The sequence below is a fragment of the Ursus arctos genome, unplaced genomic scaffold (assembly GCF_023065955.2).
Source record: "Ursus arctos isolate Adak ecotype North America unplaced genomic scaffold, UrsArc2.0 scaffold_31, whole genome shotgun sequence".
In the NCBI taxonomy this organism is placed as follows: domain Eukaryota; kingdom Metazoa; phylum Chordata; class Mammalia; order Carnivora; family Ursidae; genus Ursus; species Ursus arctos.
Genome location: NW_026622997.1, coordinates 18,005,640 through 18,149,818, shown reverse-complemented (window position 1 = coordinate 18,149,818; position 144,179 = coordinate 18,005,640).

Genomic DNA, 144,179 nt, shown 5'->3' with positions numbered 1-144,179 from the left:
AAGCCCAGAAGGCTGACTTATTGCAATGAACTTTCTTGGGACAGATGGAGACAAACGGATGCCATGGGGGACACCTCAACAGACCTTTTCTGGGAAGCACGAAGAAAAAGACAGCTGCGAATGAAAGAAGTATGTGTTCCGATCCAGATGTTGCCACTGAATCTAAATCCCTATCTTGCAAAGATGGGGCAACTTTTTCTAGTGTATTGATTTTTACCCTAGCTGGACCGTCTGGTCATTAATGGTCCGAATTGAATAGCAATGTGTAATTGTAATCAAATGCTATTCAAAAAGGTGTGAAATTCTTGTTGGCATTGAACACGTTGGAGTCATGGGCTCCCATTTGTCACTTATACTGACATATCTAGTGATCAGAGCCAATACGAACTGAATCCTGGTCATGCTATTGACAGGTAAATTGAATTGATGATTAGTCCTTCATTTAATAACTATTTAGAAGATGTACCATATGGTTAGGCACAGTCCTAGGCAGCAAACTGAGTGTGGAGATAGAATGGGAGATAAACAGACCAGATGGGGTTTCTGCTCCGGGGACTCTGGGTCTGATATCAACATAGACATTCAGTTCTTTTACTAGCTATACTGCTGCCAAGCTGGGGACTGGCAAAATATGACCCACAGGTCGAATTCAGCTCACTACCTATGTTTGTACAGCCCTAGAGCTAAGTTTTTTTTTTTTTAAATGTTAGTTGGAATTTTAAACGTGGTTGGAAAAAGCCGAAAGCATAATATTTCGTGAGACACGAAAATGACATGAAATTCACATTTCGATGTCCGTAACCGAAGTTTTATTGGAACACAGCCGTGCTCATTGGTGTTAGGCGTTGTCTGCGGCTGCTTTTGTAGCGCAGAAGAGTAATTGCCACAGAGCATATGGCTGCAAAGCTGAAATGTTTCCCTATTTGATTTTTTACAGCAATAGTTTGCTGACCCTGTTCTAAGCTCACTTTCTCAAAATGCACTCCATAAAACATTACTTCTGAGGAATATTATAAAGTGTTAGATATTTTAAAAAGAGTTTCATTGTCAGTGTATTTAAAAACAAGTTATAAAAAGTTAAAAGTTTCTTTACTCAACATTTCTCTAATCTTGAGTGTGTTGAGGCATAGTGGGACCTCCTAAGACAGGATGTGGAGTTCCCCAAAACTGGTTCATGCATTTGTTTATTTCTGGAGAATCTCGTCGTAGTGCAGGGGGTCGTACACATCACTCTTGGGGAAATACTGATCTAAGCAGGGTTCTTAGGCACAGGTATTACTTGTGTTATTTCTGAAACCAGTTGCCAAAAATCAAAGGGGTGTCATTGCGTAGCGAAGTAAGACTGTTCTACTGGGATCTAAAGCCTCTTCCTTTTACACAGAGCATAATTGTTCACAAGGCTCCGAGCTGGATTTCAGCTGGAAACGTAGGTATTTAACGTCTGCCTGTCGTAGGTGAAGAGTTTCTGCATGCATCCCAAAATGGAAACTTGTGAGAGAAGATGCGGGTCTTCCAGTTGGTGGGAATATTGATAAGGAGATGCTCTTGATTGACACTGTAACCATGCACGGATTCATCCACACGTCTGTGTCAAGGGTCCCCGAATGAGCCCGAGATGGGTCAGCTGGGTTCAGAAACCTGAAGTCTATTTGCACAGGGGCTGAGGAGCCTCCTGGGGGAGCATTAAGGGAGAAACAACCCAGGCACAAAGAATTTGACTTATTCCTTCTAACGGAGGGGTGGTTCTTTACATAGTGCGATCTGTCACCTAGATATGTCTTCTAGTCCAGTACCCACTGGCCACCAGTTGGAGTCCTATGAATCAGTGACAATGGGAGAGCGTAAGGAGGCGTTCTTCCCACCATGCTGCAGGACATTGGCCCGGCAAGTGCTCACCGCGCTGGGGATGCTGCTGCCCGAGAGCCAAGACCAAGAAGTTGCACTGCCCCGTGGGGCACTGCTTGTAATGCAGCAGCCGGCTCAGCAGAGCAGTGATGTGTGGAACCATCAAGCAGCAAGAGCCAACCTTGCCTGGTGGTGCAGTGGACACAACGGCCACCAGCAGGGATTTTGGCGTCCCACAGGAGAGACAACGGGGGCCAAGTGCACCAGGAGGAGAAGAGCAGCAGCACCGACCAGAATATGAAGGCGACATCCCCTGTCTCGTCCAGAAGGAGGGCAGAGATTCCTGGGGGCAGTGTGCATGGGGCTGCCGTTCTGTGTTAGGTTTGGGACTCGAAGCGCTAGCAATGTGTGCTCTCATTCTGAGTTGTAGATTTCCAGGTATTTGCGGGAAGTTTGGGTTTCTTCTATAGGCTCATACAAACACACACAAAGTCACAGGCTTACAGGTAGACTCCATGAAAGACCGGCACGATGAATGTGAATGCTCACACAGGCTGAAGCTGTGCTTGTGTGTGAAATCAGAAATTGTTAAAAGGAGGTGGGGATGGGTGAAATTTGCATAAGAGGATCTAGGTGGTGAGTCTTAGGGTCTTGCCATCCCTGCTTCAACCAGAGAACTCTGCTTTTATCTGTTAAATGAGTTGTGTTTCTCCCTAAGATTTCTTTTTAAGAAAGGTTTCTGTGTCCAAACAAAACAAAACAAAACAAAACAAAACACCTTTTGAAAATACATGTGATACAATCCAAACCTGCATTTTATAAGGGAGTGAAGTGAAATGACTCACCTGAGGTCATGAAGGCAAAAAGTAATGAATTAAGAGCCCAAGTCCAATGTTTTTTGTTTTGTTTCATCCTGTTTTCCCATTACACCATGTGGAGGAAAGACAGAATAGATGCAAAAACAATGAAGTCTGGATATTTTGCAGAATGCCATGTGTGTCTCAGTTTTAATGGTTGGAGGTTGGAGACCCGGCTTATTAGATCTTTTAATTTTTTCTAGCTGTGATTTTATAGCAAGAAAAATATTAGCTATGGGGGCATTAGTGTAGATTAAATTAATATTGTTATGTATCGAATGACCATAGTTAATACCCATTTTAGATTCAACCTTGAAGTTGAATTGACAGTCTACTAGACATGTTGTACTAATCAGAAATATGGAACAAATGAGATCACTGTGTTTAGAAGGGGCTTTGAAAAGCATGGGCCCCATTTTCCAAGCACAGAAGGAGACAAAAAAGATGACGAGAAAGGTCGAGAAGAAGTTCATGAGCAAATGTTAATCGAATTATTCACTCTGGGGAGTAAAAGATCTCTTAGCTGAGATGTACTATTTTTTTGTTTCCACCAGAGGATGGAAAAAGGATGAACCTTTGGAAAGACTGTGAGAGATTCGAGGTGATAGAGTCAGTAGAACTGAGAGGAGGATACGTACCTCTGAGGTTCCCCAGACATTGCAAAGTTGTAAGGATCACAGTAAGGAACCAGTCCAGGAAGGAAATGGTAGCTATACAACTCACAGTGTCTACTATTATTTCAGATAATATCAAGCATCGCCATATGATAGAAGCTAAAGGTAATTCACCAAGAAGACACGGGAGTAGGGAGGTGGCAGCCAGGGGCACCACTGCCCAGGTGTGCTGAGATGGACATGTGGAATGCCCTCCCACTCTGCAGGGCTATGCCCTGACCAGGTCCTAGCACTCTTCTGTCCCTGTTCCCTCCCCACCTGCTCTCCATTTAGAGACTCCCAGCTGCTTGATTGTACCGTGCCTGAAGTCCACCAATGGGCATTGGAAATAAGGCAGAACACTTTTTAAAAAAAGCTTTGGGTGCAGTGTACCTAATATCCAAATTATTAATATGGCGCAATAAACATCAGAAACATGATAGAGTTCTGGACACAAATGATTATCATAAATCCCTCCTCCTGTCTCCTTTGTTTTTCTTTGCTTTTCACACGTATGTGAAAAGTGACAAAGACACTCACAGGAAATCCTAGCCTACCCCTTAGTACCTTGGCAGTGTCCATCACAGGAGAACAGGACCCTACCGCCTGTCCACTTGCCTATTTTCCAAGACCCCTTTTCCTCTGAATCCAGGCACAGGGTTGATATATTGTATCTGTGTCTGAACTTGCAGCCCCAGGTCCCAGTGGTAATAGATACTTGTTAAGAAAAAAAAAATTTTTAAGATACAGAAATACGGCGAATGTTCATTTCCATTTTAGAAGACCCAGAAGATATATAGAAATCCTATAGATTAAAAAGGTTATTTGTGACTGGCGAAAGAAAGATTTTTACTCAATTAACCCCGAGACATTGGCGTCATCAGGAAGTTGACTCTGAGATTTCAGAGCCATACCTTTGCAAGTTGTTAATTGTGAAAACAACCACACAAACTCCAACCCACTGGCTTGCCAGATGCACGAAGATTCTTGGACGGATTGGTGTCAGGTGTCACACTGACTTTCAGAAAGAAGGAAATGAGCAGCTGAGACTTCCCAGGACAGACCCTGACTAATTCTCTCGTTCACACCTTTTTCGGTGAGGGTAGAGTCCTTCGCTGGAAGGTTGGGCTTCAGCTGCTGAGACGCACTCTCGCAAATTCTGAGGATTTAGCAGGAAGGGGTATTAATAATTTGCAACGTCTGCTGGCGACTCAGGTCTCTGCAGACAGGCTGTTTAATTTGCAGCCTCGGTCCCATTTCTGGGACGGCCGCCCTGGTGCCTCATGGCCCTTCCAAGGTTCCCAGCCTCACGCGAGCCTTCGGGGCTGAAGATGTGCCTCTGTCTTCACGCCTCTGTGAGTAGGAGACGCTCAGGAGGTGGCTCCGGCTCCTTGGAGTACAAGTTGTTGGACGAGCCTGCTGTGACCGATCTCGTCGCAGGCCTGCGGTGGAGAGCAGCCACGCCCCCAGCAACTCAGGCTGGGAGAATGACAACCTGACAACTTGTATAGAATGTTTGGTAAGTCCTCGGAAAGCGTGTCTCTGTCCTCCCGCTCTGGCCCATGGGTAGGGCTTGGGAGACCTGAATACTGCTGAATTGAGGGCCTCTGTTTAATAACAGCAAATTTCTATGGATTTTTTACAAACTGATATTTCGGAGACTGACCTGAGCAGTTATCTTCCTGTTATTAATGAAAAACGAAAAAGAGAAAAAAGAGTAACAAGATCTTAGGCTCAAGATGGAAGAGAAATTGTGACTGTTGAATGCAAGAATTACACTACAAGAGGAGAGATTTTTTTTAAGCTACTAAAGTGAGGAAGAACGGTGGTTCCCTAGAATTTATTTGAAGGCTAGTGAGAACTTTGTTCCCTTCACATACGGTTGCGTTCCTAGTATGCTACAAAGTTGTCTAGAACCTTCTACAGCCCCGCCCCCCCCCCCCGCCGTGTCCTGGTAAGTGTCCCCACCCATACCCCCCAACACACATCTCTTTTCTCTTTTTCCAAACTCCCCAGATATCTCAAGCCCGTGTTCCTGCTCGCTCCACCTACACCTCTCACCCTGCTCCTTTTTCTCACCTCTTTGCTGAATTCTGTTCCACAGGAGACACTGTCCTTTCCAGCAAGTGCATGCCTCCAGCCAGAAGGAGTCCCTCCGTTCCGCACTACCTCCCAATTCCACAACCAAAGAGTCAAGGACCACAGAGCAGCACAGAATCCTTTTGGACAGGTGGAAAGGGACGAGGCTATGAGTAAGTACTGATTTTTTTTTTTTTTTTTTTTTTTTGCCATCACACGTGAAAAGGCCTAGTATAGTGCCGGTTCCACAGGAGAGGAAATGAGCAATAAATAATTCATCCGCATGAGCTATGAATCCACAGAATCAAGCTGTAACGCCTCCCCAGCCATATCAGCCATCCATATCATCATTCCAGAAACTCTCCACTGCCATGCTCTTCCTTGGTCTCCCTTCTTTCCTTCTGTCCACCCTCCCTCCTGCCCTCCTCCTGTCCTTCTTTGTAACGTCCTATCACCATCTTAATCCGTTCAGGTTGTTATAACAAACTACCCTAGACTGGGGGGCTTAGAAACTTAGTCCTCACAGCTCTGGAGATGGGAAAGTTCGAGATCAAGGTGCCAGCAGTTTGCTGTCTGGCAAGAGCCCATGTCCCGGTTCACAGATGGCTGTCTTTTCACTGTGATGGAAGGGGTGAGGGAGGTTCTGGGGCCCCTTTTATAAGGGCACTAACCCCATTCCTGAGACCTGCACCCTCCTGACCTAATCACCTCCCAAAGGCCCCACCTACCAAAACAGTGGGGGTGAAGATTTCAACATATGAATTCTAGGGACACGCATTCTATCTATAGCCATCACCTTCAAGGACATTCAAGGATAAAGATGTTGAGGGGACCTGAGTGGCTCAGTCGGTTAAGCATCTGCCTTCAGCTCAGGTCATGATCTCAGGGTCCTGGGTCCCTGCTCGGCGGGGAGTCTGCTTCTCCTTCTCCCTCTGCCTCTCCCCCTGCTTGTGCTCTTTCTCTTTCTCTCTCTCTTTCAAATAAATAAATAAAAATTTTTTTTTTAAAAAAGGTTGAATATGTTGGATGAAGGCAGGCCTTCTATACAATGTGGTTTGTCTGATTCTCTTAAAAAATAGTCATCATTTGGGCTTCCTCAAATGGGAGGGAGGAGAGTAGCACTTTGTACTGATTGAATACATACGAGCTCTTATGCAGTGCCCTTGACGAGCACTCACCCCTCACTCCTTACACCCATCGGGTGAGATGCGTATCTAATTACAGTAGAGTGGCTTGATGCATGCATTTGGCCTCTCCAACCTAGATAAATTCAGCAGTGTATACTTCACAGAGAGGGAGGCATGGAGGTGCAAGAGAGAGAGAATGAATTTAATATAATTGGTGCAAATGATTTTGCTCCCAATTCCACTCAGTGAACTTGGGCCCCAGAGTGCACGGGAGATGTGAGATCGCTCGAACGATCTCTGTTCCCGGGATGCCTTGCATGCAGTTAGCCTCTCACAACACCAAGGATGATTCTGGTGATTAAATTTACAATCCAATTCTTTTTTTTTTTTTTCTTCCATCCACAATGGCCCATAAACTGAGGCCAAGAATTTAATCTGTTCTATTGTTAGAGGAAAATCTGGCTGCATTAGACCCACTGAGAGATGATTTGGGACGTAAATTTTATAGGCCTTTTGAAGCATTTTCAAGAATAAGTTGAGATATGTACTATATTTTGCCTCATGTGTTTAGTCTCGTCTCCTGTGTCACACCCCACTTTATCTCCATTTTAAAGATGTGGAAATTGAGGCCCAGAGAAGTGAAATAACTTGCCAGAGGCCACACATCTGGGGCTGTGGGAGGATCTGAGCCAAGTCAGTCTGACTCCAAGGCCCCGGCTCACTATTCTCGGCCAAGATCTGGTTCTCTCTCCTTGAGTCCCACTTTCAAATACTCCTCTGCCTCTTGGCCATCTCCTGGCTGTCCCCCTCACACTACTCCCCCCACCCCTTCTAAAGCCTCAGTTCGGAACTTCTTTGACAATCCCCAGGGACCAGGGTGAGCCAGCCCACACAGGTCATGTCCCCCTGCCACTATTCTTTTTTTTTTTTTTTTTAAGATTTTATTTATTTATTTGACAGAGAGAGAGGCAGCGAGAGAGGGAACACAAGCAGGGGGAGTAGGAGAGGGAGAAGCAGGCTTCCCGGAGCAGGGAGCCCAATGAGGGGCTCGATCCCAGGACCCTGGGATCATGCCCTGAGCCACCCAGGTGCACCCCTGCCCCCCCACTATTCTAATGACCAACCACATTTCAGTCCATCGGCCAGTCATCCTGGTACCCATTCCCCACTGGCTGTTCCGTATTTTGAATATCATCCTAGTCGGACCTCACACTACTCTAGAGAGGTTCACGTATGACGAAACTAATATTCTAGGTCATTTTAGAATGGCTTTACCCCAGGGACCACTGGCAGTCACTGACATCTTCATTTTCTGGAGCCAAGCTCTGGGGTCCAAGGAGTACACCTTGCCCAAGGCCACACGGAAGTAAGGTCAAGAACCGAAATGCTCCTGATTCTACAACTTTCCATGCTGGTTTTCATGCACCACCAGGGAGTGTCCACGGCCACCTGCTTCTGTCTTTGCTGAGAATTTAGGGTAACACCTGACAGCACTCTCTTCACGAGAATGACCGAGCGGCATGTGAGAAAAAAAAACAACCCGGGATTTTATCGGCAACGCGTGGCCTCGTCATCAGACGGTGTTGGGGCCAGGGTCACCGACGCCACCAGGATCCCTCTGGGGCTGCGTGTGCGCCTTGGTCTGATACGTCCTACTGCTCCCACTAATTGCGTGGGCCACGTGGGCGGCCCCAACACGCGGCTCGCGGGAGGACTTCCCAGGGAGGAGCGCGATCTCCCTCCTTCGTGTCCGGTCGCAGCCTGTAAGGATATTAAAACTGACTCAAGATTGTGTTGAAAAATGTTTTCCCTTCCAGTATGCTAATAAGAACAAGATCCTCTCCACGGATGTGCGCGGTGGCAGGATTTTTTTTTTTTCTGCGGCTGAGCCTTTTAATGAGCCGCTCTGTAATGAGGGCTGGATGCGCACGTGCGCTATTCCGCGTGCCAGCCCGAGTTTAAAGACCTTGATTTCCCCTACTCTCACCCTCCTCTGGGCCCTGGCTTTAATTCTTTTAAGCAGTAACATTAATTGGCTGTTAAGTAAAACAGGAGAGAACACAATAGATTTATGATATTTTGAGAAGCTAGACCCGTTCTCAAGCATTCAGAGAAACAGGCTCGGCTTTTATGGGGTAATTATGATGTAGCGTTTTCTCTCGCCCTGTTGAGTCTGTGGGCTGCCTCTAAAATGGATCTGGGATGAATGTCAGAATGAGGATTTACGGCCAAGCCTTTTCAACCTAGAAAGCGCAGGAGAAGTTTATTGTTTTATTTATTTATTTATTTTTTCCCCGAACAGTATTTCCTTCTGCATTTCTGTGCCCTGGGTTTTGTGGGAACCCTACCCAGCCAACCGCACCCCCCACCCCTCTGTGAAATGGTGTCTATAAATTACTTCCCCTATCAGGTTGCTGTATCATCAAAAAGTGATCGTTTTGCAAGCAATCACGAGAGAGCATGTCAATTTAAATAATTTCTTTCTTCTCCTCTCATGCCTTTTCCCCGCCTGGCCCCATCCAGGAGAATTGCTCGGGTCTGTTTGCTCACACTTTCCGAAATGAGCAGCACCCGAGGAAGCCTGAAAAGCTTGAGGAAGAAGAGATCTTCATGCCTGATCTTTCTGTGTCTTTTTTTTTTTTTCTCCCTGGTCTCTCGTGGAAATGAGAAGCGTGTTTAGCTGCTGCCGTCGGGGAGAGCCGACCCTGGGGATCATGGGGAACCGAGGGTTTCAGGGGCGGCTCCCCCGCCAACAAGAGGAGATCTCAGGCAGCCACGCTCCCTCTGAGAGCCTTCCCTTCTCTTTCTTAGTTTATGAAAGAAGGCAGGGGTGGTTTCTCAGGCCTCTCTCAACTCTAAGATGTTGACATTACCTCTATATGCCTCAACAGCAGTATATAAGGCCAACTTGGTGCGCGTGGTTGAAGGGGACTTAACCGCCTCGAAATGTGCCTCTTTGGCGTAAGAATGTTTTTTTTTTTTAAGATTTTATTTATTTATTTGACAGAGATAGAGACAGCCAGCGAGAGAGGGAACACAAGCAGGGGGAGTGGGAGAGGAAGAAGCAGGCTCCCAGCAGAAGAGCCCGATGTGGGGCTCGATCCCAGAACACCAGGATCACGCCCTGAGCCAAAGGCAGATGCTTAACCGCTGTGCCACCCAGGCGCCCCTGGCGTAAGAATGTTTTGAGCTGAAGCCATGTGAGTTCCTGAAATTCCTATCTGCCTAAAAGCAGAGCCTCCCCGAAAGCTCCACTGTCATAAAGGCCGCCCGGGGACAGCTCCGATCTTTCTTCTCAGAGACCTTCTGGTCAACACCGCACGTGGGTACACACCGAACTAGTTTATCTCCCGTCAGTTCTCCCGAGGGTCCATTTATCTTTCCTAAAAGCCATTTGTTTTCTTATAAGTGCCCTTCTCCCCTTCCTTTCCTCTATGAAAATGGCATAGAAGTCCCCAGTTCTAATCACTTCCTTGAGTCCCATTTTTTCTATGAACTCCTGGGTATGTATGTGAATAAAAATCTGTCCTTGGGGCGCCTGGGTAGCGCAGTCGTTAAGCGTCTGCCTTCGGCTCAGGGCGTGATCCCGGAGTCCTGGGATCGAGCCCCACATCAGGCTCCTCCGCTGGGAGCCTGCTTCTTCCTCTCCCACTCCTCTGCTGTGTTCCCTCTCTTGCTGGCTGTCTCTCTGTCACATAAATAAATAAAATCTTTAAAAAAAAAATCTGTCCTTTTCTTTTGCTAACCTGTCTTTGTGGGTTTAATCTGCAGGCCCCGATGAATGAACTGAAGAGGGTGGCTATAAAGGTGTTTTTTTTTTCCCTTTCCTGACATTTGTGTGTGTGTGTGTGTGTGTGTGTGTAGAGGTTAAAGGGATGAGGGGGGGTAATGCTAGGAGTAGTAGTTTTCTTTAAACAACAATGTCTCCGAGGGAGCTTTGTGAGGGAAGATGCATTCACCATGCTGCTTATCTCCACCAGGAACCTCTCCACAACACCCTCGTCAGTATAACCCTCCCTTCCCAAGGGAAAAGTGTAAGCGTAACACGCTTTATTTTTGCCCCGTGTGCATGGCTGGTGAGGGAGAAGGGATAGATGCCCATTCAAAGTCAGCAGCTTTTCAATATGGGCTCAGATCACAGCTATGTAATTGTAAAGGTTTTGGTTTTGCTTTTTTTATTTTAGTTTCTGTCTCACTGGACAGTTCTCGGTGGTCGTGCCTGGCAACCTGTTGTTCCCTGTTCCCTGATGTCTTCATGAAAGAGACCATTCAGTGACTTAGACTTAGACCAACGTCTAGAACTAGTCCCTGAACATTTGATGACATTGCATGTGATATGCAATGTATGACGTGTTACATAGAGCGCCATGGACCTGCGATGCAGCCAGGGTGTCCCTCCCATGTCAGATACAGTTTTACAATATGACATAGTTGCTTCCAGCTACAATGTATTGAATATTAACTACGTGCCAGGCATACTATTAAGCATTTTTCTTACGCTTTCTCATTTTGTTTAGATGATGTTGTTTATATAAACAGTAATTCCCAATAACTTTTGGTGTTAATAATTTCTTCTAGGTGTGTCTCCCGTCTTCAGGATAAAGAAGTTAAGACACATGGAAAAGGACCCAACAACAAGGATGTCCTTGCAAAGAGATAAGAATAATGAAATAGGGATGATTAGAAGTCATAACCCTTCTCCTCCCCTTAGCCCCCCCACCCTAGCCAAACACACAAACACTCATCCTTAAAGGTCCAGTATAGAATAATTCAAGGGTCCCTTTATATTCTAAAATCTTCCCAGCTGGGATAATTGGCTTTGGAACCTCCCTTATCCCCATGACTCTCTCGCTCATATGCCAATATCTCTAACACATAGATAATTTATGAAAACAGAGTAGACACTTTTTAATAATTAAGTGATAGATAATAGAGGCTTTTAAAAATAAGCTGGAGGAGCTTGGAAAAAGAGAAGACTAAGCTGGTTAGTCGTCCACATATTTATCTGGAACGACTCAAACAGGCTCTTCACCTTGCACCCCATTATTCGTGAGCAGAGGCCCTGAAAAGTTTGCTTTATTTGCTAGCTGGACTTTTCCAGCAGGTATCTGGGAGATGCAGCCATTCGAGGGGAGTCAGATGACTGCCCCCATCTCATTCGCCCAGCCTCACCTCTCTGTCCTCTCCAAATTACAATGCAAACAATAACACAGGTAAAATTAGCTAAGACACTAATTATGTAGCACAAATGTGCAAAGGATCTAGAATGATAAATGGCCAACGCAGGACACGTTGTGTCATATCGTGTAATCTCTCTGGCTGCTGAGCCAAGGAACAAAGGGAGAATTGTATCCTGTTTGTCTAACATGCTCCCCATCACAAATTGGAAATCCTTCCTAATTAAGATATTGTTAAATGTCCTTTGTTAGCAGATTTTAACAATGTTAATTAGGAGGTTAGAGTGATCATTGTTCATCTAGCAAACAATTAGGGTGATTTGCACTATAGCCTTTGAGAAACTTTGGAGCAAACCAGGAGTTTCCCTTCGCGGGGGGGGGGGGGGGGGGGGCTGGGGAGGGGTGCCCAGAGAAGGCGGGGACAGGTGTGGGGACAAAGGGCAATGCTGCCCCTAACATTTTTGGGCTACAGGCCAAGGCAAAGTGTGAGGAAACGTTAGCTATGGACCTAGCAGCTGTTAGAAAGCAGAGTTGACCTTGACCATGGGAAATAACAATATTTGCAGAGGTAAAGTCTATCCCAGTGATGGTTCTTGTCTTGATAATTCAGGAGAAAGTGGTCACAGAAAGCACAGAGTCCTCAGAGCTCTTAGTCATCTGGTCAAGTAAGGGTGTTGATGGGGTTCAGGACACGCTGCCTCAAGCTACAGAACCTTGACATTGACTATTGTAAGCTGAAGGAGTTTGAGAAAATGACAGAAGCAGAAAGGTCAGCGCGACCTTCTCCTTGTTCTTCTCTCCTGAAACATGTTACCAGACTCATGCCAAAGGTGCCCTCCCTGTGCCCAGAGGACAGAAACATCCTTATCTCTGAGGACAAAGTGACACCAAACCAAGAATACAAACAAAGAGGCTTTGATCAGCTTCCCCCGGTTGATTACGCTTACCTCATCCCCTTTGTCTTAGGATCCGATATGTCTCCAGGACTGCTCCCTTCTTCAAGCCCAGCATCAGACCTTCAGAAGGCTCCCGGGTCATGTAAAACCGACCATACAGAACTCCGTACCACAGGCTTATCTCCTGCTAATCTTTGTTTCATGGTCAGACCCAGCCAGGGACCCTCACAGGGTCAAGCAGAGCTTTTTTCTTCCCGATAGTGTTTTCTTCAGGAAATGAAAACAAGGCCGTGCCAGCCATGTGTCAGAGTTTTCTAAAATTAGAATCCATTATTTTAGCACGAGGTAAGTCCGGGCTTCTCCTGCTCTGACCCCCCCCCCCCAGCCCCTGCCACTTTTGAGCCCACATCAATAGGATATAAAACCTTTGGCAGGTTCTTTCCCCTCTTCTTTTGAAGGGGAGCAGAATAGGACACCCCAAATATGGTGGTAAAAGTTTAGGAGGCGCTAGCCCTGAATGTGGCACTCTGGCATAGCGATGATTTAGAGCTGTGGGCCGTTGGGAAAAAAAGCAAATGCAGAGAGAGTTTCTCTGAACTCTACTATCTGCCTAAAGATAGATCTTCCAAAAGGAACTCAATTATCCTAAATCCCTCCCCTTCCCTGGAGTTCCATTAACCAGGGAAGATTGAGTCTTATCACAGGAGAGGAGACACCGTGCCCACACAGACTGTCACAAGCTACCACAGCTCCCCCTACTCTTCTAAGGGCCCATTCATCTTTCCTCAAAATAATTTACTCCCCTTAAGAGGCCTGCATCTCCCCTCCCCTTTCCCTATTAAGACAGTATTGAAGCCTGAATTCTAAAGTCACTTCAGAGAGTCATTCATTTTTCCCTGGTCTCCCACCGGGGTACAAATGTTAGTAAACTGTTTGTTTTTTCTCTTGTTAACCTGTGTTTTATTACAGGAATCTCAGCTAAGAACTCAGAAGAGTGGAGGGAAAATTATTTTTTTTCCCCTGCACTTTCTTCCTCACCCCATGCCTCATACTGGAGGTGGCAGGATTCAAAGGAAAAGGAAAGAAGGAAGAAAGGATGGAAGGATGGATGGAAGGAAGGAAGGAAGGAAGGAAGGAAGGAAGGAAGGAAGGCAGGCAAGCTTCTGTGTTTGGCTACTTTGAAACTGCAAATATGAGAGCAAAGCCTATTTGGAGAAGAGGCAAGAACCAGCTATTTGGAAACTACCAGAGTACTTGAGCTGCTTCGAGAATCTCGTTCTCTCTTGGCAAAGGTGTCTGCGGAGGAGAGCAGGCATCCCAGGGAAAGGAGGTATTGATTGGAAATTGAACACAAAGACTCTGAATTCTATTCTTGGCATCGTCAATGATTTCTCAATACAAACTCAGAATGAGTCACTTGACTAAAAGTCACACCTGCTTGGAGATGGTACCAGGTTATCTTGCTAGAGTGATTTTCTAACCACGCAACCCAGCTCTAGGGGAAGCATCTAACAGATATCCAGCAGTTGGTCTGTGCCAGGCTTGTGCGGATACTTTACATAAATTTAATCACAGTTAGCACTTAGCTTCAATCGCAAACGGCCCTGAGGCCCATTCAAGTGGCTCTCAAGACTCTTTTATTCTTGGGGGACCCCATCTGCTGGGGGGATAAAAAGCCCTTTTATGTTCCATAACCTCACAGACCACCCACCCCACCAGTTTGTGCTTTGTCACGAAAATCCTCCATCTAATTAACAGGGTACAATTTTGATGAAATCTGGCGAAATATATTATTCATGCATGTCAGAAATCAAATAGAGATCGGGTCATCTTGTAAACTGTCACCATGTCTGTAATTTGCTTTAAAGTATTTCAGCATAGATAATGTTTTGTCGTTCCTCCTAAGTGTAGGAGTTGCTTTAATAGGAATTTACCTTTGAGGGGGTGGGCACTTACAATTCTCATCGGGAAGTCCAGCTGCTATAAATTCACTTCTGCCATCTTATCTCGATCGATACCAGACGGTTTGCAGAAGAACATGGCCAAGGTCAGCAATGGGTCTTCATTGGTGAAGTTAGTGGCTTGTTAACTAGTGTACCAGCTATTATAAATGGGACCTCATTGGTGAAATTACATCCGAGAGTCACCTAAGAGTTAGTGGAGAAAGGCTCTCCAGTTTTCTGTTTCTTTTCGTTGGCATGATACAAATTGATGCGTGTCTCTGTTCTCCTGGCCTGCCTCGTCTGTTCCCCCTCAGCATGCCTAGTGCCCGGCACACACCCATTGCGTGAATGAACCCCGAAAACAGCTCTGCCACAACTGGGGAGATTTCATCCAGCGTAGGAAACCCCGTCCACCTTTTTGAAGTCCCGATGGAGACACTTGCTAGGTGTGTATTTTACTTTTCACATTTCCAGACAGGGCTCTCCTGAGTTGACATGTGTCATATGTCAGAAACACCATTAAACCATGGATGTCCCTTTAGAACTCGTGATCATCTTAGAGTTTTCCCAGGCGTCTTTACCGACGGGCAGAACTCAAGACCATAAACTCATCCAAATTTAGGCACACAATGCACCCGGAGGAGTGCAGAGAATATTCAGGCTATGAAATCCTGATGGCTCATTACCATGACAAAGGTTGTAACAACTTGGACAGGAAACTGAACAAAAGACACCCTGCGTTCTATTTGCAATTCTGGGATTGTATTTGTAATCTCTTTTTGCAGGAGAAAGAGACTGCCAGTAAAAGGCTGAAACACAATAGGAAGAGAGAATCCACAAAGCTCGGAGAGACCAAAGGGATGAGTGAATGTGCTCACACGCGCACACTGTGTGTGTGTGTGTGTGTGTGTGTATCTTCTCTGTGTATGTACACATTCGACAAGAGTAAATTATTGTCATGGGGAAGAGTTTAACATTATTGACCTATAAGACGCCTTTTTAAAAATATAGGCAACATGGCTGGAATGCCAATTGGAAGTGGAGACGCATCGAGGGAAAATGAATGGGCTGAGAAGCAGTATTTTTAGGGAGCGGAGCTAGCCTCTTTAATTTGGTCGCGGCAGAGGCTCAGAGTGAGCTAACATTGGAACCGGCTACGTAAGGAACCCTGAATGCGATTCATAATGCAGAGGGAGAAGTCTCGCGAGTTAAGGTGCTGTGTAGGTTTTGGTGGCAGGGAGGCAGTAGTTGTTCCAAAAGTCACTGACGATCTTGGTTAACAAGTGATAGGAACGTTAACGGGTCAGTCTGCCCTCGCCCCTGTAACCCTTAAACTCTACAAATTCTGATTCATTACCATTTGTTCCCCTTTTGTTACCCATTTAGCCAGGGACTGTAGTCAGGCTGTGGGTGGCGGCAGGGATCATTCAGAGAAGGCTCACCGTCCCTGGAGCTCGGGGAGCTTTTGTTCACCTGGAAAAGAGAGAAAACTCACGTTCTATTCTATTGTCCCACCGCAAACCCGGCTTTTAATTGGCACGTTGGCATCAGGATTTAAAAAGACGGGCAATAGCAGTTCAGAAGTAAGGCATCGTGGGGGCAGAAGCGACTTCACCTCCAGGTTAATCCTGCCTTGAAATTGTTGTGTGTGCGGTGATGGTTCCCGATGCTAGGAAATGCGGTGGTTGCTGTCAGGGGAGGGCAGACAGAGCTACAGAGCTGCTCTTAACGTCAGAGGGCCGCAGTTAATATGCTGCACTAATCGTAGACTCTGATGCATTGATCCCTTCTTTCCCTCCACCTCCTGGCCCCCGGTTGGACATTAACAAAGTTAGCGCCTAACCACACTTCTCATTCTGCTTCCTTTGGTTTCCATCTTGTTAGGTGCACATGAATAAAAATGTCAGTTTGTCAATCCCATTTATGCTTACAAAGTGAACACCTGAGGATGAGACAGACAATTAACATCGAGCAATCCAACGCAACCAACATTTATTGAACCTCTGACTGTAATTGATTGAAAGTGCTGAGTCATTAACAAAATCCCTTCCATGACTTTCATGCCAAAGCCAAGGTGATTGTTCCAGTTAGCCACGTGGGTGTGGATTTATGTCCGCTGGGGAGGCTGAGAAGTTTGGTGTTGATGATTCTAGCTGGGTGAACTGAGTCCGATAGTTCATGTCAACTCAGGGGGGAGCCAGCCTGCTGTCTCTTAACCTGCATGAATGCTGGCTCTGGAATGTCTATGATCTGCATTGATGGCATGCTGTAATAGGGATGATTGCGGAGAATGTATCTCTGCTGCAAAGGTGTTGAACTTGTGGATTCCAGACCTGGAGTATCTCGGGATTCTATCTCCATCCTTCACTTCACCCTGCCGCCTAGTCCTCAAAAGCTAAGCATCATCAGCTGTTTTTATACATATATCAGGAAGGAAGAAATCTGTTTTCCCCACCCTTCTAGGTTCTCCAGTTGGGGCCTTGTCAATGAGATGAACAAAAGACAGATTGATAGGAGTAAAACATACAGATTTATTTAATGTAAGTTTTACGAGACATGGGAGCCTTCCTAAGGAGATGATAAACTGAGGAAATGGTTAGAGCTGAGTGTTTTTATACCAGGTTTGATGAAGAATGGACAGTTATGGGAAAACATCATAGGACAAAGGACTATGAGCTATGGGTAGTAAATGGGGGGAACCTTGGCAAGACCTCTTCATTTGGGTTCCTCCTGGGATCCCTCCATCTCTGGGGATAAGGATGCTTCGTTCCTCTAGGTAGAGAGAAGGCACCTGCCACATGGGGGTCTAATGACCTGCTTCAGGGAGAAGGAGGAGGTCAAAGAATACTTCTGGCATTCGCTGTTTTTATTCCCTTTGACTTAAAACGCTGACTAGGCCAAGCTGCCATATTGGGGTAGTGCGTTCTGAATCCTGTTTCTCTATCTAACTATCTATCGATCTATCATCTATCTATGTATAAAAAACATAAGTATTTTTAAAGAAATCATCTCCCTCTTAAATCTCTTTACTCTTAGATGTTGCAGTATCCATTTTCTAGTAGAACGGTGCACCAATGAAGGGAAATAGACTTAATTAAAAAAAAAAGTCTATAAAGCAAATTTGCTTCAAAGCCAAAAAGATAGGATTGAACTGTCTTTTTCCTTCCTCTTAATATCCTAGGATTAACAACATTTTTCTTCCAACTTAATTCTGGAAATAAAGGATTAAGAGGTATTTATTAACATTGGGAACAAATATAAACTGATAAATGTGTGTTGTTTAAATAATAGCACTTGTATTAATTGGTGTATTTTCCTGAAAAGCATCTTTCCAATAGGTATCAAAGGCCTTTTAAAAGTATACACACCTATTGACCTAGTAATTCTCTTCTTAGGAATTTATCAGGGAAAATAACTAGACAAATGGAAAGATGCATGACTGGAGGTATTCGGTATAAGGTTGTTTATAATGGAGAAACATTAGGAAACTCTTTTAATGTTTTACAGTGAAGGATTGGTTGGATAAACAATGGTATATTCAAGCTATAAAAAATGTTACAATAATTAAGAATGCTCTATAATAGAAGTATATATATTACTTGGAGTAATTCACACATGTGATCAAGTGCAAATATCAAGTTATAAAATACTCTTTATAGCATGACTCCATTGTTATAAGAAAACAATGGAAAGTTGCAAACAATGGAAAGTTGCAAATAAAAAGTTAACAGCAGCACTCCTGAACAATGAGTCAAAAAAGAAATTAAAAAAATCTTGAAACAGTGAAAGTGGAAACACAATATGCCCAAATGTATTCGGGATGCAGCAAAAGCAGTTCTAAGAGGGAAGTTTATAGCAATTAATGCTTACTTTAAGAAAAAAAAAATCAAATATACACCTAACTTTATACCTCATGGGACTAGAACAAGAATTAAAAACTAAGCCAAAAATTTGTGGAAAATAAGAGACAACAAATATCAAAGCAGGAAAAAAACGAAATAAAGAATAGAAAACAATAGAAAAGATCAACAAAACTAAGAGTTTATTTTTTTTGAAAAGTTAAGCAAAATTGACCAATCTTTAGTTAAACTTACCCAGAAAAGAGAGGATTTCAATAAATAAAATTATAACTCAAAGAGGAGACATTATTAACTGACAACACAGAAATACAAAGGATTACAGACACTACTATGAACCATGATATTACAACAAATTGGACAACCTACAAGAATTGGATAAACTCCTAGCAACATGCAACCTACCAAGACTGAATCATGAAGAAATAGAAAATCTGTGCAGACCAATAATGAGTAAGGAGATCGAGCAAGTAATCGAAAGCTTTCCAACAAAGGAAAGCCCGGGGCCAGATAGCTTTACTGGTGAATTCTACCTAACATTTAAAGGAGAATTAATGCCAATACTTCTTTAACTCTTTCAAAAAATTGAGGACAAGGGGACACTCCCAAACTCATTTTATAAGGCCAGCATTACCCTAGTACCAAAGGCAGATAAGGACACCACAAGAAAAGAGAACTACAAGCCAGTATCCCTGATGAATATAGATGTAAAAGTCCTCAACAAAATACTAGAAAACTGAATGCAACAACACATTAAAAGGATTATACAACATGGGGGTGTCTGGCTGACTTAGTTGGTGCAGCATGCATCTCGGGGTTGTGAGTTCAAGCCCCATGTTGGGTGTAGAGATCACTTAAAAATGATATCTTTAAAAAAATAAAATATAAAAGGATCATATAATGTGATCGAATGGGATTTATCCCTGGGATGCAAGGATGGTTCAACATATGTAATAAATAAATGTGATATACTACATTAATAGAATGAAAGACAAAAAAAATCATATAATCATCCCAATAGAGGCAGAAAAAACATTTGACAAAATTTATCATCCTTTCATGATAAAAACTCTCAACAAATTGGTTATAAAAAGAACATACCTCAACATAATAAAGGCAATCGATGACAATCCCACAGTTAACATCATACTGAATAGTCAAAGGTTGAAAGTTTTCCTTCTAAGATCAGGAACAAGACAAAGGTGTCCACTCTCACCACTATTACTCAACGCAGTACTGGAAGTCCTCGTCAAAATGATAAGACAAGGTAAAGAAATAAAAAAATCCAAATCAGCAAGAAAGAAGTATAATTTTTGTTTGCCGATGACATAGACCTATACATAGAAAATCCTAAAGACACCACAAAAGAAACTATTAGAACTAATATTTGAATTCATAAAGTTGCAGCATGTAAAATCAACACACAAAAAAGTTACATCTCTATACATTAATGAACTATATGAAAAAGAAATTTTAAAGATCCCATTTACAGTAGCATCATAAACAATAAAATACTCAGAAATAAATTTACCTAAGGAGAAGTGAAAGATCTATACACTGAAAACTATAAGACATTGACAAAAGAAATTGAAGAAGACACAAATAAATGGAAAGATGTCCATGTTCATGGATACCCAAAACCATCCATATGTTTAATGAATCTCTATCAAAATTCCAATGGCACATTTTACAGAAATAGAACAAACAATCCTATAATTCAGTTGGAACCACAAAAGACCCTGAATAGTGAAAACAAACTTGAGTAAGAGCAAAGCTGGAGGCATCACCCTTCCTGATTTCAAACTATGTAACCCAGCTATAGGAAATAAAACAGTATAGGACTAGCACAAAAATAAACACAAAGACCAATGCAAAAGAACTGAGAGCCCAAAAATAGCCCCATCCATATATGATCAGCTAATATTTGACTAGAGAGCCAAGAATACTAAGGGGAAAGGATAGTCTTTTTAGTAAATAGTGCTGGGAAAACTGGATCACCACACGCCAAAGAATGAAATTATACTCGTATCTTACACCACTCACAAAAATTAACTCAAAATGGATTAAAACCTTAAACATAAGAATCAAAACCATAAAACTTCTAAAAGAAAACATACGGAAAAATCTCCTTAACATTGGCATTGGTGATGATTCTTTGAATATGACCAAAAGCATAAGCAACAAAAGCAAAAATCAATAAGTGGGACTGGATGGAATCAAAAAGCTTCTGCACAAAAAGGAAACCATCAATGAAATGAAAATGCAACTTACTGAATGGGAGAAAATATTTGCAAAACATGTATCTGATAAGAAGTTGATATCTAAAATACATTTTTAAAATTCACACAACTTGATAGCCAAAAAGAAAGAAAGAAAGAAAGAAAGAAAGAAAGAGAGAAAGAAAAAGAAAGAAAAAGAAAGAAAAAGAAAAAGTCAGAAAGAAAAGAAGGAAAAAAACCAACAACAAATAATCTAATTTAAAAATGGACAAAAGACCTGAATAGATATTTTTCCAAAGAAGACATACAAATGGCCTACAGGTGCTTAACATCATTAATCATCAGGGAAATGCAAATCAAAGCCATAATTAGACAATACCTCATGCTTGTTAGAATGGTTCTTATCAAAAGTACAAGAGATAACAAGTGTTGACAAGGATGTGGAGAAAAGGGAGCTCTTGTGCACTGTTGGTGGGAATGTAAATTGGTACAGCCACTGTGGAAAACAGTATGGAGGTTCCTCAAATATTTAAAAATGGAACCACCACATGATCCAACAATTCCACTTCTAGGTATGTTTGAAGCAAACGAAATCACTATCTTGGAGAGTTAGCTGTACCCGTTTGTTTATTGCAGCCTTATTCACAATAACCAAAACATAGCAACAACCTAAATGTCCACCAATAGATGAGTGCATAAAGAAAATTCAGTATATATGCGCAACGTGAAGTTTTTCAGCCATAAAAAAGAAGGAAATCCTACCATATGTGACAACATGGATTAAAAAAGCCAAACTCATGGAAACAGAGTAGAACAGTGGTTGCCAGGGGCAGGAGGGTGGGGGGAATGAGGGGATGTTGGTCAAAGGATACAATCTTCCAGTTGTGAAAGGAATTAGTTCTGCGAATCTGATGTTCGGCATGGTGACTATGGTCAACGATACTGTATCATATACTTGAACGTGGTCATGAGAGTAGATATCAAATGTTCTCACTGTAACAACAACAAAATGGTGCTTAAGTAAGGTGAAGGGTGTGCTAACCAACTTTACTTTGGTAATCATTTTGCAATATATAGTTGCATCAAATCATCACGTTGTATACCTTGAACTTACACAATATTATATGTCAATTAGATGTCAATGAAGCTAGAGGGGGAAAGGTAATAGCAATTGCTTTGTGATTATGGGATTATAAATGAAATTTATTCTTCTCTTACTGATGTAACCTAAATTTTTAACAGTAGTCATCTGTACCTTGTATAATTTTTGTTAATAATGAGAACTCAAACAAATTGAGGATGTCCAGACCTTCCTTTCTTTATTAATTTCAATACAAGTCATGGCTTCTACCACCACCTACTTTATCAAAGGGGGAGTTGGTAGATATTACCACCGGAGTTCACCCAGAGTGATGATTAGTTTTATGTGTCAACATGGCTAGACTATGGAGCTCAGTTGTTGGGTTAAACACCAGTCTAGGTGTTGCTGTAGAAGGATTTTTTAAGACGTAATTAACATTTATATCAGCAGACTTTGAGTAAAGAAGATTACTCTCCGTAATGTGGGTGAGCCTCATCCAATCAGTTGAAAGTTTTCATAGAAAAGACTGAGTTCTCCCAAAAAAAGAAGGAACTCTGCCTCCAGACCTGCCTTAGGACTCAAAACTGCAACTACAACTCTTGTGGGAATTTCCAGCCTGCCAGCCTGCCCTACAGATTTCCTACTTGCCAATCCCACAATCCCACAAGCCAATTCCTTAAAATAAATCTCTCTATACCCACACTTACTCTCACACATTTTTTTTTGGTCTGTCTCTCCGGTTAATGCAAAGATCATTTACATAAGAAATTCTGATGTCCAAGGGAGAGTGTGCATTGGTGATTGAGTTATCTGAAAGTGGCGTTGGTTGGTCGAACACCCTGTTCTATCCACAAATGCTCTATCCATCTGAGAAGAGATCAGCCGCCCAGCCATACATGGTCTGGCTATTACAGAGTCAACAGGGCCAAATAAAAGCTGAACTTGACTGGCAGATGCCAACTGGCCTTCAACAATAAGCATCATGGTGTTAGCAAGGTCTGTAGCTTCTTCCCTGACCATGTAGCTCATGGGACATCGTGATGCACCTTCTTTACGCGGCTGCTGCACGACCACCTTCTGGAAAGGATGCAGAAGGTTTTAAAGCTAGCTTTAGCTACGCCTTCGTTAAAGAAGGTGTTGGACTCCCCATTATTTCCCCAGCATCTAGCACAGTGCACAGCACCTGCTGGGACCTGAGTTAACATTACTGAATAAGTGGATGAAAGAACGGATGAATGGGAGCTTGTTAGATGTAAAGGAAGTCAGCACAGGTTCGGAAATGAAAATCCAGCTCTAGAGGCTGTCAGGTAATGTCTGGCAAGGATCTAGGTAGAGCCGCTTTCATTAGCACTTACCGTGTCATTCCCAGCCCCTGGGGAGCAGACGGCTTGGGCCACACTGTTTCCACATTGTCACCGTATTGCGCCCATCACCTTGGATGGTCCCTGGAATCGACCCATCTGGGTCAATCTCTATATAAACCACCAGCAAAGCAGCTGAAGAAAAAAAAAATCTGCTGTGAAATAGCAGACATTGCTACGATTTAATTTCATTTTGTTAAGAAGCCAGGCTGAGGAATCTATAAAAGTTAGGGAGAAAATTGAGGCAGATGCGATGAATACTGTTTTTGTGTGTGCTCTTAAATAAGGTAATTTAAGAGATGGCAATCGGCAAAGGGGAAATATACATTTTTAATGGGTTCTCCAGCAAGCAAGAGCAAACATGAGACAAACAGCAGTGTGTGCTTGTCTCTTCCTCAGCTTTCCTGCCTGGTGTCTTCTCAACTCTCTGTTTGCAAAAAGCCTTTGGAAGATATTCTATTTATTTGGTTGTTTTTTTTTTTTTTTTAGAGAGAGGTGCATGAGCGGTGGGGGGAGGGGCAGAGAGAGAGGGAGAGAGAGAGAATCCCAAGCTGACTCCAAACCCAGCATAGAGTCCCACAAGAGGCTCGATCTCATGACCTCAAGATCATGACCTGAGCCAAAATGCAGTCGGACGCTCAGTCGAACTGAGCCACCCAGGCGCCTGGGAGATGTTATATCACAAAACATCCAAATTTGACATTGCCCTACTTTTATGGAAAGACAATTTCCTTTATGTGTCCCCTCGCTGCCACCCCATACTTTTCTTGGTCTTTACCATTTCCCTTTCTACACTATATTTCTTCGACTTCTTTTCCTTCCACTCAAGTTATTATAAGATCTTGTAGCTATTATCAATCACATTCAGATTTTCTAAAATAAAAATGAGGACATCATTGGAAGAGTGTGAATGCAGCCCTGGGACTGCGTGGTTGGCTCCTTTAAGGAGCAGCGGCCAGATGGAGTTAGATCGCAAGAGATCTATTGGGAAAACACCGAAAAATAAAGGGGGTGTGGGCTAGGGTGGGTGAGGAGAGCCTTCAGACTACAGGTCTGACACTGTGGAAGAAGAGAGGGTTCTCGAAGGACCAAGAGAAAATATTTCCCTCTCCTTTACATACATATATTGTAAGGAATTGGCTCCCATAATTTGGGGGCCTGACAAGCAGGCCAGAAACTCAGGCAGGAGTTGGTGCTTCAGTCTTGAGGCAGAATTCCGTCTTTTCCAGGAAACCTTAGGTTTTGCACTTAATGTCCTCCACAGATTGGACGAGGCCCATCCACATTATGGAAGGTAATCTCTCTCCTTTAAAAAAAAAGATTTTATTTTTAAATAATCTCCACACCCAATGTGGGACTCGAACCTACAGCTCTGAGATCAAGAGTCACATGCTCCACTGGCTAAGCTGGCCAGGTGCCCTGGAAAGTAATCTCCTTTATTTAAAGTCAACTCCTTGTAAATTGTTAACCACATCTACCAAGTCCCTACAAGGTAGCACCTGCAATGGTGTTTGATTACATAACTGGGTACCATGGGCTAGCCAGGTTGACATCCCGAACTTACCAGCATGAGGGGGAAGGAGGCAAGATTGGGTAGGAAGAGTCTCCACGGAAGGGCAGCTCTGGGAAAGTTTCAGCCAGCCCAGGAAGGAGCTCGGGGGCAGAATCCACGTTAGGCAAAGTGGCCAGGCCTTGGACATCCCCTTCCCCCTCTCCACCCCACCATGATCAGCCATGGACTGGGAGCTGCCCGGGAAGAGCATGGCCTCCACTCAAACGTTGTGGCAGGTCCCTAAGATACAGCCGGATGCTACCACCTGACGCAATCCTTGGCCAGAGAAGAGAAAGAGATCCGGGACATACAGTCACTGTCCATTCCCATCTTCCATCCTCTTCTCTTACCTTACCTGACACCCCATTTCTCCCTTTCATGCCATCCATGAAATAGCACTTACAGTCCTGGCCTCCTCTCCCTCTTTCCCTTCCTTCCATCACAGCATTTCCTCTGTCCGGTTCTCTCCTCTTCCATTCTCATCATTTCTTTTCCACTTCTCCCCCAGCTTCCTCTTGTCATTTGTAAAGTCTGCTGTGCCACCCGCCCCCCCTTTCCTGACCCTTCAAGAGTGCCTGGCTTTGCAGGAGTCCTGGACCTGCTGGTGTGTGCTGTGGGAGGTGTCTCAGCACCCTTCTTAGCCGTGGTGAAGAGGGGCAGGCTGGCACCAGCCCAAATGCACGCTTAAATAATGGGCACACTAGTGCCAGAAAATTAAAACACAGCATGGAATTGCTGAATTCACAATTTTATTGTCACTGATTGCCTGGTGGCTCTGCATATTGAGAAAATCTTCACAGCTTCTTCCATTTTCCATGGCTTGGTTAATGTGCAGATAATTCTAGCGGTAAACTTTTTATTCCCCTTGATCCCTTTCCTCCCTTCCCAACCAGGCAAAACAGAGGAACGTAAATTCACGACCATCACAAACGTGCTTCGTATCTCAGCTCATCGTTCACCTTCAATAGAATAATGATATTTTATAGCCGGAAGTCCCTTGCAAATCATTTATCCCGACCTCACTCACACTTTGCAGAGGAGGAGAATGAGGCCAGCGGCGGTCACCTGACTCGTTCAAGGTCACATGGGGAAGCTGTGGGAAAGGCAGTCCTAAGGCCAGTTCTGGACCCCAAGCCGAGTGGATGCTCATGTCCCCCTTCTGAGGGGTTACATGAAGAGGTAGACAAGATAGATGCCCTGATACCCCATTTACAGTTAAGGAAACTGAGTCTCAAGGTTTCTTTGGGAGGAAGGGGCATAAGCAGATCTCCGGAGCTACTTAATACTATTTTTTACAGGTGACGCTGTCTCTTGCACAACCACCAGAGTAGCCAGCCTCCCTGTTAGAACGAGAGGTGGAGCCTGCCAGTTCACACACAGAAATAGAGTCCTTGTGCAATCTATCACGGAATAACGAGAGAGGGGGGATGACATCTATCATTTGTCTAGTGCTTCATGGTTTCCAAAATCATCTCTTACTCATTATTCTACGTGGTCAACACGATCACGCCAGCAGGTAGTTCGGGCATGTTTCAACAGCTCCGTTTTGAAGCTTGAGGAGATTAGAATGATTTGCCCAAATCACATAGTAAGTGGGGGAAACCAGGACTCGAAGCCCGAATCTTCTGACAGCCAGCACTCTTCAGACTCCTGATCCGTCAACTAGCTCCTGGGGGCTGGGGTTTCTGATGGAACAGTCTTAGCCACGTAAGCACTGAGCAGCGTTGGCAGCCTGCTTCAGCGTGAGCCAGTTCTTCCTCTGCTCAACGCCATCATTCCGGTTCACGCTGCTCTCATTTCTACTTCGATCAGCACAACAGCTCCCTAGCTCAACCCCTTGCCTCACCCTTGCTGCTCTCCAGTCCGCGGGCCATGCTGTCCCACGTTGTAGCCAGAGCGACCTTTCTAAAGCAATAGTCCCGCACTCTCCAATGTGTGCGTATTTTTCAGTTACATGCAAGTGTGTGTGTAAATATATGTAGAGTCAGAACAATTTCAAGGGTGCATTTTATTTCAAAAGAGAGAGAGACTCTTAAGCAGGCTTCACACCTAGCGTGGAGCCCAACGCGGGGCTCGATCTCACGACCCCTGAGATCATGACCTGAGCTGAAATCAGAGTCGGGAGCTCAGCTGGCTGAGCCATCCAGGCATCCCTAAAGGGTGCATTTTATACAATGTGAGTAAAGGATCTAATATTTTCTTCTTATTACTCTATTTCAGAGAAATTATTCAAAAGCGTGAGTCTGATCCCTCCCGTGCTAAAAATCAACATTGACCGAAGATTAAAATCCAAACTGAAATGTGGCTTAAGAGCCTCTTCAGGACATGATCCTGCTTATCTCTCAATCCTAATTCTTGCTATTTCTCTCCTTGAATTCGCCCTCCAAGCATATGAACAACTTGCAATTTCCTGCTCCTGCCCACCGGTCTGCAGGCTTTATCCCCCACCGTTGCTTCTGCCCGGAATGTGATTCTCCTCCCTCTGCTTTCTTCCCGGTCTTCCTCTTTGTGCCAGTTAATACTTACTCGTCCCTCAGGTCTCCAGTAAAGCTTACCTTCCTGTGGGAGTTCGTCCCATGTCCTCTGAAATGAGGTCACGTGCTTCTGGATGCCGTTCAGTGGTACGTACTGCATTGCAAAGTAATTTTTGTCTTTCTATTTACCCGACTTCATTTCTCAGCAGACCATCAGCTCCTCGAGGGCAAAGCCGGCATGCGTTGACTGTTTACTCTCCAGCGCTACCCAAGTGCCAAGTATGTCAGCAACTACCTGTAGAAAGAACCCATGAATATCTGCTCTCAGCCCAAGGGTTTCTGTTTAGTGCAAAAGAGGAATGTAAGCAGCCCATCAATCACCCGGGTCTCTTGGGGTATAATATTTTTGACACCCACTTTCTCTTTTAAACTGCCCAGCAGGGCATCTTTCCCATGTCCGGGAATAAAAACAAAGACATTCCACATCCCGCAACTTACCACAACTTCTCTGTTCACTCTTGCAGCAGAAAAATCACTCAGTCCTGTAAAGTCGCAATTAATTTAGTAATGAATGGTGTGCAACCCAATATACCAAGCAAGACGTCAGTACTCACAGGAAGATGGTAGAGGAGGAAGAAGTTTCCCCTTGACCCTCTTAGGGTTCCTTACTGGTCTGAATATTAAACTGACAAAAGCAGATTAACAGGAGAAAAGCATACACATTTATGTGACACCGTGGCCTTCATCTGGAAATCAAAACCCAAAGAAGCGGGTAGACCTTAGTGTTGTTATGCTAAGTTTGGTGACGAGTGGATAGTCCTGGAGGGGTATGATAGTTAAAGAGTATGGGGTCAGTATACCAGATGGGGAAACAGCGGGGCCTGTATGTTCAGATTCTCTTGGCATCCCCTGTGTCTTTGGAGATAGGGATGCTCCTCTCCTCTGGAATGGGGTGGGGGACCCTCTCACATGGAGGTTTTATAACTTACTTTAGGGGAGAAGGGTAGGAAAAGGTCAGAGTGAGCTACCGCTACTGTTGTTTTCTCAAAATCCTTCAACTTAGAATGTTCAATGTTCTGAGGTGCCATATTTTAGGGTAGTGTGTTCTGAGACCCATTGATATACAACATCTCCCTCTCTACCTGCCGTACTGCCTTTCTTCTGGGAAAGGGTGTGGTTGGCTTTTTCCTATTTCTGGTCAACCTTCTCCCTCATCCACTGGCTACAACCTCTAACCCTGTGGGATAGAATGGGTGGGTAGAAGGGAAAAGAAAGAGAGATAGTGAAGTTCTTAATGGACTGATGTCAGAGTAGGCAGTTAGTTGGGCTCTAACAGGATCCCCGGAGGCTAGCGATGAGGAAGGCATGGCCAGCCCTTGGGAAGAGTAGAGGCCTGTCTTGGCAGCACTCTGCAAGAAGCCGGATCAAACCAGACAGGCCCAAGATGGCAGATGCCATGACAGGAAACCCCTGACCCAATAAGGACGAAAAAGTGGGAAACCTTGCTCTCCACCCCAAGTAATGATTATCCCACCCCCTTGGTAACAGCTGTCAATAAAAGATAGAAACTGAACCCCCAGGGCATGCAGTTCTCTCTCTTTTGAGCTCACCACTCTTATCTCTTGAGAGTATATACTTCTTGCTTTAATAAACTTCCCTCTTGTGTCTCCTGTCTGCTGTGCTGTGGGTCTGTCTTTGAATTCATTCTTGTAACAAGATCAGAAACCTACAGCAACTCCGTCAGGTCTGGCTGGGTTGAGGTCCCAGGGCCTGGGGTCTTCCCAGGTCACCAGGCAACACTGATACCATCATGGGATGGCATCATGACCTGTGGACCTTAGAGAGATTCCAAGTTGACTTTTTCTTGTGGGCAGTTCCATGTGTTCTCTCTTCTTGCCTCTTAAATGCCTGCAGAATGCTGTCTACAACAGCCCCAGGCCAATGTTGCCAAACCGGGCTGCCTCTCAAGTCCCTCGGATGCAGACAGCTTTGACCTGTCACTGGGGAGTTGCAATGACACAGCCATCTTTCTGCTGACCACAGCTCACTACTGCTGTCCCACAGATGAATCTGGCATAAATCCTCCATGAGTTCCCAGGTGTAGAGAGTATGTGTCCAGCTCTCCAAGTGGTTTGTGGAAGCCCCTCTCACTAGGTAAGAAGGAGGGGTCAGGCATCTAGTTAGCAGCTAAAGTAGAGAGGAGTGGTCCCAGGGCAGAGGTTGCAGCTTTGATTCTCTTAGATGCTCCGTGGAGAACAAATACAACAAGTCTTGATGACAGAGGTGTGCTTAGCGCCTCTTCCTACCCTGGGAACAGGCGCAATTCCATAAAAAGAAAGAGTTTAGGGGCGCCTGGGTGGCTCAGTCGGTTGGGTGTCTGCCTCCGGCTCAGGTCGTGATCCCGGGGTCCTGGGATCCAGCCCCATGTCGGGCTCCCTGCTCAGTGGGGAGTCTGCTTTTCCCTCTTGCTCTCCCTCTGTGCTTTCTCTCTCTCTCTCTCTCTCTCTCAAATAAATAAATAAGATCTTTAAAAGAAAAAAAAAAGAGGAAGAGTTTATAACAGAAAAATCTAAGACCTAAGCCTGAATTCCCTTTCTTGACAGCTGAAAACATAGGATTCAAAAGTTAAGGAAGGTGAACGGAAGCCTTCTCCACCAGGTCTTTTCTAGAATTGGCCTTTCAAATCGCACGTAATTCCTCTACATTTCCAGGTCAAGAACGGAGCTAAGCAGACTGCAAGTCTGGGTGATCTGTGGCCCATTTATCAACGCTTCATCTCCTGCTTATTTAAAAGGTGAAATTTTCCATAGTGATCACACTGGCTTTTAAAAATTCAGTTAATGAATTTTAAAAATACACAGTCATCTTAAATTGACTGATCTATCCCCCTAATGCTGGCATTTATTATCCCATTCCTTAGAATGTGTTGCAAGACAGCAATTTTATGTGGAACCCCTCTAAGGCGACTATAGCAAGATGAGACTTCCTGCAGCCTTTTAGAGCTTTAAAAAAAAAAAATTTAGGGGTATTGCTTAATCAGCAGTTTTAAAAGACTCAAATGAAGTCATAAAATGCATGCATGTCTCTAAGAGTATGTTCATGAGAATAACATCGTAAGGCCTTACTAAAATCCTTACGGTCTAGAAGGAGGAAAATGAAGGCTTTTTCTCCTTGAAAACAGCAGCGGATTCTTTGTTTCTCAATTTCATGGATTTATAATACAAGAAACACCCAATAATCCATTTAAATAAGCATGCCAGGTCTGACACAACAATTCACGTGAGCGTGCGTGCACACACACACACACACACACACCCATAGAGAGGAAATCATCATAGCTGAAAACTCAGGGCAACCATGCTGCCCTCAGCTCAGACTAGTAAGCCAACAAATTAAACAAGAAGAAGGCTCAAGATACAGCCAAAACGTGTCCTGTGCCTTCTAGACCCAAGTATAAAACTCCTGGCTTTTAAAGTAATTCAAATTTTCACTCCTTAAGGAAATGTTGTGGGTCTTAAAATGCAATTTCTTTGTTTTCTTTGAGGGGAATGTGTGTGTGTGTGTGTGTGTGTGTGTGTGTGTGTGTGTGTGTGTTTAAAACTAAATGGTATTGAGGGCTTAAGTGTTTGAGTCCATGGGAAGAGAATAGACCATATGGTCTATTGTAGAATAAGTAATTACAGACTTATTAAAAATACATGTTAATTTTACTCACTGACACTCCATGATAATGGCTTCCTGAGGATCTAATCCATTCTGCTGATTCGACTTACCTATTTCTAGTGCAGGAAACTCTCGTTCTGAGCAAACAGCTTGAGCAAGATTCAAGTTGACCCAGTCCTATGCCAAAAGATTAAATCACTACTTTTCAGTGATGCAGACAATTTTAGATTATTTTCTCTGATGCCCTTTAAATTCTTATTTCAAGCCGGAGGCAGATAAAGCAGAGAAGAGGTTTCTGCTCCCCTTAACCCCTCAATCTGAAGGGAAAAATAATACAAAAAACAGTAATTTCGTAGGCGGGGGTAAGACAGAAATTTCCTCGAGTTGCTTTCTCCAAGCATGTAGTACTCATTTAGGTTAACAACCCCAGAGTAAATCACTGATACTTGAAAATGGGCTTACAAATTTTCTCCCAGTCCAGTTTGGGGAAACCAGCCTTGACATTTTTTCCAGCTGTTAATGACAGAATTACTTATCAGTGCTTCTTCTCAAGCTTGAATGTGCTTATGAATCACCAGCAATCTTATAAAATGCAGATTCTGATTCCATAGATCTGGGTGGGGCGTCAGACTGCATCTCTCAGGAGCTCCCTGGTGATGGTGAGGCTGCTGTCCAGCACCCATCTTCGAGGGGCAAAGTATGGGTAACTGACAAGACGCTCTGTGTCAACGCATGCATACCCCAGCCTACAAATGGACCAAACAGCTGTATTAGTAGATCATTAGTTCAATGTAGATTACAACCCAAGCACTCTTGGGCGTTGGTCAATTGCACCAGAAGATCCAGACCGTCCACAGGGTACCATTGCTGAAGACCATTACAGAACAGATTTCTCTCTCTCGTAACCTGGGTGTGCTAGTCAATAATTTGAGGTCACTAAATAAGGTCACTAAATAACCAAAGCTTTGTGGCCTCTGAGTACATCTAATTCGAATCAAAGCCATGGTTCTTTTTTAAATGGAAATAGATTTATTATTTTTGATGATTCCAAATAATACATGCTCTTAGTAAAAACTCAAACAAATAATCTGATGGGTATTCTTCCAAAGGCAGTTTAAATGTGTATCTCCACAAACTATGACACATTACGACATTCAAAAGGTTGAAACATCAGCTCTGAAACCCTGGAATGCTAAGGAGAGTTTGATGCTACTAGCAGTAGGTAATGCGTATTGAGTGCCTACTTTGAGATGCATCCTACTATGTGCCTGGGCTATGCTATGCACGTCCCGTATTATCACAGTCAAGGTTCTTGGAGTCAAACAAGAGACGCCAACTTATTAACCCTGAGCAGAAAACGATGGGTTGAAACAATGTTAGAAATCACTGAACTAAAGACTAGAAAACTGAACTCTGAAAATGGGTAGATACCAAGGAAGGCTGGCTGGCCAGTGGGGACCCAGTCTGGAGCTCACCATTGGAGCACCCCGGTTAGGACCTGCTCCTGGCCTCACTACTGTCAAACGGTGGACCCTTGATATAGCCAGCAGTCGTGATTTTGCAGCTGTCCCCCAGACAGGAGAAACTGGGGGAGGCATCATCAGAAGATTCTGCCTCCCCACCAGGACTCACACAATGAAAACCAAGTCCACCACTTCTCATGATCTTGTTTAATCCTCACAACAAATTGGTGATATGGTTCGGGACGCACCACTCCAAAATATGGCATCTTGGCCTACTGAATACAGGTGTACCTCAGAGGTTCCAGACCACAGCAACAAAATGAATATTGCAATGATACAAAGCAAATGAATTTTTTGGTTTCCCAGTGCATGGGTGTGCAGTAGCATTACGTCTAAAGAAACAATGTATGTACCTTCATTAAAAATATTTGTATCGCTAAAAAGGGCTAACCATCATCTGAGCTCTCAGGGAGTCATAGTCGCTGACCACAGATCACCCTAACAAAGGTAATGATGAAAAACCTGGAAATATTGCAAGAATTATGGAAACGTGACAGAGAGACACGAAGTGAGCAAATGCTGTTGGCAAAATGGTGCCAACAGACTTGCTCGGAGCCAGGTGGCCACAAAGCTCTCTGTCTGCCAAGTGCAGTAAGACAAGGTATGCCTGTACTTGAAGGTAAAGGAGTTTGGGAATGACAGGTGCAGGAAGGCCTTGCTGACTTCTCCCTGAAGCAGGTCATAACCCTCCTGTGAGAGGTGGCCTCCTTAGACCCAGAAGAAAGGAGCATCCTTATTTCCTGAGACAAGGGACACAGAGAGGAGTCCAAACACACGTCTTCCCCAGTTCACTATACTGACCTCATACTCGCTCTTGATCCTTCCACGACTGTCCGTGACTCATCCAACCTCGCATAGAAACACGCAGGGGTCACCCACTCCTCATGAAGACCCCCGTGTCACATAAGACTTCTATTAAATCAATGTGTGTGTTTTTCTATTGCTACTCTGTATTGTATTACAGGGGTCCCAGCCAAGGATTGAGAAAATTAGAGGAAAAAGTTACTCGTCCTCCCCCACTGGACTGGAGAGGCTGATGTAATTGTTGGCGTTTTCAAGAAGAGGAGTCTGGGTCCTGGAGGTGAAGGGACCTGTCCATGGCTCTGGGCCAGCCAGGGCACTCCATCAAGATGCCTTCGAGAGGTTAGAGAAAGACTGACTACTCTATATGACCTGAAGCCTGGAAATGAAATTTTTTCCCTATTACTTTCCTAGTGGTCTAGATTTCACGTCATCTCCCACCCCTATCCCCACTTTGGTAGGAAAAAATGCTTAGCTCAGCAAAAAAGATGAACACATCAGCAATTCTCTTATCGTGTGTATTGATTCTCGAGGGGCCCGCACAGAACCTCAAAGGTGAGTGTAAGTGGAAAATACATGTACGCAATATTCCACCCGCTGTATTTATGAGCCACTTAGCGTGTCCCAGGAGGGCTGCAGTTTAAAATCTATCAAAGCTTTGGGTTTTTCTCTTCTTCCCAAGGAGATGCCAACAATTGTTCGTTTTGCAAGTTTCCGTAAGACCTGAATGCTTCCCATGAATGGTACCTGGAATGAAAATAGTGATTAGGCTGCCTACAGGGGAGAAATGCTTTGAGTTTGAAGGCCAGTAAACCTACCGTGTTCGGATTTTTCGTGTATCATTTTAATGTTCCATGCGTGCATAGTCTGGCCTCTGATCGCGCCGGTCCCCTCGGCTCTACGTATGGTGAGTCTCATCATTACGTCTGGGCATGCTACATTTTCAGGACGAAAATATCAAATCCAATTTCTTTACTTGGTTCTTTTCCTTTTTCTGACTCCTTCATTGTTTAGAAGGGTCTCTGATCTCAAACAGGGCTCAAGAAAGAAGCTTGGTGACTGAGGCATGAACGAAGCCAGGCCACTTCAAGATGGATCCAGTCGTTCTCACTGATACACTGATTCATTCATCCAAAAAAACATTGAAGGAACATCCACTCCATGCCAGATTTAGTTCCACGGTTCCAGACGCAGAGAAATACATTCTAAGAAAGCTCACAGTCCCGAGGAGATGACGGACAGGTAAACATGATCACAGGACCATGTGGGAAGTGCTAGAAAAATAAAAAGAGCTGCCATTCTGCAGTATTTCCTACTGCACTACATATGTTCACGTGTGTTATCTCAAATGGTCCTGCTACTCTGATAAGTTTTATTAGCCCCTTTGTTTAAGGAAACAGACGGAGAGATGTTAAGAAACTTGCCTATGGTTATACTGCAATTAATCTGGGGACTGGGATCCAAACCAGGGCTTTGCATGCTCTAAGCCTTTTGTTTCCTGGTGCTCTTAGGTGCACTAAGAGAGCAAAGGCAGCTAATTCAGACCCCAGGGTGGGGGGGCACCTCCAGGAAATGTATCCAGAGCAGGTGAGCAGGGGGGAGATTCTGGAGGAGACAGAGATATTCCCCTTTACCACTGCTCCTCATAACCCCCTTAGACAGAGCCTCATAAAATGTGTGGGGACCCCTGAGCTGTGGGAAAAGGAAGGGGATGATCCCACCCATCTTTGGTTGCTACGGGAACTGTGATAACCCAGGAAAAGTATCAACGGGGCAGGGACGGAACAAAGGAAACAAACCAGTTAAGATACCAGCATGGGCTCCGGTACAGGCAGTCAGTAGCAAAGGTCAAGTGTCTCTTGGCCATAGTGGGTCCGAAAGAAGCGTCATGGTGGTCTTGGCATTCACCCAACAGCATCTGAACCCACATGGCTTCACTGCTGTCACTTCGAAAAACCCCATCTCTGTCCCGCCGCTTCTGCGAACTTATTTCTTACCTGGCTAATGAAAGCAACCACAGAACTGGGTCCAAATTAAATAGAGTGAATCGTTATTTTGAAAGACAGAAGATTGGGAGTCTCATTGAGACGAATTTTTAAAAACCTTTCGAAAGCTAGGATTTTTAGGAAGGAATACTGATAATTAGGTAACGGTGTTTCTCTCTCTCTCTCTTTACTTCGCTATCAACTCAGAAATGAATGGGGGTACTAATAAGGAAAATTAGCTAACTGAGTCTAAGATTACAACAATTTATACAAACACTGTTTTTCATGTGTGCAGATCTCATAAAAGCACAGATTTCCAAACTACAACACCTCACACAAACTTTTTACCCAATAAGCTCACTGCATTTTAATTAATATGAATTCCAAAATGCAAGGCCCAATTAGGGGAATTTTACTGTACAGCAAATCATGAGGGGGGTTGTTGCAATGCTGTATTTGGATTGAGAAAGAGTTCTCTGAGTAGCGATATCAAAAATGTTTGAGGGCACTCAAAGCAGAGGGAGAGATTTAGTGTGCATATGCTGTATTGTGTAGAAGCCCTCAGTTGCCCTGGAATTATTTTGCCTTTTATCTACTGGTCACTGAGTGCAGACGCTGGGGCCAGGTTTCTAGAAATACGAGGGCGACCCAGGCGTCAAGGCGCACACGCGCTGCTGGGCGTGACACGGCGCTCGCACAGCGAAACACTGTGTGAGTGGCCAATACACCAGGCACTCCTCGTTCCCATTCTCCTGTGGCTCCGTGTCCCTGGAGAGCGAGTCCAGTGCTTTGTGATTAGATAAACCTGCCGCCGGAGGAAAGGGAACCACGGCTGGAGTTGTCAGAGCACCAGCCCAGCATCCAATTTACAGAAGAAACAGCCAAGATGGGAAAATCAGGCTTCTGGAACCAGACTGAACTTCCTCTTGGCTTGTAGGGTCTCCGGATCCAAAGCAAAAATAAATAAATAATAAATAAATAAATAAATAAATAATAAATAAATAAATAAATAAAGTGGGGTTTTTGTTGTTGTTCTTTTGGTTTTTTTGTTTTGTTTCGTTTTACTTTCCGCTTTGCAAAACTTACATGTGCCTGTTTGATTTAGCTGAATTTCTTGACGCACTTAGTTTGCTCATTTCTCGGGGCATGGGTCTAAGGAAGGGGCTCGCAGGAGCTGGCTCAGAGGTACTGAAGAGTGACTTGGACAGTTATGGGCGGTGCGGGGGGAAGCCAGTTGGGATTCACACTCTGATGCTTTCTCTACTCCCATTTCGGAGGCCCGCCTTCAGATGGCTCACCGGGTCCGCCGCCAGTACCCGACCAGGCCCGGGGCTCCTCAGGGACCCTGCACCGTCCGTCTGCCGGAGCTGAGCTGCAGACCTCCATTCCTTTCTGATCTGGAACAGTGCTTGCACCTGACCTCCCTTCCCCCTTGGGGGGAGAGGCGCACACTCCCGGGATTGTCCGCTGGTCCCCTCGTCTAGGGAGCTGTTCCCTCAGCTGCTCCGCCCCGCCCCCCACACCCATTCAACATCTCTTTTTATGCCTATTTTCTAATTAAGCCTAAGTCATGACAGATGGCGTGGTGGGGCTGATTAATACACACTTTGGGAGCACCCTAGGCACCTGGGGTGCTCATTCATAAGGGAGGGCTCCAGCTTCGGCTGAAGTGGCTCTTTGGGATCCCAACTGAATTGGAATAAAAGGAAACCATGTGGTGAGGGTGGGGAGGGGGGAGGAAGGGGAGAAAAGAGGGAGGGGGAGAGAGAGAGTACTCCAATACCCCATACACTGGAACCTGTTTTTTAAAGTATCTTATTTTAATTACGTTAATTTTTGAAACGAGTCTCAATGTAAAACAAATGTCCAGGAAAGCCAGTGGATGGGCGAAGAGATTGTTCACACCCCTGCTCCACTGACCATTGCCTCCCGCCCGGGGTTATTCTTCCAGTGATCGTGACCCACAGAAGGAGCGAAGAGCCATTCCCTGGCAGGGAACAGAGGACAAGGAACAAATCCACTAGCACCCTCCAAGCTGCTTCTTGGGGTTTTTCTAACAGTGGACAGAATTCTACCTCCATCTCAACCACAACGCTCACTGAGTGGCTTTGAGAAGCTTTTCCACACATCCCAATTTGATGCTGGGAGTTGCGAGTGACCTCTTATTTATAACAGACAAACGGTTCAGCCAGACAGAAAAGTTAATTTCCCCTGTAGATTCCACGGCTCTCACTCGCTCTTGCCTCTCTGGACTACCTCCTCACCATGTACACACACACACACACACACACACACACACACACACTCATGTACCCACACTTTCCCCCCATATTTGCAACATGCTTTATTTATTTTTCCAATGTATAACTTAATTTACCTATTGCTTTTTTAAAAAAAAAGATTTTATTTTTAAGTAATCTCTACCCCCAATGTGGGGCTTGAACTTACAACCCCAAGATCAAGAGTCGCACTCTCTACCAACGGAACCAGCCTGGTGCCCCTTAATTCACCTAATCCTGAAAAAAATACTTATGAAACATCTGTTAATATAAAATTCTGGGCCAAGCCCTGTTCCCAAGATGCTTAAAAAAAGTCTGCAAGTGGTAAGAGAGAGAGAACGGGCAGGAGCCAACTTCAGGGTCTTGGACCTTCTTAACCTCCATTTGCTCACCTATGAAGTGGGCATCTGCTAACACACACCTGACAAGACTGTTCTTACTAGTAAATGAGATGGTGCATGAAGAATGTAAAATCTTTGCAAATGTTAGGCACCTTTACTGCATCATTAAGATGATCTTCAAATGGAACATTCTATCAAGTTCTCTGGTCAGTCCCTTGAAGTTCAACGTCGTCTTCTTCTATTTGTGAATACTTCTTTCTCCTCCTTAGCACTGGCCCCTCTTCCTTCCCCATGTGGAACAGAGCTCTATTATCTTAGTTCGTATGATTTTGATTTCTTCATCCCCCTCTTCCTCCTCCTTCTCCTTTGTCTCCGTCTTTGCATTATTGTTATTACTATTATTAATTATTATTGACTATTACTAACCAGACCTCACAGATAGATTGTAGTTTGAGCAGAGACCCAGAAGAGATGGAGAAGCTGAGAGACAGCGGTCCAGGGCGCACGTTATCAGATTGGCGGCCAAGTTGTGAGAAGTAAATACATTACAGAGAAGACTACTTGAACTTTCTTTTGGGACAATTTAGTAACAATAAGGATGATGCATTCCTTCTGCCCTGGCTTCCAGCCAGACCAGCTCTGGGAAGCGTGGTCAGTCTCTCTCACTGAACTTGGCACTCGGAAATCAGGCTAAACCATAGGAAGAGCTTCTCTGGCCGCTGAACTATTTGCAAAAGAAAAGAGAGGGTGAAATCTCCATTGTTGGAGATCATCAAATAAATAATGCAGCCTTTTTCTCATCACTAGGCAGTCCAACATCCCAAGAGCCCTCCTGGTCTCCTGCAGACACCGCTTACATGTGCTGACCCTTCTCCATCCATAGGGCAGCTGTGTGCAGCGTGTTCCCTATGGCCGGGCTCCCCTATGCAATAAGCCACATGCATGTTGGGTCGTACCCATCAGGGAGGGGGTATCCTTTTTCTAATTCACACAAAGACATTTTGGTGTGAACTGGACTGAGTCCACTCACCTTCCATGCTTTGTGGAGAAAGCAGTCTTACAGACCACTTCCTCCTTGCTCGTTCCTGGGCATGTTTTATTAAACCGTCTGCATATTGTCCATTTTTTTCTCTCTTCCAGGCACCATATATCATGGAAAAAGTGTAACCGTTTGGATTTAGACTGAACTGGGCTTGAAACCTGCAGCTGCCACTTTCCATTCAAATGGCTTTGCAGAAATGACATACTTTCCCTGAATTTCATTTTCCCCATCCGCAAAATGGGCACATGATAACTGCTCTTGAAGGATTTTTTAAGGATTAGAAATAGTAGAATTTGGGATGCCTGGGTTGCTCAGTTGATTAAGCGTCTGCTTTCATCTCGGGTCATGATCCCAGGGTCCTGGTATCGAGTCCCACATCGGGCTCCCTGCCCAGCGGGGAGCCTGCTTCTCCCTCTGCCTCTGCCTGCTGTGCCCCCTGCTTGTGCTCTCTCTCTCTGGCAAATAAAGAAAATCTTAAAAAAAAAAAAAAAAGAAATGTAGAATTCCTGTACTTATCACAAAATAAATACAGCCATTGATAGTCAGCAAATCAACCAGGAAGAGAAAACTACCTTTCTTGACGTTTCTAAGAAAAACAGAAAATTTGTGCCCAGCCTCTATCATAGACAAACAAGACCAACTTGCGTGGGTTTTTAAAAATTGTTGCATTTCACATTAAAGTAATCTGCCTATATAAAAATTCATATTTACCAAATAAAAATAGGTTGCATCCTCTTTTTATAATAAGGCACACATCCTCGTGTACTACGTTGAAAGAAGAATTCAATTTCCAGTTTCTCAATTTGTCACTTTTCAAGGGAAACATAGAGCTCATAATTAAGTACACCTCTAGATCTTAGAGGTGTGCCTGTCTCTTACAGAAGTGAACATACTAACCAAGGCCAAGGTCAAGTGTCTGCAAATGACAAATGAATCAGAGGTCTGGAAACAAAGCACAATTGCCTAAGTAACGTATCACCAAGAGAACATAGGGATGAGAAACAACTCCACACCTCAAACTTTCAAAATGGGCTTTGGGATTCATTTGTCTAGACAGTGGATTGCAGTGGAGAATTCAGTCAGTTGGTTAAATGTCAGAGCAAAGAAGGTGGGGTGGTGATTACGTGGCCCGACCCCCTGGTCAGAAAGCCACACGGCCTCCTCATGTAGCAATGTTGCTGCCACAGCCAGGTTCTCTGACGTCCTGACCATTGGAGAAATCACTATCTAATCTACAGTGATGGCAGGTATTTTCTTAAGAGACCCACATGATCCTGATGCTTTAGGAAAGGAATTTTCGGTCTTCCATCTTCTTGATCTGTGCTAGTTCCGATTATCCCCTTTGGCCCAAACAGGAGAGGCAATGTGGCATAACAGGGGAAGATATGACCTGGGACATGAGCTTTCTCTCCTGTTCTCTGTAGGGCCCATGGTGCCTCCATGCTAGTATGGTGCCTGGCCCATGACAGGATTCAGTGTCTGTATTCAAGGAGCAAACTTGGGGTGTGCAAGTTCAAAGCTTACTAACTTAAGAATAGCAACGATAGATGAACAGGATGTTTTTCTGATTAACAAGGAAAGAGCAAAAACAGGAGACAATATACATAAGTGGACAGATTGGGGCGGGGGGTGCTCAGAAACTGGGAAGAACCCTTTCCTCTCCCGGCCTTACCGCCACCTATCGGGCGACCCAGGACAATGACTCCTTCTGAACATGGCTTTTCTCAACTGGGAAGTGGGATAATAATGTCTATTTCACACGGTTTTATGAAGGGCTCATGATAATATTTATTGATTGCTTGGCATTGTACCTGGCAGGGATTCACCAGGTACCCGGCGGGGACTAGAAGCTCAATGGCCACAGGTGTCCTGTTGGCTTTAAAAGAACGGTGTGCATAGGAGACGCCCAGTCTTACAACATCATATTCTGATACCCTGGATGCATTTTCACAGCAAATCAAACCGGGCACGTTTGTCCCGAGGCTTCCTGTGAAGCACCCCGCTCCTCTCAGCTTCTGGTCTCGGCCAAACCGCTCTTCCTCTCCCCGCTCTCGTTTCCATCATGACTGCGTTTGCAGGTTGGCGCGCTGGACCTGCTCAGCTCTCTGAGCACACACACCTTGCTCGCCACCACTCTCAGGGGAGGACAGCCGTGGCTCCATTCATTCTTGGTCGGGGAGAGACTCTGCCCCGAGGCTCTCGCTAGCCGGCACAAGTCTCCAGGAGGGGCCCAGGCCAGGAGAGCCTGGGGGGAACGGCCGCCACGCAGGGCCCTGCTCAGAGGGCAGACCCACCAGGACAGATAGGGAGTTGATCCCTGTATTCTTCTGGAAAGAACGCAATACTCAAGTGACTACTATTTATTAAGCATCAGCCAGGTGCAGGCACTGAGCTAAGGGTATAAATATTCTTTAATTCTCACAGCAGCCAATGCACTGCCCTCCCCGCTCCCAGGAAATTGCGTCTTTAGCAGATTAAGTAACAGAAGTCTGACGTCACAGAGTTAATAACTGATGAAGCCGGAACTCACACCCATGGCTGACTAACTCCCGGATCTCCCACATCCTCCCCCCAGCAGTGGGCCTCCTCTGCTTTCTAGGACTTGATTTCCCTTCCAGGCAACATATGGCAGTGCCTTGAATGAGGGTCCCCGAGACATGCCCGCTGGAGCCCGCGAACCTGACTGAATTGGAGGCAGGCTCTTTGCAGAGGCAATGAAACTAAGGATCTTGAGATGAGATCATCCTGGATTCCTTGGTGAGCACTAAGTCCAGTGACAAATGTCCTTGTCAGGCAGAGGCAGAGGGTGGTGGGAGACTGGCAGGAGAGGTGAAGCCACGTGTGCACGAGGTGGCGGAAGACAAGGCAGACGCTGGAGTGGGGCAGCCACAAGCCGGGGACTGCCTGGGGCCACCGGAAGCTGGGGGAGGCCAGGGAGGATCTTCTCCCCGAAACTCCAGGGCGAGTGTGGCCCTGCTGACACTGATTTTGGACCTCTGGCGTCCAGCGCTGTGAGAAAATACCCGTCTGTTGCTTTAAGCCACGAGGTTTGTGCTCGTGTGTTACAGCAGCCACAGGGGACTCATACACACGAGAGACCTGGGAGTGTGCCACTGCCCGTGTTGGGCAGCCTGAGCCTCAACCCAGGAACAGAGAGCCCCCCCCCCTCCCCGCATCGGTATCTAGCCTCAGGCCAATCCCTGAGCCAGGGGCTTTGCTGCCTGCAGAGAGAGCTCCCTGCAGCTGGCGAGGGGGAGGGGAGGACAGCCCATCTGCGGCCCTGGCCCAGGGCTGCACCAGGTGGCCAGGATGGGACACACCCGGGTTGTCCACAGTTGCACGGACTCCTCTGAGCCAACAGGAGAAAGGGAACCAAAGGAGACCTGGGGAGACAGACAGCATGGGACGGTTAGCCAGACCCTTCTGGATCCTTCTCTGGGATCACGGAGCCCTTCCCCTGCCTCTGCTGCATGGTGGAAAGTTCCCAGCAGCAGTGAGGATTTTCTATAGACATACATCTCAGGAACCTGGGCGCTGACTGGGTCACTGGTACCATCCTTGCTAGAAGGATCTACAGCTCTTTGGCTGAGAAGCGCTGAGAACCCCTGTGGGAATGAGGCCCCTCCCACCAGGGCTTTGTTATTTCTCTAAATGCACAAGGGAGCCCTGTTCCCGAACGTGGGGCTCAATGCCGGCTGCAGCGGAACGCGGCCCAGTTCCTCAGCAACCACAGCACGTGGGGCCCTGAGTTTCTCCATAACGTGTGCTTCATACGACCGTTGGTCCTAAGCTCTTCTGCAAAGTGATAGCAGAGGCACCCCTCCCAGATCTGGACTCATCTTTCCTTCTTAGAGCGCTCCCCTCAGCCCTGTGAGCTCCTCATTCCGGCCGGCAATAGCTCTGGCGAGAATGAGGGGGCCGCGGGAAGAGCTACAGTTTAATACAGCCGAGCCCAGGGCTCCCGCTACCGACACCTTGGACTCTAATAAAACCCTTTCATCGCTCCATGGCTGGTTTCCACCCCAGCGTCTGTGGAAGGCTTGCCCAACTGAAAGGATGCTTTATTAGCACTCAGGACATGGTTGAAAGCAGTCCCAAATTTCAGCCACCCTTCTGGGGTGAGGGAAGGGAGTCAAGTGCCGGATGGCGTCCTGAGAAGCCAGGCCCCAGCCCAATCAGGTGACAGGACTTCTATTCTAGAAGTTTCTAGGGTGGCTTCTGACCAAGTTCACCTCCAGCCAGAAGTCCAGGTGGGCATCATCACCACCGTCAATCATACCCAAGGTGTTTCTCTGACTTTCTTGTCGTGTAGAGAAAGAGTGTTTTTACTCTCCCCTCTGAAGTCATGTCATAGGCTGGGAAAGAGCCCCCGCAGAGACGTCCCTTTCTCCAGATCCCACCATTTCATAGCCCTTCACAGAATGTGAGCCAAGAGCTTGCATCACCCTTGTGTACTTTACTCAGCGAGTTGCTTGTGTTATTACTATGTGTGTTTTTATAAAGTGTTTTTATGCTGTTTTTATAAAGTGTTACTTTTTTTAATTACAAAGTCATTCATGGCATTGGTTAAAAATTCAAGCATTCAAGATGTGTTATAAGTTAGAGACTGAAAGACCCCAATAATCCTACCCTCTGGGGATCTATATAACGTATGCATGTGGGTTTTTTGGTTTTTGTTTTTTTCATTTTTCCTTCTTAGTCCTGGGGGAAACAAAAGGATGGCTGCCTGGATGGGAAATGGAAAGGAAATTCACAACAGAATCAGGTAATTCTTAGCACACCAAGCGGTCTCCATCCCTGCCAATGGGACACTTCCAACGTCTTAACGACTTTCTCTACCCAGATAATGCCTATATTCTGCTGGTAGGGCTCCCACGAGTCCTAGCTGTTGTGAATGAAGGACAAAGGGGTCAGTGTTGTGTTCGGGTATGTGCCCAAGGGGGGATGCTAGGGACTGAATTATGTCCCTCCGCCAAAATCCGTATGTTGAAGTCCTAGCTGCAGTGGGACTGTGTTTGGAGATAGAACCTTTACAGAAGGAATTGAGGTTAAATGAGGTCATAAGGGTAGGGTCCTGATCCTATGGGATCCATGGCCTTATAGGAAGAGACACCAGAGAGCTTGCTTACTCTCAGCCACATGAACACACAGCAAGAAGGAGGCCATTGCAAGCCAGGAAGTGGTCTCTCATCAGAATCCGACCATGCAGGTGCCGTGTTCTCAGACGCTAGCCTCCAGAACTGTAGGAAAACAAATATCTATCGTTTGGGCCACCCTGTCCATGGTATTCTGTGTTGGCGGCCCGAGTTGACTGAGACAGAGGGGAGGGAAAGTATTGAACCCAGCTCAGCTGTCTCCCATCCCTGTCCCTGCCCATTGACGGTGCATTCACATTTCTTTCTCTGCTGCGCCCCCACCCCCGGGACTCTGAAAACAGGACCAGGGGTAGGAACATCCTCTCCCAGATGTGTGTATCTGCACTCAATCTCCCTCCTCCCAGCGGGACCTCCTGCTTCTCCTTTCTCTGCTGCAGCCCAGACGTTCCCCGCTAAACTTGACTGCAGTGGAAGAGAGCCTTGGGTCACATTGTGGCCACCTTTGAATTCGATTGACTGCGTGTCTCGTGCTCCCAGCCAGCTTAGCTCAGATATACATTCACTCACTAACGCCAAAGCCTCTGATGGCCTTGGTTTAAAGTTGAAAAGTGCTCCTTCTACTCTTGCAGGTTCCAAGCCTGCTCCAAGCCTCAATGATTGAATTATTAATGATGTCATCTCCCGCCATCCTACTTGTGGACTCCAGGTCTGCCTCCGCAACTTCAGATCACACAGGCCCTTACAACGAGGCTACATGTAATCCAAAAACTGAAATGAGCTAAAACCCAGGAGGCAGGGGCAGTTGACGGGAAGATTTCTAGGTTTTGCTGTCCATAGTTCAGCAAGTCGGTGTGTTCCGAGATGCACGATGTCTTTTTGAAGAGGCCATGATCAGGAAGAAGGCCAAGCTCAGGAAGCTGAGTGACAAGAGAGGACTGTCCCCCTTAATTGGTGCTTCTCAGGCTTTTCTGCTGTGACCTACAAAAAACAGACTACATCACACCCAGCGGTATGTGAATACACACACACACACACACACACACACACACACGCTTGAAACAACTGTTTCCCTGTCTGGGATGCACTCTAATATTCTCTAGGCTAATCTACTCTACTTCATGAAAACTTCAGGTGGGGAGGTAAATTGACATGGTAGTTAATTTCATGTGATAACTTGACCGGGCTCTATGTCCCGAGAACTGGGGAGACATAATTTCTGGGTGGGTCTGTAAGAGACTCTCTGGCAAAGATGAGTGTTTGAATGGGTAAACTGAGTAAAGAAGGCGGCCCCTCATAAACGGGGGTGGGCATCCCCCAAAGGCCCAAATAGGATGAAAAAGCAGAGGAAGGATAAATTCTCTCTCTCTGCTTGAGCCGGCACATCCATCTCCTGCTCTTGGACATCAGTCTTACTGGTTCTGGGCCTTTCTGTGCTGAGGCTGGGGCTTACACCATTGGCTCCCTGATTCACATGTCTTCGGACTGAGACTGAATTGTATAACTACTTTCCTGGCTTTCCAGCTTGCAGGCAGCGGATAATGAGGCTTCTCGGCCGTATCCACATGAGCCAATTTCTATAATAAATCTCAATCTCTCTCTCTCTCTCTCTATATATATATACACTTTCTCTCTCTCTATATATATGTATATATATATACACATACACGTATATCTCATTGGTTCAGTTTCTCTGGAAAACCCGAATAAACGGATTTCATTCATAGCAGCATTTGTTAGTATTTGCAAGGATATAGAAAAGAATCCATATCTGTATGGACTTGGACGGGTCTTCTAACATCTGTGGTCATGGAGGACAATCATATTTCCTTCTCAAGGTTGTGATAAGACTTTCAAGAGACAAATTACATCAACCACGGAGCACAGTTCCCTGCAAACAGTGAACGCCTAATGAAATAGTTATTATTAATAACAGACAAATGTCTCATCAGTAATTCAGGCATCCGTGGTGTGCCTATCCCCGAGGCCCTGAGCCCTGCCTCGTCGGCTCCTTCTGGAAGCTGGTCAGTCCCGGGCAGCGGAGTAAGCAGTAAGGTCTGTCTTACGTAACTGTCTGTGATGTGGACACTGGGATGTCTACTAATAACGATAAACGGAGCATCATTCATTTCAGCTGGTAAATATGCGCATCTAAGACAGAGAGACTCAGAAGCAACGCGGGTCTTTCTTCTGCTCCTCTTTGGGTCACTTTCGAGTGACATGATCTTGTCAGGACTGGGCAGCAGGAGGCCGAATCCTCCTCTGTCTCAGATGCTAATGGGCTATGTGAGCTCCTACAAAGCATTTCCTTTTTCTGTGTCTGTTCTGGTAATAATGGGAATGATAATACCTGCCCACCCGATCTCACAGACAGGTGGAGAGGCACGGGTACATTTAAAATACAGAAAGAGACTTTGGACCACTCACAGATAGGCATATCATCAATATGAAGGTTTTACCCGTTATTATGACTGTCTTTCTTTCTTAGGTGTTCCATTGTAAGGATTTCAGGTTGGTACTTCATCTTTTATTCGTCCTTTTTAAAGGATAAAGTTCATTTCTAACTACCTTTTGAAAGCCAATGTATGCTTTGGCCATTTGATTAATAGGAGTGGGGCCGACCAGCTTCCCAATCAAAGCGCTGTTGAATAATTCAATGCCTGATATTAAAACAGGAGAGTTGCTCCCTGATGCGGTTTACTCTCCACATCGTGGAGAAAATTCGAGCTGTCCTTCCACCCAGACGGATGCCTGGGCCTGGCTCCTTGGTCTCCACTCTCTCCCTCTCCCTCGTGCAGAGCCCTACCAGCCCCATGAGGGCTCTGCAGTTGGTGCCTAAATAGAAGAAAACAGCCAGGGCCCCCTCGAGCCTGTGCCCTGCCTGGGACTCGGCTCACAGACCCCAAGGAAGGGACATCTATTTCTAATTGGTCTGCGCAGAGAGGCTGCCTTTTTCAGACCTGCACAAGGTTGCTACATAGGCTAACAGAGATCTGCTCCTGAGTAAAACACACTGGAAAGACACAAGGCCAGCCAGGAACATCCCCGCACAGACTCCCTGGGCATGACCACAGTGCCCCGCAGACACCTGGATGGAAGCGACCACAGGCGCCTCCCTGTCCTCAGGGAAAGAGAGCAGAGCTGTGGTCCTGGCTCGTTCAGCAGCTCTGCGCCTGCAGCCCTGAAGCAAGGGAGTCCCCCTGGGGGGAGGCCAGGCTCAGCCCCCAGGGGACTGGGAAGCTTCGATTTACTTCAGTGTTCTCATTTCAAAGCCTGCTGTGTAGCTGCCATGACAGATGTGTGTCCATTACTCCTCCGCGAGTGCGGACCATTGCTTCCTTCCCTGGCCACTCCCTGTCCGCCTTTACCCCGTCCCACTCCTGTCCCTTTGCCACTTTCCCACCTTCCCCCTCCCCACCTTCCTCCTCCCTCCTCTCTTCTCCAGGCCTCTGGAAGCCGCATCTGGGATGAGCTTCTCGCCTCAGTATTCCTATTTGCTTTACCCTTTAAGCTCTCCGGCTTTCTTTCTGGTTTATGACCTTCCCCCAGTTTGAGGCATGATGAATCAGAGCATAGATGTGTGGCTCTTTCTTCTTCCTACTATTCCAACCGCTTCGAAGATAAAGTCCTACTGTATTCAGTGTGTTCTCCCAAAATGAGGCCAGGGGTCTCCAGAGTCCTACAGATGATGATGCTGGTAATGGTGTCACCGGGCAGTCCCTGGCTGTGGGACCCCGGATCTGGCTCAGCCGTTCTGGGACCTGGTGGTGAAATTCAAATAGCACTAACCCGACGTGGAAACAGGAGGGCGAGCGCGGGTATGAGGCGCGGCTGACACCTTTGTCTTTGATAGAACGTGTTCTGAAGAATATCTCAATGTCTGCTCTCGTCACCAAGTCCTTCTGTGTTAAAAACCTTGTCCTTTTTTTAATATAATAATATTTTTTATTATATTATGTTAGTCACCATACAGTACATCCCCGGTTTCCGATGTAAAGTTCGATGATTCATTAGTTGCGTATAATACCCAGTGCACCATGCAATACGTGCCCTCCTTACTACCCATCACCGGTCTATCCCATCCCCCACCCCCCGCCCCTCTGAAGCCCTCAGTTTGAACCTTGTCTTATTTTATAATAAATTTATCACACATTTCTGTGACTTCATTCATCAGATCGTAGAGACTGAGAGGGACATTTCAGTCCAACTAACCATGACTGTTTTCCCAGAGTGTAAACTTCTAAGGGCCAAACCTACTCTTTTTCACAGCTGTCTCACCAGCGCCTGGCAGAATGCCCATCACACAACAGCCTTTCCACAAATGTCTGTAGAATAAGTGAATGAATGAGTGAATGAATGAATGAATGAGTGACACGTGCTAAATATGGTGCCAAGCACCATTGCTCACCACGATGAGGAGGCTGCAGCCAGTGGAAACCACACACACACACACACCTACGATCTATTATAATTGTTACGATCGTGTATGTGTGAAGTCCAACGGGAACATGAACAAGGAACAGTAACTTGAGTGGTGTGTGGGGTGGGGAGGGGGAGGGGAGAGAGAGAGGGAGGCCTGGATATGCCATCTTGTCAAGTCGCACATAAAATTTTAACTGAAAGAAAAACATTTTTAATTTGGGGGATAAATTATTTATAACACAATTCTCAAAATAGTTAAAAACCAGAGAACCAACCATATGCCAGGCCATGGGGACAGGCGGGGGGAGAGGCTGCTCATTATAGCTGGGGTCCTGGCCTGCAGTTGCCAGGCCCTCGCGACAGGGAGGTCTGCTCTTGGGGACCACCTATCCCAGAGGGGAAAGACACTCCACATCACCTCTTCTCTTTCCTTTCTCCTCAATCAGAACTGTGAAAAGACTTCAGGAGTCAGCTTTGTTAGCAAATGGGCGTGCTTGCATTTTCTCTGATTCGTATTGGAGCCTATGGTAACCCAGAGCATGGGAATCACTCCAGGACACTTCATAAAAATGGTAATCCTAGGGCACCTGGGGCGGCTCAGTCTGTTAAGCAACTGACCCTTGATTTCCACTCAGGTCATGATCTCAGGGTCTTGAGATCAAGCCCAGCATCGGGCTCTGCCCTCAACGGGGAATCTGCTTGAGATTCTCTCCATCCCTCTCCCTCTACCCTCCCCTTCACACTCTTTCTCACTCTCATTCTCTCTCAAAATAAATAAATAAAACCTTTAAAAAATAAGATAATCATTGGGCTTCACTGTAGACCCATGAGTCAGAATCCCTGGAGATAGAGCCCTGGGAATCTGCATTTTATGGACTAAAGTGCCTAATAATTTTTTTAATTAATTGAGTTGAGACCACATCCTTCCAGTCCCTTTTCTGTGTATTCATATTCAAAGACACATTTATGAAAGGATGCGGCATTCTTTTCTAGGTCTTAAACATAAATTAAATGGTATTGTTCTAGGCGTGTCATTCAGCTCCCTCCTTTTTGGACTCAGTAAGAGCGTTCACTGAGCGTTTTGTGTCTCTGTGATGCAACCTACCGCATTCTTTTAAACCGCGGTTAAGTATCGCTAACATGAATATGCTATATTTTATCTAGCTGCCGATGAACGTTTCAGTCGTTTATAATTTTTTTTCTGCTTTGCGATTGCGAATTTGCGAAGAGTGTGTCCCCGTGTGTGTTTGTGACTGTTTCTTTCAGGCATTGGATTCGTTTGCTCGCCCTGACAGAGCAAAGAACCACACACGACAGAAGCTTCATGCCTCAGGGTTGCTGAGGCTAGAAGTCCGAGGTGGAGGTGTCGGCAGGGTCAGGCTGCCATGGAAGGCACGAGAGAAGGATCTTGTCCAGGCCTCTCTGCTAGCCTCTGGTAGGTCCGTGGTTTGTGCGACTATAACTCCAGCCATCACACGGCGGCCTCCCTGTGTGCGTGTCTCTGTGTCCACATTTCCCTTTTATGAGGACACCGCTCATACTGGGCCCAGCCTACTCCATATGACCTCATCTTAACAAATTACAACTGGAATGACCCTATTACCAAACAGATTACATTCTGAAGGGCTGGGGGTTAGGACTTCAACATAGGACTTTTGAGGGGTCACCACTCACCCTACAATGGGCCTTCATCTGGAAACTTCTGGGATCAGGCACGTTATCAGTAAAACACATTTTTGAGCAGGTACCAAAACTAGATGGGCATTTAAATATTTGTAAATTACATGTATGCGCTTTTATACCAGGGTGTGCGTTATTGAACTCCCTTCGGTCAGCTCCCCAAGAAACAAATCACTGAGGCCCTGAGATTTGCACGCCGGAATTTTAGCAGGGAAAGTAGGGCAGGCAGACCGAAGGTCAACTGCAATGCAGTTACTACAGAGTGCTGATCCCTCAGGGTTTCAGGGGCTGGGATGGCCCTTTAGAGCCAACTAGAATTGAGGCAAGGGATGAGGGCAACCCCCATACTGGACAGTCATTAGGTACAGGTTGCCCAGGGTGGGCGAGGCAGCCCCGCAGGGTGGAGGGCAATTCCCTAGATGCTGAGCCATGAGTCTCTGGCAGCCAACCTTCCTACCAGCTGGGAACCAGTGCTTTTGCCCTAAAAGAGCACTTTCTCCACAAACCAGCCTCTCAACAAGAAATTTAAGAGGATGACATAAAGTTAAACATAAATAGAAGTTATCATACTTTCCCAATACTCAATGAATCATGCGTGTCCCCTGAGATACACAGAGTCCACTTTCTAGACCACTGTTGGGTCACAGAAAATATGCATCTATGCATCTTAAATTTTAATAGAAACTGACAACTGTCTTCCTAAGTGGCTGTCCCACATTACAGTCCCATCGGGAGTGTGTACAACGGTCCCCATGTCATATCCTCCTGTCCTCGGCAACACTTGATATCATCAGTCTTCTTAAACTTTTACCATGTTGGGTATCAGGACATCTCTCTGATTTAATGTGTTTTTCCTGATTCCTAGAAATGTTGAGGCATTTCTCTTTCATGGATTGGATATTTATAACTTTTGTCCCTCACTCTTTTGAGTTCTCTGTCTTTTTCTTACTGCTTCATGGGTATTACTAACATCTTCGAATATGAACTTTGGTTCCTTCTTAGGCAGAGTAAAACCTGGTAGCCAGACCCCTATTCTTTCCCTCTCCAGTTATCTTTCCGTCTTCATGGACGAGTATGTGCGTGAGACTAACTAGAAGCTCTGGGATCATCTGCTCAGAGCTGAACGACTTGGGCCTGGTCCTAGTGCTGTCACATTGCCAGTTATGTGCACGTAGGGGGTTGATTTGATCTCTCTGACCCTCAGTTTTCTCATGACAAAAATGGGAATAATCCCAAGTCCCAGGGTTGTTTCGAGGATTTAATGATATTAGGCATGTGAGAGTCATGATGGCTTATTTTTTGGTCTTTATTATAAAGATATCAAAGTCTCTATACATTCTCTTCTTTCTGCCTGGGACCCATCCATTCATTCGTTATTCACTAAATAAAAACTTATTATTGCTAACCACCCACTGTGCTAAACATTGGTGGATAATATGGTTCCCATCCTGGAAGCGAGCAATGGGGAAAAGAGATTTTTTTTATTTTTATTTTTTAAAGAGCTTACTTGCTAAGGATAATGGAGAAACTCTGCTTTTTACTCCTAGAATCAAAGGGAGGTACTTCAATCCTTCCCAGATTCAGGCTGGAGGAAGAGAACTGTATTTACAGATGCCCTCTACCCCATGGTGAATCAGAACTTGACATTCGCTGACCCATGCCTCAGCCCTGCTATAAAAGGCATGGAGGGGAGCCCTGACATCTCTCGTACCTCCAGTTTCCCTGTAGCAAACAGTGTATGCAGCCTGGCCATCTTTGTGGCTCTCTCTCTCTCTCTTTTTGTTTCTCCCAGTGTTTTTCTGTGCCTGGGCAGCCGGTTGCATAAGGGAATCTGCATGTGGTCTGCAATTCCATCCACATCTTTCTCTCTGGGATGACGAGGGGACAGATTCAGCATCTAGAGGAAACCATGTTTTCCAATCATGTTCTTATCAGCCTTACCTTTTTGGTGACCAGGGTTTGGTCCATCTTAAAGATAAGATGACTTTCCCATTCCCCTACTGGTCTTCAGTTTGTGCTCCACTGGTTACAAAGGGATGGTCTGTTCAAGAAATGGTGAACAATTCCATGAAATTGAAGGTTCAGTAGGTCAACTGGGCGAGAGCCCCGAAAAAGTAGGTTCCAACTCAACTGGGGATGCGTTTGCACACCGGACATTGTAGTAGCAGAAATCGAAGTATTTCAGGTAGGACAGCGCTGTGCTTTGATTTGATTTTTCAGAAGGCAAAGACAACATTGGTCTAATGGAGTGACGGCTGGCAGGAAGCTTCCATGGCTGGCGTATCCTTCTCCCTTCCCCTGAGCCCCCTTCTCCAGCCCACCACTACCCTCTCTTTATCTTAGCAATCCCGAGACTATCTGAAATACACTGCAGTTAAGACCACCAACTCTTGCTACTATCTGATCATAAGACTAGAAGACACAAACATACTTACCGGGAAATCACACATAACAAACTGTAAGGCAAGAAAAGAAATACAAAAGCAGGATTTGCCTGTGCAATGTTAGTTCCATTTTTCAGATGTCTTTCATTTGGGTCCTTCACTCACAGTGGCTGAAGCTGGTACTGTGCTGTCCAGGCACCTCCCACGTGGCCTCTGTCTCCCACTTTTCCCAGCTGCCCTGTTCAACTCTTTTTTTGGAGATGTCGCTTTCCCTGTGGCCTTTTCCCATCTCGTATTTGCCCATCATTCACTGTTTAGAATGTAGGTTTTGCTCTTATTCACACATGGTGAGGCCAACGGATGAGGAGATGCTTGCCATTGGACAGATAGTTTGTTACGGTTCCCAGGGTGGGGCCCAGAGGAGGTCACAGGAGGAAGCTGCAGTAATCTGTCAGGAGACAGAAAGAATAAGGGGAAAATGCAGGCATATCATTTATTGTGGTTTCTGCGAGGAGAAATGGGTGAGGCAGGGTAAGCAGGTTTCAGATTGGCTAGTTTGAGTAACTTCCATGGGCTCTGAGACATAGGGGTTGTCCCCAGCTATTCAGCACCCGGCTGTTGTCATCAGTTTGGACTGCTAGAAAACACTACCAGACACTAGGTGGTGGCTTGAACATTTCTTTCTCACAGTTCTGAAGGCTGGAAATCTGGGATCAGGGTGCCAGCAGGGTTGGGCTCTGGTGAGAGCCTCTTCCAGGCAGAGACTGCCACTTCTCATTGTGTCCTCACAGTGCAGAAAGAGAACAAGCCAACTCTCAGGCCTCTTCTCCCAAGGGCACTAATCTCATTCATGAGGGCCCCACCCTCATGACCTGATTACTTCCCCCAAAGTCCCTCCAAATACCATCCCACTGGGATTAGAATTTTGGTATATGAGTTTTGGGGATGCAAACATTTAGTCCATGGTACTGACCGTAGGATGCTGAGGGCAAGTGGGTAGTGGCCGAGTGTGAGAACCCCATAGAGCACATGGGTGGGGGTGTGGGCTCTGAACCAGTTGGTTTGCACAGACAAGGCATGCTTGCTTGCTGGTGAGTTCTTTGCTATCTGCAGGAATCGGTCAGTCCTGGGAGGAACAGTCCCTCCAGCCCAGCAAGGCCCCAAGATGTCAATAAAAATCATCGGAATGAAAAGACATGATAACTACACTCATATACTTAAAGGAAGGCGAAGACTTAGAGAGCAGAGCTTTGTTCATTTGACACCATTGACACACACCCCTTTATGTACCACTGTCTTTCTCTTTCTCCGTGTCTTTCCCTTTACTGGTCACAAAGTTAATTCTCTTTTAGAACATTTTTTTTAGCCGACTCATGCCCTCCACCTCCATGCCACTTCTTCTGTGAATGTCTCATGCAACAAGATATGGGCCTGCCGAGGGTCCGGCTCTCCTGCCCCCTCACCCCACCATGCCAGCCACACCGCCTCAGCTCAGGAGTTTCCATTTCATTTTGGCCATGACTTTACCCTACACTCAGATGACCTCCCTCTGTCACCAAGTCTTTGCACTGGTCAGAACAGAGGACAGTGTTAAGGTTTCTATCTTCACAAAGGCTAGAATGTGTGTGCAGGAAAGCCGATTATAAAATTAACCATAATACATGCAACATGGTATCAAAATTCTTTTTTTTTAAAAAAGATTTTATTTATTTATTCGACAGTGATAGAGACAGCCAGCGAGAGAGGGCACACAAGCAGGGGGAGTGGGAGAGGAAGAAGCAGGCTCCCAGCGGAGGAGCCCGATGTGGGGCTCCATCCCAGAACACCGGGATCACGCCCTGAGCCGGAGGCAGACGCTTAACGACTGCGCTACCCAGACGCCCCTGGTATCAAAATTGTTAAGCAACTGCTCCTTCCATTAGGCAGAAAATGTCCTTAGATCTTGAAAATGGAAGTCTACTGTAGCCTACGTACGCAGGTCCACACTTCATGTAAAGACACATCTGTCCTTAATTCCTAAAGGCATTGGAAAGATACATTTCCCTTAGTTTACAGCACCTCCTGTGTGTGTGTGTGTGTGTGTGTGTGTGTGTGTGTGTGTGTGTGTATTTTCCTACCAAGGTAACTTTCATTCAGTCCCTTTGGTTGTAAGGCTTCTTACCCTTTTTTCCAGTGCTCACTCTCCTGGACTCTCCTGGACTCCCCCAGAAGCCCTTTTCTGGACTAACTCCGTAAGACTCAGTTCATAGAGCTATGCCTGTGCCCTGCAGGCAAATGTTTTCTTTTCTCCTTTTCTGAATTGTAAGTCTTAATGCTCAAGCTTATGTCTGAGACTGTTATCCCACTGTAGAAAGTTGAGCGGCTGATTTCAGCTTCCAGTCCCTTGTATTTACGCCCCACACAATTTGGGTTTCTTCTTGCTTTCTTCTTAGAGTAGCTGCTTCTTGAAACAGGGATCATTTCTAGAGCTCTGGTTGGAATCACCCAGGGCCCAGTTAAGATCAGTTCTCTGCACAGGATGGGTATTCGGTAAGTATGAACTGGCTCATGGCGACAAAACAAATGAACACTCATGGTTGATAGACTCACGAAACTGTGGTTCTCTTCTCTACTCTTGCTCGATATTGGAGCCCTAATGGAAGTTACTTTTTTCTTTCCCACGTTATATTAGCTATTTTCCAGGAATCTTCCTTCAGGCAATCTATTTCACAGCTTAGATATTTTCTTCAGATGTTAGAAGTTATTGGACATGTAAAAACATATATGACCCTGATGTGGTTAAACAGCCTCTTATAATAAGAAGCCAATTATTCTGCCCAATTCCAATGCATATTAATGTTGTATTATGTGCAAATATTTAGGTATGGGTCCATGTACACATACATCCATTAAGTAGTAAAATACCTAAATTAAAAATGGCAAGCTGAAAAAAATTCTGGGTGCAAAGGTGTGATTGCTTTGGAATAGGCAATTTAGAAAAAGGGTTTGGTCCTTAATTGGCCAAGTTAAACAAGGCACAATTACTACTAACTCGGTCCCCAAAGATTGGCTGTAATTGTGTCATGTTTAACTTGGCTGGTGAAATTACAAATAGTGTTCTCCTTTCCTGATTTGGTTCATTTGGCTAATATAATGCTTTTCTATGGCTGACTTTTTCTTTTCTGACTTAGCCCTTTCTGTGACTAGAAAATCCATGGATTAGGAAATATGTGTACCTATTTTTTTTAACAGCAAAATGTATACGTGGTGGTTGTTTTTTAATGAGTTTCTGATGCAACTTTATAAGCACAGAGTTGCGCAAATGTCAATGGTTCATCGTAAAATGAATAGATTTGTGTCAACGCTCTTTATAAACCTGATACCTTAAAACGGTCTTGCCAAGTTTTGTTTTGCTTTATGTTTCAGGTGAAGAAGAAGAATGTTCTTTCTGTACTAACTTGAACCTCTTCTGTGGCTGAGGGATGAGTAGCTGAACTTATGCACCCAGTGTTCGATTAGCCGGCTCACAGATCCCACACAGATCCGCAAGGGCACGGGGAAGGATGGTTAAATATTTATCTCAATTTCTCTCTAAGTGCATCAGAACTCGGAGAAGACCAATTTCTTTGTTCAGGATGGTCAGTCCCAATGCATAGCAGATGAAAAGGGCATCTAATTTCATATGTAATGCCATAGAATCCATCGACTTGAAACAACAGGGAACTTTCTCTGGTACAGAAACATACATACACATGTGTTTTCATTAAGCATTCATTTATTTACTCAGAAACAATAAACATTGAAGGAGTGATTACAGTGTGCCACTTTCTATATTAGGCTCCAGAATCACAGAAATTAATAAGACACGATCTTTGCCTTTAAGAAGCCTATGGCATATACTCTACGCTTTTGTTGGGTTAGTTGCAAGCGTGCAAATCAGAAGCAAAATTGCTTAATTCCGAATTTTAGCTCTTTATTCCTTTATTTTTTTAAAATTCATAACAGGCTCAGTGTGTCTTCGGCACCTCTCTCCCGCATATCACCAGCCAGTTGTATTTGGCCTCCCTTCTGAGTAACAGCTCCTCTCCCAGTTCAGTTTCCACTGCCTTCTATGGTGTCTCCAACCTCAGAATGAACTCTTTGGAAGGAGCTAATTAGTCTATCTTGTTATAGCAAATCGCCTAATAAGAACTGTCTGTGTTACCTCTCCCATGGTTGTTTGCCTTGAGTCAGAGCCAGCAAAACTAAATGCGGAGATGAGAGATGATTTTCAGATTCCTTCAGGTGTGTTATTCTCTTAAGCATAAGCTACAGACACCACGTCATTTTTTTTCATCTGAATTCTCTGCTTAAATTCTAATACTTTCTACATTTTCTACACCCCCAAGTCAGGACCTGCCTTCAGACCAAAAGGCGTGTTGGGGGTGTGGCAGGGTCAGGGGAAAAGATACCCATGATATTCTACTCGGGTCTACAGATTGGGGATCGAGATGGTCCAGTCTGTACATTTATTACCAGAAGTAATATCTTGATGTGGCTTTCTCTGATGTGTTATTCTGAAGGAGCCAAGCTGTGCCCTAAAGTGATAAGTTCTCTGCATCAACATTTGCTCCATTGTAGAGTTTGACTTTCATTAATGCATAAACAATAAAATGAATCTGCATATAAAATGTCTGTTAGCTATCTTGATCATTAAACATACAAGCAAGTAAGCCAACAAATAAAAACCGGTCATTACATAACGAATGGGGCAGCTGGACCAGAAAGCCCCAAGTTACAGAAGTGTCAGGAACATAGACTCTATACCGTGAAGAATAATTTACAATTAAAAGAGAATGTTTCCTTCTGGGACTCCGGATAAGGCACTATGGGATATGCTGATGTGTGTGACAGGAATACCCAACACCAACGGCAATTTCTGTTGCTTTTCCAAAAAAATAATCTTCCCAGAAGCCCGAGATATAAGTAGGTAAAGAAGGAAGTGATCTTGTCAAAGTTGGAGAAGAAGATGTCTTCCTCTCTCACACGCATCCCTACGTGGGAACATGAGCCGCATACTCATGGCCGTGCACACACGTGAGCTTGATTTGCCCTGTGACCCTTGGGGAGGATTTGTGGAGCAGAGTCAGAAAATCTCACCCTATATTTACCCTGATAGAGCTTGAAGCAATAATAGTTGGACCTGGCTTGGTGCCTAAACTGTAAATTTGTAATTAGTTCCAGAAAAAAAGGATACTCAAATCAAGATTGAGCTTGGGAGAGAGAGAGGAATCTGATTTGGAATGTCTGCATGGGCTTATGAAATTATATGTGAAATACTGGGAATGTTGAATCCTGGGTTTTAGCTTTGGCTACTAACTAATCTGATTACCTTGAACAAGTTCCTTGAGCTCTCCGTCCTTCAGTGTTCTTATATTTGTAATGAAGAACTGTAGTAAAAGATTTCTGTCTACAGTCCTTTATGAGGATGCTGTCTGCTACCATATGTAGGAAAATGCATTCCAAAGACAAATACGAGGATGCCTACAAATTCTTTCCCATGAACATTCAGTTTATTGAGCAATAAATAAAAGAAGAAAACAAGATTATTCTGCAAAATATAGCCTGACATTTTGAATGACTCTGACCCATCTTTCATCAAGCATTCCCTTCTGGTGGTGGAACTAATTCTTGGATTTAGAAAAAACCCACAACATGATGCTTCAACTTCATCAAATGTCTTAAACCACCATCCATGTGGACAAAAGATCCAGGAATGGAACCAACCACTGCCCGATGCTACAAATTCGGACCAATCACTGCAGCCACGGGACTTGATCTTATTCCTTTTCTGGATTTCCAAGTGGGTCAACCATACAACATGAGCTAAGGTATTGTTGAACAAGAGGCACAAGCCATTGGGATGGGCCAAAGCCAAGTGGTGACAATTTAGAACTCCATGGACAGGCTCAAGCGTTCATTACACAATGATGTGAAACATTTCTGAAGCTAGAACTCCTTAGAAAGGCCACAAAACATGTTTACTTGCCTTCTGCCCAAAGTGATCTTGTCCCTCTTCTGTTAAAACTCTTCACCTTCTGCCCTCCTCTTTGTTTGGCTGCTGTTTTTTGTTTTTGTTTTTGTTTTTGTTTTTAACTCAGACCTTTATTTGCCCCCAGTAGAAACAAAAAGTTCAAGAATTATAATCTGGTCACTGCGGAAAATATTGGCTATAAATTGTGAATATTGTGGTCAGCCTAATGAAATCGAAGTCATATAAAAGACACACAGTGAACAGTCACGTTGAAAATGGTTCAAGACGATTCCAAATATGTTTGTATACAATTCAACTCATTCTCAACTATACCATCCCTTTTAGAAAATATCTTTTAAGACATACTATTATGACAATTAAGGTACTGTAATTTTTTTTAAGATTTTATTTATTTGAGAGACAGAGCACTGGTGAGTGAGAGAGAGAGCACAAGCAAGGAGCAGAGGGAGAGGGAGAAGCAGACTCCCCTCGGGGCAGGGAGCCCAATCTGGGGCTCGATCCCACACCCTGGGATCATGACCTGTGCCAAAGGCAGATGCTTAACCAACTGAGCCACCCAGGCGCCCTGCCAAATTTCTGAAATTATCTAAGAATAAACCCTCCTTAATGAGCTTGGTTGACTGAAATATTTACATATAAGATTAAGAATATTTCACCTTGACATTGGCTTTTATTGATTGTATAGGTTCAAGTGAAAAATCAGGCCTGTTCATGCAATTTAAGATCATGTACCTGAAGAAAGAAGAAAAACATAAGGTTTTCTTTCTTTAAAACAATATTGAAACAAATCCTTCATTTATTCAACATTTATGTAGCGATTATGTGCTAGTCATTGTGCTGAGCACGGAGCAGACAGGAAGGAGTGAACAATTACTCTTGTGAGTCTTCTTTATATTGGTTATTTGGGGAACAGGCACTTGATGTAGAGGAGGACACATTTGAGAAGCTTTATTTAGTCATGCCTTAGCCAAGTTGTACGGCCCCTGCAATTGTACGTAACGGACTCTATTTTATCAGAAATTACAGGTACCACAAAAATGGGCCAAAAAATAAAATAAGCAGAAGAACTTGTCTAGATTGAATAAATGCCTATAATATTAATTATTTTTACACTGCAAATTTTCTCCTGAATTTACATTTTTGTGACAAAGAAATGCTATCTAATAAAATAATCAGATTGAAGTTACATGCCCTAAGAAAGAGGATACCATAATAGAAAAGGTAACAGCTCCTTCCCCTCGTTCCGGGTGTGCAGAATTTTCCCCGACCCTCAGGGAGCCTGAGTTTTCTCCTCAGTAAAATTGACCAAAGGCATTCCGGTTCTGCTTTGGAAATAAGTAACATTCTTAATTACTGTTTTCTTCCAGAACAGGCTACATTTGTGAGGGCAGAGACCGTAGCCTGTCTGTCCCCACCATGTGATCCCCAGTTACGAAGCCAATGAGGCACTCAAATATTTGTTGAAAGATAGCAGCATTTCTTAAAGATTCTCGGGAGGGAGACACGAGAATGCATTTGGCAAATTATTTGAGCCTTGTGAAACATTATTTTAAGTTAAAGAACTCACTTCGAGATTTTGCAGTTTGGGTAAATGCTTGACCTCTCTTTGGGAATAACTAAGTTGCTTACCAGAAAGGTTTCTGGGCCCAAACTTTGAGAGCAAAATCTGGCTCAGTAGCTAACGGCACCAGCAGCTTCCAGCACTGCTCTGCGATGATCTATCCTTTCCCAGGCACTTCAAAACAAATCTCCAAAGGAAACTTCATCCAAGTCTTTGAAAGCATCTTCTGCCATTGGCACCAACATAGGATTTTACAATGTCCTGTGGCTAAGGTGCATGGCCCAGGGGTTTTGCCAAGTCTGACTTTGAAACATACCATCTCTATGGAATGGATGGCCAGGATGGAAATCCACATGAACACAAATTAAGAAAAGCTTTGGAGAACCTCCTGAGAACACAATCGCAATAAATCACATAGCTTTAATCAGTAGTCAGTCCTGCCCAATTGCTCCTGCAGAGGGACCAAACTCTTCCCCAGCAAGTAAGCATGGCCTTTCTTCACCGGCGTCCACTGTACCCGCTTTCCTCCATGTTGGGTGTCCATCAACATCCCCCCCCGCCCCCGCCATCTGCCATGCAGACCTGGTGAACCATTCACAGCTCTAAGTGAACTCAGCATTTCAAGCAAAAACATTTTCTTGAAAGGTCCCTTGGCAACCACTGCTCTCACAAATTACTTGTGACGTCCCCGGCCCCCTGATGTCTCCCTTCTACTCCCATCGCAGATGGCGTGTCCTGTCTGTGAGCCCCACATAGCTGTTACAGGACACCCAGTTACCATTGGCCAGTAGGCTTCCACCTGGAGACTTAGCCAGTTCCCAGACACGACCAACTCTCTACCACCCTTGAGCTCCTGCCAATTCCATCCAAAGCCAAACCTTAACCAGACAGTGACACGTGGAGGGTCCCTCTGAGCTCTCATCCCTGAGTACCCGAAGGCTGGCTCTGACACTTCTGAATCACTGCCCAAATTAGACCATGAAGAACAGCAGCCTGATGACCACACAGTCTGGCATCATGTCTGAAGTGTTTCATTTATTTCCCTTCAGGGACATCAATATATATTTTTCCTACCCTCAATGAAGGACCCATTGAGAACCCTAAGGAGAGACAACTAATTGTGAAGGACATTTACCAGCAGCATGTAAGTTCCAGGATTTTATGATGTGTCTGACAGAACCAGACACAGATATCTTATATGGGGCATTTATAATTTCCCAGAAAACCAGCACCACCCTGCTCCCACCTGGAGCCCTGCTAACTGTTCCTGACTGGCAATGGTACCCAGATGTCACACTTAACCAGTAATGTTCAGTTTCCTTTTTTTCTTTCTGGAGGTGAAGGTTTTGCTGGGAGCATCATGGTTCCCCAGGGGAGCAACAGTAAAGCTGAAGGATCTGGGTGATAGATGAGTAATGGGAGACCGAGATGGGAGATGTCCTTGGTGTGTGTGTGTGTGTGTGTGTGTGTGTGTGTGTGTGTGTGTATGAGGCAGGGTACATTCTGAATTCTAGTAGGGAAGGATTAATTTTTCTGAAGTGCTAGGGAACCCAGGAGAAGAAATATTTGATAGTAATGGTTAGGTTAATTGTTAGTGATGGTTAGGATAGTAATGGTAAGAAGTGGTGTTTTTGTTTTTGTTTTTGTTTTTAAGATTTTGTTTATTTGTCAGAGAGAGAGAAAGAGAGAGAGCACAAGCTAGGGGAGTGGCAGGCGGAGGGAGAAACAGGCTCCCCGCTGAGCAAGAAGCCCGACGCAGGACTCAATTCCAGGACTTTAGGATCATGACCCGAGCCAAAGGCAGATGCTTGACTGACTGAGCCACCCAGGTACCCCTGGTTAGAAGTTCAAAAAAAAAAAAAAAAAAAAACTTTAAAAAGCATTTCTGACTTAATCCTGACAGGTTGTTCCTGGAAAAGGGATAAAGGCTAAAATGTTCCCCCATCCCCTCCAGCTCACCTCCTTCCATCAGCATCCTCTTCAGGTCCTTACTGGAAAGGAGCAGAGTTCCCCTTGCCATCCACCAGCCCAGGGCAGCCCCTTGTTCCCGAGGTCCTGGGAAGAGGATGTGAGGAGCCCCTGGCTTCCAGAGTCAGGACTGTGGGTGCTCCAGCCCCGACAAGCCACGACTGCTCACCAGGGCCTCCAGGTGCACTCAGCCTGGGACACCGCCAGTGCTGGCAAACGTCAAGCAGCCAGAAAAGTAACAGTGGGACTTGGGAAGTGAACTGAGTCACCTTCATGATGAAGTCGAGGCTGACACTTTGCTGGGACAAAATGACATTTTATCAACTATTGGGAAAACGGGGCCACTACTGTTGGTCCCCAGGGATTTGTGCAGTATTTATTTTTATTCTTAAATAATTCCAGACTTGGAGAAAACTTGCAATAGAACAAAAAATTCCCATAACAATTTCACTTGGCTTCTCCAAATGTTACTATTTTGTCTTTACCATGGTTGTTTGTCATTCCCTGTGGATGGGTGGATAGATGGATAGAGATATACACATATATATGTGTGTGTATGTGTGTCTAAAACTTTAATAATATATCTAATAAGATATATACTTTTCTGTTCTGAACTAAGATTACAGTGTAGGAATTGTGTCTTTTCGCCCCAAAATCATTTAGATAATATCTCACTGGTAGACCTTGCTCAATTCTCTTCAACTTCCCTAATAATGTTCTTTGTAGCAAAATACTGCAATTGTTTTTTTCTGGTTCAGGGTTCAGTCAAGGACCACGTGTTGCATTTATTTATTTTTTTTTTAGATTTATTTATTTATTTATTAGAGAGAGACAGCCAGCGAGAGAGGGAACACAAGCAGGGGGAGTGGGAGAGGAAGAAGGACCACGTGTTGCATTTAATTGTCCTATTCCTTTATCCTCTGTTAAACTGGAATAGTTCTAGAGTCTTTCTTTGTCTCTCATGAACTTGGTAGTTTTGTAGAATGTCCCTCAATTTGGGTTTGTCTCACGTTTCCCCATGATTAGATCCTGATTACGTTACTTTGGGCAGGAATGTCTTAGAAGGGATGTGTCCCCCTCATACATTGTATCAGGAGGCACATGGTATCGATTTGTCCGACTAGCAGTGAGGCTAATAACTTTGATCACTTGGTTAAAGTTCAGTCTGCTGGATTTCTCCACTGTATAAAGTTGCTGTTTTCCTCTTTGTTGTTACTAATAATTTTATGAGGAGATACTTAACAATTAAGTCAGTATCCTGTTTGTAATCAAGCTCATACCGACCAGGTTTAACATCCATTGACATTTCTTGCCTGTATCAATTGTATTTTTGATGTCTGCCAGATGATAATTTCATAAGTTCATCATTCTTTCCACATTTCTTAGTTGGTGTTCCACTTTCCTTTCTCTCCCATTTTAAAAAAATTATTTATATCAGTGTGGACTGGTGGATTCTTATTCAATAGATCATAGTCTGTTAAGGTGAAATTTATTTTTAAACACTGACAGGAATACATTAGTATCGGAGAGGCCATACGGAAGTATCACTTGACTTTTTCAAAGGTCCCTGAGATACATTTTCTTAGAAAGTACTAAGAAATGGAATTTGTTGTTGGTGAGATGCTGGTTTGGGCTGTGGTCACACACAATTACCCAGTCTGTGGTTTTCCATAGCAGGTGGTGTTAAGAAATAATGTCTCCCCCAGATATCCAAGATTTGGGATGGTTTCCATGGCTAGTGAAGGAATTTAGGCACATTGGGTTGAATGTACTTGCCAACTTGATGGCCCTGTAGTTCAAGTCCATAAAATCTTGACTAATTTTGGAACTCGTTTGACCTGCATGGAAGGCAATTCACTGTTCATGGAACTATAAATTGAGGATAACCAAAGGTCAGGGATGAAGGGCCTTCTGAAATGACTTTTGTTGGCATTCTAGAGTCTAGAATTCTGTCCTCATACAACCCTCCTTTGCCCTTTCCTTGGCTTTCTCTTTGATCTGTCTCCTGCTCATCTCTCTTCTCATCACCTCTCACTTTCATTACTTTTTCCTTACTCGTCGGCTTGAGCCTCAGACACCCAAGGGCATAGCTTGACCTGCAGGGTTGGGTCTCAGCTCTGAAGATCTCTTCTTAAAACCTAGACCAGGCTCACTTGTGAATTATGATTTGGAAGAACTGTGGAGGATGTGGTATTGCTCAGAACTCTTTGTTGGCAAGCAACAGAAATCAACTCAAGCTCATTTAAACACAAGAAGACATTTATGATAGATATAAAGCATCAGAACTAACTCAAGAGCAAAAATGTCAACAGGTCTTGGAGGGGCTTAAATCACACTGAAGGGCTGTCCAGATCTGCGTTTGTCATCTTTGGCCCTGCTTTGACATCAGCTTCACTCTTTTCTCTCCTCTCTGCAGGCTGACCTTCTCTGCCTCTATGGTCCATGTGGAAGAATATGGCTGCCCCTTGGGATCCAGAGTCTACAGGTGATAGTGACAGGGAACGTCTGGGAAAAAAGGAAACTGTGTATTAGGCAAATACCCAATCAATGTCCCCTCGACTTATTATCCCCAATTTTTTCTCACTGTCTCAAATTCCACTATTAAGAAAACATTCATTTGTGTTAAAAATCCTTCTTTGGACATACTTAATAAAATGTTAAGCCCTTTAAAAGTAAACTTTGGAAAAAGGAAAAAGGAAAAGCCATGCATAATCTATCATCCAGTGATACTGCTGTAAATGTGGTGATGTATATTCTTCTATCCTTAACTCTATAAGTGCGTGTCTGTGTGTGCTTATTAATAACATGGGTACATTTTATATATGTTGCTTCATCCCTTCTTTCCCACTTAATTATTCGCATGTTGCCTTGCCATTAGCGTTTGTTCTAAAACATAGTATTTCAATAGTTGTACAGTCTTCCTTCCTATGGCCAGAGCATAATTTAACCAATTCTCTGTATATTAGACATTGTTTGGGGTGCCCCTTCAGTCCACAAGCCAACCCAGAGAATTAATTGCCTTTGTTCCTTGGCTATGATACAGATTTGATGCTATCCCTCTCATCAAAATGTGTCTGCCTGGAGTGGACCCATATTCTAAGTTCAGCCTGGAAGAGTCTTTTTCCCAGGAATGGAATTGGGGCCTACGGATTCCCAGTTTTATGTGAGCTTGTGCATAATTATTGGTAGTTGCGGGGCAATCATACCTTCCCGTGGGGTAAGAGAGCAGAAGCAAACAGTTGACTAAGACACAGATGAATGGAACAGACTTTTAGAGTGAAGCAGGGATAGAAATGGAAAAAAAAAAAAAAAGTAACTTCTTGGAGTCTCTGTGATTTTTCAATTTCCTTTTTTTTTTCCTATCTCAGTTCTCAGTTTCTATTTTTAGCACTGTAGTGGGCCAAACAGTGTCCCCCCAAAATTCGTGTGCACTCAGAACCTTGGAATTTAGCCTTGCAACAGGGTCTTGCAGATGTGATTAGTTAAAGATCTCAAGATGAAATCACTCTGGATTTAAGGTAAGCCCTAAACCCAATGATTTATATCCTTGTCAGAAAAGGAGGGGTCACAGAGACAGGAAAAAGCCATGTGAAGTCAGAGGCAAACATTACAGTTACACTGCCACAAACCAAGGCGACACCTTGAGGCCCCCAAGAGCTGGAAAGGCAAGCAAGGATTCTCCTTTAGAGCCTCCAAAAGGAGTATGGCCCTATTGACACATTGGTTGCAGACTTCTGGCTTCCAGAACTGGGAGAGAATAAATCTCTTGCTTCAAGTCATCTAGCTTGTGGTACTTTGCTATCACAGCCACGGGAAACTAAACACAAGTCCTTTCCTGAGGTTCCCCCAAGAGGGAACCCCTGCCTTGGGATCTCTCCTCCATCTCTCTTCCAGCCAAGCCCTCCCCATGGAGGCTAAGGGATGTGCCCATCTGAAACCCATACCCTCTTCTGGACCACACTTGAGGTAACCGGGATCCCTGAATTCCCAGCACAAATGGCCCAGCCCACTCGAGGGTCAGTGTGGACCCCTTCCCTGGGTGGATCTGTCCTCTCAAAGGCATGTCACCTTGCTCGTATATGTACCCCTACATCCAAAGAGTAGGCAGGAGTGGTTTTTGCAGGGGGTAAGGACGGACTTGAATGGGTGGGCTGGTAAGTCCATACATGTGCGATGTGTAAGCAAGGTCCCTCAGGATTCAAGGCAGACCAGGAGGTGAGAAAAGAAACAGGGCAGGTCACGTCCAGGGGCCCAGGGACCCAGGGCTAGAGTCTGGCTTTCCATATGCAGCACTTTCTGGAACAAAACTCTGAGAAGTCTAGCACTGCAGGTTGTTCTGAGGGCATATTTGTCAAGGTAGGATGTCAAAACATTATGCTTGCTTGGTGTATAACTCTTAACTAATCAGACATCTGGAATGTGGACCTTCATTTGTCCCCTTGTCCCAGGCCACAGATAACAAAGGCAGGGCTCCCCTGCGTGTTCCTAACCTCAGTACCACAAAACATGTTTATGTCATCAACCCCCACTCCTCTGCTTAGGCTCGCTTGTCTTGGCCTCTGTTTCATGACTCTATAGAATCTTAATGCACTATTTTTTTTTAAATTTAGGTTATGTTCAATTTGTGGCCATTGTAAATCACACTACAGTGAATCCAAGTACACCCAATTTTGTACATATCCCCAATTATTTCATTTAGATAAAGTCTTAGAAAGAGAATTAGTAAGTCAAGGGGCGTAGAGATTAAGACTTTAATACACCAAATTCTCCCCCACAGGCAGTGTAAAAGAGAATGCTTCTTCTTCCCATCCCTGCCAATGATTAAACCTATCTTTCAAGGGTTTTTTCTTTTAACTTCAAATGCTTTAAATGCATAGTGTGAATGAGTTAATCCGATCACTCTTTTGCTCAATGGAATGTTCTAGAAAATTTTAGCCTCTCAGTTTGGAGCTATGCAAGACTTGCTACAAAACCTTCAAAGGTGTGGACAGGGGAGGCCAGTAAGACATCTCTCATTTCTCTGCTTTTCTCAGGGGCCAGCGCTGCCTTTCAGATGTTGGAGATGTTTATGTGTAGCCAAAGGCATCTTTCAAGGAGCCATTCGGAGGAAGAATCCTAGGTCCTCTCTATGTGACCTGGTACATCTTATTTTTGTTTTCTGGAGAGGTGGATAGGATATTGGTGGCAAGATGATGGAAAGGCACCCATATATTTCTGCTTCTGGATGTCAGGAGTTGCTTGTCTTGTCACCCCATTGCAAGGAAAGGAAAGTGAGCGTGAGGAGGAAGAGCGTCAGAAGTGTCACCAGTGTGGGGGAGGGGGACTCTTTTGAAAGGGGTTGACAAGGGCTATAAAAGCATGCAGGTTAGCAGGGGGAAGAGTCCTTATTTCAAAACTAAGAGTTGAAAGACCAAAGGTATTACTCCTTAAGTCCTTTCGGGGCAGTTAAGTTCAATGAAAACTCACCCTTCTATTCTCCCCAAATTCTCCAACACACACACACACACTCATACCCACAAACGGGCTGCACGCCATTCTTCAGCATCTGCCTGTGGAAACAAAATCAATATTGTGTTGTCCATAAAGCACCTATTTAATTTAAAAATTGCATTTTATAGTCCGTTTACCCCACCAGAGTAGCCCAAAGTCAGTTGCGTCTTCCTGCTCATTTACAAGCTGCAGCCTACTTTCCATTGTTCTCCTGGGGGGGGGGGGGAGTTAAACCTTGAAGGGGGCTTTGAAACACACAAGGAAAGCTCCAAGCCCGGAAACCGCAGCTCCCAGACCCTGGCTGGAAACAGAGCGTGCACACGCACACGCACGCACGCGCACACTCACGCACACACACTCACGGCTCCAAGCCAGCATGTATGCCTTAGCTTTTTTGTCCTTCCAGGTCATGGCCTCAGAAGAGGTGCAGGTGTGTGTGTGTGTGTCTCGTGCCCCCCTCCGCCCCCCGTTCTGTGTCAGGCACAGGCGTTATGATGTCAGGACTGCAGACATAGATTCAAAGCGATGTCCGTGAAGTCTCTCTGCCTCAGGGGCCTGTGTGGTACTTGAGTGATCCTCTGTGCCGTGGTCAATTGATTCAGCCCTTGCGTGGTGCATCACGGTATAATTCCTCCTTTACGTAAGGGAAAGAACACTGTCACAAAACAGTAATTATGCTGAGCTAAAACAGGCATTACAAACACCTGTCATGCGAAGCATCCAACGTATAGAGTTCAGAGGTTTCTAGAAGACCTCCTTTATAGTTACTACATGTGGCTGCAACAAACTCAGCCCGTAAATGCATATGGGTAAGAAATTTCATTTTCTTTCTTTCCCTTGAACTCCATTTCTATTCTGAGCCTCCACCTGTCCAGGTAGTTGGAATGTATTCTCAGTCAGTTTAGGGTCCCCTCTTTCCCCCAAGGCTGCATGTAAATTCCAGGGTGTTCTGGAATTCTGTCCTACCAAGACACCGGGTGGGGTATGAGTCCCCGTTGCTCTGCATTCACACTGTCACGTGCTGAGGTGCCCATGGGCTGGCCCACACCCCGAATACCCATCCACACAGATGGCTGCAACCTCCCATGACCCCATTGTTCTGCCTTCTCCCATTCACGGGCTTGTTCTACAACTCCTACCCACCCTGGAACATTGAACACTCTGGAAAACCCCCACAGTCTCCCTGCCTCTCCCAGGTCTGTGGGATTCTTTCGGGGCTCCCACTCTAAGAGCACTCCCTACCCAGCCTTCTCTGCTCTAGAGTCTACCTTCCCTGCAAGGCTCCCCTGAGAGTCAGGTGTCCCCTCCCCCTTCCCTCAGACTCAACGGAGGCTCTGTGCCCTCTTAGCAGATGCAGGGCTTTCTCCTAGTGACCCCGTCTCTCTCCTGACTCAGCGCTTCCCTCAGCTTGTGGAATCCCTTCAGATCTAAGGAAGCTGTCATGGGTACCTTGGGTGCCTCGGCACCCTGTCCCTTTGGGCACATCTCCTGGCTGTGTGTGCCTTTGTTTTTAGTGGGCTGCACCTGTGACCCCCTTCTGGGTCCCACCCTGGGACTCTTGGAGCCGCGGTGTCTGAGCTCACGCATATGCAGGGAAGCTGCCATGTCTAGAAGTTCATGCCCAAACCTCCCCCGGCCAACCTGGTCTTTAGCCAAGACCGATGCGTGAGGGGATATGAAAGCCCAGCTCTCTTATCTCAAGTTGGCACAAACTCTGAGGCATGATTCCTGCTCAGAGCTCCCTTGTGGGATCAGGCTGAGGCAAGCAATCCCACTCTTGCTGGCTGTAGTGGACACCGTAGTATGTCACCCAGACCCCCTTCAGGACTGCAGGACATATCCCTCAGCTACTGGGAGTGCTACCAGCTGCTAGCCCCGGGCCCAGCGCCCTTGAGGGATTTGCCACGGCTGAAAAGTTGCCCCCACCCAAAGCCATGCTCCACCGCAGGGCAACCTTCACCCAATGACTGCTTGATGCCAGACTATAAAGACCCAAATGCCTTCCCCCTGCTTCGGACGATGCTGACGGGCCCCTTCACCTTCGGAGTTCCCCCTGTGGGCAGCTGAGGCCTTCACAGAGACTCCCCTCTGTGCAACTTCTCCTCCTCCCCAGTCCTGCGGAAGTCCCTCCCTTCACAGGGGGCACACTGAGTGTATTCTCTCCGATACATCCTGCCCGGGAAGGAGCAGATCTGCGCGGGGATTAGGAAAGTAGCTCTGGAGACACACCGGTGTATTAGTGAGCCCGCTCGGCCGCGTGCCAGGTGTGTGTGTCCATTCGGGCTGCTATAGTGACCCAGTTCTGGAGGCTGGAAGTCCATGATCACGGGACCTGCAGATTTCAGTGTCTGGCGAAGGCTTGTTTCCTGGTTGGGATCCTTTTTTTTGCTGTAAGCTCACATGACAGAGGGAGTGAGGGAGTTGTCTTTCACAGGGGTCCTAGTCCCCCTCATGAGGGCTCTACTCTCATGACCTAATCACCTCCCAGAGGCCCCAGCTCCTAATACCATCACCTGGGAGGGAGGGGGCGTTAGAATTTCAACACTGAATTTGGGGGAACACAAACACTTAGTCTTAGAGTGCCAGAGATGCCATTTTGAGCAGAATATTCCATTTCTCTGTACCTGTTTCCTCATCCGTAGAGTAGAAATGGTAACAGTACCTATCTCACGGAGTTATGATGAAAAGCAAGAGATAAAAACATGCTTTAAATAGCGCCTAGCATGTAGAAAGTTTCCAGGAAATGCTACTTACTTTATTATGCGTATAAAGTCTTTGCATTTTTTTCTGAGGGCAAGACTTTGGAAATTCGGCAGCCTAGGAAATGCTTCAAAGGGTCACCTATGTCGTTGCTTCTGGAGGATGAACCAGGTGAAGGGAAGAAGAGAGGGGGGGTCGAGGGGAAAAGGCGGGAATTGGTTAATATTTCAAAGTATCTGTACTCAGAACTTTTCATCTTAGTTTAAGCTTATGCATGTATCATGGAAAAAGTCATCTAGTTATCCTGAGAGAAGCTTTAAAAAAAAAATCAGAAATCATAATGTTTGATGACCATTTTCAGATCCTTACCATGGTTTCTCTTGTGCTGTTTAGTCACCCTCAAAGCTCTGACCAGTGCCATTTTGACCAGGATCACAGGACAAAGACATCATCAAATTAGTCCAAATCGTGTAGCAATAGCTTTCGTTGGCAGGAGGGGAGGAGAAAGCAGAGGGTAGTTCTCTGTTAATTTGTATCTGACAACGAATCCTCCCCAAAACAGTGTGGTTTAGGATTCTACAAATGTGGACAATGAGGCCATTTCTCCCATGGTGGGTGCGTACAATCTTAGCCCTAGACTCACAAGAAACCGTTCCTTTCTGGTGAAAACAACAGCAACAGGGATTGTCTGCTGATTGAAAAGCTGGTCTGAGACACTCCCCCCTCGTAACCTTCTCAGCTGTGAGAATCGTACAATTCGAAAGCCAGCAACTTTGAGGGGACACCTTATTGACAATAGTGGCAGGAGAAGTGTGGCTTGGATTTGGAATAAAATATTTATAATCCCTCTCCGGGGGCAATGAGCTTAGCACAATGAATCCATGGGCTTTGGCTCTCCTGAGGTATTTTTCTCATTCTCCCTGGCATGGATAAAATCTAAACTGTACTTAAGAAACGGTGTTAAATGTGTTAGTTGACTGAATCTGGCATTTATAATGCAATTTAGCAAAGTTTTATATTGACAGCATGACATTTTTAAAGGGCCCTTTCTGATTAACAAGGTTCAGAATCACTCCCTTGATTATGCTCGCAGAGTGAGTATAAAACAGTAGCTTCTGCAAGCAATGAATCGGGCCTCTGTTAGCCTTAGACACACTCTGCTTTCTTAGTGACCATTTTGAGGGAGGATCGGGCTGGGGCTACATTTTTTAGGACAGAAGAAAATCTGTTTTCTCACTTTGGGGGAACGTTCTGGTAGAAAAAGGCCTCCATGGGCCAAAAAAGAGACTAGATTCCAAGCCAAGACAAAACAAGTGGTCCTCGCGGAGACTCGGACGCCCCCTTCCCCGGCCTCGTCTGGATGACGCTGAGTCTAAAATATCCAGCTTCGGGCAGGCAGGCGGGAGGGGCGCAGACTCTCCGAAGAGCACGTTTGAGAAAGCTCCTCATGTATGTTTGCTCCGTTATCATTATTGTTCCCTTAAACAGCTCTGTGCCTATGCCCTAGATATCCCACCATCTCCCTTGGATCTCGCAGAGGAAGGAGGGGAGACAGGTTGGTGATCTGTCGCCCACGGAGCGTGGGCTCCGCAGAAGGGGACGGCCACTGTCTGAGAGGGTTGGAGTGGAGCCAGATGGAAGCGTCCACTGTCCCGCAGACGGTGATCTCAGCGACCACCTGCAGCTCGTCCACCCGCGTGCTAGATACCACGTGCGCTCCGTGTCACTTTATTTCATTGTGGCAGAATATACATAACTTGATAGTGACTGTTTCAAGTGGATAGTTGGAGGCATGAAGCGCGTTCACACTGTTGTGCCCCCATCCCGGCCGCCCATCCCCAGGGCTCTCTTCATCTTGCAAAAGTGAAATTCTTCACTCCTTGGACAAGAGCCCCTCACTCACCTCCCCGCCAGCCCCCCTCCCCAGCCCCTGGCAACCTCCCCTGGACTTTCTGTCTCTGTCAATCTGACTCCTCTGGAGACCTCAAATTCGTCTAAAGTCATATAAGATCTGTCCCTTTGCATGTGGCTTATTTTGGTCAGCTTAGTGTCCTCAGAGATCATCCATGCTGTTCCAGGGGCCAGAATGACACCTCTTCAAAGCTGAACAATATTCCCTTGTATGGATGGACCACATTTGGTTTATCCGTTCATCCACCGATGGGCGTTTGGGTTACTTCTTTCGGCGACCGTGAATAACGCTGTGGTGCACAACGATGTGCAAGTCTGTGCCCCCGTTTTACCCCTGAGTTTTGGGATGACCCTGCGGCAGAGATATTGTCCCCATTTTACAGGGGACGAAACTGGTCCTCGGAGAAGTGACCTGCAGAAGGCTGTGCTCCTCGTGAGTGGGGATGTGGCCCGGGAAGACACGGCCACTGCCAGCCTCACCGCCTCCATCCCGAGGTTGCACCCCACGTGCTATGTCCACTCAGCATCAGTACTTGCGTTAGACAGCAAGTGTCTTTCGGGGCAGTCTCTTCTTCACCATCAGTTGTGACCTGTTTCCTTATTTATGGATTGACCAGAAGCTGTCAAGAATCCAAGAGCAGACACTCAGGGAGTTCAGAGATGTGGGACGCCCCCACCTCTGCGTGCAGGGAGAAGGTGATGCGTGAGCTGGTGCGCTGAGATCTGTCTTGACAGAAGAACGAGCTTCCACACTCAAAGCCACGCGATCCGGAGAGAGGAGACCAGTCCCAGAAGGCGGCCTTGGCATCCGACGCTCATTGCTGCACTGTAGGCCATCAAAGCCTCAGGGAAAGGGGTGTTGAGAGCAGTGCAAAAAAAAAAAAAAAAAAAAAAAAATGTTCCTGATACCTAAGATGACATTTCAACCTCTCTGGGCCTTGGACTCCTTCCTGATGATTCAAGCAATGCAATGTTTAACGTCAACAGAGTTTAACCTGTGTGATTTCTTGTGGGCAAGTCCAGAATGATCTGATTTGCAGAACCGGACTTGAGGAGGTTTTGTGTGGAACTAAGGAGGAGGAGGAAGGAGGACAGCAGGTACCCCAGGGACAGAGAACGAGTGTGTAAGCAGACCGCTGCCTGGCCTTCCCTCCATAGCACGATGTCAGCCAGGGGGCTAAGTCAGGAAGCTGTCAATTTGCTGGGTCACTTACCTCACAGCTCTGGAGGGGCTGTCCTGATGGAGGGCCATGGGACACCCCACCTGCGATCAGGGGTCCCCAATGACCGCAGGGAGGCTCCCCTCTGGCACCCCAAGCCCAGGCCTCTGGGAGCACTGGGGGACGTGGGCACTTCCCAGGGAGCATGGGGCAGCGGCAGTGGGGAGGGATCCTCGCCCAACTCTGGGGGCAGCGCCTGTCACCAAGTGGAGGTGACTGGAGAGGAGCGAGACGGCAGATGCTCAATGAGGAACAGCCAATAGATGGGGCCTCGGGTGAGACTTTTGGGGGCCGGACCTGAGCGAGTGTGCCAAGACACAGAAATCAGGGCCTCCGGGGCTCTCCCTTGGACCCCTCAGGCTCCCACAGCCTGTGGTCAGGCTTTAAGAACTTAGATGACCTGGGACGTTCCTCCCACCTCCACGTCCTCTGACTCGGCACTGCGACATTCACAGCGCTCCACAGAGCAAAACCCCCAGGAGGAGCCCACCTGGGGAGGCAGGAAGTCCATCCGAGCGCACGCCATAAACACCATGACAACGTCCGTTCCTTGGAAACAAGTTTTATAACATGTTTCTGAGGAGCCCAGGACACATGGCTTCGTGCCGCCGATTACAGCACAGATGTGAGACCCCCTGGGCCCAGGCACCGCATCTGAGCTCAGCAACCCCTTCCCAGCCCGTCATCTGAATGCGCGGCATCCAACCCCCCAGGCACCGTACCTCGCCGTGTCAATGCAGCGCCTGGCAGCATGTCACCATTACAGGACCCATCAGCATTTCCATTCTAAATACCCCCTTTGGAAGGATTTATTATTTGTCCATTAAAATCAACTGAAGGCTTGCTGTAATGCAGGACCTCAGCGTGTGAGCAATTTGTTGGAGGGGTTTTACTGGGGGGAGTGTGTGTATGTAAGACTAGGTTCAAACCTGACTTATTTGTAAGCTAACAGAACACATCATCAAAGGGAAATTTAATAATCAAGATACACCTTTGTTTTTCTCTAGCAGCAAGAGCAAATGACAGCCAAGGAGTGCAAATCTAACCTGGAAAGAACTGCCAGGCACCCTTCCTCCTCCCAAATACCAATACCACGCTGTCTTGCTGGCTCAGCCCCAGCGAACTGACCAACTGATTGGTCATCTAAATGGCAAAGCTGCAGGCAGATGGCGCCTGTCCCAGGTCCCCTCTCGGAGCTTTCCCAGGGTTGGCTGACGTCAGCCCCCCCACGCTTTGCTCGAAGGGCAGTACCCCTAAGCAAGGCCACTGTTAGCAGAACCTTCTCCATCAGAAACTCCTGCCAGCAGTGCCCCCTTCCTCTTCTGTGATTATTACTGGGGAGGGGGACCCAGCCCTGAACCATACAACATCTCTGATACCCAGAGACCATGCTTTTCATTTCTGTGTTTCCGGCTGATTTCAGGGGGGAGGCTTAGACTGTTTTTGTTTGTTTTTGAAACTGAAGAATGTAACTTTCCTAATGCAGAGCTGGGAAAGAGACTCGCGCTAGGAATTTCCAAAGATTGTTGTCAGCGCATTTCTTAGCCTAAGTTGGCAGGACCGAGAGGTGAGACAAGAGAAGAGATCCCAGCAGAAATGAAGCCAGAGGCTGACCCAAAGATGGCTCGATGAGGTGACAAGAACGAACAGTAGATCCTTGCCCAGTAGGTGCCAGACCCTATTCTAGGAGCTTCTTGCGTATGCCACAGTGATCCTGACCAAAGCCCTGCGAGCCCGGAACCGCTGCTACCCCACTTTCACTGTAAGGGACCTCAAGGCCCCGAGAGATGGAGTGGCTCGCCATAGGCACTCAGATGGGACGGGTTGGAGGAAGGGTACGGACCCAGGTAACTGAGCACCATGGTCTGCAGCCAGCAAGCCCTGGCCCACTCCCCTTCCACCGCCACAGAGGAGCCCAGAAGAAAGGGCAACCGGAGCAGATTCTAAGGAAACAGTAGTCTGAAAAGAAATTCATCCACTGACTTGGGCACTAAAAGGAAGCACGTGTGTTGGGGTATGACGGCACGGGGAGGGCGTGTGTCATGCCTGCCTGTCCCTCATGCTTAACCTCGAGGCCTTCAGAACTGAAGAGAAAAGACTGGGAAGAACACATCTGGTCCAGAAGCATGAGGTGACCTGTCCACAGTCCACGTCACACAGCCTATTGGTGACACAGCAGGGCCTGCCACCCAGCTGTCCTACGTCAGTCCAGAGCTCTCCTGACTGCCCAGAGGCCCAGGTGTGCCTCTGACAGGAAGACAAGTGGGGGCGGAGTTTGCCTAAGTGTGAGGGAGGACCAGATGACACCATCCAGGAGGGAATTCACATTAGCCGATAGTGTCTGGACTTGTGGCTGTCCGGCCTTCCAGCACATTCTAACCCTTACGTAGGAAACACATGTGTTACTTTTGGCAGATGGGAGGAACATAAAGGGGGTGTTATGTTTCACTTGACTTGAGCACCCCATCATTACCTAGGATGGGCCACCCACCCTCCTGGATAAGTCCTTGTGGCTGACTTACAAACCTTCTTGTTTTTGTTTTTTAAAGATTCCATTTATTCATTTGAGAGAGAGAGAGCATGAGCTGGGAGTAGAGGGAGAAGTGGGGCTCCCCATGAGCAGAAACCCCGACACGGGGCTCGATTCCAGGACCCTGGGATCATGACCTGAGCTGAAGGCAGATGCTTAACCGACTGAGCCACCCAGGTGCCCCTCAGACGTTCTCGTTTTTAAAAGAGGTTTAATTAGGAGAAAGTGATGTCAACAAATTTCGTCTCGGCACTGCTCCAATGTGCCTGGAAGTCCCACTCCTCCCCAGCGCCCTGGAGTCTGAGAATAAATATAGGCCCCACCCCCACCCCTACCCCAGGGGTCACCCAGAGATAATATAAATATATAAATACATATATGCTCTCCCCCACACCCATACCCCTCTGGAGAGGGATCAGAGAGACTTCTCTGCCAGAGGACCCAAGATTTCTGATGTTTGGATAAACCTCAAAACATTAGGAGGAAATATCTTCTCTCAGTGAATTTTCTTAGTTATTCTTAAACATCAGCCACTGTTCTTTTTATCTCCTGCTCTCTGGTGGGGGAACCTATCCCATATGACTTAAGAGACCACTAGCACCCCACACATTCTTAAAGCAGAGAGGGGGAGGCTCCCTCCTGCAGGATTCACCACTCTAGTCTCTCTTTGCTTCCTATGCAAAGTCTAGTCACTTGTGTCCCTTTGGGGGAACTGTCTCCCCCACAGGAGTTCTGCTTCATCCTGAGGGAGCACGGTGGAGGAGAGCAGGACAGCTGCTCGCCAGTCTTCCTCCCAGAGCCCCCGCCCCCCAGTGAGAAGGCTCAGAAGGCATCCCAGTGGGGTGTGAGATGGCCACGGTCTGAATCCCAGCTTAGCACCTAGAATCTAGGTGGACAGGTTGACTAGTGGCTTCTCAGCTTCTTTACTTGTGAATTAGAATCCTCATGTCCACTGCGTAAGGTCTGTTGTGAGCATCAAGTGAGATGGTGTATGGAACTTGCCTGGCCCCTAATAGGTCCTCAGGAAATGTTGGTTCTATCCGTAGCCTACAGCAGAGGGAGGGGCCAAGACTGATTTGGGGGTTTAGGACACCCGTCATCTCTCTTTCTCTCTGTTTCCATCGGAGACACAGCAAACCACTTCTCTTGCCCCAAGATGAAACCGAAGGCCAATGCTCCCACCATTTCCCACTTCAGTCAACTTGCAAGAGCCACCGACCACCTCCATTTGGGTACTCAAAGGGCCAAGTAACCAGCACCTCCAGTTGTCACAGGCAAAGAGAGACAGAAGACTACCGTGAACACCTCTAGAGAGCAACTGACCAGGGCAGACTTATGGGCAAAAGCTTTGAGCCAGCCCATGAGGGCATTCTAGGATTCCTTACTAAATCACACAGTTTTCATGAGAAGCCTGAAATAGAGGCTTCCATGGGATGGACATCTTTGCCGGGTCATTGTCACCGATGTATATATTGGGTGTCTTGGATGTGCTGATATGCATAATTATATATATAATTATATAGAGAATATCCAGAAGAGTGCCTGGAAGATGGTAGGTCCTCAAAAATATGGGTTGAATGAATAATTAGTTGCTGACTAACTGGCTACTTCAGGGGCAGGATGGCTTCAAAGGCAACCAACCTCAGATCTGGTTTCCACCTCTACCGCTTATAAGCAGAGAGGCTTCTTGGACTCACCCTACTCCACCCTGTTCTCTCATGCCCAAAGAAGAGAAAATCCCACCAACATGGAGGATAGTCTTACAGATTGGGAACAGTACATGTGAAACATGGAGCAACTGGAGAAGAATCTAGAGGGGTACCCTTCCATAGTGGGCTTGGGGACCTGGAGTCAGGAAGATCTGGCCCGCTCTCCTGGAAGACAAAAGTCATCCCAACGCTGGTGACCTTGAAGTGCTGTGCACCTTTCAACCCCCCCCCCCCCCAAGGTACGGAAGGAAGCCTCTACGTCCGTAATTCTTGGCCCCAACCAGAGTTTCTCAAGGCAGATGATGTTCTTATAATGGAACAACTCATCTTCCTACCTGGTGGCCCTTGCGACAAATGATTCATATTGTCAAGACCCTGTCCTCGTCATCACTTGTCTGGTCCTCACAATCAGTTCCCTAGACATCCCCTTCCCTCTCAGTTCTCCTCTCTCTTTCAAGCTTGGATGGTTCAAAGCCAGAGCTGCCAAGGGGGGCGGGGATGACCCCCAAGGTGGAGAGGATCCCCCGTGGGGGCTGCTTGGCTACATCATGGGTTCTAAATATGCAAAACAATTTGCTCAACTTTTAGAAATATCCCACTTTTAGAAATATCCTGCCTTGCAAAATCAAATTATTCCCACCATATCAACATTCACAGTCTGTTTGCACTAGTATGGCTTCGATAAAACTTGTATCAGTATAAATATTACTTTAGCTTTTAACTGCTAATTATATCAACATAAACTTAATTTATAGTGATAATCACAGTCGTAATGTGCTGCTGCCAAACATCACCACTGATGCTTTCAGCGTCGTGTAAACTCAGCCATTAGCAATCATGTAAATGCTCCCATTACTCATTATGATACTGGCTAAAGAAGTTCTCTAATTGACTTCTTCCCAAAGTCCATAGTAGGCGAGAGCAACAGCAGCTTCGACAATGTGGATCAGTTTATTACAACAAACTTGTTTCTTCCAATAGCCCCTGCTGGTAAATACAAAGTTGCAGAGGAGGACCTCAGTCTGGCATGAGCCTATTCTCAGTTTTGAACTTAGTTTTGGTCACATTCTATCACTTGAATCCTAACACTCTCACTCAGACAAATGCCAAGTAACAGTTCATGCAGCATGCTACTTCTCTCTCCCTAAGTCAGGATATAGAAAAGAAAATTTGCTGCATCTGAAACTCATGCTGCTTTTTTTTTAATAATAATTTTTATTATGTTATGTTAGTCACCATACAGTACATCCTTAGTTTTTGAGGTAGTGTTCCATGATTTCTTGTTTGCATATAACACCCAGTGCTCCATGCGATACGTGCCCTCCTTAATACCCATCACCAGCCTATCCCATTCCCCCACCCACCTCCCCTCTGAAGCCCTCAGTTTGTTTCTCAGAGTCCATAGTCTCTCATGCTTCATTCCCCCTTCTGATTACCCCCCTTTCATTCTTCCCTTCCTTCTCCTACCAATCTCCCTGCTATTCCTTATGTTCCATAAATGAGTGAAACCATATGATAATTGTCTTTCTCTGCTTGACTTATTTCACTTAGCATAATCTCCTCCAGTTCCATCCATGTTGCTGCAAATGTTGGGTAATCGTTCTTTCTGATGGCTGAGTAATATTCCATTGTATATATGGACCAGTTCTTCTTTATCCATTCTTCTGTTGAAGGGCATCTTGGCTCCTTCCACGATTTAGCTATTGTGGACAATGCTGCTATGAACATTGGGGTGCATATGGCCCTTCTCTTCACTATGTCTGTATCTTTGACCTAAATATCCAGTAGTGCAATGGCTGGATCATAGGGTCGCTCTATTTTTAACTTTTTAAGGGACCTCCACACTGTTTTCCAAAGTGGCTGTACCAACTTGCATTCCCACCAACAGTGTAAGAGGGATCTCCCCTCTCCACATCCTCTCCAACATTTGTTGCTTCCTGCCTTGTCAATTTTTGCCACTCTAACTGGTGTAAGGTGGTATCTCAGTGTGGTTTTGATTTGAATTTCCCTGATGGCCAATGATTTTGAACACTTTTTCATGTGTCTGTTAGCCATTTGTATGTCTTCATTGGAAAATTGTCTGTTCATATCTTCTGCCCATTTTTTTATCTGATCAGTTGTTTCTCATGTATTGAGTTTGAGAAGTTCTTTGTAGATCTTGGATACCAGTCTTTTATCTGTAGTGTCATTTGCAAATATCTTCTCCCATTCCATGGGCAGCCTCTTGGTTTTTTTGACTGTTTCCTTGGCTGTGCAGAAGCTTTTTATCTTGATGAAGTCCCACAAATTCATTTTTTCTTAAATTCAAGATTCAACATCCTTTACTTATTTCAACTGTCGCTCCTTTTCTGGGGTAGTTTGATGATTATCTGTTGTTTCAGCCACCCAGAATCCACTTTCCCATCTTGAGGCCATAGTACCCCCAATTTTGCTTGGGGAGCACCCTCAGCCAACACTCCCTGCCCACCGTGTTCTCATAAAGGAAACGCCACTAGGTTCCAGGGGGGAAGTATGTGATCTAGGATCATCCAATCAGAGTGCTCCACCCACACCCTCTCCACAGGGATTCATTCCAAGGTGGGCACAGGACCCCAGGCTGGCCCAGGATGCCCAAGGAGACTCTGGAGGAGGAAGCACAATTATTCTTCTCTGTATTGGCTCAGAGGAAGGCACGGTGGGGTTCCAGCCTCATCTGCGGACCCCGAGAGAGAGCAGTCTACCCTGGAGGGCACAGCTCAGCTGGAGTAGGAGAGAAAAAAGCGCTCCAGACGTCCCAGCTTCAGAATCGCAGGGTGTCCGAAAGCAGCCCTTTCCCTGCAGTTTTCAACTAGACGGGTCAAGAATCCCTTTTCTGCTTCCCCCACTTGGGCTGTTTGCTGTTGCTTGTAGCCGAAATAATACCAAGCGATACAGGCAGCAGGTGGACGTTGGGTATGATTATGTACATTTCTAAGTTGAAGAAATATGAGCATGAAGAAATCATGCCCAGTCAGCAGGGGGACCATGTAAATTAAACACAGAAAGGTGGGCAGATCCTGAATATTCCCAAACCAGAGCGCCCTGCCAATACAAAAGAGTTTGAACGACATTTAAATATCAGAGGTTAGAGCTGCAGGGACAAAAACCCAGGTCTTTTCCTTTTCAGATATTCCAGATTCTCCAGTTGGTTTGGTGCTAAAGGAAGCAAAATCTCTGGAGAGACAGACGGAAGCTTCAAGAGAGATGTAGGGGGGGATTCAAGGGGGCTCAGCGGGGGAGGTGGGAGTATTGGGAGTCAGAGAAATGATCAATTCCAAATTCTGAAAAGTTGGAGAGGGAATAAAGGAAAATTCGAGACTCGAGAGACGAAAGATTCTCTTGTACTTGGGAAATCTAATTTAGTGTGCAAGGCCGAGCAAGTGTGAGGAAAATCAAATCCTCGGGGCTTTTGAAGATGCGGTGTTTCATCTCTGAATCCGTATTCCCAGCACCCCACCTACCGCTCTCTGCGTGCCGGTGCCGGGCGTGTTATCTGTCACGGTCCCCCCAATTAGCACTTTGAATGCAATCACAACAATGGAGACCATGCCCTCATCTGCCAGGGGCGGGCTGGTTTCTGCAATTAAGCTAAAGTTCAGGTTTTGGCTAATAACAGGAGAGGAATGTGACAGCAAAGGGAATGCTTACTCATTAGCTCATGCTAATGGGTGCTGTAACCAACCAGCCACCAGCCCGCTCGTGTGAGAGCCAGGCACGCAGTGTCACTCTGATCTCAGAGTGTTTGCAGGTTTATTTCACAACATTACCGAGGTCTGGCAGTTATTTAATCGAGAGCGGTTTTAAGGGAAAAGAAAGGGGGTAATCTTGTTTTAAGTGCCAGTCTGAGGTCTCAATATTTTATGAAATAGTCATTAATTTTCAATACAAGGCTGATGGTGATATTATGAGGTCAGCATGTTTGCGCAGAAAATGTTCCCTGGCTGTCCCTAAGAGTTGGGTGAATGGAGGGAAAACAATTATCTCTTATTTATATAAGGCAAATGGTAATTATCACACCAGTCCTGGGTGTCTGAGGAGATAGGTCACTGCAAAGTAGAGGACGGATGGAGTGTGACAGTGGGGGATAAAAAAAAAAAAGAAAAAAGTGCAGAACATGAAGGCTCTTTGTGTGTTGCAGAAATGGTAGAATCCATCCATTCGTTCGTTCGTTCATTCATTCATTCATTCCATGAACAGCAGGTGTTGAGTACCCACTAAGTGCCCGGCCCTCGGAGAGGTGCTATGCATTCAGAGCCAAAGAAGCCAGAAACAGCCTTGCCTTCCGAGAGTTTATATTCTTTAGGCCACCGAGAATGAGGTCTCAGGAGATCCAATTAGGTCGCGGAGGCAGAAAACGGGGTAATGGAGCAATGGCAGCCACCCAACGGGTCTCTCGCTGCTTCTCGCACTCGGGTCACCCAATTTTAGGCATTGGCGACCTAGAAAAGCATTGACTTTCATGTAAACATTCTGGCTCAGCATTCGGGATTAACCTACAGGCATTGATGCAGACTTTGTTCTTTTTAGGTCAGTCGGATCAAGCAGGCACGCCGACCCGACCCTCTTTTGTCCTGCTTAAACCCTTCTCCTCTATCACGTCGTCCCAGACCGCACTTAACGCGAGCCTCGCTCAGCTGCCTTGCAGGTTGGTAATAGGAGACGCACAAAGGACGTGTGTGGATAAGACCATTTTTGTCATGACTATACAATCAACAGCTTAGAACATATACTCGAAGCAGAATGGGTCTTTTGTCAAAACTGATAATGTCTGTGAAAACCCATTGAACGGTTTGAAGGACGACACAAATCTACACTGCGATGGGGGTCATCTGTCGTGGGGGTCATGTCGGTTGGACTCTCTGTTCAAGCAGCTGCAGATACGCTCCGAAATTGATGCTTCCATTTTAACTATTAATAACTGAAGGCAAGTCCCAACTTCCCTCTAGAGCACCATCTATTCAAAATTAATTTATTAAAAATGCATCCTAGTCATTAGTGCTAAGCAGATTTATGAGAAGCAGATCATCTAGGAGATAGAAACGGGCAAGCCCTGAAGTTTATATCTGTGCCATGTTTTCTATCATTTGTGTAGAATCCGGGCCATGTGTGTCAATATTTGTAGACTACCATTTGGAGGTTATTTATTTCTCTTGGTCCATTTCTCCTGGTGACGTGGCTTTCCAGCATTGTCTGACAGGTGGTAGTCGACAACAATCTATTATAACTTCAGTTTATGCTGAAAATAGTCCACTAAGAGAAGGCGACGTTCAGATTACAGTCTGGGTGTGTGTGGATTGCTAGGGAGAGTCTTAAAATTTCTCCTCACTTTTCAATCGTGAGCTTCCTGGCTTTTAATTTTTTGACGTGTGTTTTTACTATTTTCTTTTCCCTCCTTTTAGGTTGTCAGCTGATTTAGGACAGCTGATAATGTCAGCCACAATATGTATTTTTTTTAAAGATTTTATTTTTATTTATTTGACAGAGAAAGACAGCCAGCGAGAGAGGGAACACAAGCAGGGGGAGTGGGAGAGGAAGAAGCAGGCTCATAGCGGAGGAGCCTGATGTGGGGCTCGATCCCAGAACGCCGGGATCACGCCCTGAGCCGAAGGCAGACGCTTAACCGCTGTGCCACCCAGGCGCCCCCACAATATGTATTTTTGAAAGGAAGGTCTTTCGTAAGATCTCAGGGAAAGTCTTATGTAGGATTTCTCTGGTAACCGTTTCATCAGTAGGGGAATGGGTTGTGGTAGGGGGGAAGCAGAGAGAAAAAAAAACCCAAGACCTTTTTGTTTCAAAATAGTAATCCTACAAAGAGGAAATGCAGGGAGCAGCCCTGTGGGCTGACATTGTGCTTTCATTGAAATTATGTAATCCCGTGATTTAAGTATTAAGGAACATGTAAACCAGTTTTCTAATTTTCGAAAGAAAATTACGCTCATCTATTTGTCATTGAATTTGAGGGCTAAAAAGAGATCACAGATATCACTTGGCCTGTCTGACACCTGAGCATACTGAGGACTGAGGAAGTTCAGTGCTGGCTCGTGGTCCCGCAGCCATAGTGGCACCACGCGTACCCAGAGCCCGATCTTTCCATAACGTCCTGGCCTCCTATCTCCCTTCTTATCATTCTTTGTGAGTCTGAGCTTTCCCTTACCTTATCCTCCTGCTTATCAATGGCGAAGTGAGAAATGCAGAATTTTAGAGTTGGAAAGAACTCATTTACTGATATATATCGCATAAACATTTATTTAGCTAACCCCTGTGATGTGCCAGTATTACATTAGATATTATGGAAGCTAACGTGACTAAGTCATTTCCTGGCTTAAAGTTTCATAATCTGGAGGGTGTGGTGTGTGTGTGTGTGTGTGTGTGTGTGTGTGTGTGTGTAGTTGGTGCAGGGGTGGGCAGGGACAGTTGCTAAGGGAGAACGGCAGTCTAGAACATTCACTGTTATAAGGGATATGCTACCAAGTCTGTCCCACAGTAGTGCGAAGCCCAGGAGAGAGTGGGCTCTCCACCTGGATCTGCACCCCGGGCTGCAGAAATATCCAGGGAGCCTTATTTTTAAAAAAATACAGCTTCCAGTGCACATCCCAGAGCCATTGCATTGGGATTTCCAGAGCTGGAAACCCAAAGCTTCATTTTTAAAATGCTTTCTACATTGTTCGGCCAAGTTCAGCCAAGTTTGGCTACCATTGTTCTATTCTACCCAGGGGTAAGGGGGCTGGTCAGGACTGATTTCGAAGCACAGTATCTCTTGCACTAAAACTTGAAAGCTGAAGAAGGATTTTCCAGACAGTCAGGGAGATCCTAGCTTAGTCCAAAGTTCCTTGGCCAGTCGTTGTCTCCACCAGGCCTATCTCTGACCTCCTTGGCAAAACAAAAGCTGATGGGTCACCATACCCAACGCCTAGGCGTTCAGGATGCAGACGTCTCTGACCAGGGACAAAGCGGTCAGCAGACTAAAGTCTCTTGGGGCAGGGCTCCTGAGACCAAGGTATGGGAGTGGTCACTGTCTTCCTAAAATATCAGAGATCTCGCTGGCGTTAGAAATCGGTCTCGCTGGCATTAGAAACAGCAGCAAGTCCAAAATAATAATGGTTTGCATTCCCTTGCTAACTCATAGTAAAATGAGAAATAAAGGAAAAAGACGTGAGTTTTCCCTAAAGTTCAATTTACTCCATTTTTAAGGCTCTGAGTAAAAGGGTCTCTACTATTTAGAGTATACAAACTGACGGTTAATAACATTTTCTAAATGTCCCTATTTGGAAAAAATTAAGAGTTGTCCGTCAGACATCAGTGCCTGAAATTCATGAAAGGCTTTTATGGTCTCTGAAGCCCAGAAGTTTGGGAAGAGCCACTCCACATCTTCTAGGTAGAACTATGTTCTGCTCTACCCTTTGCTCTCATGATCCCTAAAATCACACAGCAGATAACCCCGAACGTTTAGAATCTGCTCCTTTTGGGGGGGGGTAGTATCTTAATGAATTTTTATTTCTTTTCAACTAATTTGATTCACTCTTACTGTACTTCCTGAAATCAATCTGAATGTAGGCATCTCCGAAACCCCTTACTTAAACTCGCATTAGGAGCATGACCATTCATTCATCTGAACCCCTAAAATTACTAAGCCGACTTTCTAGAGATTTTACAATTTCTTCTCACCAATGCACATAGAAAGTTGTTATTCTTTCTCCCCACACCAGTTGCCTCTGGAGAGCTTTTTTTTCCCCCAGTCATAATATTCAATGTTATCCACCACTCCAGAATTCTAGATCAGCAAGGAGGACTTATCTCCCTCATGGCTAGGATATGTGGATATGAATAAGATTTATGGTGTGTAATAAACATTACTAAAACATGACAAAAGGGTGACGATTTAAAGACACTTACTAATTTAAGATGACATTTTAAACATTCACAGCCTTTAGAGCAATACATATTTCAGGTCTTTATACAGGTTTCCAGGCAGAATGCCTATTAGGGAATGAAAATCATCTGTGTACTTCTCTCTCTCTTTGCATGTCCCCCCACTCCCATTTATGTCTCCCCAGTAGCTACCCTATCCATCAGTGTTTAGTGGTGCCTTTATGCTAAGCTCCTAGATGTTAAGTGAATTAGAATCTTAATACATGAGGTGTGACTATGAGGTCTAGGAGGAAATAGGGATGCAAAAACATAGTGAAGAAGAAGGAGAAGAAGAAGGAGGAGGAGGAGGAGGAGGAGAAGAAGAAGAAGGAGAAGAGGAAGAAGAAGAAGAAGAAGAAGAAGAAGAAGGAGGAGGAGGAGGAGGAGGAGGAGGAGGAGGAGGAGGAGGAGGAGGAGAAGAAGAAGAAGAAGAAGAAGAAGAAGAAGAAGAAGAAGAAGAAGAAGAAGAAGAAGAAGAAGAAGAAGAAGAGGAGGAGGAGGAAGGAGAAGAAGAAAGACTGGCCATGAACTCCAAGTTTTAAAAGGCTGAAATTGACATCGTGCCAGTCTTTCAGCAAATGCTGCCTGTGCTCTTTTTCCTCTTACATGGGAAATTATACAAGTGAGCCTACCAAGAAAACATGTCATGGATTTGGAAAGTTGGTGCTTGGCTGATTTTCACACATCTGGTTCGCCGGGCAGTCTCCACTCATCAGCTAATAAGGACTTACGTGAACCCACCTTAGTCCGGGGCCGGTCCCTTGATCCGCATTTGATCTCACCTGGATGCCAGCCCTCAGCTCCGGCCTGGCCCTCTCCATTCAGGCCTCTTTTATTTCCCACACAAAATGGTCTCGTGTTGTTAAATGGTCTCTAATTTTTCTAATAGTAGACAGTAGAGTTTCTTGCTGGTTTTCAGTGAGCCTGCTTTATTTTGCCTCCCTAATTTGCTCCCAGTTGAATCTGATGGCATTTACTCGGGCAAAAGGGAGGGGCTTTGGCTACCCAGAAAGCCATGGACTTGAAGTAGTCCTAATGATCTCATGGGGTGTTGTGTGTAATGCAAACCCCAGGTCCCCTCCACTCTGTGTAGATGCCAGTCTCGGTGACTGACATGTACTTAAGCACGCAGGGCTGTTTTTCAGTGTGTGATTTACTTTCTCCCTTTAATTACCCTGGAGATGCCAAGCCGAGAATATTTGAGGCTTAGTTTTCAGGGTAAAGCGTATTCCCTGAAACAGGTCAAAAACAGCACCTTGTCCCTTTGGGACCTGAGCTCATTCAGGGAGAAACTCCATGACAGGTTCCAAGCGGGCCTATCTCTGCATTGCCAGTAATTGCAAGAACACATACCTAGGAGAGGAGTCATGGTAGTGAATTATGGTCAGCCGCAGAAGAGAATTTAACTCAAACGGAGGTAGCCAGCCTGTAATGCTCAACATCCCATATTATAGAGAGCTGTTTTTCTGTCTTCTCACTCGGTGGCATCCAGGACCCCACGCACAGAGGGGCTCCGTGCGGCTCGTTTTCCTTCCTCAGTAGCAGCCGCCACAGGTCAGTTACCACCACGCCCTTACGCAGTGAAAGCTGAGTTTCGACGCCACCTCTGATTCCCATCAACGTGAGCACTGCTCACACTTAGCGCACGAGACGCGAGTCCGGGCTCCAGAGCGGGCAAAGCGGATTTCTGGTGCCCGGGGGTTTTTGCGTACCCCTATCCTTGAACCGTTCATCCTGAAGGAGCTTATTTTCTTTCACCTTTATAGATACTGCGCCTTACCTGCCATCAGGTAAATACACGCCTGGAATGATCTTCCCACATTGGAGGAGTTGCGGCTTGCCATTTTCCCAGGGCGGAGAGAGACTCGCGCTTCCCAGCCTCACCACGGTCCCCTCTCACACCCGAGCCAAGCATGCCACGGGGAGGGCCCTTTCTCTGAAAATGCTCATTTCTTTATAGTACAGGGAGTTCTGTGCTATGATCTAGCAGGTGTCTAGTACCGGTCTAGTATGTATTGGTCATAAATGAAGCAAATATTTTCCTGGAAGAAAACGTCAACAGTTAACGGAGCTCACCCCTGGCCACATTCCCGGAAGGATCACTCCTCATCCCTTGGTATCGTCATCAGTATTTGGAGGCAGGCAGCGTGGCCGAGTGGGGCTCAGGCTTTAGCCTCAGAAAGCAAGCTGTGTGATCTTGAGAAAATTGCTTAATATCTCTGGATCCGAAGAAGGGCGAACAGGCGAGGCCATCTCCAAAGTTATTTTTGGTCCTACAAATCAGTGATTCAGCACGAACAATGGTTGGCAGGCCGTTCTGGACATGTTGTACAAGGAACAGTATCTATTTATCGGGATGTTTGGGAAATTTCCCTGTTTGTCAGTTGTGCTCATCTTTACTCAGTGACTTTGAGTTACGCCTATCTGATTTGTTTTGTTTTGTTTTTTTCTTCTGTTCATTCATGATGTGGACGGGCTCCTTTGCTTTTCTCTCAAGGCCAAATGAAGCTCTCCAGGCTCATCCTTACGCAGAGGTGCAAAAACAGATCCTCAAGGCAAACATAGTAAGAACTATTGAGAAGGAATTGTGAAAATCAGCACCCAGATTAATAGATGTAATGTAACGAAGTAGGGCAGGGCCATTGTGAAAATGCCCTAGAAACCAAGGCCCCTACAGCTCAGGCAGAACCAGACTGAGGACTTATGGAAGAAGCTAGTACATGCTGGGTCAGGTTCTTGTCCTAGTACCTAACCGCTGTCTGAAATGCTGACGTCCTCCAAGTATTTAGGAGTGGACTATCTTATTAAACCAGCAAACAAAAACGCGTGGAGGGGGACGAGAAGTGAAATGGGAGTGGCACAATATTGATCCCTGCTGAACCTGGGTGATGGTACATGGGGTCCTTCATCTCTTTACTTACACGTATATTTAAAGTTTCCCAATATAGAAAGCTAAAAAGAAAATCAGCCGTGTCACAGGTCTCACTCCAGAACTAAGTGAGAGGCTGCAGAAGGACGGTGGAAGCTCTGGAAATCGGTCTGGCAGGAGTCCCCGAAGGAACCGAGGGGAGAGGAAGCTGAGTGGCCATCCTTCTTCCATTAACTGCTCTGGGAATCTCAGAACAGCCCGTAATGATTTTACTAACATCAGTTCCTCCTTAGAGAAATGGAATCATTGCAGCATCATATCTGAAGGTAGACCGTAAACCTCGATGAAACTGATTAGACAAGGCCCAGGAAATTCTTTTCTTCTGCTTCATATAAGTGCACTTGACCTCGCCTTCTCCCACGGGGTGGTCATTTGCGTGTGTGCGTGTGTGTGTGTGTATTGTGGGTTTTCCCACTGATGTGTCCAACATGGACTCTGAAGATTCTCAGCAAAGCGAAATTGGGTGAAGAATGAAGACTCATTGCTAACTCTTCCTTTGAGTGTCTGTTTCCTCGAGGAGCCTGTGAGCTACTCATCTTCGTGTCCCCCGACCTAACATGGAGCCTGCTCCCTGGCAGGGACAGAAGGAATGCCGGCTAAATGGGGCTATGATGACACTACAGAATGAGGTTTACCAGATGTTCCTACAGGAAACTCAACTTTCAATGCAGCAGTGTCAACGAAAGAGCACGCGCTTTGGAGTCAGACCAGCTGGGGTTCAAATTCTCCGCCACCACTAGGGAGGCCAGTGATCACAGCAGGGGGTCTGTGATCTGGTCTCTGTGATGGGGTTCGTACCTCTGCTGAGCTACGACACGTGGGCTGTGGTGTGACCATGAACCAGAATATGAACGTACTTTAGGAGGGAAAGTACATTTAAATGCATTACCTAATTGTAAACCTTTGAGAGATAAACTCAAGAACAGTGCAGGTGTTTTAAAAAATGTAAGGAATTTCTTTCAAGGCAGCAAATGTTCTAAGGTATTTTTTTTCATCCTAAAGTCTTATAGCTGTTTAAGTCCAAAAACGTCAAAGTTGCTTAAAAGTAAAGATTAATTGATAATGTCTTTCCACCCTAGTTTAAAAGAGAAAGGTTGGAGTCTACATTAAAGACGGATTTGAGAACCCGTGTTAGGACTGTAGAGAGTCTGACGGCAGAGGTCTAGGGGCCGCATGGATTGCAAAAGTAACTCAGTAGTTCTTCCCTTTTTCTGACTAGATGCATATTTTCAACTACCTCTCTAATTCTAAAGGAAAGTTCTAGATGTCAGTCCTCACCAGAGAGGAAAAAATAAAGCAGGGTTGATTTCCTATTCTGTTTCCTTCCCAAGATTCCCTTAGGTCAAGGTAGGAAGAGATCCTCCAGCTTTCGGATCAGCCTGACCTTTGAAGCCGTTCTCCTGGTCCGTGTACACCTGAAGCTCTAAGACTCCCCGGGCATTCATCAGCTGTGGGTGGGATTGGAGGCGGTATGGAACGCTCTGCTGGAATTATCACCATGCAAGACAGGGCCTTGGAGAGACCGAGCCTCTTGCCTCCTGTTATCATCTTTGCAATGAATAAGAAGGATCTGGGGTAATGTTGGCCACGATGCTAGGTTGCTAAATGCTCTCTTTGCTGGAGAAATGACAATATTAAGAGAAGTGGGGGACTGAGCTCCTAGCTATAACTTGCAGACTGACCTTGGACATAGCTTGATGACTACAGCCCCAAGCCGTTGCAGGTATCCCTTGGCTTTGGAGGTGGGCTATCCTGCTCTCAGCCCCATAATGTTGATTTTGGAAGGGGGCAAAGGAATCCCCTCCCAGGTGGGCAGTTCCCCACCATTTGGAGAGAGGAGTACAGGGTGGTGAACAACTTTTCCCTCCTTACCAACCTCCCAGCCACACCTTCGAACCCCCACCTCTGAGCACCCCACTTCTGAGCCCCAGGAAGTCCTGAAGACATAGAGGGAAGTCCTACCTGAGTTTCAGCCTTCTGAGGCAGTCAGGAGGCCTGCCAGGAGCAGGCAGTCATCTGCTGTCTCAACTTCTTCCTCCAGCTCTCCTTCCCTCATCACCTATGTCCAGAGGCGTGTATTTATCTGTGAATGCTAGAAGATGCATCTGTTTATTTACTGATAGATATACCAAATATCTATTAAGCACTTTCTACATGACAGGTACCTGGCCAGGCGCTGGGAGAACAATAGTGCAGGAGATCCCTTTTCACCTTCAAGATCTTTCCAGGCCAGGAATCTTGTTGATTTGTTTGTTTCAGTGCCCGGATGGTAACTGACCCTTGCTGGTGGGGCAGGGTGTCCCGGTTATTACTACTGCAAGTGGCCAGGGCACCCACATGGGGCATTAGACCCAAGACAAACCAGACCTCCCAAGAGTGCTTCTCGGCTCCCTTCTCTTCTTCCAGGAGGTAACATCTAATTTAAAGGAACAACAAGAAAACTTGGGGAAAGAAAGAGAAGAAAATGTTCCAGAGGGACGCCTTGCAGCCCACCGTGCGGGTGGAGGAGCATGGGGTGGGGCTAGGGTGAGGAGAAGGTGTCATTGGTAGGCTGGGGAGCAAAGTTCGGGAACTTTTAATACCTTTGAACAGGTTTTCAAGTAGGATCTCCCCCCACCCTCTCCCCATTCCCTCACCCCAAAGTAATTCTAGCTGCCTGTTTGAAACATCCCAGGGAGCCCACCGATCACCCGGCCAGGATCGAATAGCCCTTGGCTCCCACACTGCACTCCAGGTACGACCCTGAGCGAGGACCCACGAGCCAAAAGAGGCCGGGAGGCCCTTCTCCTCTCGGCCAGCAGAAGCCGCATGTCTCTAGTCTCCTGTTCTCTAAGTGAGGGCATGTGGCAGAAAGGCGGGGCCGAGGATTAAAACAGTATCATCGAACCCTACGTATGCCTTTCGGGGGAGAAACCCCGAGATCAGTGACAGAGAAAATCCACTGAACAAGGAGAGAAGAGTGCCTCTGCGTCCTGTCCTCCCTTCACTCTCCTGTAGCAGGTTCCCCACCGCACCCCCCGCCACAGGGGGTTCCTGAGGATAGAAGGAAATGACAGCCATGTGGGCATTTAACCGATCCCGCCTTAACCTTTCCTCTGTACAATGGGTCTAGCCAGCCATAGCGCCTTCTTTACGGAGCTATTGCCGGGATTAGAGTTAATATACATGAAGTGTTCCGAACAGTGGCAAAGACTGAGTCAACATTTATATAAATGTTCTCGAGTTTAACGGGCCTGGGTAGGACACAGATGGCACCAAAAGTGTCACTGAAGAGTTATGAATGTCAGGACTGTTCACAGAAGTGGTGGCAGGTTTCAGCAGCGCCTGAGGGGTGGTAAAATAACCCGGGATAGCGGGAGTCCAAGGCCGCAGCTGTGCAAGGGGTGAGGCAGAGACTGAGGGAGGGAACGATCCGACCTTTCTCTCCTCCCACTCTGCTGTCCTGCCTGTGGCCCCATTACCCACACCAGCCAGAAGCTGAGGGTAGGGCCAGGCGATGGCATCCATGGGGGGTGACCCTCTTGGGGGGGCACAGAGCAGGGGTCCGACGAAAGAAACAAACCAAGAATAACTCACACAGCCATTCTGAGGGGCGAGTTGGGTGTTAATTAATATTAGTGTTAACCAGGGCCAATTAATAGTATTAACACGGGTATGGCAGAGAACAGGACCCATTTCTTTTGTTATGGATGTGAGTTTTGTTCTTAACCGGCTTCGCGTATTTTCCTGTTTTTAAGTGGGGCCTGACTTTCCGTTGGAAGGATGTGTTTGTTGACTTCGCTGTTTTCATATGGGAAGCTGCCAGGAGTTGAGGAGCAACCAGAGCCCAGAGGGATTGGAATGTGGTCCTCATTTGGAATCTTAAGGCGCTCCCCTCCCTGGAGCGCATCTCCCCAATGTCAGGAGCCTCAATTTCCCTTAACACGAAGGGGGGAGGGAGAGCCCTAACTCTTACAGCAGAGTTGTGAAAAAGAAGACCCTGCCAGAACTGTGCAAATACGAGGAATTGGCAGATAGAAAATTCTAGAAAATTTTTTAATAATATGCACGAGTTCTGACTTAACAAGCATGGCATATTGTGGCTATCCTGTTAAAAAAAAATCCGCTGATCATTTTTCACAACTTATTTATTCTTGGTGCCTATTTCCTTTCCAAGGAAGGAAAGGGGATAAAAGAACTTTAACATCTTTTTTCTCTTTGCAGAGTGCTTTTTACATTATTTCCCAAATTCATTTCCACACGAATATATTTAGGGATCTACTTCCTGATGTTTAAAAAAAAAAAAAAAACCTAAATTATTTCCTAGAGACTTTTTAGGCATTTTGTTCACCTAAATGTATATATTTCTGCTCTAATTGAAATTCCTAAATAGTCACTTTCTGAACTGTCAAAATTGTAAAGCTGTTGATGGGCGCCGCACTAGAGTTTCCATGGCAACTACTCTCATTGCCTAGGCGACGCTGGTCTGGTGATATCACCACTGAACTGGCTCAACTCCTGAAACTTGGCGGCTCCCAAAAAATGTGCAAGCATGTCCTGAAAGTTTAACGGGCTTTTATTTTTAATGGTTGGCACCAAGCTTCGATCTGCCAGCACTTGGGAAACGGCAGCTCCATTCTGAGGTTCATTGTGTAGGGGATGGGAGATTTGACAAGCATGCTAATACTACCAGATCCTATTTGGATGGTGACTTTTTATGTGACTCGCTCCCAAATCACATTCCATCAGTCACTGTGGCTGGGGTGGAAATGGGAGTTAAGTGACAGAATCTTAGTTCACTCATGAGATCACAAGATGCTTTTGAATCTAAGTCAAAATTAGAGACTGTCTCATAACTCTTTGATTTTTTTCCCTTTTTGCCTATTCTTTCTTTCTCTCCTTCTCTCTCTTTTTTCTTGCCTGAAGAGACAAGGGATTCTGGAAGCTGGAAACACCGTGATTTGCACACTTTGAGGGTCTGTCCTAATGGGGTGGGGCATTCTTAAACTACCTCCCATTAAACTATTTGTGGGAAAGTTACATTAAAAATAAATCACTTCTTGATAAGCAGTTTTATTGGTGCGTGGTCAGAAATGACCCGGGGAGAGGGAAATCACAGTTCGGTTTTGGTTTTTTTGTTTTTTTTCCTCTCTATAGAACTCAAGTGTCTTGTAATTACATCCGGAGGATCGTTTAAACAGGGTGGTCCGTTTTAAAGCAGCCACATTTAAATCTACTTTGCATGAAATGAGCTTGCTTTTAGATGAGTTTGGCTGGCTTAAGAATACATCACGAAATGCAAATCTGATGATAAATAAAGCTTTGTCTATATCATGGAAATGGGGAGCATTTCAAAACATGATGTTAGCGCTGACTGCTAAGTGAAATGGCATCCCTTGAACACCCCTCAGATTTTAAACATTGAAATGTATGCTGCTGAATCAAAGATGTCCACTTGATATGCGACGATTCGTAAGTCACACAAAATAAGAGGATGAGGTGTAAGCTTTCCCTCACGAGTTAACCCTGGTGAAAATACGAGGGTGGCCAAGGGCTGTTAGAAGTCGAGAAAATGAGGAAACGGCTCTGCTTACTTATTCGAGGAGTCATTTTGAAGTAAGTAGCAGGCAGAATGAGAACGGCTTCCTGTGTGCCAATGACTCCCCACGTCCTTGGGACCCGAGGCTGTTGAGTTCTTGCCTCTCTTCGGCTTGGCTCTCACGAGAAGAGAGAGGCAATAAACAGGGTAGACTATGAGGTCGACCTAAATGCAAAGCGGTGGGCTTTTTAAAAAATAATCAGACCTTACACAAAAGGATTAGCCCCTTTAAAGTCTGAGCCTTGCTGATAGCCCGTCTAATTGTTACAAGGATGCTGCTGTGGTTTGACGGCTGGTTTTCTTTGAAATGCCAATTTTTTGTTTTTGTTTTTTGAGACTGTCCTCAAAGATGGCAATCCATCGGTGGCATATATTTCTAATTATCTACCCAAACCCATTCTTTGTTCTGGAGAAGTTTGGAAGCCCAGTGTGTGGCTTCCGTAGTTAAAAAAAAAAAAAAAAGGCCCCGGGGCCCAGGACTACCTAGCTGATAACTATCAGGTTTGGCCACATGACTAAATTCTCAGTGGACCATGGAAGTGGTCTGGGTCCTTTCCAGATTAAAACATGGCCCACCAGTTCCTCCATGACTTTTCCCATCGTCCTGAACCATAGAGACCCAGCACTGATCACGCCCTAGCAAATAGGACCTGGGTCCCTGAATGACTGCATCGAGAAGATCTGCCCCGCCAACCAGGTTCTGTCCCCTTGAACTTGCTTCAGAGAAATATAAAGGTCCTTTTTGGTTTGTTTTAAGTACCACTGCATCACTGGGCCTTTGATTATAGGTTCTACTAAATATAAGCAATGAAACTGTAACTGTAATGAGTAACAAGACTTTCTTGAGTCAGTAAGTCCTTGCATGAGTGTGCGGGAAGACATTTCATTCGTTTACAGTCGGTCCTTTCACTAGGCTCACCAAGCGAGTGAACCAGGAGGACACAGAAAAGTGCAGAGGCAATGAAAGGAATTCAGATACAAGAAAAACTCAAGAAAGCACAGTCAACATGAATCAGGCTCCATATGGTAATTTTTTTAATGCAGGACGTGATCCTCTGCATTTTTCTTAGAGTGAGCCTCGCTTTGGCACTCCTCTCTATGTAACAAACCTCTGCATAACTGAGATGTTTCTGGAAAGGGCATTTTGTGAGGTTCTGTTGCCCAAACTCTAAACCATCAGAAAGGTCTCCTTGGGTCCATGCTGTATAACAAACAGCCCTAAACGTCATGGCTTAAAACTACAAAATGTACAATTTCTCACAATGCTGGAAGTTGAGTTGGGTCAGCTGGAAGCTTCTTGCACTCTCCCTGGTATAGGAGGGGTCACTGACGGGGCTGTATTCCACCAGGAGATTGGCAGGAGCCAGAACATCCAAGATGGGCTCTCATCCCTTCAGGGTGTCTCTTAATAGAGTCGGGCCGTTCAAACATCTTCACCTGAGCTTTCTGAAAGCATGGCTACTGACTTCCAAATAAAGTGTTCCAAGAGAGAAAAAGTGAAAAACCTTGCCTCGGATGCTTTGGAATGTCACTTTCTTTGCATTCTGTTAGTCAAAGCAAGTCAGCCCACATTCACGGGAGGGGAGATAGGTCCATTTTCTAAGGTTGGGGGCCACTTGCGCTAGCAAGGGCGGGGTGGCGGGTGTAGTGGTGGTGGTGGGTAGGTGTTGGTGGTGGCCCTAGTTGGAACCCACCTATTATAGAAATATCCTGAGTGATAGGAATGTCCTCTTGTTATGCCTAATGAGCCTCTTTCTACCAGCCCTGAGTTTATGTTAGCAAGGTGACCCATTACAGCACTGGTAGATAGCTTTGGGATCTGACTGGTGCCAGACAAACCAACCACATGATGAGAGGGTTGGAATTTCAGGCCTGTGGGCATGGGAGAGAGATAGGACATGGAGTTCAGTCACCCGGCCAATGATATAATCAACCACACCTACATAATACAACCTGGATTAAAAAAACAAACAAACCAGGAGCCTCAGAGAGCTCCATAGTTATGAATATATTGGCGTACTAGGAAGGCAACGCCCGGACTCCTTGAGGAGGGGGTGTGGAAGCTGAGTCGCCCTCCCACGCCCACTCCCCAAGACCTTGCCCCGTGCGTCTCATGATCTGGACGCTCCTTTGCGTCCTTTATAAGAAAATGTAATTGTAAGTCTAGAGCTTTCCTGAGTATGTGGGTCATTCTAGTAAATTCCTGAACTGGAGGAGTCATGGGAGCTCTGAATTTGTAGTCACTCGCGGTTGACATCTGATACGAGGGCGGTTTTTTTGGGGACCTTGCCCTTTAGCTTGTGGGCTGTGGTGGTGGCGCTGGATAGCTTGTGGCAGGATTGGACTGAATTATGGACACCCAGCTGGTGTTGGATCACAAGTCACGCTGTGGCTGAAACGTAGGTCCCAGGACGCAGAGAGCTCCGGTTAAATGGCTCGTACTGGGGGCTGTCCACGTGGCTTTTCATAAAGATTCAGTTTTCTCATTGACTAATGTTGGTAAAAGAATAATAGCTATATTCAGGCCTAATCGGTAGCTTAAGCACAGAGGAGAAACACTTTATGAACTCAGAAACACAAAGCAAATATTAGCTACTATTATGGCCCAGACTCTAATGCATAATCAAAAATCTTATTTATAACCCAACAAGAGCTTTGCGGCCAGATTTTTACCCTTTTTCAAGTCAAGTGAGAGAAATAATGAATGTAGTTCCCCAAAGCTAAAGATATAAATTTGGTTCTATGTGTCTTTTGTGTGCATGTCTGAGATTTTTTTCAACCAAGTTTTTTCCATTCAGTTTCAGGCAGAAACTCGACAATTTCTTCTCATGAATCATCTTTCTATGGCACTATTCCACACCCGGCAGAAAAATTATGTGAGGCCATGGTCTTTGCTGGCCTGCGCTCAAAGAAAACATGCAAAACTGAACTCCATGTGGTCTTTGAGTCATTCCTCAGATCCTGAATTCTCGCAGCCCTTGAATCTGAGTTGGGTTAGTGGGAATCCCAGCTGGATGCCGTGGAGAGCGTTGCTCTCCAGACTCAGCCGAAAGGATGGGTGATGGATTGGTTTGAGTTAAGAGGGGGCGTAGGCTCCCAGGGACATGACTGCTACACCCACTCATGAAAATAGGACCCAATCCCCGAAACAAAGGCCAAATGAGCCCGCGTATTTTTTTTAAGAATAATTAATTCTCTCCTTGGTAGGATGCTGCCTTTCCTGGTCCAATCCACCCCAGTCCAAAGATGGTCAAGAACAGGTAAGATTTTACAAAGCAGCAAGAGTCTTGTGAATGGACGGTGTACCCAGGACCGTGGGGATTAAGACAGATGAGGTGAAATAGTGAACAACTGAATTCAAACATATATTGACTACTTGCTTTTCACCAGCACTGGGGAGGCACAGAATGAAGTGTCTGGCTTTAAATTCTCTCTACATGTGCGTGCACGTGTATTGGGAGAGGCAGTGTATTAAGTATGTAAGTATATTGGCACTTTACATTATTATCAGCAAGGTCTTACAAAGGAAAATTCAAGAAGACTTCCTTAACACTGCATGCATTAGCCTCTTTTCATGGATCCTTGGACCTCGGACTCTGGGCTTACCTTGCCCGAAACTCACCAAGTCTGAACGCGTGTGCCAAGCGAATCATTTCTCTCGTTAAATGACTTCGCCTCATCGGGAAACCATAAAAAGAAAGCTTCTAGATCATTTGTCTCCACCTCAAAACTTATAAAAATGAGATTAAAAAAAAAGTTAAATTATTTTGGCCCATAAGTTTCAGATGGGGTTGTATATTTCCCTAAAGGGTCAAAAATAGAACATTTATTAAATGGCAAGTTATTAAAAAACCAGCACAGGCCCCAGTTGTCTTTCAAAAGCTCTGATTTACTGCATATTTCTCCCCTGAGAAAGGCCTTTTTTAAATGTTCATTTCCATTTTAAGAGACTCAGGGCTTTGATCTGTTGGGAGCATTCTTTTCCTTTCCCTTGACTGGGGCCCATCGACTACTCCAGGCAGAACTCTCAGAGCCTGGATTTTTCCACGGCCTTCCCTGGCAGCATCTCCTATATCCACAGTCACCCTAGCTAATTTGGAGGTGAGAACTGCTGAGTCCCTCCACCAGGGGACGCGGAGTCTCATTTGTTCTTCACACCTCAACGAAGACCCTATTCCAGGAGGTGAGACAGAGGCGGGATGGGGCTTGGGACCCCCCCACCCCGTACCCCCACAGAGGCTGCCAGGGTATCCTTTAAGTTATCCAGAATTTCATAAGACATTTGATCATGTTACTCCCGTATCATCAAATCACAGCCATTGCAATACTAGGGTAAATGTTGCTTCTGAAAGGTTCATGCTGTCGATTTACATATTTCTTTAACTTCGTGCACTTGACACCAGTACGTGCATGGAGGTTGCTGGCCATGCCTCTCTCTGCTCTTGACGGGTTGGAAGATAAAGTGTGACATGGGTCACTTTTAGTTGCAAACCTGTGGCCGGGCTTTGTTTTCACATGACACCCAGCTTCTCCCTAGGGACCACTCTGGCACCCACTGCACTTAACACAAATGAGAGAAAGCCCCCCACCTTAATGGGTGGGTTTAGGCTCCTGCCAGGGTACCCATCCCGGCGAGCCCCCCAATGCTGGCTTTTAGCTCCCATCACCTTACAGCTGTAAGCACAGCTGTGCCTGGACTCTCCTTTTGATTCCCCAGCTCACATCTGCCCCGCACGCGCACACACCCACTTTGAAATCACTGGAATAGCACCATGTTTCTTCCAGAGCTAAACCATTCATTCGACTGCCACCTCTTCCCTTCCTTCTCTCCTTCCTCTTCTCCTCCTTTTTCTCTTCTTCCTCCTCCTTTCTCTCTCCCACTCCCTCCCTTTTGCAATAATACGGTGAACGTTTGTCTTAGCTTTAAAGCCAGCCAACCTGAAGATTCATCTCCAATAGTTTAGGGCCAGGCCACACTGAGAGGTCACTGTCACTCAGCATTTATCACTGAGCTGCTCCTTTCCAGTCTATTCCATATGCTAAGCGATTGTTAGTAGAAATAGGATGGGGGGGATGGAGACAGAATGAGCAATTGATGGAGTGGGGCCCACCTGCCACGGGCTCCCGCTGCCATCCTTCACAGGTAAATGACACATACAGGCTTAAAAAAACAACTCTCCCATTTTCTCGGAGCACATTTTTTTCTGTTTGTTTGTCAGATTACATGTTCAATCAATTGTGACAAGCTGCAGCACTATGCAAGATATCACGTAATCCAGTGTAAACCCTGGGCTCGATGGGCAGAAAGGAAACCAATCCAAGCTGTTCTCCGAAGGCTGTTACCCACGGTGGTGGGAAAAAGCCGTCACAGGGGGGGTTTTCCAACTGACTTTCTATGGCAGGGAGGGAAAGAGATTGTGTTCCCCAAGAGAAAGTGGTTAATTTTATTTTATATTATGTTAGGTTAGGTTATGATTTTATTTTATTTTATTTTATTTTATTTTATTTTATTTTATTTTAGCAGCTGCAGGCAGTCTGTGGAAAAGTGGGTATTACAATCCTGGTACATCTCTAATTAATAAGATCAATTGCCGCTGTATTTTCTTTTACAAACTCATTTAGATATGTCAGGGCTGCAATTATTTTGAGAATGATCTGGCTTTATGCTTATTCATCTTTCCTCTTCCTCAAGGAGAAAATAAAACTGTCAGCTTAAATGCCCTTTGAAGTCTGTTTTAGATCCTTGATTGAAAATTAAAAACAAAGTCTCTAGCCTAGTGCCATTTACAGGGTCAAAGCTCTTGTCCTCACATCGGGGCGTGTGTGTGTGTGTGTGTGTGTGTGTGTGTGTGTGTGAGTTCTGTTCTTAAAAGGGCCACACGCTGGTTTTCTAATAACCTGGTACACCCCCTTCACTTTAACTCCTTGGATCTACGAGAATTCTGGAGTCTTCCATTATTTTAAAAAGGAGAAGCACGGGGCACTCATTTGGCATCTCTGGTGTTTTTCATTTCTGAGAAGGATGTCTCTCCGAATGAATGTCATAACTCTTGTCGTAGACCTGGGGAATGGTTTCGGAAGCTTGGCTCACCGCTTCCAGGCCTCCTGCAGATAATTCCCCACCTGCTGAGGGTGCTGGCATCTGTCCCCACTGCTGGGGACCCAGCCGTCCCCTCCCCGGGTAGGAAGCACCCACATCCCCCTTCTCCGCATCTGCATGTGCCCAGCTCCAGCCGCTCCGCTGCAGAAAGGCCCAGAACCCCCGTCTGGTGGTTCCTGCCCCTTGAAGAAGCCTCCCCCAGATGCAGACTAATCAACTCCGTCATCCCTGCGGCAGCGCCAGAGGAAAGCTTCTAGACTCCATCTGGGGACGATGAACCCAAACTGTTTCAAAGGAGATTTAAACCTTTTCTTGGAGAAGAGGGAGAGGCTGGCACGAGGCTCGCAACTCCAAGAAACTGCTCTCAGCCAAGGCTGCCGCCTCTCCCAGGCCATACCCTGCCCGCCTCGCCCGCCCCAGCCTTCTGTCTGATGTGTCTTTAAGGTTTTAACATTATCCCTCTGTTGACAAATGAACGCTTTTCTGGAAAATGAGGTCTTTCCAGAAGCTGGCAGACACTGACTGGAGCGTAGTCAGTGCTCAGCAGTGCTCGGCTCCCTCGATTCATTATTTGAACGGGAGAGGCCTGGAGGTTTTGCGCTGGTATTACGTTCAAGGTGATGATAAATGTAGTCTGGCCCGGGTGGTAATAAGGGGATTTCTAGCCAGGTCCTGTCTAGACCACGGTTTGTTAGGGAGTGAAAACCGCGGAGGGAGGGGGGCCAGCGTGCCCCGCTCCTCAGAGAAATTGTCCTCAGGGAGCTCCCGGCACATTGCGAGCCCAAACCCGCGCCGGGCCCCCCCGGGGGGTGCTGTAAATAACATTAGCCTGTCTTTCAGCGAGCTCCGGGAAGCTTGTAAACTGAGCACAGTTTTTGTTGTCTGTAGTTGTGCGCGAAGCTCAGGACTGTGGAGTCTAATTATTCTCATTAAGGCCTGAAAGTTTTAGGGATTAATTAAGCAGAGAGCAAAAGCGCAGGCGGAACGGCAATATTTTCCCCCCTCAAGGATTAGCCCGTCATTCTGGCCGGGTTTTCCGTGAGCGCTGCCCATTACTTTATAAGATAGGAAAGTGTGGAGCTCACATGATATGGAGGAGAAATTGCCTACATTTCGCACGTGCTATTCAGCCATGAAAACAAATCCAGGTCCTTGTGCCCAGAACCCAGAAGGCTCGCTAATGAGAACCAGGCAGTGGGGCTAATGAGAAATTCAATACGTGATGTCTCTCCTTCCCATTTCCTTTCCATTTACTTTGTACGCCATCCGTTGTGTGTAGGAGTGGGAGTCCGGGCTAGTGTTCGCGTTACTCGGCGGGGATCTTAGAAATGATCTCATTCTATCCCCCTCTTGCTACAGATTTAGACACTAGAGACTCAGGGATCTGCTCCAAGGGCCATAGTGATTGACAAAGCTCCTTTAAGAGACCGTGGCAGGAAACTTCTGGAAGCATTGATGATCATCAAGTACACTGTGGGATGGGGAGGGTCCTCGGCACTTACGGTTTGCTGGGACCCAAACCTCAGCAGAAATGAGATGGTCCCACAACAAAGAAGATGGGGGTGGTAAGGACCTGATTTACATATGAGCCCCAGGGAATGCTGGGACTTCACAAAGTGTCAGCAGATGTCCAGTTTGCTGTAAGATTTTGATGTTTCCTAAAGAAAAGGAGAAAAGGGGATGGATAGTTAGGCCTTGGACCTGCCAGAGGTAAAAAAAAAAAAAAAAGAACGAAAGACAGACGTGGGAAACTGCTCTTACCTTATCTCATTAGCGCAAGTCTTCAGCAAGACAGATTTTGGGGGAGGGGGTATTTCTCTCATTCATTTCTTGCACTTCACATAAAGGCACCACTCCTGTTCAATGACTTGAAATGGAGCCATCCCTGTCTTCTGTGCTCCCAAACCCGTTCTCTCCCTTCTCTCTTGAGGTTGGCCTCTGGCGCATGCCTAGAGCTGAGCTGGAGCAGGGCCAGAATCCCCACGGTTTATCTGCGCTGAGCTGTGACTTGCTTCCAGTGGAGGTGGGAGCATCCTTGCTCCCCCAGAGCCTGCCATACCTTGCTGGCTCCTCCTTCAGCCCAGCATTCCTCCACTCGTCACACCCCAAGACTGCCCAGCATCCTACAGGTGGCTGAAGAGCACTCCCTCTATCCATAGCATTTGGAATAGAGCTGGGAGGAATGAGCATGGCTGCCATATTGGGTCAGGTACCTCAATGTACCCTCCTTTCTTGCTTCTGAAGAACTCGTCTTGGCTCCTCAAAGAGGTAGTCGTGGAGGCTGAATTCAGTGGGCAGAACTGTGCCCCAAGAGGACTGGTCGGTGAGGCTGAGTGTGACAGCAAAAATGGGAGCAGCAACTGTCCAACAGTGTGCCAAGGGGGGCAGCTGCCAGCACCACCACCATCATCAACTGGCACCAGTAGCTTGAAAGCAACACTTCTTTCTAGCTCCTTTGATCATAAAGAGCCATCATTCCTTCTACAATTCTTCAGGGCACTTTACTTTAATTCTTTTTGTTTTCTACATTCGTATTTGCTTGTATGTCACTTATATGAGCTATGGGTCCCAGAGGATCTCATTGCCTCGTTTATTTTTGCTTCCTTGTAGCCTGTGCTGTGGACCGAATGTCTGTCTCCCTGCAAAATTCAGAAACCCTAACCACCAGTGTGATGGCATTTGGAGGTGGGGCCTTTAGGAGAAAATTCGGGTTAAATGAGGATGTAAGAGTAGGGCTCCCACAGTGCCATTAGTGCCCTTGTAAAGAGAGGGTGAGACAGGAAGTCTCTTGCTCTCTCCCTGCAGTCACCAAGCAAAGGCTATGTGAGCGCATAACCGGGAAGAAGGTCTCACCTGAAACCAAATCAGCTGACACCCTGATCTCAGCCTTCGCAGCCCCCGGACTGAAAAATAAATGTAGGTCATTTAAGCCACCTCCTCTGTGGTAATTTATGGTAACAACCCGAAATGAGTAAGACAGCCTGGCCCAGTGATTGTTACATAAAAGGTGCTTAGCAAACCTGCTGACCGACCGCTCGAAGTCTTTCTCCCCCACAAATAAACAGTGGCCCAATAATTAGTCCATAAATACATTTTCAGCATCTTCTGTCGGAAACACAAGATGCTGAACAAGGTGAAACAATCTGTTCTTTGCAGAACCAAACCAAAGGTCCCAGTAGCTTAACACAGTCTTCGTGTTTTTCAAATGGTTCTGTGTCATTATGCATGCAAATCTAATTAATCATATTTCCAGTGTATACATCGAATAACCTGAGAGAAGAAATCAAATACAGACATTCATGCTTCTCATGCTTGGAGGTCCTTGTATCTCAAGGCTTAGGCTTTAAAGCAGAACCATCTCGAATGAGGAGGGATGCTAAGGTGCGAGGGATGTGGGCTTTTTAAATTTTGAAAAAACTTAAGGGTAAGAGATACAGTAACCTGCAGGTGTTAATAGGTTTTTCTTCTGTATCTTTTTGACGGTGAAAGTGAAAGAGAAATCCTTCTAAATAATACAACTAATTGACAGGTCTTTTGTTATTTCCAAATCTACCAACAGAGGCTGGTGACTTGGTTACTTCTAAAGCCGGAGTAAGGAGCATAATATAAAAGGACATAATGCAGGGCGAGGAAGAAGTAATATCAGTTTCCCTGTTCTTGTTAATTACAATAACTCCTTAGATGTTCGAAGCTTGTGTCTTCCTTGCCTTCTTTCTTTAATTAGTTTTATACAGGGAGCAGCCTGGTTAACACGTGTAAGGTGGGCTCAGTGTACGTAGCCAGTGACCCTGTAAGATTTACCAATTTAGCAAAAGTGGTGATTTCTGGCCACTTTAAACTTCTACCACGTATGTAGAGATTCCTGGGCACTTTACCAATGATACGTTTTCCTTTCTCTTTTTACACAGCATTTTCGCCCATCCATTTTTGACCACATGCCTTTAAGTTTGCGTTGCTAGGGAGGCAGGATGTGACAAAGGGCTCTGGAGCTTGGAGGTCACGGGGACCAAGAAACTGGGAGCAGCAGCCAGTGGGAATCTAGACAGCCCAATGCCAGGGACACTTTCTTCTCATTGGGAAAGCCACATCGGGGACACGTGCTGGCTCCTTCTCCCTCCCGCCCTACCCCATGCCCTCCCTCTCCTGCCTCCTTGAACTCAACCGTTGACCAGACCAGTGGCTGGGTAAGTGAGCAAAGCAGGGGGGGGTGTGCCCCGTCAAAGTGCACAGTGAGTGGTTAATGCTCACACTCATTATTGTCAGAGGGAGGGAGGCACATCTCATTTTCCCATATTTTTCAAGTGACGCCAGTTATCTGGATGTTATGTGAAGTTGCTAATTTCTGAAGAATTGTTGCTGATACGAGTTTTGGAAATACAGTGTACGAGCTAAATAAAATGTGTCTGTGGGCTTCTAGGCTATACCTCTGGTTTAAGGGAAACCCAGTGGGTGCTCTTCTTTCTGTCCTCCACCCCGAGGCTTTCCACAGACTCGCTCAGTGCATGTCTTTGGACATCAGCCATGGGCTAGGCACTGTTTTGGCCTGGGCATACTGCAGGTGGAATTCAGACTACCTGGTGACCTGCCCTCAACTGACCACATTCACAGAAGTCAGACAGACTATAAATGAAATGAGTAGGAAAAATACACTGTATATTAGAAATGCTTCAAAGAAAAAGAAAATAAGACGAAGACAAACAGGGACCATGGGATGGGGTCGACTTTTGAAGAGGGAAGTTGGGGAAAGCTTCAGTGAAAAGGCAACATGTCAGCAAAGACCTGAGGACGTGAGTGAGATGTGTAGATAAAGGGGAGAAGAAAATTCTAGAGAGGGAGGAAACTGTGGGTGCTACATGCGAAGGCATGTAACAAAGGGACCAAGCCACAGGAGATGCAAAAGTGGGGAAAGTAATAGCAGAGGAGGTGAGAGAGATGGGGGTGAGGGCAGCCACCGAGCAACCCTTGTAACACATGAAGCCCTGGAAGGCTTGGAGCACAGGAGAGACCTGTTCTTGCATGTTCTCCCAGGGCACCCACCCTGTGGAGAGCAGACTGAAGGGACACTGCAACAAAGGTCCAGGTGGGAGATGATGGTGGCTTACAATAGAGGACAGTGCTAAGGTGTAGTGAAATCTTGGAACAGTTGAAGGAGAAGACTTGATAGGCCGTGCCCATGAAATACCAGGGGTAGAATGTCCCACCTCCTGGATTTTTTCAGTCACCTGATAAAAACAGATCATTTTTTAAAGATTTTAAGTTGAAAAGACCCCAACTGTCCACTTAGCTGCCTTAAAACCCTTAACTATCTTTATAGTTGGGCTCCTTCCCTATTCACGGAGAGGCCCGTTGAGGAGGCCGAGTTAAACATATGCACCTTGTGGGACACATAAAAGGGAATGGACTGATCTGTAAGTAAGCCCTGGCTCATGCACCCAGAACCTAAGACAAACCAAAATAAGCTGCATCCCCTTCTCGTTTATTTCTAAATAAACTTATGGTTTTGTTATTGTTATTGGTTGTTATTGGGTTTTTTCCCCAAGCAAATTGTAATGTTAGAGATGGCAACCAGTCTGAAGAAGGAGAAGGAGGAGCAGAAGAAGGGAAAGAGAAGGAGGAAGATGAGGAGGAGGAGGAGGAGGAGGAAGAGAAGGCAGAGGACCTACTGGAAACCAGAGCCTCGGGACCTCTCCTGTCTCTTGCTTCTGACTCCACCCGTCTGTGGGTATATAGAATGGGAATTGCAGACTTGGGTCATTCAGAACATCAAAATGTCTCTAATTAGTTACAGACTTAACATTTGATATACATGCCTTGTGCCACAGCATTTCCTGTTAATTAAAATTCATCCCATAACTCTGGGAGTAAGAGAATGTATTCCATATTCCAGATACTCCCAAGGGGTGCTTAGTGTGTTAGTCTACTTGGGCTGCCGTAACAAAATGCCACAGACCGGGGGGCTTAAACCACATTGATTTTCTAACAGTTTCGGAGCCTGGAAGTCCATGATCAGGGTGCCTGCAAATTCAGTTTCTGGTAAGAGCTCTCCCCTGGGCTTGTAGATGGCCACCTTCCCTCCATGTCCTCCGTTGCCTTTTCTCCATGTGCGCACAGAGGGAGAGAGATCTCTGGCACGTTTCCCTCTTCTTTTAAGGCCACCGGGCCTGTCAGATTAGGACCGCATATTTATGACCTCATTTATCTATAATTACGTCTTCACGGGTCTTAGCTCCAAACACAGTCACACCTGGGGACACACTTCAGTCCATAGCAGGCAGGAGAGACAACAGTCCTGTTTTTCCCCTTCAGACCGGAGCGACCAGGCACATTATCTGGGCAGGTGGTACCTCGTCCCCACCCATAGCAGAGGCTCAGGCGCCCCATTTAAAAAGGTGAGTGATTATCTTCTTTTAACTCAGGGGGTTTCCCCCATGTTCCACCTGCCAGTCTGACCCTCTTTGGGCTTCTACTCTGGCTTGGCCTCACCGGTGGCATTGGGCTTTGTCTCTCTTACTTTGCTGAGATGCCCTCGGCTTTCCGCGCATGACCCCACAGCATCCCTCTGGATATCCTGAGGCTGCTTATTGCAAACTCTGTGAATCTGGGTTTTGGGGTTTTGTTGTTTTTTGTTCTTGTTTTTCTGCCTGTGGAATTCCTCTAGGCCCCGTGCAAGGAGACCCAGAGGGCCAGAATGCCTCAGAACACATTTGTCGATCACTGATGAGCAGAGAGTTGCTGGGCAATGCCCAGCTTCCTTGCCTCTCGGTTGGAGTCAGTCTGAGGCATGTTCTAGAGAGTTTCCTGGTGGGCTCCAGCTCCAGTTGCCCACAGAGACAAATGGCTTACTAAAGCCCCCTCACTGGCTTCCTTCCCTTCTGTCTCTCTTCCCACTCCCCACCCATGCTTCCTGGCATCACTTCCTAAATAAACCATTTGCTTCTGAAGTCTCGCCTGTGTCTGCATCCCAGGGGGACCTACCCCAAGACACCTCTCCGACTGATGGCAAGGCACTAAGACCGGCCCAGCCTCTGATTTGTGCTTCCCCAAGAGAAACTTCCCCTTGCCCAGTGTCCAGACTCTTCACTGACCCCACAGGGAGGTCCTTCCAGTGCAGCCAGGGCTCCCAAGACAGCTCCCCAACCCAGCCACACAGGCGTGTCCCTGCTGCTCAGGGGGGTGTATGGACGCAGACATTGTTGTTCCGTTAGCACACTCCCCTCCTGGAGGCTCACACGTGTCTCTGTCTGTTACAGCAGAGCGGCCCCTGTAGCAATCTGTGGTTTCACCACCAGCTGCCACACACAAGCCACGGGAAACACTCCTGGGCCCGTCTTCAGACTTCTGGCCTTGCCAGGCTCCCCATTACTGGGATGAGCAAGGAGCCTGGGACTGAAGGATCCCAGAGTTTTTCAAGTCCCTAGAGGCCCAAGAGCATCCTTGGGCTGCTGAGCTCCAAATGCAGCCGAAGGAACTGAGAGCAGAGCCCCAAAAGTGGCAGTAGGGGCCCCCTCAGGGGAACAAGGGGCCTCGGGTGCTCAGGGCTGATGTCAATCGTAATTGGATCTCTAATGGTAAGGCCTTCCTATGAGGGGATGGGCTGGTAGTGTCTGGCCCGGTTGTCTCCATTCAGAGCTCTTCTGGTTGGTCCCTACGCAGTTGTCATTGCAGCACCTTTGATCCAGTGCTGACACAGGTGCATTTCAGAGCTCGGAGGCAGAGTTTGGGCCTTCCCATCAGAAGAGTTATCCGGAGTGGGAGCCAAGGCTTCCAGAGATTTCTGGAAACACCCTTGGGATTTTGTTTGTTCATGGGTCCACAGCAAAGTAAGTCCCAGGAGGGCAGGGGTGGGGTTTCAAGTTCCACACTGCATCTCCAGCGCCTAGAACACCACCGGCCCATAATCAGTACTGAAGACAATTTGCTGTCTAAATGAACGCATGAAGTGGCTCCTCTCTAAGGCTCCAAGCAGTGGCCTGGCCGGCCCGAGGCCTGTCGCCACTGCCCTCCCCTCGTCTGGCTGGCTAAATGCTTCCCCGTCTCCTCCTGGGTTCAGCGGGACCCCGGGGAGACTGCGACATGGAAGTGATGTGATAGGATTTGGGGAAAGAAAGCCAGACCTGGCAAAATTGAGGAGGTTGAACTGAACCAAGCAAAGATCAGAAGATAAGAGGGGTGAATTCACTGCATCATTCGTGAAGCAGTGATGACGATGGAGAGGTGTGACCTGAACTGCAGAGAGGAGGACAGGACTGGGGGACCAAACAGCGTGGAGGAGGGAGAGAGGGGAGGGAAAGGACGGAGTTACGGATTGCTCTGGATTTCTCCAGCTCGAGACCGGAGGACGACACCACTCACTGACATCAGGAGCGTGCTTAGAACAGATGAGCAGCCCCAGGCCTGAAGTTCAAGTCTCAGCAATCTCTATAGCCTGACTCCGTCAGTATCAAATCAGAAACATATTCAGGTGTCTGAGTAATTTGATTGAGACCTACAGACACATCTTTGCTAACTCAAGCCTTGAAATGTACACTCTACTGATACATAATTCATGAAACTTATACCTTGAGCTCACCTTCCTTCTAGAAACACGCGGACCTTTGTTAGCACACAGAACGCTCACGGACCAGAGGGGCCGAGCTCGAGGTCACAGCGGGGTAGGGTTGCTGTTTTCCGCTGGCTGCCATGGGGCCATGAGGGCCCCAGAAAAGGCTCCTCTGGTCTGAAAGCAAGACTTGGCATATTCAGAGTGGTTGCTTTTCAAAGACGCTGTACATTCAGCTCGTTGTTCTATCCCATTTTCCATTCAGAGGCACAGCAAGAGGTATCTGGCAGGCTTTGAAATAAAGCTGCATGTGTGCTAATCGCTTTTCGGGTGGGGCTCAGTCTTGCCCTGGCACCCTCCCTGGCTTGCCCTCCCACCCTCTGGGAGTGTTCCCACTTTCTTCCCCTTGTCATTTTGCTTCCTGACTTCGACCGCATGGGTGTGGCTTTACCCAAAGCAAACCCTTCTTTGGAGGCAGGGCTCTTCCCACAACACGTGGGGATGTGGAGGAGATTCGTGACATCCAAACACAAATCCCAATCCGGATCCTGTAGAAGGAGGAAAGGAGAGATGAGGAAAGGTAGCAGGTCTAGAAGGGTCCTCCAGACAAGCTTCTGTGATGCTGGCTCGGACATGGCGGCGAGGAACAAGGGCATCCCTGTGCTCGGGTTGGTTAGAGCCCCTTGAGCCGTGCTGTGCCTGGACGTCCCCTCCCCGAGGAAGAAGTGTCGTCCCCGCTGCGTTGGAGCTGAGCAAGCTCAGATGGGGAGAAGCTTCCACATTCCCAGCACTCCCCCCTTCTTAGTGGTAAAATTCTCAGGTCCCCCAACTCTGCAAACCCTTGATCACAACTGCTTGGGGGCCAAGCAAGGGGTGATTCTATCAAAGATTTTGAATGATCCTTATAATCAACGAAGCAGAAAAAAAATTTTTTTTAAGAACCAGAAATCCAGTGTAATGCCACTTTCTAGCTTCCCTTTACGTTCAAGATTAAGGTCACAAAAAATGCTTGAAAATTTAACCTGTTATCCAATATCGCTTGTGATAAAGACTGGCTGTGACGGTGGGCTTTGAACTCTAAATAAAGATCCTAGTAAGCCAACAGGGAGTAGTGGCCCTGTGAAACTGGTTCAGTAAAGGCTGGCTCTAACATCTTAGAAGGACCATTGATTTAGGAAGGGTACCAGCCCCTCCTCTTGCCCGCTCTCTGCCTTATTCGAGGTCCTGTGGTCCGTTGGGTCACACTGTGACCCCATGTCATACTCCAGTCTCGGGAAGGCATGGTTGGCAACATTATCAATAGGCTATTCCCGAAGAACGTTTTCCAAATTTGCCAGGCAAATTTGGAGCCCAGACTACATTGGGGATCACTCTTTTTTTTTTTTTTTTTTTACCCTTTCTTCGGCATGATAGAGGGGCACCTTTGAAATTCAAATGCATTTCCTTAAAACCAAAGAAATCCCAGTGCTGCTTCTGGGTGGCCACGATGTGTGGGACGAGAGTCTGGAGCACCCACTGTTCAGGGCGCGTGCGTGGGGTGGTCTGCCCCCCCCCCCCCCCCCCCCCCGCCGCCCTGGGCCATCGCAGGAATGAGCCGCGGCTTTGATCAAAGGCAACATGCTGCCTGCCGCTGGAGAGGCGAGAAGCAAAGACGCAAGTAGTGACAGGCTCTACGGAAAGCGGAGTCACCGTGAGCCAGGGTGGAAACTTCCCAGGTGCGCAGTCCGGGACAAAACCCAGGTGGCGTGTCCGTTCAGCCTCGCCCAGGCCCGGGTATGCCAAAAAGGGGCAGGGCCGCTTCCTGCTCCGGGGGGAGAGAGCCAGGCTCAGGCTCGGGGTCGACCTGTAGGAAATGTCAAAGGACCAAGCCTTGAGCCCAGCAGGCACAGGTTGAACCCAAGCCCGTGAGTCTAACTGTGTGGCCTTGGGCAACTCACTGAACCTCTCTGTTTCCCCAGCAGCAACAATAACTGTATCAAAGACTCACTGTGAGAATGACATAGGATGACACATGTACACACACACACACACACACACACACACCCCTACCTAACACAGTGCCTGAAACATAGTAAGTGCTCAGGAAATATTGGCTTTCTTGTCACATCTTAGATCCCCCTACACATTCGAGGCAAGCCCTTTGAGGCAGAAATTCGTTCATAGGCTGAATGTTCTAAGCACAGGTCTGAATTGAGAAGCAAGACTAGAAATAGTTGATTCCACAGACTTCCCCGATGTACGCGGCCCTCACCGCAAAGTCCCCGCTCTGCTCTCATGGGTTCCCACCAGCATTCACTCGCGCCGTGCAGACCAGAGCCTTAGAGCTTTCCACGCTCTGCTCAACAGCCCACCTTGCACTCTGCTCTTAACTTCCACCGGTCCACCGTCGAAGATGCCCGTTTAGTTCTGTTCTTCTTTTGCACGTGTTTACCCCTCATTAGCCCCTTCGTTCTTGCCTCCCAGGATCTAGGCTCTTGCCTAGATGTCCTTCTCCCCAACGTGGAAAACTTGCTCCTGTTGTCAACCATTGCTCTTCCTCATAAATGGAAGCCCACGACCTAGCTCTCCAGGGGGAGAGGGGGGAGCGGACTTTTTTTTACATTGAACTCTTGAAATTCTGTTTCAGTTATGTTTGCATGTGTATGTAGAGCCCATGACAGCCTTGCTCCTTTTCTTACCTTTCACTGTTTCCAAACTGTAATATATGTATATTGTAGGCGCCACTAAGCACCTCACAAACCCTGGTAGCCACCCTCCTCTTGCCCGCTCTCTGCCTTACCCGAGGCTCTGTGACTCCTTTTCATTCAGACGCTGCTTACCCGCAAGTGGGTCCTTGGAAAAGGGAGAAGCTACATGTGTGTTAAGGGAAGAAGTTGTAGGATTCTCTTTACAGAAACATGTGGGAAAGGCCGAGAGTCCTTCTCCCGGCCCCTCTCCCAGGTTTCGATGTCTGCAGGCTCTGAGCCTCCAGGGAAGCTCTGCTCAGGGCTCACCTCCCTGAAATAAAGGACGGGAAGGCATGGAGAAAAGGGGGAGGAAAACGTCCTGGGAAGCTGGAGAAGGCAGCTGGCAGGCCCACCTTCTCCACCCCAGGCACCCGACTTGAAGGGAGCTATTTCTACGTGGCTCTGAGGGAAAGGAAGCTGTGTAAAGAAGCATTTCCTCCACTGGCCCCTCAGTTATCAAGGATTGACGAGAAAGAGCTCCAAGAGCCGCAAACTCCGCCCAAGGCGAGGTGATGTCTAGCTCCCACCTGAGGAGATATGTCAGCTAACCCAGCGCCATCATTCCACAGCTAACCAGGAAGTCACATGTCTCCCTCTGAGGGTGCCACGGTCCTGGCGTAGGAACACACCCAGTGGTAAGCCCATTAATGTTATGTTGTGTCCTGTATTCTAGACCTCATATGGAAATGAGCGTGTCACTCAGAAATGGCCAATATGGTATCAACCATGGGCCTTGGACCTGCCGCCATTGACATAATACACAGTGGTGACACAGCACTGAGTCTCAACCATGAAGTTTCAAAGGGCTTATTCTCCACTACAGACAGCCCAGGGCACAAAGGGGCATAGTGGGTTGAATGTTAGCTCCCGAATAAGATGTGTCCACGCCCTAACCCCCAGAAGCTGTGAGTATGACCTTATTCGGAAAAGAGGTCCTTACAGATGGAACTTAGGTCGGGATCTCAAGCCCAGAGCTCTGCTTCTGGTGACTGATTGATGCAGGAGACGGTGGTAGGCGGCGGACAGAACCACATGGCTTTGGAAGTTGGATTTCCTAGCCACCTGACTCCTCAGTAGAGCTGCCCATGTCTTAGACTCAGATCTTAAAAATCTGATTTCCTTTCTTTATGATGCCCTAAAACTCCATATGCAGGCTCTTTTCTTTGCCTCTCCTCTCCTACTTAGCACATCCTGCATGTCTTAAGCCTTTCCCTCCCTCCTCAGATTCCCCTTAAGCATTTAACTTTTCACTACATCACACCTTTACCATATTGAGAGTTACAAGCAGGGCCATGGAATGTTTTGACTGGAGGCGTCATCAAACATCAACAATTTTCAATACCCTCGCTGTGTTTGTACACACGAAATGCAGGTAGACACAAACACATGCGCAACTTGTCAATTTCTCTCCTCCGACTCCATTGCGAAGGTAATCTGGAATTCCTGACACACTACGCCTTGTCCGACAGCCACGGTGAAAGAGGATTGGTGGTACTCACCTCGCCACAATGGAAGAACCAAGCTGTAAAAACGTCTTATCAATAAATGAGTATCTGTTCCTCCCCAGGAGCAATGTCCAGATCAGGGTATATATTGCCATGAGATTTAATAGTGGTGTAAACATTCTGCAACCTGTCATTTTCTTGGCTGTGTTTTGCTGCAGCCACATAAGACAGTCAGCACGGAGTGGCAGAGAACCACCGAAGTCTGGGGAGAAGGCAATTAGGGTGAAGAAGAAAAAAGGAAAAAATCAAAATAGTCTCGAAAAGATAACATCCCACCACACAGAACAGGTAGCGTTTAGGAAGATGTTAAGAGGCTTAGAGAAAGGGAACAGAGACTTTAGGAGTGGTGGTAAGCATGTCTTACCTAATTCAAACGTTTAGAAAGTCAGCAATTTGCATATGGCACCTGTATTAATCAGATACTTGATTGAGAAGAGACTTCTCATTCCTTTCTTCCATCAAACTGTCTGTCATGACATGGGAGGAATTCACTCTGAATCAAATTGGTAGCAGAGAGGACGGTCCAGAGCCACCACTCAGTGAAATAATTTGGCACTCTTGTTAGGAAATCATTCTATTTACCAAAGGAAAATCTCATTTTGACTGCAAACACAGTGAAATCAAAGAATTTCAAAGGCTGCATGGGAACTCTTAGTCACACACATAATCTGTCCCCAAAGAAAGACAAACCAAGCTGGTAATTCCAATTCTAGATTATTCAGTTGTAGGCCGATTATCCAACCTGGTTGCTTCTATTTGTCATTCTGAGTGACTATCCCATGGCACTGTTGGTTGGTGATGCAAAAGCTATTCTGAGCTACCAAATACCCACTTTCCACTGTCCATTGCCATAGAGGTACCAGCAGGACTTGGTTTTGGAGACAGAAGTAAGTTTGCTGAGGATAAGGGTTGGCGTATGGGAGGGCTTTCCTCCTGCTAAAAAGTGACCGGCAAGGGGAAAAGGTGAGCTAACCCATCTCTTCCCTTTGATTCTGTCCTGTATATGGTTTTGATGTACAAGTTGAAATAGCTATTTTGCAACCTCAAGATGGCAAGGACAAGGGACAGAAAGCTACTAACTAAGGATGTCAGAAATAACACCTGGCTCTCTGAAGATTCAGCTGAGCTACTGAACGTACCCCAGCTTCCACCTCCCTCTAGATTTTTAAAAAGATTTTATTTATTTATTTGAGACAGAGAGAGTGCATGCACACGTGCACATGAGTGGGGGGTGCAGGGGGAGAAGGAGAAGCAGACTCCCGGCTGAGCAGGGAGCCTGCTGCGGGGCTCAATCCCAGAACCCTGAGGTCATGACCTGAGCCAAAGGCAGACGCTTAACCGACTGAGCCACCCAGGCGTCCCCCTCTAGATTTTTTTAAGTAGAAAAGGAAATGCCTATGGATTTCAGGTACTGTTTGGGATTTCCGTTACTTGCAGCCCAAAGCATTCCTAGCTGACACTCCAGGGAGCAGAGGTCCTAATGGGCCCAACGTAGTTGGTAGAAACCAAGTGTCTGACAAAGTAGTATTGCAAGTAACCTATAAGCATCTGTTTGCACTTTGAAGTTGATCACAGGTGCCTAGTAGCAAAGACAGAGGTGGAAGGGTAGATATGGTGTCTGTGACCTTGGTCTCTGGAGAGATGCCAGCAGGCAGAAAGAGTAATTAGAAAGCCAAGGGACTTTGTAAGAATGGGGGTGTGAGCAGAACCACATTGGTGTCTCAGTTACAAAATAGAGCACACGCTTCTGGAAGGGACCTGTTCCCCATGTCTGTGAATAGCTCAGCTTGGCTCCAGCCAATTAAGATGGTAGGAAATGCAGCACTTTTGGGTCACCAGGAGGGCTTGTAGCTTTGCAGGTCCCCAGAGATGGCACCCTGGGCAGAGAATGGCCACAATGAGGTACCGCTCTCCTGGGCCCTCAGAAGCACTGGACATTTGCAAGGGAGCAGAACCAGATGAGGGGGGGGCTGCTCGGCAGACACTGGGAACAGAAATGTTGAGTCACATGGTGTGGGTAGGTTCAGCTTTTGGCAGATAACTGCCATGTTGTTTTTCAAGACATCACATGAACTTACACTATGTATATAGAATATAAGAATTTCAGTTGTACTGCTTATCCTCATCAACACTTAGTATTGTCAGGCTTTTTAATTTTAGCCATTATGGTAGATGTGGAGTGATGTCATATTATAATTGAAATATGAATTTCACTAAAGAGTAACGAGATTTAACACCTTTACATATGCATATTAGCCTTTTAGGTATCTTGCCCCTCTCTCTACTGTTGTCTATCTTTTTCTTATGAATTAAAAGGATTTCTTTTTTTTTTTTTTTTTTTCTTTATTTACCCTGGATAAGTGACTTTTGTCAAATGGATATATTGCCAATATCTTTTCCCACTCTCCGGCTTGATTTTCAGGGTCTTAACTTTTTTTTTCCCCGTGAATAGAAATACTTTTTTTTTAAGTAGTTGAATTTAACAATTACTTATTTTATGGTTATTGCTTTTTTGTGTACTGTTTGAGAAACAATTGCTCACCTTAAGGTTATGAAAATAGGCCCCCATTTTTCATCTAGAAGTTGCATTATTTAAGCTTTCACTTTTAGCTCTGTAATTTTCCTGGAACTGGTTATATATACATATATAGTATAAAATAGGAATCAAGATTTTTTTCCATATGGATATCTAATTAACTCAGACCATTATGGGAAAAAAAATCTCTTAATGCACTGATGCATTAGCTTTGTCATAAATCAAGTAACTTTATATGAATGAGTCTGTTTTTAATATTCTTCCTCTGGTACATTGCTTAATATCTCTATTTTTCATAAATAATATGCTCTCTTAATTACTGAAGCTTTAGAATCTCTAAACCCTCTAATTTTATTTCTCTTATTTAAGGAGCACCTGGCTACTGTCCTTTGTATTTTCATATAATTTTATAATCAGCCTGTCACTTTCCCCAAAAAGAAAAAAAAAAAAGCAAAACAAATAAAACATCTTAAATTCTGAGTATTTAAGATCCGTTGGCTTCTTTTATAATATTGCATCGTCTAATCCATGAATATAGTATATTCCTCCTTTATTTAGATCTTATTTAATTTCTCTCATAATATTTTCTTGCACATTTTTTTATTAGATTTACTCTAGATACTTGAGGTTTGGGGGATGCTATTGTTTGTTTTTTTTTAAAGATTTTATTTATTTATTTGACAGAGATAGAGACAGCCAGCGAGAGAGGGAACACAAGCAGGGGGAGTGCGAGAGGAAGAAGCAGGCTCATAGCGGAGGAGCCTGATGTGGGGCTCGATCCCATAACGCCAGGATCACGCCCTGAGCTGAAGGCAGAGGCTTAACCGCTGTGCCACCCAGGCGCCCCTGGGGGTGCTACTGTAAACAGTATGGGTTTTATTTCCTCTGTGAGTGTTGCTAGTGTATAAGAATACAGCTGACTATTACATACTCACGGTGACTCAGCGGCATTGCTGAATTTACTTCGTAATTCCAATATCTTTCTATAAATTCGTTTGTCTTTTTCTAAATACACAACCACGTCATCTACAAATATCAATGGTATTATATCTCCCCTTTGAAACCTCATTGCTTTCATTTGTTTTTTCTTGCTAAAAATTCTAGTATAGCACTGAAGAAAAGTGATTCTGGTATTTTTTTCTCATTCCTAATCTCAGGGGATGGCTTTCACTATTTTACCTTTAAGCATGATGTTTGTGGTGGATTTTTGTGTAGATACCCTTTATCAGATTAAGGAAATGACATCTATTTTTGTTTTGATAAATATTTGATCAGGAATCCATATGGACTTTTATCGACTGCTTTCTCTTCATCTAATGAGATGGCCATGTCTTCTTTAGTCTATTTCTACTATTCTCCGTTCTCTATTATTTGATATTCAATCTGTTTGTCTTTTATTCTATTAATGTGATTAAATTACAATCTCTATCTTTTGATTATTAAACATTTGTATATCTCTGAAATTTATCCAAATTGGTTGTGATTTGTACTTTTTAGACATCACTGGATTTGACTTGCAAATATTTTAATAAAGAATTTTAAATTTACACTTACGAAAGAAATTCACCGGTAATTTTTTTGTCTTGTGATGTTCTTGCATTATTTTGAATTGTATCTGGCTTTCTAAAACAAGTTTTAACATGTCTTTTGCTTTCTTATTCTCTGGAAGAACTGTGTGAGATCAGTATGATTCATTTATTAAAGTTTAGAAAAATTCCGATTGGTGAAACCATCTGGGCCTGGAGTTCTTCAGGGAAAAGTTTTTAATAATGTATTCAATTTGAATAGATTTTGGGCTCTTCAGAATTCCTATTTCTCTGTGTTCATTCGGATAAGATCTATTTTTAAAAATTATCAAATGTATTGGCATAAAGTTGAACATAATATCATCTCATTTTTTTAATGTAAGGAGAATCTGTAAGATCTCCCTTTTTTCATTCCTGTTGTTGATAATTTGTATTCATCCAGCCCTCTCTCTCTCACACACACACACACATTTTCTCCCTCTCTCTCATACACATACATACACTCTCACACACTCTATCCATTTCTCTCACATTCACACACAACCACACACTCTCTCCTTCTCTCTCACACACACATACAGACTCTCTCTCTCACACACACTTTTTCACTCTCTAGCTCACACACAAGCTCTCTCTGTCTCACACACACACACTCTCTCTCTCACTCACACACTCTCACACACACACTCATACGCACTCTCTCACACACACATATGCACTCTCTCACACACACACTCACACACACACTCATACACACACACACACACACACACAAACACATAGTCTTCCTTGGGGTTTATCAATTTCATTCATCTTTTTAAAAAGCCAACTTTTTACTTCGCTCATTTCTCTATTATTCATTTGTCATCTACTTCATTATCTCTTATCTCTTATCTCTATTACATAAGCGTTTAGTTGTGTTTTATTTTTCTAACTTCCTCATACAAATACTTACATCATTATTCTTTAGCCTTTTTCTTTTCTAATATATACAGTCGAGGCTATATAATTCCTTTAAGCACATACTCTAATAGGCCATATTTTATCATCGTTTCACTCATTTTTGTTATTTATTTCTGGCTTAATCCCACTGTAGCCAAAGATGGTGACTTCAACTGTTTAACATGTGTTGAAATTTGCTTTATGGCCCAGCATAGAATCCATTTTGGAAAATGTGTCATATGTACCGGAGAAGAATGTATGCCCTGCCCTTCTCGGACGCACCTTCTCGCTGTGTTACTAGGTCAAATGGTTGGACGTGTTTTCCAGTTGCTCTAAACCCTCACTGACTGTTGATTGTTTACCACTCACTTGCACTGCCAAATCTCCCATGATGAGTACAGGATCTTTTAAAATTTTTATTTCTATTTAAATTCAATTTAGTTCACATATAGTGTATTGTTAGTTTCAGGGATAGAATTTAGTGATTCCTCTGTTGCATACAACACCCAGGGTTCATCACTTCACGTGCCCTCCTTAATGCCCAGCACCCAGTTACCCCATCCCACCACCCTCCCCTCCAGCAACCCTCAGTTGGTTCCCAGAGTTAAGAGTATCTTATGGTTTGCCTCTCTCTGTGTTTTTATCTTGTTTTATCTTATTTTATTTTATTTTATCTTATCTTATTTTTCCTTCCCTTCCCCTCCCCTAGGTTCATCTGTTTTGTTTCTTAAATTCCACATATGAGTGAGATCATCTGATATTTGCCTTTCTCGGACTGATATATTACGTTTAGCATCATACCCTCTAGTTTCATCCGTGTCATCGCAAATGGCAAGATTTCATTCTTTTTGATGGCTCAGTAATATTCCATTGTATATATGCCCCACGTCTTCTTTATCCATTCATCTGTACAGAATTTTAAAGATATTTTATTACCTTCCAACATCCATCATTTCTTTAGAGAAGTCAGGTGTTCCTGTTGCTCCTTTGAAAGTAGTTATCTTTTTTTTTTTTTTTTAACTTGGCTACTTTTAAGATTTCCTCTGTCTTTAGTTTTCAGCAGGGGTCTATCAGACTATGACATCTATAGATGCATTTGTCTTGTATATTTCCTATTGGGGTTTACTAAGCTCCTGGAATCTGTGGCTTGATCTTTTCTTTCAATTTAGGGAAATTCTGGGCTATTCACTCTGAAAATTTTCCTTCTGTTTCATTCTCTCTCTCCTCTCCTTCTGGGATTCTAATTATAAGTTGGGACTTCAACTGCATGTCCGTGAGGCCTTTTCCCCATGCCTCACAGCTTATACGTGCAGAAAATTCAGTGCCTCTACCTGCCCCAGGAGAAAGGACCTGTTGGCACATTTGTAACCCATTTCACCATGTACACTCTTCAGAACATGCTTCCATAAATTTTCTCTGGGCTTCACCCAATGTCCATCCTCTGCCTTTCTCCTTAAACCCATTCCAAAATATGTCCTCGTGCCGAAGACAGGGACCATCTTGCTCTCCCTTTGTGGCCTGCAGCCTGCTTATACAATTGTTCCCAGGCAGGTTCCCTGAATAGCCAGGGAGGGTCCTGGGTCAAGGCTTTGCATTTGTCAGTTTTGAGCTGTCAAAGTAGCACGCCAAGAAAAAGCAGTATCATTAGTAGGGAGGCTAAAATAATGCGACCCTGGAAGTAAACAACTGAACTTTTTTCACCATGGGAACAGAAGATAGCCACAAGCCCCTCCCATGTTCAGGAAGGTTCACCTTGGTCTTTAAATGATGCCAAACATGATTTGGTTTCTTAAAAAAAACCATTGTCGTAAACGCCCCGTTCCCCAAACAAAAGAAAAAGAAGAAAGTCAATCCTGTGTCCTCTGTATATATCTCCCTGTGTTTGGCCCATAAGAACCCAGTGACATAGATTTATTATCTCCATTTTAAAGTGGGGAAAGTGGAACCTGAACTCGGAATTGTCGACTCTTTTCAAGTCCAGGCACTGCATGAAAATCCCACCTCCTTATTGTTCTCCCTTCCCTTCCAGACTCTCTCTTTTTTTTCTTCCCAAAACACATGCAGCGGATCTAGTGAAAATCAGGTGACACAGGACCTGTGTGCCCTCGGCCCGCAGGGACCCCCCACATAGCTCTGACTTGCAAGGAGCGGCACCCCGGCTGGGCCAGCGATGGAGTCCTGGCCCCCACCCTTGGATTTGCGACGGCTGCCACCCTGGGCTTCTCCAGCCGCTCGCCCTTTCCCTCCTCCGTGCTTCAGCGAGACTTCTGGGTCCAACCTCAAGGGCTCCTTTCCTCACACAACCAAGGGTGAGGGCAAGACACCGGTTTGATGAAAACAGACCCTTAAAACACAACACAAGCCCAAGCGTGGAGGAAGGGTCACAGATGTGGGCAAGGAAAGGAGCTCTGGCCCCGGAGTTGCTATTGTGTGTGAGCTCAGAAGCCTCTGGAAGTGTGTGAATGCGTGTTTGTGTGTACGTGGTTGGCTGCGAGCGAGGACACAACCCCAGAAGGGGGCCGAGCGGGCTGGACCGGGGCGGGTGGGCCGGGAGAAGGGGCCCGGGGTTGAGGAGGGGGAGCGGGGCCCGTCCGGCGGCGGCGCTCAGGGCTGACGGACACACGAGTCCGGGAGGCCGCCACCCTGCCCTGCCGCCCTCCTGCCACTCAGCCCGCAGACACGCACCGTGTTTACTCGTCCGGAAGGCCCGGCGCAGGCTGGCCTCTGCCTCCTCGGGCAGGCCTTCACAGCCATCAGCCGTCAGCATTCCAGAAGCCTGTCACACGGCCCAACACCCCGCACAATTCCTGGGACCCTCGAGACCCCGAGCTCCTTCTCAGCATGCTCAGGGTCCAGGGAGGAGCTCGGCGCCTCTTGGCTCCCTCCTGTGCCCTCCCGAGCGGTGCTGCCCACCCCATCAAGCCCCCCCAAAACACAGAGCCCCCCCCCCAGACACCCAGCAGCCGAGGGGTTTCCCCTTCTCCACTGCCGCTGCCTTCCGAGTCAGGTGTGAGGGCTGGGGGGCCGCGGGGCGAGGTTGCTAATCAGTTAGGAGACCCTGATTGCATCTTCCTAACGAATGTAAAGCACCCGAGAGCAGCAATTTGCAGTAATGGGAAAAATCAGCAGGTCCCTGGGGTTTGACAGGAAGTAAACACTCTCCAGGCTCAGACTGGGGGGGGGGGGAGGAGGAAAAAAAAATCACTGGAGAGAGTGCCCTGGCAATGCTCAGTGCTTCTGGAGCTTTCAGTCCGAAGAGGGGAAAGCCTGGTGTCAGGAGAGAACAAGAGGGGGCTCAGGGACGGCGAGGCTGAGTCTGGAGTGGCCTCTCTCCCTCCAGGCCAGGGGCCTCCACCCTCCCAGCCTCCCAGGGTGAGAATAGTACACTCTCTCCCCTTCCCGTCTGCCAAATAACTGCCAGAAACAAACAGAAGGGACCGCCACTTTCTCAAAGCATCCCTGGCTGAGGGGTGACCGGGAAAAGGCTCATTGTGCCCCACTAGCCTTGTGCTTACTGTACGAACAACTAGTCAGAGGGAGGCTGGGACCCTAAAATATCTCTACCCCACAGGGAGAATCCTTTCTCTTACACCCTCCCTGGAAGAGAAAGGAGCTCTTCCCACTGGAAGGTGAAATGTGTCTCACAACATCCATTTCTCTTCCTCTTTGAAAACGTTCCCAGCCCTGAATACACATATTTTCCTTACATGTAATTTGATTTCGATGGTTTCTTGACCTGCATCCAAATCGAGCTGTGGGTAATTATTACTGTCACTATTGTTATTAATACTGATATTTATCATAATCTCACAAATACCAGGGACAGCCCTTAATCTCGCTGTTTTATTTGGCTGAGAGGAAAATGTGACACACTGGCCTCCCTCCCAGTTTATCTTCTTGTATTCGCTTTTACCCAACTCCTGCTAGGTGAGTAATTAGCCGAGTTACCAGTGATCTCCATTCAGCTATCACACTGAATTGCATTCGGAGGATAGAGCCAATGCCAGCAGGTGGAAGTGACAAGAAGTCAGATTTATCTCAGGATAGTGACAAAATATCTAATCATTAGGGCTTCTAATCAGATACCTTGTGAAGTAATGAGCTCCCTATCACCAGAAGTATTCAAGTAAAGGCCACGAAGATCCTCCTTCAGGTATGCTATTTAGGGAAGTGATGAATTAGAACCTTGGCTCCCAAATTTAAGGTCTATCAGAGTCACCTAGAAGGCTTGTTCTCAAATTGCCCGGCCTCACTCCCAGAGCTGCTAGCTAATTCAGTAATTCTGAGGCCAGGCCCAAGAACGGCATTTCTAACACATTCCCATAACGCTCTGATGCTGCCGGTCCAAGGACACATTTGGCAAACCACCGAGCTGAGGGGAAGGCCAGCACAGATCAGTTAAAGATTTTACGATATGACAAAATAGGAATTATTTAAGAAGATCAAGAGTGACCAGCTCAGGGCAGAGGGATAAGGTGTGACAGTTCTCTTATGGACTCCGTGCGGGTGCTTAACAAGAGCGCAACTCAGTCTCCATGTTTTAGCGCCGTCGTTTCTCCGCAGATAACCTGATTTATCCCACAAATGCTCACACGTCGGCTCAGCGTATCGCTGGAAATTTTCCACTGCCCCATTTGGTTCAGGCGGGAAACCACACATATTCATACAGAGAAGCCCCTGGTGTTTACTCTCCCTGCAATAATTGTACACCTTCTGGCTTCCCTGCCCTAACAGCAAAAATAGAACAACCCAAAAAAAGTCCTTTCCCTTGACTCGTGATGAGCCAACATGGTAACATAACCTTGTCTTGTGATTTCTGTTACTCTGCTTCTTTCAGGAGCTCTGAAATTCCCCGCAACGTTTTGTGAAAGCCGCATATGTGCCCCACAGGTGACCAGCTGTAGAGGAGAATAAGGAGAGAAGAACGACCCGATAATACCTAGCGAAATGAGCCCCTGTATGTGGGCTTCCTGACTGCAGAACATTTTCCTTGCCCATCATCGTGTTTGATCCCCACAAAACCATGCAGGATAGACAAGACCAGTATCACTAACTCTGTTTTACTGATAAGGACACTTTGAGAGTTTCTGAATTGCCCAAAGGCCACCCAAGGTACATCAAACATTGTAGAAGAAAAAAATCAGGTTTTCTGACACCTGGATCAATCTTTTCAATTGTCTCACCGAGCTGCTCTTGAAACAAAGCAGGAGGCAAAGAGGTGAGGCAGGGAAGATGACTTAGGTAATTGGAAATTTGCAGGAGCCAGCTCTTCCTCCTTCTCCCCAATCTGTCTGGCAAGCTTCTTCACCTACCTACCTACCCATCCACCCCCACACCCATCTAGCCACCATCCATCCACCCATCCATCCATTCATACATCTATCCATCCAACCACCCACACACCCATCTATCCATCCATCCTCCCACCCATTCATTCACACATCCATCCATCCATCCATCCATCCATCCATCCATCCATCCACCCATCCAGCCATCCATCCATCCATCCATCCATCCATCTATCCATCCATCCATCCCTCTACCCACCCACCTATCCGTCCATCCATCCACCCACCCATCCGTCCACCCATCCATCCACCCATCCATCCATTCATACATCCATCCATCCATCCACCCAGACACCCATCTATCCATCCATCCTCCCATCCATTCATTCACACATCCATCCATCCATCCATCCATCCATCCATCCATCCATCTACCCACCCATCCATCCGCCCATCCATCCATCCCATTTTAAGGATGAAGAAATACACACATACTCTCTCTCTCTCAAATAAATAAATAAAATCTTTAAAAAGAAAAGGGGGTGTTGCCTGGGTGACTCAGTCAGGTTGGTGGCTGCCTTCGGCTCAGGTCATGATCTCAGGGTTCTGGGATCGAGCCCTGTGTCCCGTCGGCCTCTCTGCTCAGTCGGAGTCTGCTTCTCCCTCTCTCTCTGCCCCTCCCCCGACTTGTGTGCGCTCTCTCTCTCTCTTTCAAATAAATAAATAAAATCTTTAAAATTTTTTCTTGAAAAAATAACGACGAAGAAACAGGTCCAAAGAAGTGTAGTGCTTCGCTCAAGAGCATACAGTGAGTAGCAGAGTCAGGTCTAGAACAAAAAATGCAAGTCACCTTCCAACTCTCAATACAGACTATATACTGTGCTACTTTTCATGAGAATGGAACACAATATTTGGGTAAATTTGCTGATGCCCTTTTTCCTGTGTTTTCTGTTAGCCCATGTCTCCTCCCTTTGTTCTAGAACTACCTTGCTAGTTTTTGCTGATTGCCTGAGTGAAGGAAAAAGATACAAGAACAACTTCACCCTTAGAGTATTCCAGGTGCCAGACAAATATTTCTGCAGGGGGTGGGCAACTGTCCATATAAACTGTTTGAACCCCCCAAAATCAGCATGTCAGTGGTACCAGCATGAGGGTCCAATCTCATATAATTCCAACAAAGAAATACTGCTCCATCCAATGGAAGTGATTTCCTCACCAAGCTACCCTTCTAGAATCCCAGCCGCACACTGGGAACCTTGGCTAAGCCTTTAAATGCAAGATCTGGGACCCCTCGGGTATCTGGTAGACCCTCACACGGCATAAAGGGTCAGACAGTGTTCCAAAGGAGAGAAATGGGGATGGGGCCCTGCATACCTTTCAGGGACCAAAGGAGGATTTAGAAAGGTTAGAAGAAGACATTTCAAAGTGTGGGGCTCCCTGAGGCAAAGGGCCTGGGGCAGGGGTTTCCTTTATCCAGGTCTTAGGGCAGTCCTAGGGGAACCCAGGGAACTCAATACAACCTTGCAGACTCAGGGCATGAAAACCCATGATGATATAAAAGCAAGATAAATATTTCTGGGCTTGAGGAGGAGGGAGAGGGGAGTCAAAAGGGAGGGGAAGAAAGGTAAGATGTTAATGGGTCCTGAGTCCTGCTCAGCCAAGTAGGGAAGTGAGGGCAAGCACTGACAGAAACCCCTGAGTGACAGCGAGGTTGCACCCTGGGGCTTAGGACAAGCTGCCATGGCTTCCCACCTCAGCGTCCATCTGCCATTTCTGGTGAGGTGAGGAGTGGAAGAAACATCTGTGAAGTGTATCAAGGTGGCTGGGCTGGAGGCACCTCTCAGAAGCCTTCCCTCAGGGTCGACGGGGACCGGTGATGTGTTCTCTCTGCTCCCAAGAGTGGTGGAGGTGTGGTAGAGAGGGAGAGAGACAGAGACAGAGAGACAAAGAGACAGAGAGAGAGAGAAGGCTAGCAGGCTTGGTCATCAGAAATGAAGAATCCCAGCAGAGACACGGTTAAGGAAGAAAGGCATCTCAGCAGAGGCCAGATGGGAGAACAGCCAGGCTAAGAGGACCTTCTGCTCTCCAAGCCCCTACCTCTCGGTGCTGTAGGCCTTCTGGAGAATAGCTTCAGCCATGAAGAAAAAGAGGAGGATCCCGATTTGGCTAAGAGTAAGTTTTCACCACCTGGCTAAATGGGGCCTCAAAACAGAAGTTAAATCGTGACCAAATACCAAAAGAGAAACTTAAAAACTACAATGTTTTGCACATCTCCATTTTGATTTAGCTCATAGCAGAGGCTCAAGTAAAAGCAACAAGAGAAATCCTGGAGAATGTGAACAGACAAGGGCTCCAGGAAGCCACTGTGTCTTCAAGGCACCGGCGATGGGTGGACAGAAGAAAATGGATTCTGGGAATCCTTGGGTGTCCTATTTTTATCTCGGGATCCTCTGCCCTGGTCTCTTGAGTGTCCTGGGGCCTGTGATGAGGAAGAGACCCCCAGCAAAGGAACAAACGCTTGCTGTCCATTCTGTCACCCTCCTCCAGCCTCTTCTAAAAGGATGTGAAAAGCTTGTAAAAGTGTTTCGAGCATCTCTCCTCGGGGATATAAGAACACTAGGGGGTCTTGAAGGCTGAGGGGTCATTGGCTCTGTTCTAGTCTTGACGGTGTGAGGCGGGAAGCCAATGACCAGGCACACTGGCCCACGTTGACCTTTGCTGAAAGGAGCCCTCGCCCCAGTCCCCAGCGGCTTGGTCCACGGGAGGCCCTGCACTGGGCATGCTGTCACCAGTGACCGCTGAGCCTGACATGAATCACATCACCTTCTGCTGTCCTCAGCAGTGAGGACGTTCTTGTTTTCTCATGAAAAAAGCCTGGGTCACCTAAGGACACTTCTTGCAGCAACCCAGCTGGCCTTTACCTTTGTGTCACCCGATTCCCTGTGTTCCCTCCAGGGGTGATGGCCATCTTGTCCCTGCACAAATACATTGTAACTGAACTAGTTAGGAGGACTAAAAAAAAAAAAATCTTCGTAACCTGCTAAGTGATGCCTTGATCCCTTGTCCTCTTTTAAAAAGGAAGAACACAATTAATACCCCAATGCAGTTTAACTGAGCTTACTAAAAAGGAACAAAGTTTTTCTCTTTAAAGAAAGTACGAGTGGGATACAAAGCAGCCACACATGTAAATATTTACCCTACGTGGAGAGAAGTCGTCTCCCAAGGAAGGTTTTGGGGAAGAGCATCACAATAGAAAGGTAATTAGATCAGATCACCTGCTCGTTATGTGTAAGGTAAGCCTTATATGGAGAAGTGTAGCAAGTCCCATCAGATCAAGGAGTCTATCAGGTCACCCACAGTCACTTAGGAAGCTACTCTTGGTGCTGCCCCTCACCCCCAGCATTAACCCAGTTCGGTGGGCTATGTAGGAAGAATAGACAAAGGGTCTTCACCCTCACATAAATGACAATTTAACTTAGGAGCCAAGTTCTTACCTGTAGGTGACAATTGGAGAATACCGCAAAAATTATTATAATTAGTAAATAGAATAAGAATAATGGCTGGCATGCATTCCATCCCAGGTCCTCCTTCGGTAGGCATTATTTCATAAGTTATGTCAGTAAACCCTTAGGAGCCCAGGCAAGTGCTGCTATTAGACTGATTTTATAGAAACAGAAATTAAGAGGTTTGACCTGGCCCAAGGTCCTGTGGTCAGGAAGACAAACTGGAACTCAGGTCTGCTTGACTTCAGAGCTCTTAGGCCCCGCCCCTGTTCTGCGCAGGTGTCAGTGAGAGGCACCGAGGCTGTGCGGCGCTGGTTCGGAGCTCCGGACAAGGAAGGCTATGGGACGCCAGGTGCACTGCAGCATACCGGGAGTGCTCTGAACTTGGCCTGAAGTGGGACCAAGGTAAGAGGAAACTCTGGCAGCTGGGCGCGAGTTTGGCGATGTGGGAAGACTGTGAGTTCTGGACAGCTGGAGCTCCACTCCCACATCTGTCTGAGTGAGACCGAAAAGGTAAGCAAATCTGCAATGTCACAGGGACCCCGAGATGTGAAAGGTGGTAAGTAAACAAGGAGGCGTCCAACTCTGGTCTTGAGGAGAGGGATCAAAGGAGGACACAGTATAGCTCAGGATACAGCTTGAATTCTAGAAGCTTATCTCTTGTTAAGAACCTCAGATGGGCACAGACTGTGATACCCAAAACCCCATGAGATGGGCACATTTCACCTGCTCTGTGGATGGACGCTAGGGTTCCACACTTTTCCATCTAAGGCCTTAAACTATCTTGAAGTAACCCAGGTCTCAATGACAGGTAAAATTAATGAAGTGTTGCATCTCAGTTGTATGAAACCAGACTCTCGGGACCTCTCTGGTCCTCGGGAGGTAAGAGGTGAGCCTGGGAGATAAAAATGGGAGGGAGGTGTGAGAATGATCGTGTGGAAGGGTGAGAGACATGAATCCAGGAGACCAAATTCTTTTTCTTTATCACAAACTAACTTGTTCATTTAGTGGGAAAGACATCTAAGAAAATGTTTCTGGGTACTTTCAGACAGATTTCTAAGTAAAATTCCAAAATCCTCGTGAGTATCACATATCTATACTAAAACCAATCTTCATTTTATCCTTAATATTGTCAAAAGACCCCGTGCTAATAATCTACATGCATTTTCTTATCTGATGTCCTAATACCTCTAGGAGGTAGGCGTTCTGCCTCTTGTCTACAGGTGAGGAACAAAGGGGACAAAGAAGCTAAGTAATTAACCCAGAGTCAAATGGCTGGGGAACACTGAACCCAAAGCCTTAGCTCTTGACTGGCTCTGACGGTAGTGTAATTACTAAACACTCTGCTCCCTCTATGCGTAATGAACTGTGTCCATAACGAAACAAGATTGGTTCGCACAAGTGACTTCTCGGCATAGTGGGATGCAGTTTTATATATGACTTAGTGTCGGTTCTTAAAAGTTTCCTTCGAAAGCTACAAGAACAGCACCAGCAACAGAAAAAAAAAATCTAATATGGAGCATTTAAGTAAGAATTAGAAAGTAGGTGTTTAGGGTCAATAGTTATTTTTTTCAGGTACATTTTATATAAGTAAAAGGTGCAGATCCTAAGTGTGCAATTCAGTGAGTTTTAGCAAAAGTGCACACCTGTATAACCACCACCCAATCAAGATACAGAAATTTCCATCATGCCAGAAATTTGCATTTTCCTACCCCACAGGCAACCATTATTCTGATCACTATCATCGTAGATTAGTTTGCCTAGTACAGAACTTCATATAATTGGAATCATATGGTGTACCTTTTTGTATCTTGCCTCTTAGGCTCAGCATATTTTTTTAATGATTTTAGTTATTTATTTGAGAGAGAGAGCACAAGAGGGGGAAGGGGCAGAGGGAGAGGGACAAGCAGGCTCCCCACCGAGCGAGAAGCCCAATGCAGCATTTGATCCCAGGACCCCAAGATCATGGCTTAGCCTAAGTGAGACACTTAACCACCCGTAGGCTCAGTGTATTTCTGAGATTCACCTATGTTGTGGCAGGTAACTGTTTATTCCTTTTACTGCTGAGTAATATTTCCTTATACAAACACACCACAATTTGTTCATTCATGTTCCTTTTGATGGACATTTGGATTGTATCCAACGTGGGCTGTTATGAATGCAGCTGACGTATCATCCTCATGCAAGACTTGTATGGGCATGTGCTCTTATTTCTCTTGAGCTTCTACTTCGCAGTGGAATGCTGAGTTGTTGGGGAGGCGTGTGTTAACTGAAATGGCACCGCCAAAGAGTTTCCCCAAGTGCTTTTCCAACAACAAGAGTTCCAGAGGCTCCACATCCTTGTCTACATTTGATGTTGTCAGATTTTAATCTTAGGCATTCCATGGAATGGTATCTTATCGTGGTTTTACTTTGCATTTCCCTCACAATGCTGAGCATTTTTTCCTGTGCTTGCTTGCCCTCTCTCTATCTTCTTTGGTGAAATGCCTGTTCAGGTCTTTTAACAAGTCATTGTTATTGCTCTTGGATTATCTGTTTTCTTGAATTTTGAGGGCTCTTTATATTCCGGATAAAAGTCTTTTATCAGGTGTGGGATTTTTAAATGTTTTTTGTAAGTACATGACTTGTCTTTTTATTCTTTCAACAATCTTTTCCTAAGAGCAGAAGTTCTTAATTTTGATGAAGTCCCGTATACCATTTTGTTTCATGGTTGGGCTTTGGTTGTTGTAACTAAAAAATCTTTTCCTAAACCAAAGTCACAAAGGTTTCAACCTACATTTTTTCTAAAAGTTTAATAGTTTAAAGGGTTTTATTTCAGCTGATGATATCCATTTTGAGTTGATTTTTTTTCTGTGATATGAGATACAGATCAAAGCTAATTTTTTATTTTACATGTGAATATCTACTTCTTCCAGTACCTTTGTTGAAAAAAGCAGAACAGAACCAACTCTCCTTTCTCCACTGAATGTGCTTGGCACTTTTGTAATAAAAAATTGATTGACCGTATATTTGTGGGTCTATTTTGGACTCTCTTATTTCAATGATCTATATGTCTATCATAATGCCAATAACTTAATTACTGCAGCTTAAGACTTTAAATCTTAAAGTCAGATGGCATAAGTCCTCCAAATTTGCTCTTCTTTTTCAAAGTTGTTTGGGCTACTCTAGGTCATTTGCATATGAATTTTAGAACCAGTTTGTCAATTTTTGTCCCCCCAAAAAGTTTTCTGAGATTTTGATTAGAAATGCATTGAATCTATTTGTAGAGAATTGACATCTTAACAATATTGAGTCTTGAATCAAGAAAGAAAGTCCATGAATATGGCATATCTCTCCATTAATTTAAGTCTTCTTAAATATCTCTTAACATTATTTTATAGTTTTGTTAAATCTATTCCTAAGTATTTTATGTGTTGGTACTATTGTAAATAAATTTTATTTATTTTATTTTTTTAAGATTTATTTATTTGAGAGAGAGAGAGAGCGCGCAGGGGAAAGGGGCAGAGGGAGAGTGAGAGAGTGTCCCAAGTCCTCTGCATTAGGCGTGGAGCCCAATGCAGGGCTAGATCTCATGACCCTGAGATCACAACCAGAGATGAAACCAAAAGTTGGATACTTAACCGACTGAGCCACGCAAGTGCCCCTTGTAAATAAATTTTTAAAGTTCATTTTTAAAATTGTTTGCTATTAGTGTATAAGAATAAAATTTATTTCTATACATTAACCTGTATCCTACAAATTTGATTAACTTATTTGTTATTTCTAGCAGTTGTTTCATAGATTCCTTACGATTTTCTATGTATACAATCATGTCATTTGTATTTAAGGACAGGTTATTTCTTCTTTTCCAATCTTTATACCTTTTGTTTCTTTTTCTTGCCTTACTACAGTGGACAGGACAGCCAGTACAGCATTGAATAGAAGTGATGAAAGCAGATAATTTTGTCCTGTTTCTTATCTTAAGTGCAATATGTTCAATGGTCCACTAAGTATGATGTCCACTCTAGGTTTTTTGTCTTTGCCCTTTTTCAGATTTAAGAGGTTCTCTTCTTGTTTTGCTAAAAATTTTTCTCTATAAATGGTTGGTGAATTTCGTGAAATGCCTTTTCTTCATCTTCTTACCTATTTTTGTGTCTAAACCTGGGTTCCAAATATCTCTGCCAGCTATTTAGTGTGTCCTAATATGTGCAGTCTTCTAGGCAAATTTGCTGCCCATCCCAGCATGAAGCTGGATTCATAAGACACAACGGAAATCTGGTATTTCCTGACAGCTGTACCCTTATGTGGTAGCTTCTGTTTTCACTCAATAGTGTTCGTGATGGGAGTGCTCCTAATTCAGAGGCAAATTATTCTAGAATTACGCATCTATTAGAAATAGTTACTGCACAGTTCATTTTACCTATCCCATTTCTTGAGATAAGCGTAGCCAAAAGCCTCAGAACTTCACTTGTTTATCAGAATCAATTCACAATCTGAAGAAATGCAGAAACTTCGCCGGCCCTTCCACTGTATCAAAAGCCATGCAGCCAAGAAAGGAAGTAAAACACTGAGAAGTGCTATGGGGCATCCAAGCACCATGTTAGTTGTGGATCAACCTGACCAAACCACACGCATTAGGGGGCGGTTTGGAAAGGAAGTTATGTCCTTGCCAGCCTAGATTTGGCTAGAAAAACAACAACTAACTCATCCCCAAGGATTGCTAAAAACTTCTTATACTATTCCCTTAACAATTGTCAGTCTCAAAAGATGATGTCCATCAGATCATTAGACATGACCCTTAAATGCTTGAAACCGAGCTTCCAGAGAGCTTTTTCTGTCTGCAGCTTCATACTTTAAACTTATTTTTCCTCCTTGTTTTTTTTTTTTTTTACTTCCAGACTTTTCTGTCAAGTAAACATACCAAGTTTATGTGGCAAGTAACTTTTGTTGATGATTACAACATAACATAAGCTCAAACTAGACTTTTCTGCATGATCAGCTAGGGAACATTCTCATTACAATGACACGCTCAAATCTCAAAATACTCTGAAAGAAGCATTCTTTTGAAATTATCTTCAGGGTCAAGTCATCCGTGAAAACCAGCCTTGGCACTTCAGGCCTGAATTTTGTGCCCAGTGAGAAAACCCTGCAAAACTAAAAGGAGCTGAGGTCAAATAAGTTTAGGAAGGTGGCATATTAGTACACCCACCTGGAAATTCACAAGAAACATTTGCATATCCCTATACTCTAATCTAGCATTGCCCTTGAGTTTTTGGACCGTGGAAACTATTGTTTTGGTTTGGTTTGTTTTGGTATGATTTGGTTGACTAACTCCTCTTAACTCTCATTCCACAAAATACACTTTGACACTGTCACTTTACCTTCTGTGTCCCTTATACCCTATATGTTTAGTGGTGCATCCTATAAGAGGGAATCCAGCCTCTCTCAGGGGGCCAGTCAATATTTGGTTATCACAACCATCCTTCAAGACCCTTCGGTCTGACCTCGCCTTCATGGTTACATGGGTGGTGGGGCACCCTCTGGAAAGGATCACATTTAGGCCTCTGACCTGGCTTGATAGGTAAGAAAGTGAGGATGGAAGGAAGATAAATGTTTTGCAGTGGAAAGAACAGATAGGATGAGTGGTGGTGGAGGAAGGAGAAAGGGGGAAGAGGGGAGAACACATAAGCACACTTACTGTAGAGGACGAACATTGCCTGTGCAGGAAACTGGTCATTCCTTAGGGATGGGGTAGGACTTCACCCACAATGGGGCCAATAACCTTTATGCAGATAATTAATGTGGCTTACCCCTCCCTTCAGTATGTGCAAACCATTCCTATCTTGGGCAGTGAGGTCTACTCCTTTTGCCTCTTCTGCCATCTTTCCTTTTGGAGTCTTGGGGTGGTTGAGTTTTTATTATTGACAACTTATTTTCTTAAATATGAAACCATGATTCATTCTAGTTTAACTTTTTTTTTCTATACCTCAGTGTATGTTTTCTCTGTATAGAAACTCAGAAGTTTAAGGTCTAGACCAGTGCCATCCAATGAATGTATTGGCATGATGGAAATGTTCTATATTTGAGCCGTCCAATATGGCAGCCACTGGCCACATGTGGCCATTGATGACTTGAAATGTGACTAATGTGACTGAGGAACTGAAATTTTCATTTTAATAAACTTAAAGTTAAGTAAATATATATATGTCCAGTGGCTACTTTATTGGAGAGTAGATCTAGATGCTAGACCCTTGAGGAGAAAAGAAATAATCTTTATGATATAGCATTGGGATGGCTACCCCAAATTCTGGGAATACCATAGAATCTGCTAAGCCTACTAATATTTCTCTTAATTTTAGACTAACTCATACATGCCATAGTAAGTCCGAAGATAACATGGTTTTCTGTAGTATCCATGTTTTTGTGTATACAGACACTGTTTCTCCTAATTACTTGACTTTTAAAATATCTAGGAGGCTCTATGTGTAGTAAATGTAAAGGGTTTTGGAGTTGGATGGACCTCATTCTGTCACTTAGAATCTCTAATAACCCTTTACCCACTTTCCATCTGCAAGGTTGCAGCAAGAGGTGCCACATTCCTATCACGCAGTTTCCTCCCCTCTCTCCCAGGCACAATTGAGTTGTCTAGAGAGGCCACGTAGCCCAAATTGATCCAACTTGTCCTCCCATTGGGAAATTTGGAAGACAGAGAGAGAGAGAGGAAGAGAGAGAGGGAGAACTCTCTGATGCCTCAGGTGCCGAAACTATACCATTAACACTGCTCACTGTTACTGTCCTTGCTTTAACATAGGGACCACAAAACTTCAAGGGAGCCAGAGTGCAAGAGTGAGGAATGATGTAGACAGACTGAATGGGGCAAAAGTAAGAGATGGAACGAGGACAGTGAGAGTCGCTCACCTCTCTGTCAGCCACAGCAGTGCTCACCAATACCGGGTTCTCCTCTCCTTTCCCGGCCAGGGCAAGATTATGTCTCCCAGCTCCAGCATTTCAGCAGGACCATGTGACTCGAAGTGACACATTGTAGTTTCATGGCCACAGACAGTGAAAGTCCTCTGCAAGGATTTTCTCCTCTCACCTCCCCTGCTGGGGCAAATTAAGACTAGTATTGAGACGGCATGTCCAACAGCATCAAAGAAGCTTGAGTATGCAAATCCCCCCTGAGAAGGACAGCTGCCCTGAAAAACCACCCAAACCTGCAGGCTAGGGGGAGTAACATTCATTGTCTTAAGCCACTGAGATTTTGAGAGTGTTATGGCAGCATAACTTGGCCTCTTCTGGCTAATACTCTCTCTGAGCCTTAGTGCCGCCATCTGCAAAATGGGACTAAGACCGTCCTATTAGAGGAGGCATCGCTTCTTTGTTCTTAGGCAGCTATGATCTCAAGGTCCGGTTGCTTCTAGTACAATCTCAGTCCCCCAGGCACTGCAGTCAGTGTGATACACTCGGCGCAAATCCAATATCATCTGAAATACATCCGCATCAGCATGAGGAGTCAAGCCCATCTCAAGAGGGACCCATCGCAGAGGATGAATTGTCCTTTGTCAGGGGAGGCATTAGAGGGTGAGTGCGGTGCAGGCTGAGCCTGCTGGTACTACTGTGGGAGCTGTAGCAACCCCCCAGAAAATCGGGGCAAGCACCCAGGGCTCTGTGTGATGCTCCCCTCCTTCGTCTTGCTCCTGGCAGAGGGGCAGTGACTCACAGAGCCGGCCCTGGGAAGAGAGGCATTGGTTCTGCCAGCTGGTGATTAAGAAAAAAAAAAAGAAAAAATAAGGCTCCTATAAATCTGCTAGCCACACCAAGGCCGGCCTTGGACATCCTCCCTGTATCGCCGCACACTCCCCTCAGCCTGACCTGGGCCTCCACTCCTGCTTAGCTTCCCATCTATGGAGATTTAGAGTGTTCCTGTCAGTGTGCACGTGGACGTGAGGAAACTCATGTCTGAGATGCAGCAGAAGGAATCCCTTGACATTCTTCTCTGAGCTCTGCATGGCACTCTCCTCAACCGCATTTGATGTTCTCTGTTGAAAAGAAGATCTACGCTCATGGTGACAGCTTTGCTCTCTAAGCCCAGCACGTTCAACCAGCCAGAGGGACACACTTATGGGTGCAAGTTTGAAAATGATGGTGAGGTGAGTTGGGTTTATAACCTGCAGAATCGATCTTGTTGTTCTATAGTCATCCATTGGGGACCCAACAGAGGACAGTTCCTGGTAGTTAGGGGCTCGTCTTTCTTGCTGAAGTGGCTATCGGTCAGTCAGTGGGTTAGCCAGGAGCCAGAGGATCTGCGCCAGTTAAGAGACCACACATTCTTTGCACAGGTCAAGGGTGCCCTTCAGCCTTCACTGAGGTGGTAGGTCAAGGGCTTCAGGAGGATTGGCCAACCGTTTAGAAGAAGAGAAGCACAGCTGGCCAGAGAACAGATGCTCTGTTCTACGGGGGGTCTCCAGTCTCTGCCCCAGCCCGGATGTGCTTGCTTCACGTTGGAGTCCGTCACGTGCACTGGCCAGTGCCACAGGACAGGCGGAAATGGATGAAGAGAATCAGAATTGATCAGTCCTCACCTTCACTCATTCGGAGTCATCCTTAGGATTTAACCTACTGCGTGGCCATGGCCATTCTTAACTTCTTGCCAGTGGTTCTTTCACTGGGTGGGGAGGGGGTTGTTTTCCTGGGAAAAAAATGTTTTTTTTGTCAAGTCATGCTCCCCAAACTCAGAGCCCGGGGCCAGAAATGTGTGTGTGCTGTACATAGACTTTCTTACAAGGGAGCGTGGGCCCTTGAAGGCGGTGTCTCGAAGACTGAAGCCAAGCTGAAAAGAGAATTTGTGTATCTGTTTGTGGTTTAGAAGGTCAGAGACTCCATTTCCTTCCTCTGGAGCTTGAGGACGGCTTCCCGCTCCTTTCTCAAGGAGCATTTCATTTGTGGGCGAGATGCATTTGTTTACGTTAACAGCAGCATATAAAATTAAGTGAGTGGCTGGTTATTTCGTTTCTAGCACATCAGACTTCTTATAGAGTGCAGTTATTCACAGAGTGCATTTTGTTATTTGTTTTCTTTTTAACCTCAAGGGAGATCTGAACGAGGTGAACTCTCCGTTATTCAGGTTATTCGGTTTGTGTGCTGGTGGCTGTGTTGGGCCCAGAGTGGAGAGTAGCTGGAGGCAGGCAGGTGCGGGAGGTGCTGTGACAGAGGAGAGGGCTTGTCTGGACCAGTGACTGAGGAAAGGAAGAGGAGGAATGAAAGGCCAAGAGACCTTGTGCCAGGCTTCTTGACAGATTTGCTATGGAACCCCAAGAGCAAGAAAGTAAAGTCTACGGTATTCTTCATGCCACTGAAATGTAATGCAACCCCCATACAGCACTATACATTTTCTAGTAGCCATATTAAAAGAGTAAAAGGAATAGATGAATAATGTCACTATTTTTTTTAAAGATTTTATTTTATTTATTTGACAGACATAGAGACAGCCAGCGAGAGAGGGAACACAGGCAGGGGGGAGTGGGAGAGGAAGAAGCAGGCTCATAGCAGAGGAGCCCGACGTGGGGCTCGATCCTGTAACACCAGAATCACGCCCTGAGCCGAAGGCAGACGCTTAACCGCTGTGCCACCCAGGCGCCCCAATATCACTATTTTGATAATATTTTTCATGGAACCCAGTATGTCCAAAATATCATCATGTAAAATTAATATCTTACCTAATTTTTTTTCACGCTAAGTCTTCCAAATCTGGTGCATGTTATCCACTTACAGCACACCGCATCACAGATCAGCCACGTCCCAAGTGTTCAGTAGCCACATGTGGCTGGTGGCCACGGTAATTGTCAACAAGAGCCAAGAGGACTAGAAGAAGGTAATGAGAAATAGGTGGGAAAGAATCCTTTGTTCAGAGAGGAGTTTGATAAGTTTTTGCCATGTTATGTTTTGGATCATTGGGGGATGCCCAAAAGATGGCCAGAAGGAAATTAGATGTGGAACTGGTGGTGGGGGTGGACAGGTAGAGAAGACTGTTTGGTGAAGGCCGATTTGGGATAATAAAAATCCTGTTACTATATTCTGAAATGCATATTGTGTGAATGCCTAGACATTGTTCTTTCTTAAGATTTAGCATCTTGACAGTTGTGCCCATAAGAATAAAGGGCTAGGGGCATCTGGGTGGCTCAGTCCATTAAGCGTCTGACTCTTGATTTCAGCTCAGGTCATGATCTCGGGGTCGTGAGATGGAGCCCTGTGTCCATGCATCCATCTCCGTGCTCAGCAGGGAGTCTGCTTGAGATTCTCTTTCTCCCTCTGCCCCTCTTCCTACTCACATGCTTGCTCTCTCTCTCAAATAAAAAAATAAATCTTACGAAAATTTAAAAAAAAAAAAAAAGAAAGAATAAAGGGCCAGGCCTGTCCAAGGAGAGCAGACTTCCCCTAAAGCTTGAAGTACTGGGGAATTATTACAGCCTACCTGCCAACTTCCGAGTCATTCCCCAGCCCAATATACATCAAGGATTCAGTTATGAGTGCTCTGCAGCTGAACCATCCGATGCTGTAGTTAAACTCCAGTGACTGTCAACCTCTACTTCTCTTTAGCCACCGTTTCACGTATTCCAGAGGGAATCTCCATCATGCTAATTTTCTACCATATAAGCATCGATTCCATTTCCAAATCTCTCTCTCTCTCTTTCTCTCTCTCACACACAGACACATGCATACACATACAAATACCTAGCGGTTCCCCAGTCCTGTTTTTCAAAATAGAAATATTTTATCTTCTGTTATAAAACACATTTAAATTAAAAGATATATATGTTAAAGTATCAAAAAGCACAGAAGTATATCAGCCAGAAAATAAATGTATTCTTAAGTATTCATGGCTATTTTTTTTCTGTTTCTTATCAAATCCTTATCAAATAAGGATTCATCATATCTTATTGTACTATGCCATATCATTTTCTATAATCTGTTTTTTCTATAACGTGTCTATTATGGACACACACCTACACGTCATCCTTTTTAATGGATGCATAGTACTCTATTTTATGGTGTTCAACCATTTATTTGTCTAATCTCATACTGATGGAAACTGATAGTGCTTCAGATTTCTTTTTCACTGTTATACAGTGCTACAAGGGCTGTCCGACATACGCCCTGCACAACGGGCATTTTTGTTCCTTAAGAGAGCACTTCTACGGTGACATTGTACCATCATCAGTATGAACATTTGAAAGTTCTCAGTGAACATCGCTAAACTGATTCCTGAGGCTCATCTTCATTTATATTCTTTTCAACTACTTCTTGAGATTTGTGATTCCAACTCCACACTAACGCTGGCTGTTTTCATTCTTTTCAATTTTGTCAACCCAATAGGTGAAAACTACCTCATTATGTATTACATTTCACTTCTTTGATCATGAGTGAGGTAGAGCACCTTCAAATACATGTTAAATGTTTGTATTTCTTCCTCTGTGAATTGCCCATTCCTCTTTTTTGCCCATTTCTATATTGAGGTGTTGTCTTTGTTTTGCTAACTGAATGATATCAGTACATTGCTTATAATATACCCTGCAGATATTTTCCAATTGTTTACTTTTGACTTTGAGTGCATTTGCTTAATCTCTCCATTACTGTTGAAATCAGGTTAAAATAATCATGTGGAGAGGCTGGAGTGGGAAATTGGAAGGTGTGACAATGGGAAGAAATAATTCAATGCTTCCCTTAGTGATAAAGCTGACCTGAAGGAAATATACAGGAGCAATGTGAAGCTGTACGCTTGGTATAAGCCTCATTTCATTGATAAACGAAATATAAGTTTGTATTTTATGTTAGTAAATAATTGAATCTTTAAGCTCTAATAAAATAGAAAAATAAAGAAGGATATTTTCTTCTCCAGAAAGAATTCTGATTTTTCTTCAGAGAAATGCCAGCTGGGGTATTGAAAACAAAATGGTCTTGGAAAAGTAACTTTGCTACTTTAGAAGTAATGATAATAATCACTGGAAATACTTTGCACTTCAAACAAGTTTCTCCAACATTATCCCTTTTATCATAGATGAGAATGCTGGGCTAGGTTAAGAATGGGATTTGTTCTAGAATCATTTTTAAGTACCTACTCTACGCTAAGTGCTTCTGAAGGAAGAATTCCTTACCAATTGGCATTGGGGGCAATAAAGAAATGAGGCATTACTCTTAAGTGCATGGACCCAATAAATATAGAAAAGTTAATTAGCACGGCCCTGTAAGGATATAGAACACATACGGGCAGTGTAGTGCCTCCAGCATATTAGACATGGGTGTGGTGGGATGAAGGATTGAGTCCACTAGAAGGATCCAAGCAGTTTTCAGAAGGGGCAATCCTCAAGCCAAGTTTGGAGAGAAATGTAGTCAAATTATCCAGAAGCTAAGAAAGCAGATTTCAAGCAGCTCAGCGGAAAGATAGATGAGATTGCAAAGATCAGGAATTCTGGAAGCATTACCATGTTCAAGATACTCTGCGAAGGGGATAGTTTGAGATACAAAAATATAAATAGTGAGAACACTATATACAGACCATAAGATGATGAAAGTGATAGGAACTGACACGTTGGTACCCATGGCTTCAATGTCGGCCAACCTCTGATGTGACTCCATTTAAAATAGACTGTGTTTTCAAGATACAATAATAGCTCTCACTTACATGGCCCTTTTTACTGTGCAAGCTCTGTTCCAAGCACCTTACATATATTAGTTCATTTAATCCTTTGAACAACTCAAGTCTCCCTTTTGCAAGTAAGGGAATTGAGGCACAGAGAGTTGAAGCCACTTACCCAAGGCTATTTAGCTCACAGGTGATGGGTTCAAAATTTAACCTGAGCTGACACGTGAACCCCACCATTCGGCCTGCAGCATCTGCGTTCATGATCAGTGTATCCCAAGCAGATACATTTATTGAGCATTTACTATGTTGCAGGTCTATGCTAAGCACTTGTAGGTATGATCTCAACTGCCCTAACTCAGTGAGGCTGTGGGGTCCATATTATACTTCCCCTATCTTTAATAGATGAGGAAACCGGCATTAGAGTTAATTCGCTCACCCAAGTTTCTGAAGGAGAAAGTGGCAGAGCGAGGATTTGCACCGGGAGATGACGACCCTGGAGAAAGCCAGAGCTCAGAGCACTATCATAAGATAGGAAGGAAGGGACCGTCCCACAGCCTTTGGTGCTGGACTTAACCACACCTGCTGTTATACTACTCTTTGCAGCCCCAGAGCAAGTGAACATTCAAAGGACTGTTAGCGAGCATTTGCGGAAGGTTGCAGGATCTGGACGTGACAGATTTAGTTAAAAGGAAACTGGGGAAGAAATGTGTGAATTTCCTAATTTGAAGAGCCGGTAAAACAGAGATGGGTCTTATTCCCCCATGGCTTTAGAGGTGGGAATTAAGAGGGGTTTTCCAATAGTAAACTCATAAATGGAACGGAGTTGTGAGCCCTCCCTCCCCGCCCCCCAACCTGGTACCAGAGGTTTTTGAGAAAAAGCAGGGAAAAAAAATTGTCAGACAGTTTAGAGAGGGGAATTCTGTGTTGGAAGCAGAGCTGGTTTAAGTTGCCTCTAAGGTCGCTCTTCTGTTAGCTTATTGAATCTAAATCATCTTCAAACATATGCAGTGCCTTTTAAGAAAATTAATGTATGACTGAATTGAGACATGGCAAGTTCCTTAAAAGCTCTTGATCCAGCATTCTCTTGACTAGCGTTTGCATGTGTTACCAACTCCTTGGTGCACCAGCTTCCTAATGATGCTCCTAAGAAAATAAAAAGGGCTCCGGTGTTTTAAAAGCTTGATTGGATTAGGTTTCTTGCGATTCACTGTTCAGAGTATTTTGCAACTTTCTAATTCTTTTGAAAACGTGTGCTCCGTGAATGATAACTAGTAGCTCACCTTGAACCAGAATATATGACCAGTGGCAAAAGTTCTGGAACAGTCTCTGGATGGGAAGATCCAAGAGGGTAGTGTAGGAAGCTGTTTCCCAGTGGGAACCCAGAGGCAGCATCCCCTTGCTCATTTCCTCCACCGGCCACGCCCACGTCCTGTGGGTTATCCGGCTGTCTCCGGGATAGGAGCTCGAGCTCCGAGAAGCTTGACTGCCAGGAGCTTCAAAACACAGCTCGTGCTCATGATGGGCGTGCTCTCCAAAGCACAAAGGTTTATTCTTCCTGAAAGGACTGCACGTGAATACTAAGAGAAAGATGATTACGCTGGCTTCAGAGGTAATCCCCACCAACCCCAGCAAGATGCCCCAAATAGAATTCTTCCCAAAGGATGGTAGTTCACTTAATTCAGAGAGCTTCTAACACCACCGACAGCGTTATGAGGCACTGAATACTTCAAATCCCTACTTCATTACCTGACTCTCCTGTCGGGCTGCTCTAATCATTGACGATGAACTTTGAAGATTCACCTTGTTTGGGCTGGCTGGTTTTCCAGCGCTCTGCCGTCACCCAGCTCCTGGGACTGGCCTGGGGACACTCCTTGCCTGTGTCCCAGGGAGAGGAGGCTCCCAGTGGCCTGGACTGGGGCCAGAGTGGGCTCACTGCCGGGTCCCCTGCCACTCTTGGCCTTCCCTCCACTACTGTCTTGTCACTGACTTGTCACTGGACCTGTTCTCTCTCACAGGGGTCCCCCCCACTTGGTCACTCCAGGGCCTGCTATGCAGAGTGCATGCATGACGGGGCCAGGGCTCTGCACACACAGCCATGCTCCTGGGAAGGTCCAAGGGACTCCACAAGGCAAAGGCCTGTGTCCTGGTCCCAGGCCTGTGCTTCCCGTGTGCTCCTGGGGCGGCTTGGCGGGGCTTGTTTCCTCAGCTAGAAGGCGAGCGTCATAACCACTCCCTGGCTGCCACGTGGAGAAAATGAGGGAGAAAGGAAAAAACGGGTATGAAACACCTTTGTGAGCTGAGAAACACGCTACCATGGAAAACAAGGGATGTGCAGCCCTGAGAAGGAGGGACATTCAGACACACATTACAAGGCAGATAACCGTGTCGTTCTGCTAATGAAATAAGCCTGTCGCAAAAGAAATAGCTCCCTGTGGCTACCCCTTCAGGCAGTGAATAAAGAAATAAATGCCTAGATGAGGAGAAAAAAGCTCCAAAGGAATATTCCAGTATTCCAGAATTCTCTCATGGAAGTCTCTTGGAGGTTTCAGAGGTCCCAGGTAACATGGGATGGAAAAGAAGTATTGCAGGCGGTAAGTGAAAAATATAATTTAGGGACACCTGCGAGGCTCGGTGAGTTAAGCGTCTGCTTTTGGCTCAGGTCATGATCTCAGGGTCCTGGGATCGAGCCCAGCCTGCTTCTCCCTCTGTCTGCCATTCTCCCCACTCTCTCTCCCTTTCTTTCTGACAAATAAATAAATAAAATCTTCATAATATATATGTATATATAATTTTAAAAATCTCCATTCTTTAGTAATCTCCAATCACTGAGATTTAAACATTCATTAAGATAATCAAGTGTTTTTTTTCCTTAAATTCCACGTATGAGTGAGATCATATGGGATTTGTCTTTCTCTGACTTGTTTCGCTCAGCATGGTACCCTCTAGCTCCATCCACGTCGTTGCAAATGACAATATTTCAATGAGCACTGGGTGTTATCAGTGAGTGATGAATCACTAAATTCTACTCCTGAAACCAATAATACACTGTATGTGAACTAACTAGAATTTAAGTAAAAGTTTGAAAGAAAAAGATAATCAAATGTTTTGTCAAGTGCAAAAAAAATCCTATGATACTCCACTTCCAGGTATATACCGCAAAGAATGGACAGCAGGGACTCCCCCAGATATTTGTACATCCATGTTCATAGCAGCATTACTCATGGCAGCCAAAAGATGGCGGCAACCCAAGGGTCCATGGATGGGTCAATGAATAAACACGCAGTATCTACTGAAAACAATAGCTCAGCTTTCAAATAGAAGGATACTCTGACACATGCCATGACATGGTTGAACCCTGAAGACATGCTGGGGAAATAAGCCAGTCACAAAAGGATGAACACTGTCCAATTCCATCTATGGGAGGTAGCTAGCATAATCAGCTTCTCAGAGGTAGAGGTCGAATGGTGCTTGCCAGGAGCTGGGGATACAGAATTTCCATTTTGCAAGATGAAGAAGGTTCTGGAGGTTGGTTCTATAACAACGGGAGTATACTCGACACCACTGAACTGTGCCCTTCAAAATGATTAAGATGATATATTGCATGTTACATGCATTTCACCATAGCTTAATAAAGCAAAATAGGAGCTGTGTGCACATCATGGACTCCCAGAGGCCATTTTGTTATAGGGTAGTTTCTGAGACTTACGTATACTAAACGCTCAATCAATATTTATGGAATTGAAATACTATCTTGTGCTTCCATTTCTTTCTGAGGAGCTTTGGCCAAGGAAGAAGCCTCTGGCCACAGAAGAGAGCTTTGATTGGATGATGAGGCTACTGGCCACATCACCTTTCAGATATTTGGAATAATCTCTGAGGGACGAAGGGAAACCAGGGCCCTCAAAGTGCAAGCAAGCAAAGGAGTGGGGGGACAGTGGAAGTGCCGGGACCACCACTGAATCGATCAGCTTCTGGAGTTTTCTACCTTTGCTCCTGTTACCTCAACCCTCTTCACCCGGAAAACAGAGTCCCCGATACAAGGAGCAACTTGCTCCTGCCAAACAGCAGGAAAGACAAGACAGGCTCATGCCTCGTGAGGGTCCTTTCTTTTGTCACCTCCTTGCCCCCCAGCAGACTTCAGCAACTCCTTCACAGAGAACAGACAGACCACCAAGTGTCCACCCTTACGTCACGAACTTATTTGCATCTGAGCCTTTCCTTCAGTCTCCAGGGCCACTTGTTGAAATGGCTTTAGCCAAGGTCAACCAAAGTCAACCATGCCTTTGCTCCTGTAGCCAGGGGACCTTCTCAGCACTCATGTCTGCAGCCAACACTCATCATTTCCTACTCTGTCCCATTTCCTACTCTGTACCATTTCCTACAACTGTCACAGCAGCTCAGTCTCCTGGACATCCTCCTAGCCTCAGACCTCTCGTCCATTGGCCCAGCCCTTCCGGTACTTACTAAAGAATCTCCCACCCAGATTCCACTTCCGAACCATAGATGTTCATACTCTCAAGTCTGTTGAGTATTGCCATTTGAAGCCTCTCAGTATTTCCTGCTACTCCAGCCCTCCTGGCGTCCCAATGAGTAGCACCACCCTCCTCCCAAGTACAAAAGCCACCCATAGCTTTCCCTCCCTCACCCCTGCAACTAAATTCCATCGTTTTTATTTCCTGAATATCTCTGGAATCCACTGACTCCCTTCCACCACGTCCCCACTATCTGCTGTCTGGCTGGTGTGGATGAAACAGCCTCACACTGCCCCAGCCATAATCCTCTGTATGGGGCAGGGGCCCAGCAGACAGCACACTGCCACGGGGCACTTGAAGAACCCCTATTTACAAAGGTTCTTGGCAGAGTTAAGAGAAACCAACATGGGACGGAGAGGCATCTAGGGCTAGCAACAGTGGGAAGCCGTAGGTGCCTGGACCTAAAGGGAGCTGTTTTTATATATCACTAGAGAGAGAGCCGAAGCTGGGAGAAAGGTCTGCCAGGCAGGAGCTTGGCCACTCAGCCACTGCCC